The sequence below is a fragment of the Parasteatoda tepidariorum genome, chromosome 9 (genome assembly GCF_043381705.1).
Source record: "Parasteatoda tepidariorum isolate YZ-2023 chromosome 9, CAS_Ptep_4.0, whole genome shotgun sequence".
In the NCBI taxonomy this organism is placed as follows: domain Eukaryota; kingdom Metazoa; phylum Arthropoda; class Arachnida; order Araneae; family Theridiidae; genus Parasteatoda; species Parasteatoda tepidariorum.
This window is the reverse complement of record NC_092212.1, coordinates 8,361,782-8,497,766: the sequence shown is the minus strand read 5'-3', so window position 1 is coordinate 8,497,766 and position 135,985 is coordinate 8,361,782. Positions and strand designations below refer to the sequence as shown.

General features: G+C 30.5%; 1 protein-coding gene and 1 long non-coding RNA gene across 3 annotated transcripts; one reads left to right on the top strand and one right to left on the bottom strand.

Annotated features, from left to right (window-relative positions):
- Positions 1-15,507: 15,507 nt before the first annotated feature.
- On the bottom strand, positions 15,508-97,219 carry LOC107449746 (nuclear receptor subfamily 2 group F member 1-A). 2 transcript variants are annotated; one of them, XM_016065381.3, is made up of 3 exons: positions 96,070-97,219; positions 81,163-81,690; positions 15,508-21,344 (listed from the first exon to the last, which is right to left on the bottom strand). In XM_016065381.3, the coding sequence occupies exons 1-3, from the start codon at positions 96,413-96,415 to the stop codon at positions 21,070-21,072; spliced, it is 1,149 nt and encodes a 382-aa protein (XP_015920867.1). In that variant the 5' UTR covers positions 96,416-97,219; the 3' UTR covers positions 15,508-21,069. The 2 variants fall into 2 exon arrangements, with proteins under 2 accessions (XP_015920867.1, XP_071041796.1); XM_071185695.1 differs by having other exon boundaries at positions 96,058-96,996.
- LOC139426506 (uncharacterized) lies at positions 97,214-99,597 on the top strand. Its single transcript, XR_011637820.1, has 2 exons — positions 97,214-97,342; positions 99,360-99,597. It is a non-coding gene; the product is annotated as an uncharacterized lncRNA (long non-coding RNA).
- The last annotated feature ends 36,388 nt before the right edge of the window (positions 99,598-135,985 follow it).

Sequence of the window (135,985 nt, the reverse complement as noted above, 5' to 3'; positions counted from 1 at the left end):
AAGCTAGAATTCCAAGGAAAAAACCATATTTAAATCAAAAGCAACGCGAAAAACGAGTTAAGTCGGCAAAAGAACACTTTAAATGGTCAGAAAATCAATGGAAGCAAGTAATCTGGAGTGATGAGAGTAAAATATCGTTCTTTGGAAGTGATGGTAGAAAATACGTGACACGTAGAGTAGGTGAAGCGCGTCATCCTGATTGCATTGAAGCAACTACTAAAAATCCAACAAATGTCATGATTTGGACATATATATCTGCAGATGGTGAGAGCCGAATTTAAATGATTGATGGCATCCTGAATGCCAAAAAATACATTGAAACTGCCCTGAAACCAAAATTGATACTTTCCATCAGGGATGTCTTCCCCAACAACGAACCATTTATTTTTCAGCGGGATTCAGCTCCATGCCACACAGCAAAAGTATGCAAAGCATGGTTTCAAAATAAAGGCATAGATATATTACCATGGCCAGGACACAGCCCTGATCTCAATCTAATTGAAAATTTGTGGCGACGTTTGAACATCCTTGAACGAAAAAAACGTCCATCCAATAAAAGACAACTAAGTGAAGCTATAATTGATTCTTGGCACCATGTGATTACGAAAGATGAACTCCAAACACTCGTTCACTCGATGAAAAGACGCTGTGAAGCTGTCTTAAAAATAAAGGGTTATCCTACTAAGTATTGATTGTGTAAGTATCACTTTAAAAAAATGCAAATTTAAGATAGATCTTACTATTAATTGCATAACTTTTTTTGTAATACAGATATTGTAATACTGTATTTATTATTAAATTTTACATTAAATTACCTTCAATTTGATATGTAAACGTTTGTATTTAAGTGAAAATTAATATATTCTACAAGCACACAAAGTTGAAAAACATGAAACTTTCAGAAAGTGTACACACTTTTGGCCACCACTGTATATATATATATATATTGTATTTCTTAATTTTCTATTTGTACACATTTGTTATTCCTGAAATGTTTTACAATTAGCCGTAAAATTATTTAATTGTTTAAGAAATTTTTAATTAATTTGCAATTTTTTTTAAAGAAATTTTTAATTAATTGCAAAAAAGAAAAACATTTGCATTACGGAAAAAAATAATGAGTTATACTGGATTATCCGTAATTTCGGACCTTAATATATGTTTTTATATTCCTTGACAAACACAAATGAATCCTTGAAATTACAAATGCTGAAAAAATGATTTCAATATATCAAACTGCAATACTATTTCTACAACAATTCTACAATACAATTACAATACAATTATTATACAATTTCTACAATAACTTCTCCCCTGCATAGTCCTAAGTGATCCTGACAAACTTAGTTTATATTTAGATATTTTTAATTTTTTTTTCTCCAGCTTTTGCAACTTTATGATCAGGGACTGATTTGGGGAATGTTCCCATGTCCCCCAACTTGGGAAGGGACCCCATCCCAAAATACATATAAAAAATATTTTAATTTTTTTTGATTTAAGCATTTTATATTATAATGTTGAGGTCTGTTGGTAATGAGTTAGATTCACGGTCGTGAGAATGGGAGTTCGAATCTTAACCGGCTGAAGACTCCCCGCTTAGTAAATGGAGACTGGTGCCCGTTAAATCTGTCGGTTCATAAAATCCTCCATGCTCCCATAACAAATTATACCTCTGGGGGGTACTGAATTGGAGATAGATCGTACCCTGGTTTAATTAGGATCTGTAAATGAATGGATGTATGAATAGATTCTACCCTATAAACGGGTGTGGCGTATGAGTGTGGCCTAAGTCGAATTCTTGGTCATAGATGGCGCCATTGGAAAACAAGAACATTCGCACCTTCTTGTCTTAATGGCCTACTACAACAACATATTATAAAGTCAAATTTCATTCAAGTATTTTAATTTTAAAATGTGAAATACATTTAATATAAGTTGCTTTCATCATCATAAAATTATTGCTATCTCGAATATATATTTTTAGATTGTGATTTTTAAAGTAAATAATATTTGATCCAGGCGTTCCCTTGTCTTCTGGATTGGGTTCAAATTCACAAGGTTACTGAGTTGAACATTGGTGGTCGTATATGCAAAATTAGATCAGCTGTTTAACGAAGTTTACTAAATATCTCTAAGCGAAACTCAGTGGCGCGACATCCAGCTACTGTGCCCATCTCACTTTTCTTGATCGCAGATGTTCCGGTTAGGTGGTCAGCCGAACGCAAAACCCCCAGTATTTAGCTCCCAATCATGCTTGGTACTCACTTTATCGACCCACTGAAGGGATGAAAGGATGAGTCAGCCTTGCCCATCCCGAGGATCGAACCCAGGAACCTGTGGCACGGGAGCTCGAAGCTCTACCACTCAGCCACCACCGTCACTAAATATCTCAAGTTTAGAAAAAAATTTTTATACAATCGCGTGGGAGTAAATAATCCGTCCTATCGAAAAGATTCGTCCCCTCTTCAACGATCCCCGTGGAAAACATCTATAATAATGTTTTAACACTAATATTTTTCCATTAATGAAACATGTAATAACATTTAAAAAAGTAATATTGTTTCTATTAATGAAACTTATATTAATTTTTTAATGTGTGCATTTTTTATTAATGAAACGCATAATGATACCTTAATGATTTTCACTATTGAAACTTGCAGTAATATTTAAAGGTTAGCCTATCTTCATTAATAACCTAAATACATATCTTCATTAACTTATTACAATATTTTTTCATCAATGAGCAGCTTTTTGTCACAATGTCAACAATTACTATAGGGATTAGTCGTTAAGCAGGTTAGAGTTCGTTAGAGTAGTAGTAGTAGCTAATTTACGTCGCACTAGAGCTGCACAATGGGCTATTGGCGACGGTCTGGGAAACATCCCTAAGGATGATCCGAAGACAAGCCATCACAATTTTGATCCTCTACAGAGGGGATGGCACCCCTGCTTCGGTAGCCCAACGACCTGCAAGCGAAGTCGAGCACTTTATGGTGGAACAGTTTATCGAGGACCAATGAGTTCAAGAAGAGATAAAAACGCAATTATCTTACAATATAAATTATTGTTATCAAAAAAATATTGCTACCAAAATGTTTTTAAGATTAATTTGTGGTACAGTAATAAAAATTCTTCACTTTTGTCTTTGGCAATATTTTCTTTTTGTTCTTAGAGTTCGAAAAGGATTTTTTTTTATTTTATTAAAATGCTCATATCTCTAACTAAGAAGCATTTTTTATATATATATTATCAGCGTGGGAGTGAAGAACCCATCTTATCGAAAAGATTTGCCCCCTGTTCACCGTTCCATGAGCAAAACTTCAAAATCACTGTCGATTTCTGCTCTTTTTCTTTTATCCTATCACCTCTAGAGCTCATTGTTTGAAGAAATGCCCTTTTTTTCCCTTCACCTGTCGCCAACTAGGGAGAGATCAACCAAATCCAAAGACTATTCGCATGGTTCACCGAACATCAAAAAATACCACTTTCTGATTTCAGAAATTCCAATTTTTTTTTTTTTTAAATCTCTTTGGTGAAATGTCACTTCATCTTAATGGAATAAAAACAGTGACGGTTTTTTTATTTTTTATACGGGATATATTTTCTTTGGCGGACTTAAGATTTGGCGATGGCCAACTTACTGGAAACTATTAAAGATAATGTGACTTTCGGTGCTTTGTAGTGACTCTTTCTTTTGCGTTATGGTATTATTATAAAATAAGATATTCAAAACATTGCAAACTATCATAATCTTGCCATGCTGCTATTTTTTAAACACAGTCAAACCCCGTTATAGCGAACCTTCAAGGGACCGAAATTTCGGTTCACTATAACCGGGAGTTCGCTGTATCCGTACTTCAAACAATTTTAACTCATTTTTCCGAACTGCTTCCTTTTAGGTCACATTATTTAAATAAATGACCCATAAAAGAAGTACAAAAGTGATTAAAAAACAATCGGTAGTCACAAAATATGTGTTAACTTTTATTTTTTATGACGCTTCGTCTTGCGTACAAAAAATTTAGAGATGTTCTTTATTTAGGAATGGGAAACTGAGATAGAAGAAGCAAAAAATTTAGAGATGTGCTTTATTTAGGAATGGGAAACTGAGATAGAAGAAGCAAAAAATTTAGAGATGTTCTTTATTTAGGAATGGGAAACTGAGATAGAAGAAGCAAAAAATTTAGAGATGTTCTTTATTTAGGAATGGGAAACTGAGATAGAAGAAGCAAACAAAAAAAAAATGCTTTTGACTACATTCCACTTAATCGATGGTTTTAAAAATCGGTGCATGTATTTTATGTAGAAATTTCAAAATGAAATTTCAAATGAAAAATATTTAAAAAAAATCAGTCGAAGACGAAGAAAAGTTCACAATATCCAATTTACTCTCTTCTTTTGGTTCCCTATATCCACAAAAAATACTATTATTTATGTATAGCAAGGCACGGGAGCGAACATTTCGTTCACTATATCCGGGAGTTCACTATAAACCACGTTCACTATAGCGGGGCTTGACTGTATTTTCTTTCTGCACGCACAATTTTTAAAAAAATTATTTAAACATGAAAGTAGTTTGCACTTTCCTAAAAACAATACCATTTTCGGCCAATCGGATGGGAATATTTGAACGAGGAGCTTAGTAGAAGAACCAGGTAAGTGGCACTTTCAGAGTGATTATAATCAGGATAAAAGGGAAAAAAATAATAATTTTATTACAACAGGACTCGATAGTGGTAGAAATATCAATAATGGTACCATATTGAAAAGTGGTTGCAATATCAATATTGAAAAATGCTTTTTATTATGTTCGTAACAACCAAATTACTTGGCGGGTCACGAACCAAATCTGCATCCAATTGATTTGAAATCGTATGGATGTGGCTTCAGACCTGCGGATACGACTGTCTGATAAAAAGCCTAATTCCAAGATTTACCCTTTCCCTTCGAGCTTCGTATTTAAATGGCATCCACTAACACCTACTAGAAGAGAGAGGGCCTCAACACAGGATCATTTTAGTAATTCAAAGTAACGAGCATTAACTGCGCAGTGGAGGAGAAATAAGAAAGATGTCACCTGGTTCGGGCTACTAAAGGATTAAATTTCTTGTTTAAGGTAATCCATACTGAAGCCTTCTCTCTTCTAGGAGGTATTGCATCTACACGATGCCTCGAGTGTACGTTATTGTCAGAATCAATGTAATAAATAACTCTCTAAATTTCATATCCTCGGGTCTCAGACTAGCGTGCTATTGCAAGAATCACCATAATGAAAAACGCTTACTGAATTTCGAATCCTCTCGTCTCAGACAAACATGTTATTTCCAGAATCAAAGCAATAAAAAACGTTTACTAAATTTCATATCCTCTCGTCTCAGACAAACATGGTAGTGCTAGAATCACAGTAATAAAAACGATTACTAAAATTCAAATCCTCTCGTCTCAGACAAACATGTTATTTCCAGAATCAAAGCAATAAAAAACGCTTACTAAATTTCATATCCTCTCGTCTCAGACAAACATGGTAGTGCTAGAATCACAGTAATAAAAACGCTTACTAAATTTCGTGTCCTCTCATCTCAGACAAACATGTTATTTCCAGAATCAAAGCAATATATAATATCTTCCAAGATCCTCTAATCTCAGTTAAACATATTTTTAAAAACATATAATATCTATAAAAGACTATCACAATGACCCATCTAGTACGCATATTTTTTAAAACCGTTACTTTAATCTACAGGTTCTAATAATTCAGTTAAGACAACTGTAAACACCCTACTCCACTTATTATGCTAAATATTCTATCAAAATAAACTTCTCCCTCTTACTAATAAAGAAACAGGCTATGCTAACACAGAGTAAGATTTTCAAATATCCAGTTGCAATTAATATCACGAAAGCTGAAAGAAAATGTTCAGTATATTTCTTTGAGTGTATAACTTTTTGATTTATTTCTTCAGAAGTTCCATTTATTCAATCTATTACTCATGAATTCCCTCACTTATTCAGCTTTTTATTCATACTCATGAATTCTCTCACTGATTCATTTATTAATTCACTCCTTTTTATACACTCACTCAATTTTTTATCTCCATATCCAGAATCTTTTTAAGTTATTTGATAATTTAGACAATTAAGAATACCCGTATTAGTAATAAAAATAAATGATGTTAATTTAAATCAATGTCTTCAAATTTCAAACAAACACGTACATGTAAATATATAATGAACGTATAATACTAGCATATTTATTTACTTGAAACGCATAGTTTCGAACACATACATTTGCTTTAAGCCACAGGTTCTGATGCTTAGTTTATAGCTAATAATGATAGCTTATTACGATGCTTATTATAATGCTTATAAGATATCGTTCAGTATTCAAACTTTTCCCTCATGCTAATAAAGAAATCACTTTATAATTCTATTCATTAAAATTAATGAATAGAATTAGTGAGTGAGTGAATGAATGAACGAGTAAATACTCATTCATTCATTCCATTCTTATTCATTTAATCACTTACTTATTCATACAGTATTTGAATCATTCATTCTATCACCCATTCATTCCATAAGTCATTCATTCACTAAGTCAATATTTCTTGATTTTTTACTTATTTAATTGATTTAATACTTTTTTTCGCCCTGGATACATTCATTAGTTCACTCATCCGAATTATCACTCATCATTCATTAATTCACTCATCATCATTAATTCATTCGATCTCTAACTCCTTCATACACTCACTCATTCATTCATTTGTAGTAGTATCGCCGTGTCCAAAATTTTACGACACCGTTTAGTAATTTAAACAAAAATGAATGGACTTCTTAGAAATAAAACTAATAAATACTAATAAAATTCAAATTCTCCCATTTTAAACAAACATGGGTTTAGAAATCTGACATAAAATTCACTTACTCATGATGTTACATGATTCACTTACAATATTCACTCATTTACTCACTCATAATATTCACTCATTCACTCACTCAAATATTGATTGATTTAAGACCCAAAATTTCGAATACGCTTGCTTTAAGCCGGAAGTACTAATTCTTAGTTTAAGACAAGTTTGAACGCGTCACCCCGCTTCCTATGTTCAATATTCAAACTACATAAACTTTCTTCCCTCGTAATAATAAAGGAAAACCTCTTGAATCATCTCGCTTATGCTAACATAGAGAAAGAATCTCAGCTATCCTGCAGCCTCTTAATCTTGGGAAAGCTGAGGGAGAAAGAAATCGAGTCAAAAAAAGGAAAAAGAAATCTGCGTCTTGATGCTCATGGGGATTTGATTCCATTGTTAATAGAAGAAGAGAAAAATGTCACCGAAATATCATTCAACCTTCCCTTTTCAGGAAAAAACCCAACTCGGCACTGTCACCACCGACAATCCCAGTGGACATAACGTGATGTTATGGCTATACAAAATCAAAACCACATTCTTTTCTAGTGGAAGAAGGCTAGAAATTACTTTCTTTTTGTAGTTCAAGCGTTCCATGGAATGATTGTGATCCTTTTACACTTTTCCTCTCCCCTTTTCATCATTCTGATGTACGTGAATGTGTGATCCAGTTTTCCTGGACGGAAATCTCCCGTTTTTAACGACGCATACGTTTTCGCTCATTCTGTCGCCAAATTGGAAGCATGTCCCTTGGCGCTCTTTTCTACTCCGTGTTTGAGTTTTTCGAACTTTTTTTTTTTCAATGAAGAGGAATATTTTGTGAAATATTGAGATGTAATAGATTCACAAAACTTCTCCTTCTGTTTCTTAAATGTTGAAGAAAGTTGTTTTCCCTCATCTTTTTCCCATTATCAATCTTTGTTTGATTGGAAATCTGAAGGAGTTTAAGAACGACAATGACGGGCAATTTATAGAGTGGAATGTTTTGTTTGTTTTTCTTCCTGTTTCACTCCAGTCTGAAACGTAGAACAAACTCGACATCTTTTGTCGATTTTCAAATCTTAAAATTGTCTCAGTTGTCGGAGACAAATTCGGAATTGATATCATTCTTTGGGATTTAATCCAGATATTTTTTTTATTATTATTACTCTTGCGAAATAAATTTCAGAAGCTAAGTTTGGGATATTATATCCTCAAACTTTAATTTTCAATCCTTCTTAATTTTTATGTATGATTAAATTTTTAATAGTTAGTAAAATTTAATAGTATGATTGAAAAAAAAACATTTCTGCTTAAAGTTGGATTAAAAGTTCTTCTTAATTATTTATTTCTAACGCTAGAAATGCTTATTGTTATATCGCTGTTAATTAATACAAATGACCCCTTAAGAAGATGCTGTACCGTAATTTAAACACTTTTAAGCAAACTTTAGTAATTTAAGTTTTAAAGTATTTTAGCGCCGTCGTTGACGACTAACCAATGTTCAAATCCGTAACCTTGCAATTTGGAACTTAATCCAGAAGATAAAGTAACTTCTGTATCAAGTATTGAAAGAAATTCGCCTTTGTGAAGGACTTTTTGATGCAACTAACCCATATTCTCGTTTCATGGAGAGAAAACCACAAAAATCACTCACAGCTTGTTCAACTGCAAGGGGACTCTAACCAATGATCCATCTTCCACTGAGGAAATTTTTCGTCAACACGGTGACCGGTGCGAGCCGGATGTATAATTCGTATCGGCCAGCCATCTCAGGGATTCGAACTCGGATGACCCGAATCGGAGGTGAGTTCTTTATCCTCTGAGCCACCACCGCTCAATTTTAATGTATGGAAATGTTTAGGTAAACTAAGAATAAACAAAGAATCTTCAAACACTGATCTTTTTTTCAAAATATTAAATTTCACGCAAATTATGGCAGAATTATTTAGTACATAGCAGTAGAGAAATAATCATGCAATAATTTGTATACATTTTGATATTTTGAAGATCAAAACGAACAGAATTTGGGACTTTATAGTTCACTCTATAAGTTTGCCTGAACTCAATTAAAATAAAAATATAAATTATATAAAATTAAAATAAAATAATTCAAAATTAAAAGTATAGAAAAATACTTTTAAATTAAATCACCATTACGGTATTTAAATTACCATTAAATGTAATACAGGATTTGACCTGAAATGTTTCCCCAGTGGTTTTGCAAGCAATATTTCAATTATTAAAATTGAAAAAAATACTTCAAGCAACTAAGACAAAAACATTTTCTCGGTGTTATTCTTTGTAGTAGAAATAAATTTTCATCCCAAAAACTGGATTCGCGCAAATCCATTTCGGGCAAATCCGTGGCTAAAATTATGTGGAAAACAGCCAATTCATGTTTCTTTCTCTTTCTATTTAATATATTTTCTTAAATAAATATTTATTTTCTAAAATTATTTATTGTCAACTTCTTTAAATTATCCAGTATAATATTACCTTGCGCACATCCATTTTCGAGCCCATCCTTGGTAACTAACAAATCAAACGCACTTCAGTAATTCAGCAAGAACGCACTTTAATACAAAACGCTTTAGCTCAATTTACGCTTTTATTTTCATTTTTTGCAATCTGGCAATCTTGTTACGAAAATATTTTAAATCATTCTTGAAAAATTTCCCGTTCATGTAAGTTCATTTGAATTCGCTACTCACTTTATAGATTTCATTTCATGTTTTATTATGTTTTTCCTTTATATTTTATTTTCTGTTTTTACGTGATATTTTTACTTATTGTGTTCTATTTTATTTGTTGTAATTTTTTTGTAAAATTTTTTGAGTGCGTATCACATTATTGTATTGATATATTCTGCTTTGGCTAATTGATGCAATATTAGAAAGCACCCTTTTTTGCGGATATAATCGTGTGAGCTGATGAAAAGATTATGTCTTTTATTTTCCGGATTTAAAAAAAAAAACTTCCGGTTTTTTGTTATCTCTATTTTTATTGTTTATTTTTTTTCCTTTTTCTCTGTTCTGTAATTTTTCCATTGTTTTCTCTACAATTTTCCTCTACTTTTTTTCACAAACTGGAATAATTTTAGCTATTTTTATTGTGTCAACGTATGCCTTTAAATATTATTCATGTTTCTTAGCGTTAATTAATACCAGATTATTGATTATTTACTTTTTTACCTAGTAAGCTGACGTCTATCTCTCTGCTACATTATCAGAACGGAATCTTGCTCTGATAGATTATTATTTTTAACCTCACTATACAGATGATTACAATTATAATATAATTAGGCATTATATTATTCAACAAAATTATTTAATTGTAGTCATTTTTATTAAAAACTGCAGCTCACAATTAATGATGAATAGCTGTAGAACTAATACAGTAACAGTAGTTGTCTACAACCATAAAAATAAGACAAGTAATATTCAAATGTCAGACATTTTTATTAAAAATGGCTAAATGATTAAGATAATTTCAACTCAATAAAAAAGCTCTGCGATCCATTTTCATAAAAAAAGTTCATTTTACCGAAGTCTATTTTATGAACAGAAACCAATTGTTACTCGAGCAACCTTAGTTCCTCACCTCTGTCCCTCTTCATAAACAGCAAGCAGGAGAGGAGCAAAAATAGAAGAAGAGTCCAGCCGGTCCCGGACACTGACATTGCTGGATAATAATAATAAGAGGGGGGGGGCTACCCTTGTGGCAGGGAAAAGTCGTAATAACTTGCAAATCAGCAGGACCCCCACCACCTCCATCACCTCTCCTACTTGAACTTCTCATCTGAACTCTTTTCCCTTCCAAAAGATAGAAGTTTTGCTGCTTCCAGACAGAAGTTTTGACGCTGAGGAAGCGTTATTGCTTCAGTAATTAAAAGTTAGTGCAAGATGAGTTTCCAGACTGTTTAGGGGGGGTTTTAAATTACACTAAAGCGTCCACACAGAACGATTCGCGGTGTGAATTGGGCATGAACTTTTAAATTGGAATTTTTGCATTGCAGGTAAGGTTGGCGGTGTTTGTGGTGGTGGTGGGGGACAGATTTGCGCCAAGATTATAAAGTGGGTTGTCTTGTGGGGTTATTTTTAATTAGCTGGATGTGTGGCTGGAGACGGTAAGCTTGCGTCACGTGACCGATTTCTTCACGCTGATAGTAACTGTATTTGAAAATGACACATTTTTGGCACAAATATCTCGGAAGGTTAAGGACCCATGTTGTAAGATATTAATTTATTTGATAAAGTTACATAAAACCGGGTAATTTGTGGTTCAATTGTTTCTATAACACAATTGAATACTGCTCCTTCCAAAAAGGAAGTAGAATTTAATCTGAGAAATCAATTATTCAATTATATTTTAATAATTTGACTCGGTCACCACTATAATTCTTTTTAGCAGAAATTGACCAGCGAGGAAAAGGGCCTTTCTGTTCCAGTGGTATTGCCCGACAAATATGTGGAGGTAGCAGGTTCGAATCCCACCGTAATCGTGGATGTATTCATCGTCCTCCTACTTGACAAAACGTTTATAAGCCTATATTGAGCTCACAAGCGTGCATATGAATGTATGTAATTTAAATAAGGCATTAAACAAACCAGCGTAGGGAGAGAACTTCTAAAAGCTATTTACACCATTTCTAGCTTCAATCATGATCTTTGAAATGGTGCGAACAGAGTCGCCATGTGAAGTCTTCCCCAAAACATGTGCCTATTTAAGACTGATAATTATTTGTGATTTTTCTAAGCAGAGTCGGACATCCATGAAAGGAAATTATGATAATATATGTTGTAAAGAGATGATTATGTGAAAAGAGATCAACTCTACATCGATCAGTCTGTTTATATAAAGTTGGACAGTTATGAAAAAGCATGATATGATTATGACGGATTATAAAACTAAATAGACAACTAAATAGACAAACTAATTAGACATTTTTTACTTTTATTTACCTCTTAACTTTTTAAAGTCGATTATTGTATGTTTACTTATTTTAAATAAATACATAGAAGTCACGTTAGCCAAAAGCTGTTAAGAGTAGTGACTAATTAAAAACAAATATCTACTAAAAAGAGATAAAAATTAACAAATAAAAAGCATATTTCGTTGAGTTTGCCAGAGATGCCAACTTGCTCCGGACAGCAAATAAATATTTTAAAGTGGTAGTTTATCAATTGTACTTCTTAGTTTAATAAATTCAATTTAGTAGATTTTTATCCACCACAATTTCTGTATAATTCATAGGCTTATATAGTTCACCACTTTAAGGAGTTTACGTCATGCAAAAATAGCCAAATATTTGTAAAATTTAATTTGTATTATTTACCGCTTACTTTTTAAAATTATTTTGGCGACTCGGGTCTGTTTAGTCTAGCTGGCCCTTTTCCCATACATCATGAATGCATACCTGCCATCTTTTTCCCAGTGGTATTAAAATGGAATTAAAATTTCGATTTTAACCATAAAAATACGATGTATTTGAAAAAGCTTAAGCTGTAAACCGTGACAGTAGCACATATTAATATATATGATTAATTTTTTTAAGAATAGTGGTGATCAAAATCATTTAAAAATAAGTTTATAAAAGAAATAATAGTACATGTTTACTACCACTTTAAATGTAAAAATAAAATTTTACGCCAAATGCGTAAAAGTTGGCAGGTATGTGAATGTTGGGTGAACTTGAGTTATAATTTACAAAATTAGTTATGGTGGTAGTTATGATTAAATAATTTCATGTATTAAATAAATAAAAATAAATTTCCCAGCACTTTTAGGAGTGCATACCATCCCTCGCCATTTCATTTATAAACATTAAGAATTGAAATTAAAGGCTTATCAGAAAGATGTCAAACTACTTTTCGACGTTTCTTTTATTTTACTCCTTTTTTTTCTTCTTCATTTCTTTCTTTCTTTTTTTCCAGTTAAAAAATATAGCTCTCGAAAAACGAGGAGTTAATTTACAATCCCTCATGTTTGGTGGTTACCCCCAAAACCTTTTCATACCTACTCCCAACCCACGAGGGGGGGAGGGTTGAGGGAATGTCAGCAGTGGGTGCAAAAGGGACTTCTCAAAAGATCGCGGGTCGGGTTACATATTTGCAAAAGAGGGGGCATATTTTTTTTCATCTGTCACAAAGAAAAGGGGTGGGGGGCAAGTGTGAGATTGAATAATGTCCCTTTGGAAGTTCAAACACTTGCACATACTCCCTACTCGCCGGTTATCTTTTTCTCCGAAATGATAGGGGTCGTTTTTTGCACCCCCCCCCACATGTGCCACCCTTTCCCCCTCATTTTCGCGGAATGATGAGTGTCAAATTTCTGAGGGGAGTTTTGAGGTTTGTGGCGACACACTTTCATTTTATGGACAGCCACATATTTTTGGTGAGGGGAGAAGAAAAAAAAAACAGAAGTTGAATTTGCTCTGAAAGCAAATATTTGATGCTATTAAAAAAAATTATTTCATTTTGGTGAAAATTTATATCTAATTAATTAATTAAATAATTTACTGAAAGAAGCAGCATTAGTTACTAAAAATTATTATTGCAGAGGTCGTTTTGGATATTGGATTTTGTCTTTGCTTTGGACCAGCCTCGCCGATTCATCTGATATGATAACAATAGAAGGTGAAATAAATGTGGCTCAGAATATTCGAATATAGGCGGACAAACACGAAACTTAAAAAATGAGGTTTTGCGCAGAGGCAGAGATTTAACACATGAACATGAAACATTTGATGAAAATAACATAGACACTATTTACAAGTCATTTATATGTTACTAACAGCAAAATTTGGAGAGGATTCCATCTGTCAACAGGAAAAACTGTTAAAGAACTGCGGCGGTTGTTGTGTTAAGGGAGCTCCAGTTTGAAAATATAATCAAAATTTGTTGTGCCACATGTTCGGGTCTTACATGTAGAGATCATAGCTATTCTAATAAACCAAGATAATTTTTTTTAAAAATGTTATGACGAAGTTTTTTCGTGATTTGTCTGCAAGTGAGAGAATTGGTACATTTGCGATAGGATAATTGGAAAATCTTTCTCTTTGCTACCAGCCACCACTTTCTTGTAATCTACCAGACTAGTTGGAAAAGTCGACATTATTTTGCAGGCATGTGAAAAAATTGGTATATCTGTAGAAGGCTAAATGAATAATCCCGGCTGTTTGCAAACATGCTTCGTAATGCTTCAGGCTAGTTGAAAAATAATGTAGTTTTTTTGTCTACAGGTGAAAAAATTGGTATCTATGTTGAAGGCGGACATAATAACAGCTGTTTTCACGCAATGCATCAAGCTAGATGAAGAAGTTTCCATGTAGAGAATCTGTATATCTTTCGAAGACTAATTAGATAATCCGGCCTCATCTTCAGTTTTCTCGCAAATGCTCCTAGCTAGTGTTATTTTATTTTATACCCGTCGTTGAACAGCCGATCCCCTTTTGGATTTACGATTACTAATGTTCAGCACCGTAGCCTTGTAATTTTGAACCAATCCAGAAGACAAGGTCAGTCCTGGATCACTACCCCCAGGATCTGGACCTGGATCAGTACCCCCAGAGGTATTGATTTGTTATGGAAACATGGAGGACTTCGCGACTCGACAGAACTCTTGCACATGGGCCCAGTGCCCTACCGACTAGGCTATCCCGGGCCACTCCAAGCTAGTTTGAAACTTAAGCAGTATTTTGTCTAAAAGGTGAAAAATAGGTAGATCTGTCGAAAGCCAATTGAATAATCCGATTCTTTGCAAATAGCCACCGTTTTCACGCAATGCGTCAGGCTAGATGAAAAAGTTTCCAGGTAGAGAATTGGCATATCTGTCGAAGACTAATTGGATTATCCGGCTCTTTGCAAACATCTGCCGTTTTCTCGCAATGCTCCAAGCTAGTTTAAATAGTACGTAGTCTTTTGTATACATGGGAAAAATTTATATATGTATCTGTCGAAGACTGATGTTATATCAGACTCTTTGCAATTAGTAGCAATCTTAGGCTAATTGAATATTTTAGCTGCTTGCAATCTGGCTTTTCTCATAATGCGATGAACTGGGTGAAAAATTTTCCAGAATTTTTAACCGAATTAACTTTATTCAGCTAACATAAGCCCACATATCATAGGATAATTAGAAGATGTATCACTTATTTCGCAACTAATCTCACTTATTTCAGGTAATTATAAATAATTCCAAAGTAGTAAAAGCTAATAGTAAATACCTTCAATAGAAGTTTATTGTAATAAGCCTAAGCAAATTCAGTCTGATTGAGCAACTATTGGTGCTTTTCCTAATGAGTCAAAAAGCATATATGCTTTCGCACTGCGAATTCTCAATGACTACGAACCGGATTTGTTAATCAGCCTACAACACAACCATACTACTAAAAATTTATAGGGTTATTTTTGCAACTTAAAGGAAACCGGGAATTAAATGTAATTTAATTGATTGAAAACTTTATTTCAATGAGTTAAATACACATGGATTTCTTGTCCAATTTAGGGCAACAAGTCCTTATAAGGGCATAGTAAATAAACGCTACATTCAGCCTCTTCAAGTCGCTTTAAAATGTGTTTATAAAAATGTGTTAAAGAATAAAAAGAGACCAAAATAAAAACATTTTACATTTATTTTCATTTATTTACATTTCGTTCAACCTCTTTATAAGTGTACATTTTACTTGAGATGACAAATAGATAACACAAAGTATTCGTATCTAAAATTAATAAATAAAAAAGAATTGGCAACTCAGTTGTTTGGCGTTACTATCTTGGCGAAAAAATTATTGGCATATTTATATTCATGAAAATATTATAAACAATCTGCACACAAATTTAAGTTCACATTATAATGATATCCATAAAGAAGTAATGAATTAAATGTTCTTGTTCAAATTTAAATTATTATCAATTATGACAATCCTATATTTTTTCTTAAAGCATACTCAATAAGCGTCTTTTAATTCAACAAAGAAAACACATAAAACAAATGAAGTTTCACTATTTGAAATTTATTGATATCAGTATTAAAGGTAAGTGCTAACAGTCATAATTAAATTCTTTAAATAATTCGTACTTTAGAGCGTGCTATGAGACAATAACAAGCCGCAAGAAAAGAGTATGAAATTTGGGGTCATATTTTCAACATCAACATTATCGATTAATTACATATAAGCTCTAGATTTATTTTTACTATTTAATCAAAACTCGGCAATTTTTAATAATTAAAAAAAAGAATACTCATATCCGTGTGTCCAAAAACTACCCACAATTTTTAAAAACTATTTAAAGAAAGATAAAAAGTAGAAATGTACAATTTGCATTAGAAACGAGATTTATTTTAACCTGATTTCACAATTAGTTAAAACGTTCATCAACAGGTGGAGCTTCAGATTGTAAATACTATATTTTCTGTTATATGTCAGACCATTCCGACCGTAACATTTGCGCAGCCGTTTGTTTAGCTACTTTTATTCTTATTTAAAATCATGCTGTAGGTTCAAATGGCAGTTATTTTCAAATTGTTTCATAGTTTTTGTACGATTGCATACGTTATTTGTTGATGGATTTTGTAGATGATTATTAAACTTGGTCAGACTAATTAACTGGATTCCTTAGCAAAATGCAACAAACCATACATTTCTATTTTTCTTTAAATTGATTTTTAAAAACATTTGTAATTTTTGGGACACTCGTTGTACTTTAAGTCAATATAATAGGCCTAAACAATTACGGAAATGAAAAATTGAGAAGATGGTTGAAGTTGAAAATCATGGAATATAAAAGAGAAAAAATTTGAATGTTAACAGAGCAAAAAGAATTTTAAATTGTCTTTTACAATAACCAAGGAAATTATTTGAAAATTTATTTATGAAAACTAGCAAATTATGAAAGAACATTTAAGTAGTATGAACAATTCTGGCTAGTCTCTGTGAACTTTTAAGTATATTGTCCGTTAGTTTGTTCATAATTACATATATTTTAAAGGTAATGGTATATTTACAGGGCATAATGAAAGCAATGTAACTATTCACATACATTTAATGAATATTCATGATGTAACATGAATGTTTGATCAAAAAGTGCTAGTTGATTTTAACATGCAATGAATAAAGTAACCAAGATAATTTAAAACTTGAAGACACTTTGAAATTTAATGCGATAAGTCATTAAACACAGCTGAAACACCAAAATTATTTTAAATCAGACCTCTTTAGAAAGGTACAATTAGAAAAATCTTTCATCTTGAAATGGGTAATAGGGTAAAATTGAGTGAAATAATAAGGTAACGTTAAAATGTTTTACCCTTAGTATTTTGTCCTTTAAAAAAACAAAAACATCAACTCTGGGTCATACATGTAATAAAACGTAATGACAATGCCTATTATAACGAAATATCAATAATTACAGTAAAATCACGAAAAAACAATTCGAATGATTTTTTTTTTCGTATTAACAAAAAATGCAAATAATTATTTTACGAAGCATTTTTTACATTTAAATTTCATTAATTCAAACATGGGATTCTATTTTTTAATGTTTTGAAAGAAGTACGCGTGATTAATAGAAGTCAGGGCAGTACTATCCCGTTAAAATAGTATGTTAAATGACCTAATTCAGCCAAATTATTGTTTATTGCAGTATATTATTTATTGAAAATAGAAACTAATGAAAGTCAACGTCAAATCAGTTGTTTAATTACATAAATAAGCTGAGTCGACAAACAGAATTAAATACCTATCACGTGGTAGTTTAAACTTTTTTTTAAAAATAATTATAGTACATGATTTTATGCCAGAGTTATAATGATGATGATCTCATCTATAATTAAAATGGACAAGTCTTTTAATCAATATTTTATAATCACTGATATTTGGCTGTACAATGTATTATACATTTATTGAATATTTTGTACAGTGTGATTGTTTCCACAGATGTACAAGATTGTTTCTATAAGCAACATGAAAGAAATGAAATTAAAATAAATATTGGAGTTTACATAATGGCAACTAGATATAAAGTGATAATTAAATGTTTTCCATTATATTGACCAAAAAAAAAAGTTTTCTGACATTCTCAGTTACACTGATCTTTCAAGTGTAACTGAGCATGCGCAGTTTTGAGGAATCCGATCGTGGGCATGCGCAGCTACTTTAGAATGTACAGACAGACGTGAACGTAAGCTGATGTGAATTCGGAAAAAAAACCTTTAAACCGTGTTATTAAACAAAAAATGCGATCGAAAAATTGTAAAATGGAAAGAAAAACATTTTGAAAAAAACTTAATTGCCATGAACTGAAATTTAAAAAATATATAATTATCTAACTTAGAGGCATTGAATATACATTCAGATTAATATTTATTAAAACATCTTTATGTCATAAACTAGAAGAATAACAGACGACAATTTATTCTATAAATTCAATATACGTATAAAGAGCAAAATATGTTACATTAAAAATATGTCATTTCTTCATATTTTAAATATTGCACAAAAACATTTTTTTAACTTTACAACATCGACTTTGATTAAGCGAAAATATAAAACATGGCAACATAGAGCACATGAAAACTAATAAAAACATTCTAAATGAATTCTTAAAGTTTACTTCATGGAAAATGGTAAATAATAATCTAACTTCGCGCACAACTCATAAATATTTTTGTTTAATTAATTAGTATTCTAAATACATGGTCTGACGGTTTTGATTCTTCTACATTTAAAAAATTGAAGAAACTGCTTTTTTTTTTAATTTCCTTTAAGAAATAAAATAATTTGAAATTTGATAATTTATTACACGTTTTAAAATTTATTATTTCCTAGTATTAATTAATTTATTTTTGATATTTTCAAAAAGTGAAAGATTTGTATTTCAAAAACAACAATGAAAGCTGCACTGCCTTTGAGCATAAAATTTTAAAAAGTTGTAGAGTGCTAAAAACTGAAACGCACAGAAATTTTGTTATTTTTGCAACGTTTACAAAGACTCAATAAGGAACCGCTGTGGTTCAGGAAAGTGTTCGCCTCCCAATGATGTAACCAGAGTTCGAATCCCAATAGTGGCTTGGTTGATACGAACTCTCCTCCCGACTGACATCGACCACAGTGCTGACGTAAAATATCTTCAGTGGTAGACGGATCACGGATTAGAATCCCCTTTAAAGTCGGGTTAACCGTGGGAGATTTTCCGCTCCCTTCTACGCAAATGCGGATTAGTTACACCAAAAAAGTCCTCCGCAAATGCAGTGTGACCCAATGCTTGATCCAAGAGTTCCTTTGTTTTCCGGGTTGGGTTCAAAATTACGAGACTACGGAGCTGAACATTGATAGTCGTAAACTCAGAATTAGATCGGCTGTTCAACGTCTGTTATAAAATAAAAAGTTTCAATTCGAGAATGAAGTAGCGCTTCATATGAGCTTTTGAATTAATTTTTTTTTCTGGTTTATAAAATAATTTTGAGTCAAATCTTTTAAACCAAAAATCTTTCATTAAGATATAGATTTCTATAGATAAAATATATATACTTTAAAATATAGATTGCATTTTTTTAACTGTTGAAAGAGCTGTAAAAGGTTAATATTTTAATCAGATTTTCTGATAAAAGTTTTATAAAAATTTCATAAAATTCTGCTTTAGTACACTATCACTAAAATAAAACTTTTCGCACTTTCTTAGTATGAGCATGAGATATTAGAATTTTTGAAATAAAAGAAAGTTCAAAAATACCATTTTGACCATGAAGAAAACTGTAAGAGATTTGAATGAAACTTTAAAATTCATTTAACAATGGCTAAATATTTATATAGCCTTTATGATTTTGTACAGAACAAGTGATAACTTCATGTAATACTGAACAATCATGAAATATTTGTGGAGTCATACAGATGTATAAATTCGTCTAACAATGATCTGAACCGGTTCATGAATATCAGATATCGATATCTTTTGAAGATATTAAGATTGGTTTAGAAAGTTAAAAATTGAATAAGCAAATTTACTTAAGCTGAATTGGTTACTTTTCGATAAACTAAAAAAAAGTTATAAGCAAATTTTGCACTTAAATATTAAAATTTAATAATTATAAAGGGAATTTTTGAAAACTAAACAAAGAAAACTTGCAGAAGTTTATCTAAAGAACAAATATCATGGTAAGGACAGACCGTCACGAGATAAATTTCCAAATGATGCCTCACTCGGAAATGCGGAAACACTGGTATTTAACTACTACAGTTCAAGCTTTTTTTGGGAGAAGTAAAATATCCGTGATTCCATGATTTATTAAACGATGTTTACATGACTTCCATTCCGTAGTAGTTGGAGGGAATTAATTAGGAAAAGTAAAACCCTTTTATTTTTAATTATCGCTTGAGTTTTAAAAAATAGTGGCCATAAGAGGTTTTAACCCTTTGTACTCCGATGTCGCCTTCGAGTAGTCATCAACAGTCAACACTCCAAAATTAAAAAATTTTATACCTTAATAACTATTAACCACATTATTATAAGAATTTTACAAATTATATTTTAAAAAAATACTGTTTTATGTATTTTAAATGATTTAGTTCTTCTATTAGTTTAAACAACAGTCGGAGTGCAAAGAGTTAAGTGAGTTATAATGTCACGGATTACCCACGGATGTAAGGGATGCCACGGATATTTAAAAAAACTAACAAAAACAAGCTGAAAATAAAATGATTTTACAGCTAGTTTTATTTCTAATTACAGGATTCAGCTTCCTGCAGGAGATTTTCTCGTGACGGTAAGTCAATACAATAAAACTATTACAATTGCATTACGTTTGCAGCAAATTGGTTTGTCAATTTCATAATAAATTTTTTTTACTTCATACTGGTACTAAAAATCATCCAGATCCAATTTTCGGATGTCGGTAAAAAGTTTAAAATTTAATAGAAGCAGTCAAATTATGAACTTGTTTATGATAATTATCGATATTGAACAATAATGGAAGAGGCGTGTCACTTTTTTTATTAAGTTTCGTCTTAATTGTTACTTCAAGAAGACGTCGTCAGTTCAGCAGCGGGCCGGTTTCGCCTCTAATGCTACCTTTTAGGAGTAACGCCACAAAGCTGCTGAGGCATCAGAGCGGCAGCCATACACATTAGCAACCTCTGATCGGGAGCCCCCATGAATTCCGGGTGACCCCCATCCATGGGTCACTGGAGCGGCATATACGGCCAGTTGAACGAACTACCGGACAACAGCATGTCCCGTATTAGTGTCTCTATCGGTGTTTTGCCCACTAATCTCACAAAAAATATTTGTTCGATCACTTGTGAGCTTACAGTTCTCAGAGAGGGCAAACGAAGTAAAAGTTTACCAAATCTGGTTGGTTGGTTGGGATACTGTGTCCTACAGTACTCCTCCAGTGCACACTGTGACTTTTCTTGGAGACTTTCGATATGGGCAACATCAGATAAACCACATGCATCTAGAAAGAAAGAGAGAAAAATAAATATAAGCATATGAAGCTTATTTCAAACATTTTTACCTGAAAAAACAAAAGCGTCATAGAAAAAAACATATGAGAAGCTTATTTTTAACATATTTTTAGACTAAAAAAACAAAGGGCACATAAAAAAACATATGAGAAACTTATTCTAACCATATTTTTAGACTAAAAATACAAAAAGCTCATAGAAAAAACGAATGAGAAGCTTATTTTTAGTCTTAAAATACAAAGGGCTCATGGAAAAATATATGAGAAGCTTATTTCAAACATATTTTTACCCTAAAAACAAAAGCGTCATGGAAAAAACTCGAGAAGCTTAATTTAAACGTATTTTTAGTCTAAAAAAACAAAGGGCTCATAGAAAAACATACGAGAAGCTTATTCTAAATATATTTATAGTCCAAAAATACATAAAGCTCACAGAAAAAACATATGAAGCTTATTTCAAACATGTTTTTTAGCGCAAAAAAACAAACAAAAGGCTCATACGAAAAACATTTGAGAAGCTTATTTCAAACTAAGCTTTCTCATGAAAATTATTGAAAGGACTCAATAATAGATCGTATGTTTATAATTTCTTACAATATCAGTTTGTCATTAACTTGAATCGTAGAGATTTTCCTTTTAAACCCAGAAAATTTTCGACTGGCTCTACGTTTATTTTCATTAGCTAAGACCAAGCTCTCGACCCCAGTTAGTTACTACCCCGTAATTCCGTAGATGTTTTGTAATGTGTCGTGTGTAACTAAATGTAAAAAATAATCAAATTCAAGTGGGCCCCTGATCACTGATTCGTGTAACTTGTGCTCCAACGAAAAAATAGTATGTTATAAAATATATCATAATACTTTTATATTGCAATTCCAAGAATAATAAATGGAAGAAAAAAATTAATCTTTGATAACCCTTACTTCAACAGTATTCATATATTAAAAAATCATTTACTTTAGAACGACATCTATTTCCTGTGTACAAATTGACCTCCAATTGCAGTTAGTCCAAAGTCTTACTGTTCTAGTGTTAAAGATCGTAAGATAGTAGGGAATAAATATAGCTAATCATAGTAAACAAGTACGCCTGATCAAAAATAAAAAAAAGTGCTAATTATAATTACGTATGTCTATTCGAAATACGCCATCAGATCATCTTTTAAACTAAATTAAATGACCTAGAAATTATCATATAGTAAATATTGACATCTAAAGACTCGTTGTTGTATTACCAATCTTTGTCAGTGAAATCATTCATTTGAAATTGAAATAACCAATTGCCAATACGTGATCATAATTATTACATCCAAATCGTTAATTCAATTAACTTAATAAATTGTTAATTCAATTGACTAAATAAATTGTTAATTCAATTGACTAAATAAATTAGTAATTCAAATTAACTTATACTTGAGTTTATATTTTTCAAATTATTTAATGCTTTCGATGCGGCAATAATTTATGATTCAATCTTAAAATTTAATTATACAAATTCAGATTAAAAAAAATATCAGAAGAGAATAAAATATATTGATCAATAAAAATATGAGATAACAGTGAATATATAGATATCTGAAAATATATAGTTCAAATGTTCTTATTGAAAGAAAAATAATTCGGAGATGTTGAAAAAAAAAGTATAAAGAAATGTCAGAGAGAGATAGAGAGAATAAGGAAAAGGTGGGATCAAGGAACAATCTGAAGACGCATAGAGGACAGGCAAACTTGATAGATCGATCTTCAAGTTTTATAGAAACGCCCACTGGAAAGAAATATTTGACGCTATTAAATTTGTTTCTTTCAGAAATAAAATGGTCCGGATTGAGAAAATTTTTTTTTAAAAAATAACATTTAAACGTTCAAGGCCTTTTTCCTAAATATCATGACATGTTCTTTTTAACAAGCAAAATTATATAATAACATTTTAGAAACACTTATAATTTTGTAAAGGAGAAAATTAAAATATATATCTATATATATTAAACTGCCAAATAAACATCGAAAATAAAATATTTTTTATAATAAAATAAAGTAAGACTTTTCATTTAATTGAAAATAAGTTTTAAATAAAATAATTAATTTACGATCGAAGAAAATATGTACTATGAGTTACAAAACTATAAATATTTTTGTTAAATTAACCGATAGATGGCAGCACATAGATCAAAAAAACTGACATTTGTTTATGATTCTACACCATTATCTCCTATATGAAAAAAAAAAAAACTGTAAACAATATGCCACGCACAATTCGAAATTTCACTAGCTTTTGACTACTTCAAAAGCTGCAAGTTACTCTCATTTTCGGTGAAGATTCTTCAGAAGAATTATTTTAAGCGGGGAAAAACTAGTCATTTCATTTTTCTGGTTGAACAATCATATCATTCTTTGTTTTTAACTGGTGGAAACAGTACGTGCATGTTCACCATAATCCATACTCATTTAAAGCTTTTTCAGTAGCAGACAAATTACGAAACAATTTTATCACCACTAATAACTTTTAAAAAACTTATTTTAAAAGAAAAAAAATAATAATATTGTCCTAAAATTAATTAGATTAATTCAAACGTCATATTTCAAACGTTACTTCAAGCGTCTGAACACGATCTTCGCGGACGTAACGCAACAGTTTGTATACTTAAATGTTAAAACTGGAAGAAGTGGTAGAAAATTCACATTCAATTTTAAAAATAAAAAAAAATTATTTTAGATTTTTTATTTTATTTCAGATGGAACTGCTTAAAATATAATTATAATCTGGGGAACACAAATCTCTTTGCTTCACCTAATAAATTTAAAATATGAAATAATGGAGTTAATATTAATCTTTTTGAGATTATTGATTTTGAGTACACGAGAGTTTCGGCACATAATGGGTTAAATACTGTTATATTTTTTAAAAGTAACATAAACAAATATAATGAAGAATATATGTCTGATATGTATACCAACATCTACTGCGAAATTATCATACATTCAAAAATATTTAATGTTATTGGTAGCAAAGGTTAAATGTTAATATTTTAATAATTAAAATAGTTTTATTCACTACGAGTACTTTATTTATATAGATGCATAAAAGGCTGGATGATCAAATGTTTTTTGTTTTTTTTTCTGATATTGATTTTACAACTATTTTTTGAATTTAAAACTTCTATTTTAGCTCTAACACTGGAAAAAAAAACATTTCTCAAAAGCTTCAAATGTGAGAGAATATGTTGTTGTGACAAATTCAAAATTTCCTCTTTTTATTTTATTTGATTTCTCAGGTACATATTTCCATTAACTTCTTTTTCCACCTGCTTAACAGTCTAGTACAGACAAGAAGCGTCCAAATCAATCGTTTCCATCTAATTCAATCAGACACTAGCTTTCTCCCTAAATTGATGTCCATGGTTTTAAGATCTTTTTCACAAAATATCAATTCAGCTCTTTCGGGGCTCAGGGTATAGAGAGTTCACCTTCCAATGCGATGAACCGGGTTCGAATCCCAGCAATGGCTGGTCGATACAAATTCCGCATCCGGCTTGCACCGATCACAGTGCGGACGTAAAATATCCTCAGTGGTAGACGGATCATGGGTTAGAGTCCCCTTCCCCTTAGGCTAACCGTGGCAGGTTCTCGTGGTCTTCCGCTCCTCGTAACGCAAATGCGGATTAGTTCCCTCAAAGAGTTTTTCAAGAAGCCAAATTTCCCCCAATACTTGATCCAGGAGTTCACTTGTCTTCTGAATTGGGTTCAAAATTACAAGGCTACGTAGTTGGACATTAGTAGTTTTAAACCTGAAACACTGGGTCGGCTTTTCAACAACGGATGTAAAAAAAAAAAATTTAAAAACTAAAAATAAGATATAAAAAAACAATTCATCTGATGTCTGATCTTCCCCTATTTTTGGTTACCAGTAAACTTTCCAAAAGTCAGCTACTTAACTGGGTCACCATCACTTTCAGTAAGTAACATACCATATTAAAATTATAGAGATTTTTTTTTCAAATGTTTTCTTTAATTCTTTGAGATTGAAGAAACCTTCAACTTTGATACATAAAATCTTTATCTAAAATTTATTCGAAAGCTAATGATAATATTGTATTTCCAACAACTTACTCTAAACTAAACTTAGTTAAATGGTATCATTATCTATTTATTCTCGGATATTGTTATTACCCATTAACTCAAGTCACCTCATTGTGATGAATGAGAAATAATGGGCCCCGACTAAGGGCCACGATGAAGAATGGGGCTACAGGGGCGGGGATTGAGTCTATAAACAACCCCTCTGTAGAAATAAATACTCGCACATCTCCGCCCCCTACCAAAGAACTCGCGCTCAATTAGCGAAAAGGACTTATTTCCTAGCCTGGGAAAGAGGGAAAATTCCTAGAATTATTTGGAAGAAACCAGAAAAATCACACAACAAAAATTTACTTATTTTATTTATATATTTATTTTTTTAACGTTCTTGTTATTGAGCCTTCTTCTTTTCCATTTTTTATGCTTTTATTTTGACGTTTCGTAAGACAGAAAAGGAATTTCGAAGATGAATGATGCGGTTTAAGATGGAAACAGCCTGGATTTCGAAGGAAATCAGGGACCGAGATTTGGAATAAACTAGCGGCCTATAACGAAAACGAACGGAATTCGAATTTAACGTTCGTTTGTTAATAGAGTAAATAAAACAACAAATAACAATAATGCCAACCTACAAATCCCGGCATACTAAAATATTTAAAATAGTAGCGAAATAACTGTGTGTGAAATACGTGTCTTAGATTTGTTGAATAGATGCAGCTAGATGAGTTTGCTATAGTAGAAATAAGAAAAATAATAGCAAATACAATATCATGGCGTACGAATACTCTCTTGGACTCATAGTACGACGCAACAGGGGATATGTATATTTGTAAATGATTGATGCAAAAAAGACAAAATAATCTAACATCGGGGACAAGTGTTTTATTTTATTTTATAACCGTCGTTGAGCAGCCGCCCGATTTTGGGTTTACGACTACTAATGTTCAACTCCGTAGCCTTGTAATTTTGAACCAATCCAGAAGACAAGGAAACTATTGAATCAGTACCCACAGAGGTATTGATTTGTTATGGGAACATAGAGGACTTTGTGACTCCACAGATTTAACGTGCATCTGTCACCACACAGGGAGTCTTCGATCGACGGGGATCGAACCCACCCCCTCTTGGACATGGGCAACAGTGCCCTACCAACCAGGCTGTGAAAGTTATAACTTTATTTTTAAATTCTGGTTCATTCCAAAAAAGAAAAAAAAAATTGTGAACAGATCGTCGCATGTCAGTTTAAATTCAAATAGTCACAGCGTTCAATTAGGGAAAAAAAAAGTTACAGAACTTGTGAGATGTTTTTCAATTTAGTCAGAAATTGATAACTATTTAAGTGATTATATTTGGATTATATCTAAAAATTACAAATGTGTAATTTTTTTGGATTGAAGTGTAAGCTATAATTGCAGTTTTTAGTTAAATTTTAATTAGATACCACATAGTTTAACGACGGTTCCCAAATTGTATTCTCCGGAACACTAGGGAACCTTGCAGTTCCCCAGCAGGTATAATAGGCTTCCGAAAATTTAACATTTTAAAATTCTGTAACTGTATTTAGATCAAATCAATAATCCATTATTTACTAAGTAATATGCCAAAAAGTGAGAAATGAAAAATTTCTTAAAAAATATAATTTTTTTAACAACAATAATGGAAAATTATGAAAAGGACATACAAAAAATGTAATACTATTTCATATTATGCTTTTCAAATCAAAATAAATTAACTGAACTGCTTAATAAAGTAAATGTTTCTCGAATAACTATTTTCAACATTTTTAAAAGTGCTTTATTAATATTAAATAGAAATATTTAAATAAATTTTGCATCTCCAAGACAACTAGATACTGTCAAACATTCAACCTAATGTTAGATTATTAATTATAAAACGACGAAGAAAAAATTCATCTTAAATTCGTAATAAAAAAAAAGTCCGAATGTCGAAGTTGAGCAGTTTTTTGATGGTTAAAACGTACACAACACTTAGATGATACTTTTAATGAATATTGTTAGGATATTAGTGTATTTTAAATTATTTATATGCAGTGGCGGCCAAAATCATTATAAATCAATTTTGTAAGACAAAGATAAATTTATAAACGCATACATTATGTTACCATTTTCAAAATAAAAAAAAAACTCTATCTTGTTAATCAGGAGTTCGGCAGGCATGTTTCGAAGGATCTATCGTAGAATATTAATGCAGTTTTTATTAATTAATTTTTTAAAGCTGCAACCGACAAACTAAAAAACATTAGTTTGACACTTACTAGAAATAGGAAAATACATATTTAAAAAAAATGTGATGACTCATGAAGCAGTCCCCTTTTCAACCTGATGCCACAAAAAGTGGGAGGGTGTAAATGTTAAAACCTCAGCAGATCGTCCCTCTTTAGCTAAATTGTGAAGGGGTGGGGACATTGAACTAATATGCTCATTTTCATGGCTTCAGGGGTCAGAAAGCAGATCCCCCTCTTCTCGCTTGCAAAATTATGGCCTTGGTTAAGAGGGGGGAAGGCAAGACAATTAGAAGGGAGCTTTTTTACACTTTCCCCGGGCAATGTTAAAAATCATTTGCCACTGATTTGTGAAACATTAGATCTGTTTCTGAACTCATGACCACAGAATCTTTTCTTCCAAGTGCCAAAGGCTATATACATGCGGGTTTCGAATATATTCCGAAAAAAAGGTTTCTAAGTTTATGAATTTTTTAAGTGTCTTTACAAAAAGAAAAAAAAAATTAGATATGGAATGTAAATTTTAGACACATTAAAGTAATGTAAATCGTAATAATTTAATACAAATCATATTAAAGTAATTAATTGTCTTTTTCATACAGTAGATTTATTCAAAAAATGTAGATGAATTACAGTCTCAGTTTCCTAATAAAAGTAAAATAGTGATAGATGTTCTACGATATTAGCAGAGGCTCACACTGACCACAGTGCTGACGTAAAATGTGGTAGACATATCATGAGTTAGAGTGCCCTTGCTGTCAGGCTAACCGTGGGAGATTTCGTCTCCATGTGACGCAAATGAGGATTAGCTCCAACAAAAAAGTGCTCGACGAAGACAAATTCAGCAAAAAAGTCCCCACAAAGTCATTATTTACCGTTTTTTTTTTTTTGTTCCTCTATTATTTTCAACATCAACAATATTAAGTATCAAATCAACAATGGTATTACGTAATTGAATTTATTATTTTTGCAATTAATTTCAATTCATTTGCTTAATTTTCATTTTAGACCCTCTCTTTATTATTTGTTCGACGATTAACATGGGTCCCCTGAAGGACTTATTAATGGTGCTTCATTGTTCACTTAGGCCAAAAATTTAAAGAATGTATATATTGTTTTTAATAAAATCCTAAATAATATTAATTAATATTATTTAGGATTATAATATAATATTATTATAAATAATATGACATTANCCCTCTATGGGCTGTCGCGTCGCTGAGTTTAGTTTTAGTATAAATAATGTAATATAATATTATATTAATTATCTAAATAATATAATATTAATTACCGCACATGGGAAAGGCAAGAATTAAAGGTAAGCAGTACGCAATTTAGAAGCTAAATATTTATCTGAAATTTATCTCTTTGTGTAGAGATATTTTCTTTACTCTATCTGCTATTCTAAATTGAATATAATTTGCAAAACACTTTCGTACAATTTTGTTTTTGTATGTTATTTTTTTAAGTTTTTTTTAGCGTGAAATTCCCGCAGAAAAACAAATAGATAAATCTTTTTCCTGTCTATTAGAAAAAAATAGTACATTAACCGACATATTTTAAAATGGCTAACTGAAAAAAATGGAAGCTAGTAAAAAATAACCAGTAAAAATAACAATGTATCCAAGCTTGAAATTTTAACTTTCATTTTCCAAAATGTAACAGACATAAACAAGTTCATATGAATAGAAATAAACATGAGCAACTCTAAATCGGGGTAAGTCAATAAAAGGGATTATGTTATAAACGTATTATTATATAAACGTAAAAATGTCTGTTTTTGGCTACAACATTCAATTGAAAAACTAATTCTTAATTCCACCTTAGCAACGAAACTCTAAAACTGTTGCTGGGGACATTTTCTAATTTCCAACAACTGCAATCAGCAGAAAAAGAAGACGACAAAAAATTCTTTCGAGTACTCTTAAGTTCTAGTACTCGCCCTGAAGCACTGACATTTAAACTGTTATAACATTCCAAGCTAGAAGATTTTCATAAAAGAAATTAATCGGTGCTTTAAAAGAACATTCAGAACCGAACTCTGATATTTACATTTCAATTGTCTAGGACACTGTCTAATACGGGTAGCAACAGTCCGATGCATTTCATTGGTTGAGACCTCAAATAGGAAAACGAATTTTTTGATGACTTATGGAAAAGAGTTAAGAACAATTATGGCTTCCTAGTGTTGAAGGTTTGCATACAAGTACAGCGACTGAAAGAGACAATAATCTTTTTCTGATTAAATGACAGCGAAAAGGGATTTAGGTTTAAAAATTAATGTAGTACTCGATAATTCGATTCGTAATACTAGTTCAAAGTTGCCAAATTTTAAACCTAATTTTCAAGTTATGATAAAAACATAAATTTAACTTTGTAACAATTTGTATAATTTCTACACCGCTTAAATAATCCTTCAATTAAATAGATTCCTTTAGCGTGAATTTCATTTTGTACAAAGTGGTACCAAATTGTGTGCTCTATACTATTTCATTTTTGATTTTATAAATTTGGTTTACAATGATTTCGACCACGAATAAATATAAAAAATGTTAACAAATATATAATCACACAAAACATGGCCCGATAATCATATAAGACAAAGAACTGTTATGCATGCGGAAGATTCAAGTGCAGGTAAAATAAAATGCAGAGAAAATTAAACGAAACAAATTAAATTATTTTATATATATATATAACATTTTCAGGCACTTGTTTCATGCCAAAATTCAATTTTCATTCAATTTTTGCAAACGAGTGATGTGTTTATAAGGCAATGAATTTGATTTTAACGTAATCATTTATGTCGAATAAAAACCTAGCGTGAAAATAGGAGATGAATAAAAAAAATAAAAAAAGTAAACAAACGAAAAAAGATGGCTGTTGGTGAGGTACAACCAAGGTCAAGAGGTTTGAATGGAGCAGGCGGGGTAAAAAAGAAAAGAAAAAAAGAAAGAAAGAATAAAATGAATCCAATGAAACTTATAAAATAAATGAACCGAAAGAACTAAAAAAAAAAAAAGAAAGAAAGAAAATTAGCATTTTAAAAGAGCTGGACCGTCAGTCCGTGAGCGGGGGGGAACCTCGTGAAAGGGTGGTTAAAGGGAAAAGAAAGATAATAATAGTTAATAATCACTGTCATAAAAAGAGGTGTGTTTCTATAGCTAAAAATTCACGACCAGGAAATAGAGACGATTTTTATTCTGAAAATTTTTTTTGTGTTGCGATAAAGGCGTTTACGGTCTTGCAGAAATACATGAATTATCCCAGATTTTCTTCAGGAAAAAAGAAAAGAAAAAATGATTTCTAACGAAGGATCATCCACAAACTGACAATATGAGCCTTTATTAAATCTAAACGGATTTAAGATAATTTTTTTAAAAAAAAATTATTACATAGCTGACAATTCTTCCGGATTTACCAATTATCTTATGTTTTTATCATTACTTTTGTCCGATGAATATCTTATTCTGAAAATAATATTTCCTTTATTTTAGCATATATTATTCTAAAATATACATTAGCATATATTTTTAGGAGTACGAATTAATCAATTATTTTTATCGTAATTACTGATATTGTAAATACGAATATTGAATTCAAAATAAGTATATGTTAAATTGAATGACAGCAATCTGTGGTTGTTGACTTCTACCGGTGACTGTTGACAATCACATAGTCGCCTGGTAAATGTGAGAAATATATACTAGGTCTAGTTAAGTGCCATTGTCCGGTATACTTGCCTGGTATAACCTATACTGAAGTTTTTTTTAAAGTTCAGTGCTACTGCCCGGTATATATTATTCCGGTATACCCTATACTGATGTTTTTTTTAAGGCTCAGCCACTGTCCGGCATACATTTGTCCGGTATACCCTACACTGATGTTTTTTTAAGATTGAGTACCACTGCCCGGTATACATTTGTCCGGTATACCCTATACTGATTTTTTTTAAGGTTCAGTGCCACTGCCCGGTATACATTTGTCAGGTTGACCCTATACCAGAGCCGGATTATACCTTTCGTAGGCCCTAAGCATAGTCGTTTTTGGGCCCTCCCCTTCTTCCCCCACTCCTCCCCTCTATTCAAAATATATGCTAAAATTTGCGTAGTTTGGAATTCGACAGCATAATACAAGATTTCGTTTAATCCAAAAATCGCAAAAAAGTAATATATTAGATCATAAGATTCTGCAAAATAATTTATTACCGAAACATATTATATTTTTATTTCTATCTTCATAATTTTGTGCAAAATACACTTGTTGTTTTTAAAGCTAAATTATTTTTGTCAACAAATTTTTTTCTCCCAGGTTTTTCGTAGACCACTGAATTTCGTAGGCCCTAGGCACGTGCCTAGTGTGCCTATAGGTTAATCCGGCCCTGCCCTATACAGATATTTCTTTAAGGTTCAGTGCCACTGCTCGATATACATTTGTTTCGAACACTGATGTTTCTCCTAATCTATTGTCAGCAGACATTAAAATATCGATTAAATATAATAATACCAATGAATAAATTAATACATACTCGGATATTACAAATATTTCGGACATTCACCAAAGCGACTGTGTGATTGTTGACATCAGCCGGTGAATGTAGACATTCTATTCCTTTCAGTTATTTACGGTAACTGTAGCGCCATCTACGGTAAGAGCTTTATGTTTTTATATTTTGAGTGGCATCAGTCTCAATTGTAAATAGAACAGATATGAGCGGTAGTAATAACTTGTCTGAAAGAAAATGTTAATAGTTAGATGTTTTGTATATATATGTAAATAGTTCTTTATTAAATCGTCTACCAAATGAAACTTCTTGATCTTCTACTTCCTTCAGTCCTCTCATGTTTAATTCCGTCGGTTCTTGTATCCGACAGTAACATAAATAGTAATAAAAGTGCAGTTTAAAATTCCAATTTATTTAACAAATAAAAATGACAACAATTCCACGAATTATTATCGCTACCTTGTTTTTGTGAAGGTGGCGAAACTCAACCAAACAACATCCTTAACCATCAACCACTAAAAACGAAAAAAAAAATAAACAAAAACAGTCCTTAATCCGCATTAAAGTCGAGTCGCTTCACCCTCATCGAAAGTTAACAAAGAGGCATTTATAAAAATGCCCGATCAAAACCATTACAACATATCAGGGGGCAGGGAAATGTGATGTACCCCCTCCTCTATGCCATCGTCTGTATTGAAAAAGCCGTGATCGTGTCAACCTTGGAGCAACATTTCACATAATACACCAATGCCGGTGATGCGGATGGAATATCTAAAGCGACCCCCTTTTTGGCCCCCCACACCCCAATATGTATTTTCTTTTTTAATTTTATTTTTATTTATTTATTTCGGCCAGGGTGACACACTTGTTAAGGAAAAAGCGGAGAGTAAAAAGGGTCTGTCAGAAAGCATGCAGAATGTTTTTGTTGCTCGTAATTAGAATAGAACGAAAGATGGAATCGTGAATGGAATTCATAATATCACTGCTGAATTGTCTGTCTAAAGTGGTAATTTTTAGACAGAAATGAAAAGTATTTAAAAAAAAATCAGCTATTATTAAAATGACAGCCCGAGAAGGAAATAAAATGTTGGCTTTTACATCTTAAAAGAAAGATTTAACAAATAAAAAAAATTCGTCGTATTTTAATGCGTTAATTGGCTATGATCGTAGCTTTCAATAGTTGTATATGAAATGTTACTAGGATATGAAATGATACTAGGATATCTGAATATTGATACTAGGACTTAAGATAAGATCGTTACAGAAAATAATTAATAGCAAAAAAAGTTATAACGTCGCCTAAAAACACGTCTTTCAGTGATTTTTCAAGCAAATGCTATGGGAGGAAATATAAATATATATTTCTATTTTCACATTTTACAAGAAGAAAAAAATAATTGCGCTGCATTTTGATGTGATAAATTGGCATTGTTGTATGTCCATGGCTTTATAAGTATTGTTGCTCTTTGAAAAATCCTGAATATGATACTAGGATTTACGAGGATACTTGGATTTAACATAGGTTACAGAAAATAATTAATAGCAAAAAAAATTATAACGACAAAAAAAAAAAAAAAAAATNAAAAAAAAAAAAAAAAATCTTTCAGTGATTTTTCAAGAACATGGGATGTGAGGAAATGTAAATTTATATTGCCATAAGAGCAATATACCCTGCTTTTAAAAAATTAATTAAAAACTTGAAAATTTAAAAAAAAAAAAAAAAAAAAAAAACAAAAATNAAAAAAAAAAAAAAAAAAAAAAAAAAAAAAAAAACGATTCTTCACCTTTGGTAAGGCAGTGTATACGCTGACCCAACATTACCCACCCACCATTATTGAGCCAAGATTCGTGAACATTGAAACAATGAGAGCCCAAATTAAATTAGAACCCTGCCAACTTCTCCCGGCTATCCTGAGCATTTAAAGTATTGGTCTAATATTTAATTTGTCTAACATTTAATTTAAAATAATCTTATCCACTACAACAATTAAAAAGTTCAAAATATGTTTTAAAAAAACTTATCAACTTGTTGAGAAGTTTCAAGATTTAGAAATTTCGGGATTGCAGTATCTGTAGTATCAGTGAAGGAAAAAAATTTACTCTTTAAGTTCATTATCATCGCATCAATTGATGGAACACGCGCTAAAAACTTTAAAAAAAAGTGCATTAATAATACATAATTTCATTAATATTTAAATTGCGCGCGTTTCATCATCGATTACACCAACAACTACGATTGCAAACTTTTTTTCGTGCATTTCTCCTACTCGTTTTACTGCATAATTATAAAGTCTTCGTTACGTATTTGAGTTATTAATTTTTAAAAGGGAAAATACTCAACATATTTACAACGAAGAACCTTAATTTCTTTTCTTCTCAAATCAATGCAATTTTTTTCTAGAATTAGAAGAATTCGCCATCAAAATAGTGTTGACTGCTAGAATAAATCTAATATTCACCACAATTATTGAAATATCGTAGATTCTTAACTAAATTAGAAGTGATATATACAACGAAGACAAAATGCACGCCATTTTGAAACTGGTGCTCTTCACGTAAACTATAGACAAGTAAATTAGAATATTGGACTAAAGTTCTTTACTTAAATTAAATTATTAGACGAAGTTCTTCACGTAAATTAGTAGAGTATTAGACGAAGTTCTGCACAAGAATTAGATTATTAGACGAAGTTATTCACATAAATTAGAGTATTAGACGAAGTTCTTCACGTAAACTAGAGTGTTAGACATAGTTCTTCACGTAAACAAAATTATTACACATTATTAGTTACTTTGTAATTATCTCAATGAATTTATATATTTGATGCTTGCTCACAGAACCAGTGCATACGTTAATAAAAATAAATTACTTAACTAAATAAATAAATAAAAAGAAAGACAAAATTCGGCAAAGTCTTTTTTGATTTTCGGTTTTGACAATAATAAACGCTATTTCTAAAATATACGAGTTATTTCATAAAATTTTATTCTTTTAATTGAAATTCGATCCAGCAGCATAAAGAAATTTTTTTTATTGTTTGACACATTGTCTCATCGTTATTAAACATCATTGATTTGATATAAAAATTTAAACCGCAGAACGAGAAAAATCCTAAATATGGCGAAAAGAATAAATCTCGCTAAAACAATACTTGAATAAATCGGGTCCACTCAAAATCTCTTCGAATGCGAAACACGTAGAATAAATCAGAAGAGACGCCAAATGAGACTGAGTTTTATTAATGACAGCTCTGAAGAGATTTTTCTTTGAAAAGATAACAATTATGCCGAAATGAGAAGAGAGAAACTGTACTCATATAACAATTGCAATGCGCATTCAATTAACTTGTTGACTTCAAAAGTCAGAATTGAGAAAATAGAAACTAAAGTCTGCTAACTCCTCCCTCATTTCGACATCATGCGAAGATATAGAAAGAAACATAAACATTATTTCACTGAGGAGATAATCAGAGCGCCATGTTTGTCCCGTACATGCATTTTAGAAAGAAAAAAATAATTATTTTAATGAAATAAACTTGTTTTAGTTTAGTATTTGTGGTAATTTCTTTAGTTTAATTTTATTCGGAGAAACAAAGAGACAGTCGCGTTTGCGAAAATATAATGTTTTGATTGGGAATTTAGAATATTTTGCAAAGTGTCACATAGGACATTTTTAAATTAGTTTGAGCACTACAGTGCGATTAAGACTTTAAAAACTGGCGACGAACGAAATCCGTTATTAATCAATAAAGATTCTAAATAGCAAAATTTCCTCACTTATTTCTTTCAGTTTGCATAGCTAGAGAGCACTGCTTTTCAATAACAATCTAAAGAAATAGCATTCATTGTTAGAGTTAAAATATAGTGATAGTTACGAATGAATAGTTGAGAAATGAATAAAATAAAATTCCAACAATGGAGTGAATTCTAAAAAATTTTTTCAAAATGGTACTTTTTATGCTTCAACCTGGTGTTGTTACATGATCGCAAGATCAGCGGAAATAATTCTGCATTGGTCAAACATTGGTGGTCTACTAGAGGTTTTAAGGTTATTAACTTAATAATAATAATAATTAAAAAAAGAACTAACACTGACAGAGAGTTGTGGTGGTTCAAGGGCATTCGCCTTCCAATGAGAAGAACCGGGATCGAATCCCAGCGATGGCTGGTCAATGCGAATTACGCAAACCTGCTCGCACCAAAGACTGAGGTAAAATATCTTCACTGGTAGACGGATCAGAGGTTAGACCTCCCTTACCGTCAGCCTAACTGTGGGAGGGTTTCGTGGTTTTCCACTCCACGTAACACAAGTTACATGAAGAAGTCCTCCGCAAAAGCAAAATTTCTCCTAATACTTGAAGACACCCAGAAGACAAAGGATCTTCTGGATTGGGTTCAAAATTACTGCTGTCGGCTATTCTGTCGGATGTTCAGCGACAGTTATAATATAAAAATAAAATAACACTTACAGAGCTGCCAACTTCAGCTGGAGATTTTTCTCTACTATTTCAAACAGGGTTTCTTGAACCTTTCGTCATAATTATAACTTAACACTTTTTACCATAATATATTGTCCCATAATATTTACTGAAATTTTTGCATAAATCTGACAAACGTGAGAGGAAAATAGTCAGTTTTTTCACTTGTTATCAACTTCTAGTTTCAGAAACTAGGCAGTGTTTTTTAATCATGTTTTCACTTAATTGCCAATAAAAATATAAGAACGACATTTCGTAAAACAACTTTATTTTTTCGAACAATATTACCACTTAAATATTTGACAATAAAACTTTCTACTTGAAAACTGATTATCCCTTGAAGTGCTGAAAATCGTGATACTTCTAACAGTCGTTGAACAGCCGACCCAATTTTTGACTAACGACTATCGATGATCAACTCCGTAGTCTTGTAATTCTGAATCCAATCCAGAAGACTAGGGAATTCCTGAATCAAATAGTGAGAAAAATTTGCCTTCGTGGTGGACCTATTGATAGAACTAACTCGGATTTGCGTTACATGGAGAGGAAAGCCACGAAAACCTCTCACGGTTACCCTGACGGCAAAGGAACCCGTGATCCATCCTACCACTGAGGATATTTTATGTCAGCACTGTAGTCGGTGTGCGAAATTCGTATCGACCAGCCATCACAAGGATTTTAACCCGGGGCAACTTATTATGAAGAGAGCGCTCTATTCCCTGAGCCACCACGGCTGCGGATTAAATTTGTAATATTTAGTTAAAATCCATTTTTAAAAAAATTGAGGAAATAGAAAATCCTCCGCAATTCTGAAAAATTCCGTCGACCATTTAGGCGGAAAAAAGTGGTCGACCAAAAAATGGAATTCTCCTTATAAATAAAAATTTTTGCGAATAAATAGAGTCACAAGTTCTTTGAATGGTATGGTCTAAAGCAGTGCTTCCCAAATGGTGTTCCACGGAACCCTATGGTTCCGAGGAAGATTTAAAGGGGTTTCGCGAGTTAATACTTTTCCTAACCAATGATGAGTTTTGAAACCATTCATAGTTTATATTATCTTTCGGTTACCTTTGTGAAATCATTTCAAGAGAAATGACGATGAAATTGAAATGGCATTTTTTAAAAGAAAGCATATTATTTCTATTAACAATACTATTTCTAATAACAAATTATGAAATGAACATGAATTTATAAAGTATTGCTCTAGTATTTCCTATCGAGCTTCCAACGGAATATTAGTCATCAATTTAGACTTATCAACGGGATTTAAGACATGTAAGTTTCAATACGTTAAATATCTTGAATCAAAAAATTATGATATCAAAAATTCAGGAGCCGCTAGTCTATGACATTATTAATTTTTTTTTACTTTTTTATTCTTTTGTTTATTTTAAATTACTTTTAAACACGCACTGGTTACAGTATGAAACGATTTCGTGTCGATTTGGCGGAATATGTACCAATTTTCAGATCAACGGGATTTTAGACATTTACTAAAGTTTCAATAAGTTAAATTATCTCCCTAATATTAACGATTAATTACTTAATAAATTTACAGTAACGAATAATTAGCTCACTCAAAATATAAATTTCATCGAATAAATTTCTCGTTTGTCTGACGCCAATTTTCAAAGATGCAATCAATCACGCAGAGACGCAAATGAATATAAATTAGATAAGTACAATAAAAGTATGTTGCAAAACGATTTAATGAATGCGTCGGCTTTTCACGTTTTACACATTCATTTGCATTTGAAGAAAGCAGGTAGCATATAAAACGAGTCATTTTAAGTTTTTTCTTTGCCAGACCAATAATGGCCGACCTTGAAGTGTGTTTGGTATCTGAAAAGAAGAATTACGTCATCGCAGAATTAATGAAGAGAGAAGAGGGGGTAGATGAGATATGAATGTAGAATGTTGACGGGAAAATCCCGTCGAGTAATTTTTTTCTTCTTTCTCTCTCTGTTTTGGGCAATTCGTAAACCAGTCTTGCGGTTGATAATGCAGAGAGGAGGTTTATGTTTTTCCTTACTCTGGTCAAGTCTGATGTGTTGCTGACAATGTCACGTGATTTTTGTAGCAGAAACTTATAGTGTTTTTATGCGTTCGTTTTTAAAAAATGTTATTCTACAATATACCATAATATCAAGCTAAACAGTTGAAGAAAAATATTAATCACTTGCTTCTTTATTACGTTATTGGAAATACATTTTATTATGCATACCGATTTATGCCTAGCACCTTCACGGTTCCTTTAAAAAAAAAGAACTGGTAGAGCAAACGTTTTATCATATTACATTATTAGATCTGAAGTTGATAAACAATGCTTATTAATTTAAAGATAAATTGAATGGGATATCAAAAGAAAGAGCACTTATTCGCACTTGGTGTTTACAAAAATGTAGTTACTACATGTTTTACATATACTATAAACACTTGAACAGCTATTTAGAAGTACTTATTTATACAAAAGAAGAAGAAAAAAATTTAAAACATTAAAGTACAAAAAACGTTATTCTGTTTTGAATATGAATCTAAGATATTTAATATAATTCATGCGCTCTAGAATACTTTATTAAATTTAAGATCTAAATTTATGTTTATAATGGATATTTTTAATAATGATAGTTATTAGAGTAAAAAAATATTTACTCAGTTTAAACTTGTTTTAAAATAAATATATTACCACTACGCACAGATTGTGTTAATAAATAATCCGCATGATCGTGCAGGTTTGGCCATTGGTAGACAGCGTTTGGACGCTGGGCATTAACACCACTTTGAAGCAGAATTTTAACCAAACCTATTTTTCTTACTTTTTTATTATTTTGTATTAATTTAGGTCGAAATAAATAGAAATATTATAATTAGCATTTTAATAATTTATGTTAATGAAGCACGAAACACCGATATGTTTTTCTGCGTTGAAGGTAAAATTTTCCAAACACGGCGCACTTCCAAAACAATTGTTTTTTTATTAATTTTTTTTCTTCAAATTTGCACTTATTTGTAGTTATTTACATCTAAGAGAAACAATTATTCATCATTTAAATTTTTTTAATTTACAAAATCAGTTATTGATAAATGTTTGAATATGAATGAAAGGAAAAAAATTCCAAACTACTTTTTTATGGATTTTATATTTTAGTACAAATATAACTCCGATAATCTAACAGATTTGTTTTAGAACTATTAGATTTTTTTTATAATTAAAAAATGTCAAAATATATATGTTTTGACTTGCAATTAGAACGTTTGAAAAAAAAANGACATATTTTTCTTACTTTTTTTATTATTTTGTATTAATTTAGGTCGAAGTAAATAAAAATATTGTAATTAACATTTCAATAGTTTATGAAATACGGCATGAAACCCCGATATCTTTTTCTGCGTTGAAGGTAAAATTTTCCAAACACGGCTCACTTCCAAAACAATTGTTTTTTTTTTTTCAAATTTGCACTTATTTGTAGTTATTTACATCTAAGAGAAACAATTATTCATTATTTAAATTTTTTTAATTTACAAAATCAGTTATTGATAAATGTTTGAATATGAATGAAAGGAAAAAAATTCCAAACTACTTTTTTATGGATTTTATATTTTAGTACAAATATAACTCCGATAATCTAACAGATTTGTTTTAGAACTATTAGATTTTTTTTATAATTAAAAAATGTCAAAATATATATGTTTTGACTTGCAATTAGAACGTTTGAAAAAAAAATCATATAAAAGGAACACTGGTGCCCCATCTTCGTCAAAGGGTTAATAGATTGACACCTGGAGGATTTTTTTTTTTAGCGTCAAGGATATGGTTTTTATACACATAATTTTCTTTTGCAAAATAAATAGTGATGATCACAAATATAGTAAGTTTGCCTCCTTTTCGTAAAAATAAAATCCAACAGAAGTTCTGTTCTAATTCTTCAGTTGCATGAATTTTTTGAATCGTCAAAGAAATGACAGGAAGCTTCAAAGGGTTTTAAATCTGTCTTAAACAGCATATGTTGATCGTGCTAGCCTCAAACCCAAATTGACAGCGCACATAACCTCGCTACAAATTGCGGTAATCATATTTATATGACTTCAATTGTTCCCTGGTCTGCCCCCTTTAAGCGCCCCCCATTTCTCCCATATCTAATAAGTCCGATGATCGGCCAAACGGGGGACTCTACAGAAGGGGTGGAAGGGTGCTCGAAATTTCATTAAACCCTACAATCGATCAGATACGACTAACCGGAAGCACGTGCCCACAGTTGACTTTGGATGCCGCCTCTGTGGTTAGTAGACACCCCCCATGTCACCCACGCATCCCTGTATCTGGCATCCGTAGGGGGGGAGGGGCTCTTTATTAATACTTGCTATGAGTCATCACTGAGTTTCATATTAAATAGGCCGAGTCTTTTATCAGACGACACATACATTTTTTTATTCTACAACTATAGGATTGATCGAATTTTTTATGCTACTGCTGATCTTTTCTCTGTATACTATATATTGTATGGGAGGGTGAAAGGTGGTTTGCAAAACAAAAGTTCTAAATGTGGCTAAAAAGTCACGAAATATGATAAAGAGGGTGATAGATGGTTTGTAACTCAAGAGTTCTAAATGTGGCTAAGAGGTCACGAAATATTATAAGAGGGTTGCAACTCAAGAGTTCTAAATGTGGCTATAAGGACACGAAATATTATAAAAGGGTGAAGGATGGTTTGCAACTCAAGAGTTCTAAATGTGGCTAAAAGGTCACGAAATATTTATAAGAGGGTGAAAGATGGTTTGCAAATCAAGAATTCTAAATGTAGCTAAAAGGTCACGAAATATTATAAGAGGGTGAAAGATAATTTGCAAATCAAGAGTTCTAAATGTAGCTAAAAGGTCACGAAATATTATAAGAGGGTGAAAGATTGTTTGCAAATCAAGAGTTCTAAATGTAGCTAAAAGGTCACGAAATATTATAAGAGGTTGAAAGGTGGTTAACAAAACAAAAGTTCTAAACGTGGCTAAAATTTCACGAAATATTTATTATAGGAGGGTGAAATAATATTTGCGAAACAATGTGGCTAAAAAGTCATGAAATTATTCTAAAGAAATTATAATTATTTAATTGGAATTATTGATATCGTATTGTAGCGAAAATATTTTTATATTTAAAGGTTTTCGGGTTTTTTGTTGTTGTTTTAACTTGTGAATGGAAACCCAGAGCTTTTAAGATAATGTTTTGCAGTTTTTTCTTTTTCTTTTTTTCGTTTCGATCATCTCGATAAGATCGAATTAAAAAATAAATTATAAAAGAAAATTATAAAATGTAAATCAAACAAAAAATGCATTAATTGATTGAAGTGCTTTTCGAGGTTTAGAAGACTTTCTGAGTATTTCATTTCGATAAATTCTATTCACAATCCAATTAATTATAATTTATTAAGATATTTCGTAGACTTTCTGTTTACATTCATGCACTAAGAAGAGACAATATATTCAAAAATCTCTATCATTATTAAAGTTGTTTTCCACAGAAAAATAATAAAGAGTTCACAATTCCAAAAGTTCCCTCCCCCTACGAATGTATAAAGCAATGTGAAAGACTTTTTAAGCAAGGGTAATTTTTTTTATTGTTATCAACATAAAGCTGCTGATTTTCTGCATTCCTCCCTTCTCGAATCAAGGATTATAGAGTGATTAATGTTTTCTAGTCCCTCGTTCCTTCAGGAAACTCGAGTATATACTTTTATTGTTAAAATTTTGTACGTGTAACATACAAAAGTATGAGTTTAAATACAAATGCATGTGTTTAAACGCATAAGCAAGTTTTAATACGTAAGCAAAATGAAATTTATAAAGTAATTTTGAATTTTTCATGGGGCAGACTTTTTTTACTGCACAAATTTGAAAATTAAATAAAAATATTTTCATGTCAAAAATAACTGTAACTTTCATAAAAGTGTGGGTATTAGATAATAAAATCTAAACGTCACAGTGACCTAAATTTTTAATTTCATTGGTACTAATTTAGAAATTGTCTATAGAAATATTCTATGTATAAGATGCATATTACTCTTAAACAAATATTTTTAATTAATGCTTGATTTTCATATATTTTTTTTAAATTTCACTACTTTATGTTTGACGTTCGAAATACATCAAATCTTTCCATTATAATTATTTAATTTTCAATGGTTTTGAAACATTAAAAGTTTTTATTAATTTAACTAAATGCAATTTTTAAAATAAAAAAAGCAAGATATTATTTGTTATATTGTAGCTACTACTCGTTTCAATATTTACATTTTTCCACTATCCAAAAATTTTAATTCGCAATTTTTCCACTCTTAAAAGGGAAAAGAAGAAAAAAATTCTGAAAAAGAATAGGAAAGCAATGTTAGAGTTCTTGAAGCATGAAAGTTTGAGAATCACTGCTATAAGTAAATGACCTATTCTAGATGGTACACCTTTTTGATCAAAAATTTCAAACTTCTGCTCGAAAAGAAAAAGAAAGAAAAAAAGAAGTTATAACAATTCGAAAATTCAGTGAGCAAACGCACCAACTCGTTGGTGCGAAACTCGAGTATTGTTTGTTCCCCACAAAGAAACAAAGTGACCTGCCACAGAGAGAGAGAGAAAACTGCCTCTGAATGTGATAAGTTTTCGATTCGTCAGGTCATCAACAAGTCCCGACATATCATCGGCTTTCTCCCTCACGACTTCCGATGATTGTTTTCGATGATAGAAGCAGACGTTAACCACCTAAACTCGCACACCGGTCGCCCATTTTCAATTCTGGCAGACGATATTCGCATGCGAAGAAAAAGAAGAGAATATGGCAACAAGCATTCATTCAACGACGCGTGAAAAGAGGTCCTTTGAAGAATGAGTTGGCAACTTCGGAATGGAAAAGTATCTCTGATATCGGAATAAAAATATAAAATGAAAAGTTTCATTTGTTTGAAACAGTGCACTTTTCTGAAAGTTTAGCGAAAGCACGGCACTTCTTCGTAAAAATAAGAATTGGTATTTCATATTTATGGAACAATAGTATTTCATATTATGTATCACTCGTACGATATAATTACTAAATTTTATATTACGGCATAGTTTTATATAATTTAAAAATGATTTCAACTTGTAACTTAGCATTAACATTTTTCAATTGCTCATAAGGATTGCTCAGGGGATAGAGCGTTCGCTTCCCAATGAGATGAACCGGGTTCGAATCCTACCGATGGCTGGTTGATACGAATTCCGCTTAGACGGATCAAAGGTTATAGTCCCTTTGGTTTAACCATGGGAGGTTTTTGTGGTATTCCTCACCATGTCACGCAAATGCAAGTTTGTTCCATCAAAAAGTCCTTCACGAAAGCAAATTATATTATATTCGATTCCTTGTCTTCTGGATTATATTCAAAATTACAATGCTATGCTATGGAGTTGAACATTGGTAGCCGTAAACTCAAAAATTTGGATGGGCTGCGCAACGAAAGTAATAAAATGAAATAAAATTGCTCGTAAGAAATCTTAAAATCTGCAGAAGATTTCCTGAAAAGCGAGTGTTTCCAATCCTTGAGTCTTAATTTTTTTTCCTTTCGAAGATTAAATTTTTTTTATTTTTATTTTTTAGAGTTGACATTTTCTAGAATGTTCTTCATTTTTCTTAGAAACTTGGTGCTCTTAAAATATTGTTTCTTACAGACTTTAAGATTCTTACGAATAAGTGCTTCTGATTCGAACTTTAAACAAGCTAAAACTTTTAGGCTATCTGCTGCAGTAAAAATGTCTAATAGAAACTCGTATTTCTTTTTAGTGGATTAAAAACCCCATTTTAATTTTAGAAGTTATTCTTAACATAAATTAGTTATGAAATTTAAAAAAGCAAAATTATTAGGGAAAGTAATGTCGTTTCGGCTTATTAAATATTCCTTAGTCTTAAAAACCAATTAATTTTTTTTTTCCATTCCATTTCAATTCATTTTCAATCCGGCATTGAAAGGTTACTGCTAACGAGGGAGAATACATCATTGATTAAAAATAAAATCTTGATCACAATTATCAAATGCTCGGAAACGATATTACTTTCCGGTCTCCCTAATATATTCTAAAGTAACTACACAGTTGATTTATACCTTAATGTCACATTCTAAAACTGAGCATGCCCAATTATTCCAGAATAGGTTACATGAACTTAAGGAAATATGAAACACATGGTGGCAGTGCAAGATATTTAATAGATGTCAATTTATATAATTCAACCAATTCGATGTAAAAAAAAAAATTATTAAATGAGCAAATGCACTTCTACATGTAATCAAAATATTTTCCTAGGCATAATTTGATTTATGATATTTTACTTTTGAATGGCCAACCAAGAACAGTTGAACTAATTTTGTAACGAACTTTATTCTTTAACAAAATCATGCATAAAGCAAAAAAGTCTACTTATGTTTGTACTAGGAATGCTCAATAATCTAAAATGATATGTTGGTACAAATAAATTCATAGTAGATTGTCATTTAAGTTAATTTTAATGACACATGGACATTTTCATCCTTGTTCAAACTATAAACGGGACAAATGTTAAAAACCTGTTCTAATTTGCCAAAAAAAATTTATAAATAAATAACTCGGAATTATAATTTGTAATGATTACATCGTACAGCAGAATGGGACTTTCTAATATGCCTAATACAAGAAATGTATTTGTCTTACAATACAAAACAACACACTTGATAGAATTCATAACACATTAATGTTTTAAATAAAAATTTAATCATTTAAATTCTTATTTCAGCGCACTTCGAATTCTCATTTCTACTAAAATATTTCTTTAATTAAAATATCTTTATCACATTTCAATTCAAGTAGTTTATCTGAAAAAAAAAATTATTGTAACAAAAGTTAGTAACGATTTATGTGTATTTAAATATAAGAAAGAAAAGAGATAAAAAAAAAACTTATGTTTTTAAAACAACGACAGGCTATTTAAACAAAAGCTAAAGACGTTTTTCAGATACAATTGTTATCGTTCCAAATGAATTCTTTGAGTTAACTTCAGTGTATTCGGGTAAACATTTTTTTGAAATTAGTTTTTCTTGTTTTTGTAAAATAACAGCCTTCAGGTGATATTAAACAAAAGCTTCAAAGAAATAACGACAGATAAAAAATATATCTCGCTCTAAACTTGCAGAAAAAAATAAAACACGACAAACAGTTCAGCTAATGAGCAAAAATATAACACAAAACATTTTTCGCAAACGATATTCAAAACGCAAAGAAATGAAATGAAGAGAAAAAAAATAATCTCGAACTAAGAAAACAATACAAAAGGGAAAAAGTGTAATGTCAAAAGATCTGTCTTCAAATATTCTTTTCTAGACAAACAAAACAGTGTAAGAAGAAAAAAAAATAGGAAAGAAATGCACAGAAAAAAGAAAGAAAAATAACAGAAGTTAAAAGTCTGCAATTAATACTTGGAAGAGGGAATCTTAGGAAAGAGAGAGCTAAAAGCGAACATTTGTGTTGTTCTACAAAAAGAATAAAAGAAGGCGGGGCCATGACCGCGTGTGAACAGCTATTAAAGCGCGGCTTGTTTGAGAGCTATTGTCAAATGCACGGGGACCTATTGTCTCGGAGCAAGATTCTATGCTTCTGTTGCGCCTATTTAAAGTGTCTGCTGAAGGTGTTTAGGAAGAAAAGAAACACATGATATCATTTTCTTTCACTTTTATCTTTCTCGGAGTTATGTTCTTGTATTTTTTTATACTTATTAATTGAGCTCATTAAAAAAATAACAGTAGGCTTAAGTGTAACTTTCTGAGTCAATTAATTTAATTAATAGTAATTGCACTTGAAATCGTGCTCAAATCTGTATTTGGAGTCGGTTATCAGAAATAGCATTAGGTTCAGACATAATGTATCCTTGAAGTCTATTAAATAATTAATACTGGTTGCACTTGAAATTTAGCACAATCGCAACTAATAGTCGGTCAGCTGAGAAGAAATGTTTTAGTGTTCAAGTCATAAATAGTTTAGATTTAGGCTTAAAAAAGGGAACGATTTTCACCTCCTCGTGTGTCTAATTTAACTAGTTTATTATTTATGCTAACAGAAGTTAAAAATGCCGGTAACCTTTACAAAAACATGTTGAATTGGATCTGAAATAGGATTTTAGAAACCTTAACATTATATGCATTACTTAAAAATCGGTTAGAAGGAAGGGTTTGTTGATAGATGAGTGGTCTTGACATTCAAAATTCTATTCAATCTTCCATTGTCAAAACAATTCAAGCTTTTTCTTCTAAAAAAAAATAAAAAATATTGAAGGTTGGAAGTTCTAAATACTGTTTCACGTAAATAATATATATTAATATAAATAATGTTAAACACAATAAAGGTCATGGAAAGAAAAAAAAATGGTGGTTGAATGTTGTATTACAAAACGGTTTCATTTGTGGATTTCAGTAATGCTCGTACTTTAACTCGAAATATATTTCAATAATTTTTCCTCTGGAAGACTCCAAGATATGGTACGAAACGTTTTTTACAATAAAACATCCAAACAATGAATAGATGGCAAACAATGGTATCCCAAGTAAATGTCATGACAATTGTTCGAAACATCTACAGCTAGAAAACACCACGACAATTGCTCGGAACATCTTCCATTAGAAAACACCATAACAATCGCCCGAAACATCTTTCTTTAAAATACAACATAACATTTTCTAGAACAACGTCTCTTAGAAGACACCACGACAATTGCCCAAAGCATCTTTCCTTAGAAAACTCCATGAAAATTGTTAGAAACATTTTCCATTAGAAGACACCACGACAATTGTTCAAAACATCTTCCCTTTAAAGACACCATGACATTTCCCAAAACATCTTACCTTAGAAGACTCCACGAAAATTGTTCGAAACATCCAGAAAACATCACGACAATTGTCCAAAACATCTTAAGACACTACGGCCATTGTTCACAATATCTTGCCCTAAAAGCTACACAGTAATGTTCAGGCATGTTTTAAAATCGCAATTATCACAGAAGCCTGAAATTACAGGCTCGCTTTTGATAAACTTATAACAGCTGCCGAGTCATGCGAAAATATGAGAGACTTTCATGGTAGAAAGCAAGGCTGTTTTTCGAAGGCGCCGTCGACAAATGAAATGTTTTTTTTTTTAAAAACAATATGCAATTTTCATAACTGATGTGAGTTTACAACTGTTACATATGTCTGTTAGATTAAGTTTAGCCTATCGATCGTCTCTATACCTGTTCTGAAAATGACCAATATGGAGAAAAATCACAGTTTTGTAAAACTGACTAAAACTTGCTCATACGCTGCATTATTTGGGCACAAAAAAATTAGCAAAAACTGAAGAATAAAATTGATAATTTTCGGCGATTTTTAAAAAGTTTAATGACTTTTAGAATATCTGAGTAATTTGTCCTTTCATAAGCCCTCATAAATCTTCGCGGAAAAATGATAAATGTAATTTAAAGAGTCATGACGGCTCAGGGGATAGTGCGTTAGCCTTCCAATGAGGTGAACCGGGTTCGAATCCCATCGATGGCTGGTCGATATGAATTCCGCATCCGGCTGACAGCGACCACAGTGCTGACGTAAGTATGGTAGACAAACCATAGGCAAGAGTCCATTGCCATCAGGCTACCCACGGGAGGTTTTCGTGGCTATCCTCTCCATATATAGCTAATGCGTGTTAGTTCCATCAAAAAGTCCTCCACGAAAGCAAATTTCACCCAATACTTGATCCTCCGGAAGTTCCCTTGTTTTCTAGGTTGGACTCAAAATTGCAGCCTATAGAGTTGAACATTAATAGTTGTAAACCCGAAATATTGGGTTGACTGTTCAACTATGGTTATAAAAATACATAATTTAAAATCATCGTTTTCGTTGAAGGGCACTTAAAAATGGTTTATTTTTATTTTCCTTGACGACCGATCTTCGAAAAACCATGTTAGGGCATTACATCCCAAAATTATTTTTCAAATGCCCAAAGTTCACGTGTCATTTAAAAGTGCATTAAAAAACGAAATCGTCCTAAGTTCAGTGACATGCCGTGCGACCGAGAGGCTTTTCTCTGAGAACGAAAGCACAAAATCTATCTGCCATTATTGTTTTTCTCACGGTGAGTGTTTACCCAAAAACTACTTGAGTATTTAGATGGCTCGCCAACGAGTTGTCTTCGTCTTTGTGAGTGTTATGAACTCTAATTTTACGCTTCGTGTGATCTATTTTGAAGGTGATTTCCAGAATTACGAAGATCGGCATTTGATCTTCGGTGTTGATAAGAATTAAGGATTCCCTTCAATGATCTCAGAGAATGGTAATAAAGATAATGGGAGTTATTTTATTTGCTTATTTGATTCGGCTTTTCTTCAGATTTTACATAAGAAAAGTCCTCTAAAATAAGATTGGAATCATTTATTTATTGATAATTTCATATCCGAAAACATAATTTTAAAATATTTAAATTATATTTCATGAAAAGAATACTTTAAAGTAGAGAATTTTAATATAGTTAAACCAGTGTAATTTAACCACTTCTCTGTAAAAAAAAAAAGGTCATTCAAATTTTATGAAATTTTCTTCGTTTTTACGGATTTGTTTCCTTGTATATGCTCCGAGCGAACATTACGTCAAAAAGACGAAATTGCGCTATCGTCACTATTTTGACGAAACTAATTTCGTCAATAGTAAAGAAATATTTCGCCATTCTATTCTTTTCCCAAAAAATTCATACTGATTTATTTCTCTAATTGAATAATCGTATTGCTGAATCAATCTTAACACAAGAAAGAGAGAACAGAGAGATAGACTACATCAATGCCGGAAGCTGGATTTGAACCCGAGATATTTCTGGTATGATGTCAGCTTTTTGGCCAGCAGACAGCCGGTCGGCTTAATTCACCACTTTATTTTCGATCGTCAAGTTTCGTCATTCTAGTGAACAATTGCTCATAATTCACTGCGATGAGGTTTCGAGTAGAAGAAACTGTTTTGTCATATATTTGAGAGTTTCCCTTTCGTCAAGAATCACATGATTTCGGAACGAAATAAATCTCAAAATTGACGAAATATACCTCAAGAATTACTGAATCGTCAAATGTGAGAGTTTTATTTCTGAGATCGTTGACAAGTACTCAACTTATAAAAGGGAAATTTAATTGTTTTCAACAGCTTGATACTTAATCATTAAGATCAGCTTAGATAGGTGATCAACATACTCATTCAAAACAGGCAACTCAACATGTTTCAGTGTGCTGTGAGCATAGCTGCCAAATTCAATGCTATACGTGAAATATTTATACTAGTTGCAAAATGTATACTTTATCATTTGATTTTTGGTTTAATAAATTCAGTTTTGACGGCGCAAGCACCATTGAAATATTTATTGAAACTCTGATAATAATGATGATTTAAAGGTCAGGTAAAATTTATATAGTTTTGGTGTACTTGAATTGTTTTAATCGGCTGTTATAACATCACAGTTAATCTTTGATAAAAAGCGATGACATTGTATAACCACTGTCGATACTTAAGTTGCAGAAAGACAGAATATTTTGCTATATTTAACATAGCTAATTCTGTATATATATATATATATATATATATATATATATATACTGTGCAAATTATCTGCAAAAATCCTCTAATGTTACAACGAAATGAAACAAAAAAAAGCGAGGCATAATAATCAATCTATTAAAAAAAGTAATATCAAAATACTATAAATATCATTCTTTTAAATAAAAATATGTTTAGAAGTGAAGTAATCGTTTGACATCAGCTTCGGACATAAACAAGTTAAGAACTGAAGCTTCCATTTTTAATACGCTTTCCTTTTTTTTCTTTTCTTTTTATTGGTTTTTAAAGGTCAACATGCAATTTATCCAGAACTCTGAACAGCAAGTGGGCGTCCTTTTTTTTTTCTTTCCTTCTAGAGGAGATGTCTCGATGGCCGTAGAAAATCTATGGCGGTAGAAGGGAGGGTTGGCTGAACAAAATAGAAGTGAAAGCTCACATCCGGGTCTTGCGGTGGCGGGGAACTTGACCTTGGCCGGAACTGACTAGCGTTTGAATCTTTCTCGGTGATTCTACTTGTTTTCTCGAATATGTTTATCTGCGTTGATCGTCGCTGCTATTATTGTCCATTCTATCTGATATTTACCAGCTACTATCCGTCTATTTTTTTTTTTAAATTTTGTAATTGATTTAGTGTTTGTTCTTTATTAAAGCAAATTATGAATTGATTTTGATTTAAAAGTCGAAGTTTAACAAAGTCATTATCTACCGTATTGGATAAGTGATTGTTCTTTTAATCCATAACGAGAGAATTATAAGTTGACATTGATTTGGAAGTCGAAAATCTGTTTAACAAAGTCATTAGCTACCGCATTTGATTTATTTGATTAGTACTTGTTCTTTATTTCTGGTAAAGAGCTGATTATCAATTGACTTAGTTTTAGAAGTTGAAAAGATGTTTAACAAAGTCATTAGCTACAGCATTTGCTCTTTTTGATTGGTGTATGTTCTTTATTTCGCGTAAAGAGGTAATAAATTGATTTCGTTTTAAAAGTCGAAAAATTGTTTTAACAAAGTCATCATCTACCGCATTTGATTAGTAATTGTTCTTTATAATATGTAAAGAGTTGACCAAGATTTTAAAGTAGAAAAGCTGTTTAACACTATCATTAGCTACCGCATTTGATTTATTTGATTAGTGTTTGTTCTTTATTATACGTAAAGAGCTGATTATCAATTGATTTTGATATAAAAATTAAAAAATGCTTTAACATAGTCATTGGTTACCGTGTTTGATTTATTTGATTAGTGCGTGTTCTTTGTTACACGTATAGAGCTGATTCTAAATTTATTTTGGATTTTAAAGTCAAAAAATTGTTTAACAAAGACATTAGCTACCTTATTCAGTCATGGTAAAAAAAAAACTGGTAGTCCAATTATTTTCGATATGGTCTTTTTATATTTAAAGTGGTAACAAAATGCAAGCGTTGATGTTATTTTGTCTTATTTTTATCGAACAACTTGATTTATAATGATTTTGTCCACCATTCCTCATAAATGACTTAAACAAATCTGTAAATTTGCTTTCAACATTCCAATATTTATTAAGTGCTTGCGTAATTTAAAAGTGCACTGTTTACAATTGTAAAGTCAATTGATAAGTTGCTGCCACTGCATCGGACGATAAGAATCTAAACCAGAAAGTGTAAAAAACGATAAATAAATATTTTAAAGAATTTTTATCTTGGCGAAACAAAACTGCCAAGTTTAAGCATTGTAAAGAAGCTTTTACGTAGAGGTATGCCATTTGAAAAAACATTGTACGCAGATATTTAATTCATATTTATAAAACGCTTGAAACACAATTAGATGACAGGTAGTCTTTATATTATACTGGGTGCGTAGTCAAATCTTTCAACAGAAAAGAAGAACCATTTAAGCACTTTTCACGCACTCAAAAAATATTTTTAAGCGCTATATTCATTAAAAAAAAAATGCAAAATAATTTCCAAAGACTTTACATGATCATGATAAAATAACTAGTTTCTGACAAAGAACTCTTTTTCTTGATAATATCAGCCATTATAAAATAATCAAAAGATTTTTCGGTTCGATATCAGAGGGTGGAAAATGAAGCCTAAAATTGAGAATAGTTTGCAAAATGCAGCATTAAGCATTTTATGAGCTAAAATATCAATATATTATTTATAAAAAAAATCATTGTCAATTTTATATAAAATTCAGGGGTGGACAAAAACATGGAAACATAAACAATCTTTTAGCAGCGAGTGTTTTGGAAGATTTTACAGGGCACAATTTGAATGTTCATGCTTCAAGCTTTTGGAAATGGTGTCATTTTTACATTTACAAAAATGAGGAGAGAAAGATTCTTTCTTTTTCTTTTCTTTTTTTTTTAGCTTTAATACCAGCAATTTTGAAATCAAGAGAATGTCGACTTTCACTGGTGAATGTCAACAGTTACATAGTCGTTTTGGTGAATGTCCTAAATATTTGTTAAATCCAATTTAATAATAATTTATTCGTTTACATTATTTTATTTATTCGATATTTTAATATCTGCTGAGGATACATTAGAATAGTGGTTTCCAACTGCGAAGCCTTTTTTTGTGGCCTACGAACTAAAATACATTAGTTGTCATTTTTTTTAGGACAATTTTCGTAAAAAATCTATATCTTAAAAAATACTTTTCTCGTTAATAAAAACCTAATTTCTTCGTTTCTGTGAAATTTATCATACCAACGGTGCAAAAAAAATTATTTCTCAGGTTTTGCATCCAAGAAAATATTTATTCAAATACAAAAATAATCGTGTATGTTGGTTGCTCTTTTTTATTTCATTTTTTATTTTTTTTTATTTTGTGAATATAATTTAGCATGTGTGTATCAGTAATTTTCTCGAAAAAATTCTCCGATTTAACTTTTTGAAACCACTTATTCTGAACGAAAATATTTACACACCCATTTGTAAATTTTAAATTTAAAATGTAAATATCTATTCTCTGGTAGTTGCAGCACACAACCCTCAATTTTGTCATTGAACATTTTGTGTGCTACTATGTTAGATTTAATACCTACCTTTTTAAAGTTTTATATCTTAACAATTACATATCTGTTGCACATTAATTGTTTAATACATGGGTTCAAATTGAAGTTATTGTAACCCGAATTTTTTAATATGCAATTAAATACTTTTAAAAATCTACTTATTATTTTAATTTGTAATTCAATACTTTTGTTTTGTACAACTTGGTAAAAATCTGACAGTAATATTTAATGTTCCTTCAAACATAAAAGAGTCCTACACAAAATTTTGATAAAGTTGCGGCCCGCCATTTGATTTGTGTTTTTAATTGTGGCCCCCGGCCTCATGTAAGTTGGAAACCCCTCCATTAGAAGAAACATCAGTCTTCGGAGTACCGGTTAAATGCATACTGGGCAGTGGCTCTGAACCTTATAAAAACTTTGATGTAGAGCTTACTCGGCAAATGTATACCGGACAATGGCACTTAACTAGACCTAAAATATATTTCGGACATTTACCAAAGCGACTATGCGATTTTCAACATTCAAAGATGGAAGTCAACAGCCACAGATTGCTGTCATTCACAGTAACATTTATATTAGATGCTGTTTGGTCGATTTTGTATGGGTAAAGGGACGTCATTTCTAAATGCTCCCAAGCATAATTTTTCAAATTTCGCCGTGTAAGATCTTGCAAAATATTTTTGCTGCTATAAGAGAGACAGTTTGCGTAGAAGTAATTCCGTAATTTTATCCAACTCCCATATTTAAAATATAGTTGCAAACTGGATAAATATTTTATTCCATAAGGAAAATATTAGTAATAGATTGAAAGTTTCATTGCTCTTATTGCACAAATAGATGCCCCTTTGACAGCAAGTCTGAGCCCGTTACCCCCCTTGCATGTCATAGCAAAAACTGTACTGCAATAAAAAAGAATCAGAAATGTCTATATTTAACTACAGAGAAAAAAATAAATATAACTCAAATGAAAATACATGTGTGAGGATAGTGTTTTGCACTATTTCTTTTCAGCATCCATCAGGGTCCTTGACCTTTGAGGTCAATCCGCATCACCCACCACAATGCGGAATTCGCACATCCTCGCTCCGTCGCACTCACTTCACTTTATTGCGGACATTAAAATCATTTGTGGCAAAAGGTGTTGCGAGTTGAACAATCACGCGATCTATCGCGTTTGTTTAACGGCGGATACTGTTACAAAAAAAAAAAAACTCAATTTTATGTATTTTTTTGTAAAATAATTTTTATGAAGAATTAAAAAAAATAATGTTTATATAAAGTTACCAGCGTTTTCTCTTCTTTTTTTTTCTCATCCATGGAGCACTACGACTGCTTCGCAAAAATCATAAAATGATTAAAAAATGATAATAAAAAGCTACTGACCATAAAGTTGTTTGCGTCATCATTTAAAAGTAGTTTGTTTCATTTAATAAAATAAAGGTAAGAACAATAAGATTTAAAAAAAATTATTTGAGAAACATTATTTTTACCATATTATTATTGATTGATTAGTGCAGAAAAGCTTCTAATTGGAATTCATTATTGATTGATTAGTGCAGAAAAGATTCTTATTGGAATTTATTATTGACTGATTAGTGCAGAAAAGCTTCTTATTGGAATTCATTATTGATTGATTAGTGCAGAAAAGCTCCTTATTGGAATTTAAATTTTGGAATAGCGATTTTTCTTTTGTATGCATATAAGCTAATATAAAACGATGCACACTTAATCGGAGCATTAATGTGAGTAATAATACTCTATTGCAATACAAGAAGTCGAGCTTTAATGTTTATTAGACTAAGTTAAGAAGCGAAATACTTTTTTTTTTCCAAATAAAAAATTAAAACTTTAACACAAATATTTCAATCTTATCACCTAATTCGCAAAATTAAATAAAAAACGTGTTCATCTATACATTTTTAATAATTAGAGGAATATCGTAACAATTGGACAAAATTTTTTCCTCGTGATAGCAAAAATTAGATTTTTACTTGATTCTTGGTTTAATAATTTTAATTTAAAATTTTTTTCCCCTATTTGTATCACGGCAAAAAAAAGTTAATATTAAAGTTAAACCATTAGCTTGTTTTCTATTTAGCGTGTTTTCTGGAATTGATGAATAAAGAACCATGGTTACCAAAACTTATTAAAAAGTTATAACAACTGTTACATATATATATATAAAAAAATAAAGTTATATATAATACAGTATCTTACATCGGAAAATTAACTGTTGATAATTCTTGGTAATAGTAAACATTTAATCTTTGCGAAAGTAAGGCAAAAAATGAAATGATTTTTAAAGTAATAGTTTTAAGAGTAAACAGATTATATATTTTTCTGTAACTAGGTAATTTCATCTAAAGCAGAAAATTTTTATGAAATTTGGAACAGAAAATACCTTGATCTGAAATTCTACAAAATATACGCTTAAGAAAAATAAAGAATAAGGGGGAAACAATATCTTTACGTTAATATTTCATACTTATAACTAAGTGTAGCTCAGCTTTCTTTTACTTTTTTTAAAGAAAAATAATAACAATCTGCTTTTTTAAAAGGTAAAACGTTTCTGTGGCTTTATATATTAATGAAAAATACTCATACAAAAATGAAGCACGGTAATAATTATACATTGTAAATGCAAATAAACTAATTTTTGAAAGTGCAGATAAAAAAAAAGCGTTGATATCTAATATTTTCTGGGGAATTTTATTTAAAATTAAGTAAATAATGAATAACTTCTGTATAAATATCTTTCAACATGCAATCCTTTGTACTTTCGGAATACGTCTTTAAAGAAAATACATTCCGGATTGTTAACTAGTTAGTCAATATAAGACTACTCGACAATACCTATTTTGTAAACACTCCAAACAAAAATTTCGAAACAAATGAATCATATTCAACTACCACATTGTTTATTTAATTGATAAAAATACGCACAAAATTTCCATCTATTACTTCTAATCAAATAAAGTATAACTTATTCATCCGGGACCTGGGTAAAAATTTGAATTTAAAATATCCAATATCTTAGTTATCCATCGAGCACAAACAAAGGGGTAAAAGCAAGCACGCATGAAATGGCACCGACCAAAACATCCGGAAATTCATATTAGCAAATACTAATTACTTCATCTTTACACAAAACTATATCATGCTTCCATGAACCTATAAATAGTCACCGCTATAGTCATGCCTTTTTTTTTTAATGACTTTTTTTTTCTTTTGAGGTTTGGGTTCATCACTTTCGCTTTTGTACAGGTAGGAGGAGAGTTCTATTGTCTTGTTTCCTCTCCTCATTGATGAGCGGGTGTTTTGTGAAAATTCACTCGTTCGGGTGCGCTTCACTGCCCAAGCAAATGCTCTCATGAGCCGTGATTGAGGCTTATTACACAGATTTTAATGCGCCGATGAAGATACAGGTTTCCCCCTCACCTCACCCCTTTCTCATAAATGTTGCAAAAGAGGGGTATTGATAGAGGTACCTTCGTATAATTTTTGTCGTACTGAAATATACAGATACGACGAATTTTAAAAAACTTTTTATGCTTAAAATTTGATTTCTCAGGAACTATTCAGCCGATTTCGTTTATATTTCGTATTTTGCCATGCAAAATTACATACTTAAAAATGATGTAAAGAAGTGTATACTTTACTATTCAAAATATTTTCGCTTTTTATTTTATAAACTAATAAAAAAAATTACTAAGAGTAATTTTTTGCATTGGAATTATCTTTGGATAAACGAATTTCATAATTGTGTGCAAAATTTTTTCTTGTCGCTAAAAAAGTTCTCAAGGTATGGCGAAATACGTTAAAAGTAAAATTAACATTAAGGGGCTCAAACTTTAAATCGCTCTTCTGACCAAATTACGGGAACCCTATTTCCAAGATAGCGGCTTACTCCTCGAATTTGGGGCTCAGAAATCTAAATCCGTTGAAAAAAAGGTATGTTTATTCAGAAAAAGTACGTTTTTGTGTCCTAATTCGTAACTTAAAATATCGTCTGCTCTAATTAATTAGCTTATTTGAGGTCAACCCCTAGAACCATTAAGAATGAGTCCGAGAAAGTGAGCATTCGATCATTAGATCAAAAGTTATTCAGGGTAGTACTTTTTTAGGCTTAGAAACTGCTACGACTTTTCAGCTACTCTTATGACTCTTTAGCTACTGCTATGAATGACTCTTGTATTTTCATTAATCATTTTTTTTTTTGCTGTTGTGCCTCTGGTATTTTAATAGATTATGTTTCAATATTGCAACGCTTGAATTTTAATGAATAAGTTAGTTTTATTGCTATGACTCTTGTATTTAAATGCTCTTTTGAGCCGTGATAGAGGATCATATTATACAAATTTTAATGCGCTGGTGAAGATACGGATTCCCATAACCATACCCTTTCTCATAAATGTTGGAAGAAGGACAGTAGCATACAAGAATTATTAATAGTGTATACCACTGTACTGAAAAATACGTTTTAACAAATAAAAATAGAAATTATGGGTAAACTTTTCATTTTGGTTCATTACTTATTTTGGACAGATTTCTGAACTAGCTTATAAGAAACAGATATAGTACTTTTCTTTCGCTACAGTTATGACTCTTGTATTTTAACCGATCATTTCATACTGTTATGACTCCTGTATTTTTATTTTCAACGGTTTTAATTTTGAGTCGTAATTGAAGCTTATTACTTAAGATTTTTATGCTCCATTGACGATACAGGTTTTTCTCCCTCATACAATATGTGTTAGAACTAGGAGGGTGACTTGTGCAAAAATATTATTAATAAGTGTATACAGGAAACTTTTATCGTATTCAAAAATAAAATTACTCAAATTAAAATTGATATAAAATAAAGAAAGGTGATGCAATTCTTCATTGCAGTCAAATATTTGAAAAGCTTAATATTTACACGAAATATTTAATTTGCTAAATTGAAGTGACATATGAAACAACCCAAATTGAGGTGACAGGTGGATAAATTGAAATTAAAATGATAGAAGCAACCACTAAAATTGAAGAGACATATAAAATAACTGAAACTGAAGGGACAAATAAAGCAATTAAAATTCAATAGGTAGATAAAAAAAATTAAAAAAAGAACTAAATTGAACAATTGGAAGGAAGTTGTAGATGGCAAAACTAATAGATGAAACTACAAAAATTGAAATGCCAGTAAAATTAAGATGACAGATGGAATACCTGAAATTAAAGTGATTGTTGAAAGTAATCCTATTTAAATGACGAATAACAAAACTTAAAGTGGAGGAACTATAAAACCTATAAGTGAATGAAAAGCTGAAGTAATTGAAATTAAAGAGACAAATGGAACAACTAAGACTGAAATAAACTGACACAAGAAATTTCATTTTTGTACTTTATCACTTTTTCGCAATAAGACTCCATTTATTTTTGATTTCCAATAATTTTTTGTTCAGTTGGTTTTTAAGAATTAGTTCCAGATTGCAAATTTCGTGATGCATTTTTATCATTATTATTTTTTTTATTTGCGAACATTAACGGTTTTATTTGCGAACATTAACAACAAAAAAATTATTTCTAAAAGGACTAAAAATATCATTAAAACGAAAAGCAAATTTAGTCCGGTACTTGTTTTTATGACAAGAAGAAAAACGATTAAAAATCTAGTGCTTATAAAAAAAACTAATTCTTTTGGAAATGTGCACTGAAAAATGACCACAAACGTAGTGAAATGAAAAGTTGAACAATAAAATGAAAGCAGAAAAGAGACATAAATTAGACACTGTTGAGTAAACAACCTCGAGGGTCGCGGGCATTAAAAGTTTTCCTACGTAAGGAAACAGAGCGCATTTTAAAAGCAGTTCTCCACAAGATTAACGCTTCCAGGGGCCCATTTGTGTTCTCGAACATAATTCTTGGGAGTCTCCAACTATGCTAAAAGGAATGAAAAAGAAAAGGGTCACCCCCAGCACCGACTTCTTCTTCCTCCAGGATCGCTTAATTTACTGTCAGAGCGTAAAAGCTGTTGCCACAAGACACCCCATAAAATTACACAACCACCTTCCCATAATCCACTCATTGAATCACTCGCTAGGACTCACTACTACAATGACGTCACCGACGAAAAGGCCGCTTGATGGGGGAAGGGGAATGGTAGGGAGGAGGATGGATTAAATCTTTTTAATCCCCCTCAAAGATCGTATTTTTGAGGTTCGTAGAGAGATAAAAATCGTGGTTTTCGCCAAAGAGATGGGGGAATATTTAAATCCCCTTTAACTCCCCCCCCCTTCTACTCGTAAAATTAATGTCGAGATGTGGGAAGGGCCTCGAGTTCAAAAGTGTCGACCCTGGCTTAAAGGTTTTAGAATAATGTGTGGATCGATAAGTGCGTAAGGGTATGCGGGATTCAAATAAGATTCTAATGTTCTTTTATGTTGCACCTTGCGTTAAAAATCGTCTGATTTATGTTCGAGCAAAAGTCGAGAGTCACAAATCCCTTACTTAATTTTTAAAGCGCAGACTTTGGAACGAAATCAATATGTAATAAAAGAAAACAAATTTCTCTTTTTCTTAAAAATTGATATTGCTGATGAATTTCTTATTACTTTATCAATAAAAACAGTTATAAAAAAAAACTCAAAGATTATCGTAACCTTAAACATATACACAACCCTCTTCTGTATGTAATTTTATTTAAAAGATATGGTAGAAATGTCACCCATACATATACACTACCTTCTCTTTCAGGTTATATACTTTTTATAAGATATGGTAAAAACGTCCCCCCTGCATATAAATAACTCTTTCTTTCAGGGTTATATATTTTTTATAAGATATGGTAGAAACGTCACCTCTACATATATACAACTCTTTCTTTCAGGTTATATATTTTTTATAAGATATGGTAGAAACGTCACCTCTACATATACACAACTCTTTCTTTCAGGTTATATATTTTTTATAAGATATGGTAGAAACGTCACCTCTACATATATACAACTCTTTCTTTCAGGTTATATATTTTTTATTAGATATGGTCGAAACTCACCCATACCTATACGCAGCCCTCTCTTTCAGGTCATATCTTTTTTAGTTTATAAGATATGGTAAAAACGTCACATAATACTGAACTCGATAATGTAGTCATCCCTTTAGCAAATAACAGGGATAAAAAAATGATTAAAAAAAAATTAGGGAAGAAAAAGACTGGGAAAAAAAGAACACTGAAAAAAAAAGTATCACTTTAACAGTTAGTATATGAATTTAATTTTCCATTCAATTCAACTGTTGACCTTTTAGGGACGGGCAAGTCATAAATGCATTGGTATGGAGTCAGATTCAGAATATTAAAAAATAAAAAAGCGGTAGTAAAAGTTTGGGCAGAGCTAATTTGACAGACTTATAATTACTTTCCCTTTAAATCTAACACAACCAATCCTTGTGTGCTAAAAGTGTAACTATACAATTTTTAATTCGAACAAAGTAGTGGTGAATTAAATAAAGCAAACTATTATTACCCCACCCACAAATAAACTGCTATAAAAATAATTTGGCTGCCAGTTTTATCTTTTTTGCCCTGATTATCGACACCCTGAGGAAGCATATATGATTTACCCGTGTCGAAGAGATTAAACTCGGCTTACTCAAACAAGTTTCGAATTATTTACAGAAAAAAAAGCAAGCTAATTTAAGAAGCTTGGCCAACTTCTCATCTATATTTAAATTATTTACAAATTGAATCATTAAAAGCAAAAACTGGTTATATAATTAATCTTCGATAAAAATTCATGAAGATGCTCAAAAATTTCGGCTTTATTTTACTTAGCAATGGGAAAAAAATCATTCTCGGAAGGTTGTGGCATTGATACTAATCTGCCGACCAACATGGAATCTCTATTTGAACTATTTCCAACAACAAAAAAAAAATTGCAAATTAATTCAAGTATCAGACAAAAGTAGCACCTATAAACTGAGAATTAAAATTATGTATACGTTTCCCTTTAACACTCTTTCTACGACACAACACTTTATTTATTGATAAAAATAAATCGAGTTAATCTGATTGAAAGTCTGCGTAGTAAGTTTATTCTAAGAACGATATTAAAATCGGATACTAAAAGATAAGATTCCGAATGTTTATCACGTTTCTAAAATAAACTCGTGCTTTTTTTTTTCTTTTTCTTCTTCCCTGATTGTATCTGAAAATTATAGTTTTAGCTGTCAAGAATAATCAGTAGTAACTTATTGATAAAGGCAAGGACCAATGGCTGGTCGATACGAATTCCACACCCGGCTCGCACCACAGATCATGGGTTAGAGTCCCCTTTCCATCAGACTAACCGGTAGTGGTTTTCCTTTCCATGAAATGCAAATAAGGGTTAGTTCCATAAAAAAGTCCTCCACGAAGGCAAATTTCTTTCAATACTTGATGCAAAAGTTCCCCTGTCTTCTGGATTGAGTTCAAAATTACCAGGCTACGAAGTTGAACATTGGTAGTCGTAAACTCAAAATTAGGTCTGCTGTTATAAATAAAAAAATTAAAAAAGGAAACACAGCATTCTATTGCACTATTATGTATTGATATAGTATGGTTAGACCTAAAGATATGTGGCTTTATAGATATGTAACTTTATAGATATGTGGCTTTTTTAAAATAAAATGGAAACTAACAGAACAAAACACCCACTATGGCAAAAAAATAAATTCAGATATATAATATTTTTTTTTGTGACTTATTACATTTAGCAATAAATTTACTGAGAAAATGAATTTAGCAATTGCTGGTCCTGAATGCGCCTCTTCGTTGCTATGGTTGCATTTCCCGTTACATCTTTAGTACTTTTATCTCACTAGAAAGGAGAAAAGTTCTAAGCGAGAAATAATCTTCCCCCCTCCCCCACCTTTTATTTCGTTTATTTTTTATTTATTTTCTGAGGGGTTTTCTTTATTTTATTTCATTATTGTTATTAAGCTTTTGATTGGTGGGGCAGGGGGAACTGTTGCGGTCTTTGGCATCAGGGACACTGACTCAACCGCTAAGAATTCCCCACTGCGGTGATGAAATTCCTTTAATTCCCCCCTTTTTGTCAGTCCCCCTTCTAAAGCCTAAAATCAAGCGAAAGATTTTCTCTTATAATTGTCTAAAGACAACTTTTTTCCTTTTAGAAAAAAATAAATAAATAAAAAATCAGATTTGTTTGATTCTTCCATGTTGCTGACATTGAAGATATCATGATTATTAGGTTCTTTTTTTTAATTATTTTCATGTCGTTTTGGCTAAAATAATTTTATAATACTTTAGCCAAAAGAATGATTTTAATTTTAATGAATAAAATTATTAATTTTCTTATTATTATAATTATTTTATAATTATTAATATAATATTTATTATAATTATTTAAAATTATTAATATAATATTTATTATAATTTTAAAATTATTAATTTTTAATAAAATTATTTATTGATTATTAATTTTAATGAATACAATTATTAATTGTTTTAATAGATAGATTTCAAGCGATTTTGATCGCCGCACTCATGTGAATAATTTGAATATATTCAGATCTAGAACTGATATTTACGCGGTACTTTTTTTAAGAGCTAATGAGGTGTAACCATTTATTTGTTTTCACTACCAGTGTCTGATTTATTTTAAGGCACGACAGGCATAGGCCAAGGACTCCAACATTTGAAGGAGAATTCCGCAGTTGCTGAAGAATATGAAAATGTATCGTAAAGATTCAATTAAAGGAAAAAAAAGCATTCCTCGTTACTAACACCAGGGATGTCTACTAGCTTTTTGAAACATATTTTGGAGAGTGATAGGAAAAATTAAAAATTAGCTTTCAGATTTTTGGTAATTTTGCTAACCTTTTGAATTTGGCGTTATATATAAACTTTTGAATCATTCACAAGCCAGTAATGTAAAAAAGTAACTTTAAATCGAACTTAGAAAGTAAAAAAACATAACAAAACTTAGCAACTACTAGAAGACATTTTACCCAAAAGAGTAAAAAGTGCCACGACTAGCATTATCAATAATGGGATAGTGTTTATTGAATTTAATAATATACTACGACCAAGATGTATTAGATCTATCATCCAGTCAGAGAAGTGATTAAAACGCTATCGCAGCATAAAACCAGTAATGTAAAAAAAAAAAAAAAAACTTTAGATCAACTTTACAAAGTAAAGGAGAATGCATTAAAACATAAACTTAGCAACCACTCGAAGACATTTTACCCAAAAGCGTAAAAAGTGCCACGACTAACATTATCAATAATGGGATAGTGTTTGTTGAATTTAATAATATACTACGACCAAGATGTATTAGATCTATCATCCAGTCAGAGAGGTGATTAAAACGCTATCGTAGCATAAAACCAGTAATGTAAAAAAATAGCTTTAAATCAACTTTACTAAGTAAAGAACAAAGCATTAAAACATAAACTTAGCAACCACTAGAAGACATTTTACCCAAAAGCGTAAAAAGTTTGCTGCCACGACTAACATTATCAATAATGGGAAACTGTTTGTTGAATTTAATAATATACTACGGCCAGCCAGGTGGCCGAGTCGTTAGCGTGCCTGACTACGAAGCCATAGGCTGCGGGTTCGAATCCCGCTCTGGGCATGGATGTTTCTCTCTCTCTTTGTGCTGTCCTCTGTTGTGTGTGTGTATGATGTGTGAATGTGGCCCACCCTATAAACGGGTTTGTGGCAGTGTGGCGTGGGCAATGTTGCTCGCCTCCGTGACTTTGGTTCACAGGTGCCCACTGGGTAACGCGAAATGAGCAACAATTCTGGGATAGTATATATAGGCAAAGATTCAAATTCAGTGCCTGCCATTGGAAAAAAAAATAATAATAATATACTACGACTAAGATGTATTAGATCTTTTATCCAGTTAGGCAGGTGTTAATTGATTAAAACGCTATCGTAGCGTAAAGCATCAATAAACACTTTTTTTAAAACAAAAAATTCTAATAAACATTGCTAAAAATTACAGTACGTGATGAATTAAAGAAAACGTATACAAAACAGAGTCTAGTTTGAGATAAACGGAGCTCAGAGAGATATCAGTGAGAAGCTGTAATAAGTTTATTTCATAGATGGAAGATGGTGGTTGAGATAAAAGAAAAGAGAGAGGCCCCGAAGACGGCTACTTGAAGGTCAGGAAGATGAGAGATAATGAGGCTGTGTACACGTGGACAGTTGAGTTACGAACAGTTGGCATCGCGTTTATCTTCTTCTTTTTGACTGCAAACAAGAGATCTCGACATTCGTCTCAGATGAGAGAACGAACGATGGGAGGATGCTTGCAATTTGAATTCGTAGTAAAATTTGCGAAAACTTAACAGAAAGGTTGTTTTGCGAAGGCTCCGTCATAATATGAAATGATGCTTTTTGTGAATAATATGCTATTTTTATCACTGCTGTGAGTTTGTAACTGTTAACTCGTGACTGTTCACTGAAAACACAAATTAAAAATTTAACCTGAAATACAAGATGGCGAAGGTAGAGACCTCTTAACGCGGTATTACATTTTAAGACATATAATTTTTTTTTGGTCTTATAAATTTGATTTTGAATTATTTTTGTCACTATTTGTAACAATTCGAGTAAAAGTTTAAGGCTGGGTAAACATTCAGAGTACTAGTTTTAAGCAAGAGCAAAATTAGACAAACTAAGCATAACCTTAATTGTAAATTTTCTACCATTTTGTTAGTGGGAATGGTTTAAATTTCTGATATTATGGTTTATCGTTGAGCCGATTTTTTTGAGAATGAATTCAAGACTTTTAAACTATATCTCGGTTAACAGAAGTTTTCTTTAAAAAAAAAAATACATTCAAATATCTAAGCAGGAGTCGTGGTGGCTCAGAGGATGGAGCGTTCGCCTTCCAATAAAGTGAACCGGCTTCGACGCCAGTTCGATACGAATTTAGCACCCAGCTCGCACCGACCACAGTTTTAAAGTAAAATATCCTCAGTGGTAGACGGATCATTATCTATGGATCAGAGACATGGACTCCAACCCAGTAACAAGAAAAAATGCTGATTACCTGGGAAGGAAAAATTCTTAGAACTATTTTTGGACTTGCCAAAGAGGGTGGTCTGTGGAGAAGGCGATACAATTTTGAAATTGCGTGACTATTTAAAGAAAGAGATATAATAAATTATGTAAAAGCAAAGAGATTTCAATGGCTAGGACACCTAGAGAGAATGGAGGAAAGCAGAGGCACTAAGAAGATATTCAAGGGGCCAAAGGGAAAGAGGAAGGCCGGCCAAGAGATGGTTAGACGAGGTGGAAAAAAGATCTTAAGACTCTAAAAGTCCGAAACTGGAAGCAAAGAGCTAAAGACAGGCGACTTTGGAGGAAAATTTTTAGTGAGGCCATGGTCCAACATGGACTGTAATACCAGGGAGTTAGTTAGGCAGACGAATGATGGGTTAGAGTCCCCTTGCCATCGTGCTAACCGTGGGAGATTTTCGTGCTTTTCCTCTCCATGTAAAGAAAATGCAGGTGAGTTCCATCAAAAAGTTGTTCACGAAGGCAAATTTTTCCCAATACTTGATCCAAGAATTCCCTTGTCCTCTGGATTGGGTTCAACATTACAAGATTACAAAGTTCAACATTAATAGGCGTAAACCCTAAATTGGATCTGTTGTTCAACGACGATTATGAAATAAAATAAGGAAAAATTCTTATTCGATGCATTATTACTGTAACAATGAATTGGACTGCTAACTATAACAAACAACAACAGTGCAGTCTTATGACAATCAGGCACACAGCAACAGTTAATAACAAAAATTAAATAATTATCAAATAACAGCCAAGATTGTTTCTACAAAAGCTATCCAAAAGCATATTTCTCCACACTGGCCAACTGTTAAACTCTACTGAAAATACTAAATGATCGATTATTTCAAACATTCAAGACACGGAGCTCACGTAGAAATAAACCCCCTTTAAAAAAATCCTTCACAATAACCCCCTTTTTCTATGGCGCCACAGTTTATAAACACACAGGGGGGCTTGGACTTGGATCCCCTGTAGGGTTGTAAACTGCATACACAAAAAGAGACATTTTAGTAGTACGTAAACCGACTGTTATGCCGAAGAAATGTCGAAAATTCCCCCAAAACAGTTCTTTTTTTTTTTCTTTCTCAGACACCCCTCAACTTTTTTTAATGCTCGGATTTTGAATGTCAGAAAGGGAGGGGGTCACAAAAACGACAAACACGAATTTAAGTGACCTGGAGTAGTGAAAACGGTAGAAGGCGATATGTAAAGCAGCAGCTTTAGAATGGATGGAAGTGAGATTTGTTCCAGAACTAAAACGAACAGAATATTCTCTACACGTAAGAGTGACTTTAAAAACTGAAGGATTTCAGAAAGATCTCAAAAAGGTGTCCAAAGGCAATATAAAATAGTTCCTTTTAAAACCGAGGTCGGTGCAGGCATTTTTTTATAACCATTTTCTGCTTGAAATTTTGAAGCGCGTTGAACTATAATATCATGTTGGTCGCAACTTTAATAGGGTGATAAAACCATGGTATCACATTTATTTGCAACATTAGTAACGTGAAAAAACTATAATCTTAATTTTATTGCAACCAAAATATGATTAAAAATTAAAAATCAAATTTGTTGCCTCCTTAATAAAGTGAAAAAACATTATGAAACTTTAATAAGTGAAAAAAAAACCATAATATCAAATTTGTTGCAACTTTAATAAGATGAGAAAAAAACCATAACAGATAATTAATTGCAATCTAAATAAGGTGAAAAACCATAATATCAAATTTGCTGCAATCTTAATAAGATGAGAAAAAAACCATAATAATAAAATATTAATTGCATCTTAATAAGATGAAAAACCATAATATCAAATCTTCTTAACCATTGGCCTCCTATAGCCTCCACACGGTTTTCTATAGGTAGTCCGATCAGACCACTGTGAAGAATATCCACTTTCCGAACGAGTCATTTAATACAAAATCTAGTTAAAATAAGAAAGTGCTGGCAAATATAAGACTAAAAATTTATTTTATTTATGAATATTATTGGTTTTCTTTATTTACTTGTCAACCACTATGGATTCAATTCTCAAACATTGATAAATTTCTCTCAATTACTTTTATAAAAAGTTTTGGGTTAATGCGCAGAACTGGCTCAGTTTTTAAATAGTCTGCGTGGACTACTTATAAAAGACCGTGTGGAGGCTTTCTGATGTAGGAGGTGATGGTACCGGTCCTGAAAGTTTAGCGAGTTTTATTCCTAATTCGGAGATTTTCAAGAATTTTTGAGCTAACCTAATTTTTAAGTTACAATTTCTCCATCGAATCTGATATTGAGGAATATAGGATTCGATTTTACAAAGAAATGGTAATTAACAAATCCACTGAAGGAAGTTTTTGTATAAGACGCTGTTGTTAACTCATTCACTGCCAAAACACTCGCTTCTCTCGAGTATCAAATAGAAAGTGGTGAATTAATTATTTTACTTTTTAAATTTATTTCGTTGAAACCTTCATTATCTTTATATTATATTTTCTTTCGTTTTTGAATTTATTTCGTTCATATTTTCTAAAGTATCTTAATAATATTAGAAGCATAGCTATCAATTCATATAGATTTTACGGGAGATTTTATTTTTAAAGTGATACCAAAGCATATTTCTATTTCATTCTTGAATTTATAAATTTAATTTATGATCATTTTAACTACCACTATGAACATATAAATTAATTAAACAAATATATAAATTCATTACCATTTGCATAACTGCCAACTCTTCCGGATTTTCCGGAAGATTTTATTTTCATATTTAAAGTGGTAGCAAAGTATGCATCANAAACTTAATTTTTAAATGATTTTGATCACCACTATTCTTTCAAAAATTAAGCACATATATTAATATGCGGTACTATCATGGTTGTCAACTTAAGTTTTTTCAAATGCAACGTATTTGTTTGCTTAAAATTGAAGTTTTAATTCCATTTTAATACCACTGGGAAAAATGATAATGGAAGGGATTAAAAGTTGGCAGGTATGCATTTGCATCACAGTGTGTTAACTTTTAACGCGCTAGCCAAACACAAAATTATTTTCCTATAATTGGATTCTCATTTCTCTACAATTCGTAGAAATCATTTTGGGAAAGAACAAAAATTGCTAGAAATATTTTGAAATTAAGCATTTGCAATATTTCTTTATAGCTAAAGGGATTGCTACGTTAGAAATTATCAACGTATCATAATAATATTTTTTGTAGAGGAAAAAAAAATCCACAGTTTAAGTTAAGTTTAACACTTGGAGAGCTTTTTTATTTTTATATCCGTCGTTGAACAGCCGACTCAATGTTGGGTTTACGACTACTAATGTTTAACTACGTAGCCTTGTAATTTTGAACCAATTCAGAAGACAAGGAAACTTCTGGATCAGTACCCTCAAGGGTATTGATTTGTTATGAGAACATGGAGGACTTTGCGACTCGACAGATTTAACGTGCATCAATTACCATTTACTACACGGGGAGTCTTCGGCCGGCGAAGATCGAACCCTTGGTCATGGGCCCTGTGTCTTACCAACCAGGCTATCCCGGCCTTTTGAATAGCTTTTGAAAAATAGCCTAAAACGGCAATTCTATAGAGTGCCTTTGATTAACAGCATAAATCGCTAATTCCTTTTAGAGCTTTTGAAAGCAGCCTAAGATGCCAATTCCACAGAGAGCTTTTGAAAAACAGCCTAAAACGCCAATTCCACAGAAAGCTTTTGAAAAACAGCCTAAAACGCCAAATCCATAGAAAGCTTTTGAAAAACAGTCTAAAACGCTAATTCCCTATCACTTTTTCAAAAAGTATTTTTTCCATTGAACAAAGGTATTTTTTAGATTTTTTTTAATATTCTAAATTAAAAATCACTCAAAATAGGTTTGAAAATTTTTCTTAGTGAAGTGAAAGAGGTATCTTTATGCAAAGTATTTTAGCTAACCCAAGAGCCTCAGTGATAGGTTAACCAAGATGAAATATGAGTCATGATATGATGTTACTACTATTTACTTTTACCTGTCATTAAATGATGACGAGTTAACCACATTACAGTGTAAAAATTTTACAAAAAGAAATAACTGAAAATAAGACAAAAAAAATAACATTGTAAGAGTAGGGGAGTCGATAAAGGAATGAGTATAAGGAAACTACAGAAAATAACTACATAAAGGTAACTACATAAAAATGAGTCATTTAAAAAAAATGTATCCAAATAAAGAGTTACACTAAATCAACAAAATAAAAAAAACAAGTCGAATAAAAAAGTATTCGCTGAAATTTAAATGAAATAAAATATTGTAATAGCAAACAAACGCGGGAAAATGAAGCTATTTTCCTATTATAAAGACCAAAAAAATGTGGGGTAAAAAAAACCTAGAATGTGACAAAACAGAAGCAAATAGAAAAAAAAGAGAAGGTAATCAAATTCAGTTCATGACCAAAAAATCATTATTGGGGCCATAACCTCGCCCCTCGAAAGAACAAAATAAAGAAAATAAAATCCGATATAGATTAAATGAGAGAAAAAGCAGAGATTTTAAAGAGTTTCTGCGAAAAAGAGAATCAGAAAAAAAAATGGCGTTAAATAAATTCCTCAAATAATAAAAAAAATAATAATAACTTTCAAGTGTCGGGACTTCTGACTCCTGGAGTTCACATTAACGATTTCGAAAAGGTTGTAAATGTGAATTCCTTTTTTCGTGTTTTTCCCTTTCTTTTTCCGAATAATTCCCATTCCTTTGATGTCAAAAGGGAAAAAGGATGGTGACAATTACACTGGGATAGGAAGGAAAAAAAAGAAGCTTTTTATTTAGCGCGGAAACTTGCTAAATGTTATTATTTCAAACGATAAAAGGGAAAGAAGCTTGCATTAAATGTATAATATCCAAATACATTTTTATTTGAAATTTAACAGTGATTCGCAACATTGAAAAATTTTTATTTTTTTCATAAGTATATTATTATTGTTTTGGTAAGTATAAAAGTGTACATTTGGGTTTTTGAGAATTAACTGGTTAGTTTTGAATTTATTCAACTGAGTTCTATATTTAGTATAAAATTCATGGTTAATTAACATTTACTAGTGAAATTGTATAGCTCTAGTTTTGCGAATCAATCAGCTTAAAATGTATTCAATTGAATTCTATAATTAGTATTCCACTCTATTTGAATTCTATAATTAGTATAATCTAGACATTGAATTATATAGTAAGTATTGGAAGAATCAATTTTTCAATTAGTAAAGGAAATTCTAAACCTCTTGGTGTGTGACAGTGAAATTGTATCACTGGAGTTTCGCGAATTAATCCGTTACCTTTGAATTTTTTTTAATGGATTTTTTACAGCTATTGCAATGTAATTGCATTTTATAGTTAGTGTAATCTTGATATTGAATTATACATAGTTAGTATTCCAGTCTGCTTTGAATTCTACAGTTTGAATTCTATAATTGAATTATACAGTTGGTATAGTAAAACAGTGAAATTCTTTGGCTTAATTTTTGCAAAGTAATCAGCTTAATTTGTTAAATCTTATAGATAGTACTACAGTCTATTTAGATTCTATAGTTAGTATAGTGAATTCCAATCTATAGTTTGAATTCTGCAATTGAATTCCATAGTTGGTACAATATAAGAGCGGAATTGTTTCCCTCGATTTTTTTTTTTTTTTTTGAATTAATCAGATAGCTTTAAAGTTCTTCATTTTAGTTCACTAGTTACTTTTTTATTTCAAATTATTTTTTCATTATAATTAGACTACTTTTTAAAAAAATCGTGACATTAGTCACAATAAAATAAATAAAAAATAATGCTAGTGATTAAATAATAAATAAGTAAGAAATAAAAAATAACATAAATAAAATGACAAATAACTTAAACTGTTTATTAAGCGATGTAAGTTATTTTAGATTTCAAATATATTTTGGCCAATTATATTCCATATAATATTAAATCTTTATTTTGAAGTGAAAAAAAAACTTTTTAACAAAAATTGTGGGAAATCTAAAGAAAAATAAATAAAACATAAATAAAAAAAATAACAAAGCTTCAAGAAGAAAATGCTAAGGAGAGTAGAAGATTAATAATTGATTGAAATAATTTATTGAAATAATTGATATAATTAATTAATATAATAAATTGAATAACTATTTGATTAAGTTAATGATTAAAACACAATTTTCTGGCTTCTTATTAGATTAACTTCTCAGAGTTAAAGTAAATTTCGAGAATTCTAAATAAAACATATTGAAATGTGAGTAATCTTATTTTTTTTCCCTCCGTTATTTTTAATTGATTTTTTTCTATTTTAAGGAAATGAGGGGTCACGAAAGTGTCAACTTGCAGCAACTACTTTTGCATCAAATGACCCAGATTAACTTTTTTTTTCTTCCCTTTGATTGAGAAGAATTTAAACAAATCTCGCCAACTAATGGATATTGTTATAACAAGTAAAGCCGAAGACTATTTCCAGTGTCTCGGTTCAATATAGAACTTAAAATTCTTTTTTTGAAACACGGAAGTTCAAAAAGCATAAACGAGACGACCCGGTTGAAAAAAAAAGAGAAAAAAGTCAAGCATGATTAACATGATTTTGGCTAAGAAGGAAAACGAAAAAAAGATGCGTTATTTTACCGTTGCCACTTTTTTTCTTCCTAAAGAGAGAAAAACAATATCACTGGAGCTGAGAGGGAAATTAATCGTCTGCAGACGGACTAGATATTCGTCTTTGTCCGCGTTGCCTACAGCGACAAGTGCTCCAAAATTAATTGCGCCAGTCCTCAGAACACCCACTACACTTTGTTTAGAAAGCGGGACGCTTGTATGGAATAAATCACAAGATGAAGAACATAATATTTTTCATGTTTGAAATTCAGGACAATTTGCTAATGTTTTATGCATAAAAGCACGATTTTTTAATGGATGCTTCTTTTTCCCCTTACATTTTTAGTCATTATTACGTAGTTCGTAAATTCTTCAGTTTAATCCGTATTGAATTCGCAAATGCTGTTAAAACATTTTCGAATAATTCGTTTACGTTAATACAGTGTCTACAGATGAGGAGCAAACTGAAACGAAAATCTCTCTCAGTAGTTCTGTTAATTACCACTTCTTTTCAAAAACTAATTCTCATTCTGCACTTTCTCTTACATTGTTTTGTCTTCGCTTACATGGGCAAACAAAAAACTGAAATTTTGAGAAAGTTGCTTCGTTACTTTAACCTACATTATTTTCTCAAGCAAAGTGCATGAACCTCATCCTCGTATACCGCCAGCAAACTAATGTTTTTGAGAAAGCTGCTTTTTTATTTCCAAATATTTTATTGTCCTCGAGCAAAGTGCTCGAACTCCTTATCCAGCAACCACACGGACAGCAGATCTTACAGAGTTAAAAAAATTTTAAACAAATTCATAACGGATATGATAGGAGCAGTTTCACGGCCCAGTTCCACAGCACTACAATGAATATGTTTCTGATTCGTGAAAAAAATTGTATCTTAACCGTTTAACACCTGATGCAACTTGAAAGCACTTATTTTTTCTTTAGTCAAACTCAAAACGTAAAAAGTGCTAGGAAATTATATTGCTTTGAATATTAATCTAAGAAATTAAAAAAAATCTGTGCCCACTGGAATAAATTAAAATATAATTTAATGTTTGTAATGGCTATTCTTAATATTAACAAGGTTTTTCGAAGCTCAAGGAAAATAAAAAAAATCTTGAGTATAAGTGCCTTACTCATGAAGCAAAGCTACAATTTTAAGCTGTATATGCCGTCTTGCTGCAAAGAATTATTTGGGATTTAGAACGAATGAATAATTAAAATATTTTAAAAGTTATTCTTCTTTTAAATTTTTACCCTACAAAGAAAATTATCAAAATCATCAATGCCTTAATTCCATTTTTTTGCAAATTTTTATGAGCTAAAATAATGCAGCATTGGAGTAGGTTTTCAAATATTAAAAAATTCAAAATGTCCGAAGAGGTAGTAAAATGTAAATCATTAAGACACAAATATATTTGTATGTTTTTATGGAACTTAATCAGTACATAAGTTTAATTAATTCATTTGAAGTGGCAGTAAAAAGTATTCCTAAAATGAAACTTATAAGCCCGAGAATGAAATAGAAGGCCGAATTTTTACTATTACTCAATATTAAAATCTGGAAAGAATAGGCAGATATGGTATGCTATAAAAGAAAATACTTTATTCCATTTTTTTAAACATCACTAAGAGAGCAAGAGAATTTGATATCTATGATTCCATACGTTATATTCTAATTAAAAGAGTACAATTCGGAGATTATTATTCTATGCAGAAAAAAAAAAAAAACTATCTCGCCTTTTTATTTACTGATTCTTACAGTTTTTTCTACGTAATAAATCACAAAAATGTTGATAATAGAATCTGGTTTTAGAAAGAAAAAAATATATTTTAGAAAAACAACATAATCAATGTTTAACTGCTTCGAAACGATCTGAGTACGATTTTTGCCGATTTTCCTTCTAGCGATGTCTCCACGACCTAGCAGAATCCTGTTCTGGGAAATATCTAACATTTGCGATGGGGGGAGGGAATAAACGTACATACGATTATTTAGGATCATGTCATTTTGTAAGGTAGGATTATGCTTGTAAATTTGTGTTCGATTGTTCAACTAATGAATAAAATTAGCTTCTTTTTTTCGATAATGAATTTTAAAAAGTTCTGTAAGTTCATTTATAACATAAATCGTTTGAAAAATGATGAAAAGCTGTGTTTAGATTGTTCGAAAAGCAAATAAGTCTCACAAGGAATATTTTGTTAACGAATAAACTCAGCTTCAGAGATGCTTTTAAATTAGTAAATTTGTGATCGCTGTTAACTATGCAAACAGAATTTCCTTAATTTGTTTTAAAAAGCTTCTGAAAAATTCGCGGAACAATTAAATCATTTGAAAAGTTTTAAAAAAAATGCTTTTGATTAGTAGAAAAGCAAATAAATCGTTTGCAAACTCATACAACTCACTAAGACTAATTTGATTAATAAAATTTTTTAAAAAATCAGTTGATTTGTTTATTGAAATCGTGTTCAACTGTTGAACCAAACTAATTTTTTGTTCCATTATTAAATATGCTAATACAACCATGATTTGAATTTTTTTTCGATAATCAAAGTTTAAAAGTTCGGATGAATCGTTTGAAATGAATCCTTTGAAAGTGATAAAAGTTGAGTTCGATAATTTGGAAATAAATCGTTTGCGAACTCATAAATGTCAAAAAGAACCCCAAAGAGCTAAGCAGACTTGTTTAGTGGAATTTCTGTCAAACTAATTTAAAATCAAACATTAAATATTGCAACACAATTAGGATTTAAATTTTCTGCGAAAATCATTGTCTAAAAATTATGAAAAATTAAAAAAAAAATAAATAAATATGAAGCCGAATAATTTGTTTGAAACGGAATAAAAACTGAGATCGATTCTTTGTAAATAGCCCTACCTCTGATAAACTCAAGAGGTTTGTTTATTGATATGTTTTATCAAAATTACATATTTAAAGAAAGAAAAAAAATATTGATTTCATTATATTTGTTTTTATTCGTCAATGTTCCTGTGTCATTCTTGTGAATGTTCCTGTGTCATGCTTGTGAATGTTTCTGTGTCATGCTTGTGATTGTTCCTGTGTCATGCTTGTGATTGTTCCTGTGTCATGCTTGTGAATGTTCCTTTGTCATGCTTGTGAATGTTATTTAGTCATGCTTGTGAATGTTCTATTTATATTCGTGTGTCATGCTTGTAAATGTTCTATCAACTTAACTTACTTATCAACTAACTTAAATTTCTAAATGAATATTGAAATGTCCTCTCAAAATTAGATTTTGATAAGAACTTGGAAAAATAATAATTTCAGGCCATTCGCAGAAAACACAAAGCAAAACGAAAAGTATGAACTACAAGTTGACTGTAGCACCTTTTAAAATGCTGAAAAAAAATATTTAAAAAAAATAAAAATAACTTTTTTTTTCTCAAAATGTAGGCATTCTTTTATTTTCGTCTTAAATAGCTTTAAGATGTGTCCGGGATAGAAAAAAGGCTGAAGCCGATGGGGTAAAACAAGACGGAGGGGGGAGATGAAGAGTCACGGAACAAAGTCACGAAATCTCATCAAAAGCAGAGGGCCAAGCCCCTCCAAAACATTCGGCTTCCGGCCCGCGCTTGATGGAAGACCACCGAATTCGTGTTATACAAGTCCGTAAAAAAATGATAACAAAAAAGTTGAGAATTCATCTGGGTGATATGACTACGAAGAAACGAGGAATGCATGGGGACTGAAGAAAAAAATAATAACTACTCGTAAGTTACACGACTAAAAGAAAGATAGCATATAGGGTATTTCGCGAAAAAAAAGAAAGAAAAAAAAGCTTTTTGTAAATTGCTTTTAAGCTTTTTTTCTTCACATTCGCCAGTAATTGTTTTCCTCTTGCTTTACACGAGGATGTTCGTAACAAGTAATTTTATCAAATTAAAAAGGTTTTTCAGCTCCCCCCTTTTTTTCTTAACAAGAAGGAGTTTTACTGCGTTCGAATGCTTTATTACAATAATTTGCACTTGCTTAAACCTCTTGTCTTACCACAGCTATATTTTCTAAAAATAACTCATATTTGTTGAAAAAACTTCAAGAACCGATTAAAATAAATAGAACTCCATTCAAGTGTTACGTCAGAAACCTCTAACTTACACTGTTACTCTTTGGATCGCATTCTACGTTAATATCACTCAAATTTTTTGGAAAATCCCTAACGAATACTGTTACTCTTTGGATCGTATTCGACGATAATATCATTCAAATTTTCTGGAAAATCCCTAACGAATACTGTTACTCTTTGGATCGCATTCTACGTTAATATCATTCAAATTTTCTGGGAAATCCCCAACGAATACTGTTACTTTTTGGATCGTATTCGACGTTAATATTGATAAAATTTGCAGGGAAATTCCAACGAATACTGTTACTCTTTGGATCGTATTCTACGTTAATATTGTTCAAAGTTGCAAGGAAATCCCTAACGAATACTGTTACTCTTTGGATTGTATTCAATGATAATAATCTTTCAAATTTACTGCGATTTTTATATTAAATTAATAATCCTGAAATAGGGTCACTTTCTTATGCAAACTTCTAAATAACATAACAGTAATGGCAGATGAGCTTTTATAATTTTTGCCGACTTATTCCTTTTTCCCCACAAAACATATGGTATGAGATACAGTTGTCTCACATTAAGATCCAGATTTCTTCGGTTGTCAAAAGCATAAAGTTTGTACAATTTACAAATGAACTGTTCAGCTGTAAAATATTTTTATCCCTAATTTAAATATATTTATCTTTCTCCATGTGTTTACTCCTGTGATATTTATCATAGTGTGCTATCAGAACGATTATGATTTTAATTCCAAGTTATAGGTTTAAAACTAGGCTATGTTTCTTTATTAAAAAATATCTTAAATGTAACATTTGATACCGAAGCTTTCAAGCAATCAATAATTAAATAGGAATTGAATTTAAAAACAAAATTGTTGAGGAGTTTGCAATAGTAACTGAGGAATATGAATGAGTTCAAATTTTATCCTAATTGAATCTGAAACTTTATCGGGATTTTAATTTTTGAAACCGTATTCATTTGAGTGCAGAGTAGTTAAATCAATTTACTCGTATATTTTAAGCATTTTAAGGCAGCATCAGTTCCAAATAAATGCAATCTTTTACAAAACCTCTTTAATTTAGCCATTTACTTTTGATTTTTATTTATTCTAAAATTTTATGACTAAAGAGTCAAAGTAACTGCTACAATTAATCTATAAAGAAATCATGAATTTCCAGAGGTGAACTCGATATTAACAATAATTTTCTTTTATATAAGTTGAATATTTATGAAGGATAAAAAAATTTTTTATTACCATCGCCTAATTATTAACATTCATATACAAGAGCCAAGTGAATTAAACCTCGCCCAGCGTGAAAAGATACTAACACAGTAGTAATTTAGTTTTTACAGTTCTAAACTGCTAATGAAACTATATTACTGCAAAAACCATTAATAAGTTTTATCATAAGCTGATCTTTCAACTTGAGTTAAGAGATGAATTGTTCTAATGTCTAAATTAGTTTAAAAACAAGACGAGTGGCATACACAACTATGCCGTTTTCCACGGGAAAGAGCGATGCAAGCGTGGGAACAAGATCAGTGAGGTAAGGAAAATGAGGCCAAAGCGGCAAATATAGTTCCGACCGCAGCAAACGCTCTTGGCGATAAATTAACTCTTCCATATCGGATTTAAGAATAGCAAAATAGCCTCCTCCCAACAGCGGGAAACAAAGAGAAGAAGCGCGGAAACTTAAAACTCAGAGAATAGGGTTAATGATTGTCGGCCGTTATTTTAATTACTTCAGTTACTGTTTGTATTATGACTGAATAGTACTAAGAAAAATACTTTTCACATAAACTTTTTTTTTTTTAATTTTACTAAAAACTAATTTGAACAGTAAACAGAAAAACTTATGAAAGCTAGATGTTTTTTTCTCTAATCAAAACAACATAGGTTTTGAAAGCATTTTGAGTACATGCGATGTAATGTTTACAATTAATTTATAAATTAACTAAACCCTGTAGAAAGAATTAACTAATTTTAAATAAACTATTTGGAACTAAAGAATTTTCACTCAAAGCTTTTTTCAAGTATTATTTTAAATAAAGAAATCATTAATCATATTTTCCAATACATTTTAAATGCATGCAATACAGAGTAAAATTTATTAAAACTTGATAAGGAAAACCTTGACGAATAGGTTCGCAAATTTATTTTATTTAATTTTTTTATAACTTAATATATTTTCAAAATAAGTTTTTTACAAAAGTGGATCATCAATGGAAATCCAAAGACATGTAAAGCTAATTTAAAAAGTTAGTAATTATTACGATGAATTTATAAAAAATGATCACGTTGTAACGATTTTGTGTTGTAGTTTTAAAAAGAAAAAAACATTTTAATACAACAAAGTAGTCTAAAAAAAAGAAAAAGTAGTACTTATGCATCAACAATTCTTATAATTCAATGTAAGTCACTTGTCTACGTATACTGCTCTCTCTTTTTATTTTAATTTTAAATTAAGTATATATTTTTTTTCAATAAAATAATTTTTTTCAGTGTTATCTACTATGCAACTCGATGAAGATTTTCAAGTTTAATTCAGCTTTTTATGAAATTTAAAATCTCTTTGCTATGTACCAAAATTAGATTCTAAATTGGATTTCAAAAATGGATTTTACGTTCCACCATAATATCAGTACTTAATTTGGAGCAACATTAACAAACTACTAAATTGAAGCAAGTTTCAATCCCAGTTGAACCATAGTGTTGTGTAATTAAGAAGCACGGTTACATGGTTAAGCTTAGCATATTAATGTTGCACTAACAGCTTTCAATGATATTGTAGTTTAACATTCAGCAAAAATTTTAGCAGTGTGAAGTGAGGCAGGACCCATAACTTAAGAAACATAGTTTCAATCTAATACCTTCACCATGTAATAAACTCTTTTTAATTCCAGTTTAAAACGAAATTGTTTTTCTATACCAAAGTTAATTTCATTGTAATACAAACTCTCACTTTGTAGTTAGATTCTCTATTTACTTTAACTTTAGGCAGTTTAAAAAAGCATAATAATTGTGTCGAAGAATGACGAAGCACTTTCTAGAAAATTTGATTCCTCTTTATCTTTTAAATGGTGTAGGACACTATGCAAATTCAATACTAGGTTAACGCGCTATAATGCGCCAAATACACCAAAATACAGAGGTAGGACGCGAAATCTAAGTCATGGCGAGTTCCCGGGGCCATCAAAATTCTGCAGTTGAGCAAAAAAATAACGCTATAGCAGATTTATGTTGGCAAAATCGTAACCAAATTTTAAATGCGCAAGATAAAAATTTTCTTCTTAATGAAAAGCTGAAGGATAAAATTACAATAATTATAAGTATCAAATTATATCATAGCTTTTCCTTAATGAAGGAGTTTGATTAGTCCTATTCAAATGTAAGTCTAGGTATTGATTATTCAAATATAAGTCTTCCTGCTTTACTTCCTCTGTCAACAGATAAAAAAAATTTCGAATGTGCAATTGTGCATATTAATAGAGGGATAATTTCCTTACCCCTGCAGAATTTACAGTTTAGAATAATTTGAATGTGAAATTGTGCATATTATTAGATGGATAATGTCATTACCACCGTAATATTTATAGTTCATATAGGAATCCACTTTTAGTAAAATGGGACCCAGAAATATGGAAGTCCTGCGTTCCAAGGATCCGTAATTTCTAGATTCTAGCGACATCACTGACTAGCTATACTTAGCTTCAAATTGTCATCAGTAGTCGACAAACATCATTAATTCTCAGTTAAGATCATTATTAAAATAATAGCTCAATTTCTCATAATAAAGAGATGATTTCAACTAGAACACCTTGGCTTTGTTTCTTTAACCCACTTCTAGTCGACCACATAGGAGAAGAAAAAAAAAAGATCGAAAAGGCGCACAAAAGGTCAAGTGCTGCTTTAAGATTAAAGAGCCACTCAAAAATCCAACGCATAAACGAATGTACTTAAATCATCAAACGAAATTCTATATGATGAAGGTAGCTGCGTTAAATATATCGCTTTTTTTTGAAAAAGCGCTGGTTTTTCAGATGAATTAAGCGAATATATATGAATTAAAGTCTAAGAATGAACTGGGCTTCTCATACTGCTAAAACTAATGCAAAAATCTCATAATCAAGATCTTTGCTATGATGAAGAGTCCTTAAAAGTGAAAAGAAAAAAGAAAAAGAATAACTGAAATGGCTAAATGGAAAAACTGAAATGGCTAAATTATGTTGAATCAATATCTAAAGCGAATTATGTGAAAAACTGATAAACCTGTCTAACATGACATGAAAGAGTTCTCAACAGAAAGGAAGGTAGGCTATAGCCTCCGCTGTAGTGCCAAATACGATGATGATGTATTTTAAATATATGCTATCGAATATATTACGGGAGCGTTAGAGAGTTTAAAGAGAGTTAGCAAATGGCCTAATATTTGAATATAATAAATAAAAATATTTAAATTCCGTACAGATTTATACAATTTATTTTATTGCATTCAATGAACAAACAAACCACTTAAAGCAATTGCTCCATTCAAAAGCTCCAAAGTGAACCATTCTAAAGATCGAAAGTATTCAATTTGATCTTATTGTGTGCAAATCACATCGTCAACTTGTCATGTACAACTTATTGTATGAAAACAAATAAGATTTTTGTTAAAACTTTACCACAAAACCTTTTAAGGAACTTCAAGATTTAAAAGTGAACTATGTTATGAAAAGAATATGAAAGGGCTTCCTGCTTTAATCTTAAACTAGTGTACCCCAGCTTAATTTTATCGTCGAATAGAAAGCATTTAAATCACACAATAGCCGAAAAGCAATTAACTCATTGGACCATGTGCTTCAATATAGAATTGTCTTAGTTTTCAATTAGGGCACTACACGATAACATCCCTAGGTTATCTAGTTAGTGATGACGCATACCATCTATTGAAAACTGTGTAAAATAGCAAAAGCCATAATAGGATTAGATACAGATAGTAGTAGCAATCTTTTTTTTATCTAAATCTATCGAAATCTGCTAAGTTGACCAACTCAAAGAAACTTGCAAAAGTTGACAACTTCAAAAAGGCTAAATTCATATTTTTACCAATGGCTTTGCTTAGACAGAGAATAAGATTAAACTGTTGGTCAAATTAACAGGTCCGAAATATTAGTTAAAAATGTATAGTAAAGTACTTACCGGTGGTGAAAAGGACGATGGCCTTGAGACAACTGTACTCTGCTGCATCTACGTGCAAGGCTTTCAGTTTCTCAACTTGCTCTTGGAAGATTCTTATGTGGTCCATAAAGGCCACCACCCTGTCTGCAGCCATAGGAGAAGCAGGCAGTCCAGCCGCTGCAAGCAAGGGGGCCACATGCAAGGGCATAGAGCACTGTGAGGCATTCAGCACAAATAGTTCGCTCCAAACAAGCCTCAAGAGCGCCACCTGGTCAGCCACTTGAAGGTCAGGGAAGAATGGTATATTCCGTGCCCACTCAACAGCACTGAAGAGCAACCTTGCAGCAAGTTCGCAGATATTGTCAATGCCCATAATATTGTTCGGTTGCATACACTGGGCGTACCTGGATGGTGGATAAGGTTCAGCCCTCAACAATAATGAGATGAAACTTGAGAGATAAGAGTGAGCACCGTTGAGGTCACCGTTGGTCAGTGGGATCTGTCCAGGTAGGCCATGCTGACTCGGGGGTACCCGCCCCCGTTGAACAGCTAGAGGACAAAGAAGACACCTTGTAGTTAGCCGGCCATTGGCCTGGCATAAATTGCAATAATAAGGCAAAGACTGCATTCAAATGTAAAAGTTCACATTTTTATAAAGTTTTTAAGCATGGGTAAATAAACGTCTATAAAATATACAGCAAGAACGCTTCTTAAACTTTTATTGTAGAAGCGCTAGCAATCATTTAAAAACAATTCTTATGAGAAAATATAAAAGTTCCTAGCAATTAATTTCAAATTTCATTTTCCACACTGTGCACAAGTCAAATATAATACGACAACTAATGAGAACATTTACTGTTATCATAAGCGAGTAGAAATATTAAAATCAAATGCTTGGCAGAGAATTTCACGTAAGGTATGTGTACATAACATCTGAAATATTATGATCGAAAAGTTTAACTTAATTTATGGTTCTTTTGTGGTAAGAGAAGAACTTGATGGTTAATAACCCGGAAACTATTTTATATATAAGGAATAATTAACTAAAAAAAACTACTTTCTCTAAACGTTTCTAAAACATTTTGCGAGGAGATGAATTAGAATTAAGTTTTTTTACCAATTTTTTCTTCTTCTTTTACTTTCAAGAAATTTTTAATTCAAGATACTATCTTAATTGTTAAATAATTTTGGCACGGTGATTGTGTATGAGTAATAGTAAAACGCGTAATTGATAAGTTCAAATTAAGTAACAATAGTATGGGGGATTTAAAAAAGCACCATAATAAAATTAGTCCTTAAAGTTGGCTTAAATTATTTAAATGTCACCAAAAGAACTCAGCTGAAATTACAATCGTTTGCATCATTTACGTATGATTTTCACCAAACGGCGAGTGCCGTTCTATAAGAGGGTAAAACGTTCCACTAGAACCGCAAACCGTTCGAGCGAGCAGACGATATCGCATCATAGCACCGGCAGATGATAATCGATTAATGAACGGCGATAATGAAAACGATGAAAAATCGATCAGACGATGATGATGATGATGATCGCAAAAGAATCTTTCTCGGAGGAAAGAGGGGAAAAGAAGCGTTCTCCGCTGAGCTTTAAAGAAAAGAGGGGTAACTGCGGAATCGAGAGGCTCTGGAGCTTTTTCTCTGGAGGAGAGAGAGGATGCGTTGGAATTGATGCGCGATTCTTTTGGAACAAGAAAAGAGCGAAGGAGGGATTGTATCCTCCCCACTTCTAACGTTCGGGAGTATGATTTTTATTCTGTCGAGAGTTTCGGGGTCTGTATGGGGAAATGGAGATGCAGGCAGTTAAGAAGTCTGTTTTTTTGAAGTACTACCGATAAAAGGAAAAGAAGAATGCGAATATCTCGGTACGGACAAAACATTGACAAGTGTTCTGTACGCTTGTGTAAAAGGACGGAACAGAGCGATAAGTGGTTTTGCATTGACAAAAAGGAATTTCAGTTTCAGTTACATAGTTTATGCGACATATTTTTAAATTTAAGTGATGACCAAAAACCTTAAATATGTATTATATTTTTGCTATATATTTATATTAAAGCGGACCCGAGAAGGTAGTAACTTAAATGTTTCAACTGTAGTCTAGAAAAAGTGTCAACAAGCATTGTTACGAAGTATGCAATTAATTTAATATCCCCTGTCGACTCAATAGTTGTGAAAATTCGACTAAAAATGTTTAAAATTCAAAAAACAATTCACATTGTTGATCGGCATGTGGCAGCGTATTTCGCTTTTTCAACAAGAAAATTTGTCTTCATGCAAATTTTTTTCAATTGACAAAACGTTTAATTTTTGTAACTATAGGCATTTATAGTAAAATGCTCACAATATTTGACCAATTAAGGTGACGGAAGATATTAATCCAGAGCTATTTGATTTTACACCGTTCTAAATTATTGTAATTGACAATTTTTCAGCACCACCGCTAACATTCTGAGTTTCTTAAAAAAAATTTCTGGTCTGTTTTTATTTATAGGAATCTTAAATTTTACAAGTAAACATAATCTAAGGGGCATAATCTAGTGTATCCCTATACACTATTATAATAAAAAAAATCACATATAATCATGCATAAATAAATAGTGTTAGTTAGTCTACAGATTTAATAAACGTATGCAAAAATAAGAATTGCTGCATCAGTAACAATCTTTATTAAAACTGTTATTAGTAATCAAACTACAGGGGTTACTCCACACATTTTGCCAAAAGGTCCGATTCTCTTGAATTTGTAAAAAATCTTTTCGTAATTTTGTGAATTTGTGAAAATAGTGTGCTTATTTTGCGAATTTGTGAAGAATCTATATGTATTTTTGTGAATCTGTGAAAATAGGGTCCTATTTTCGAATAAAATCTACCCGCAAATTTGTGAAATTGTGATAAGATGGTCCCGCTTTTGGAAATTAAGAGCTATTTACTCGTAATTCTGTGAATTTGTGAAAATAGAGTCCTGTTTTTAAAATTTGTGAAAATTCTGTTCATATTTTTCTGAATCAAAAATTACAGCAGGCTATTCCTACCAGGATTTTGTTTTTGTGAATATAAGAAACTTGTAAATAATTTGTTTTTGAAAAAAACACAAAAACTATGTCTATAAAATTATGAATTACGAACGTTAAATTTAAAATGAAAAGTACAATCCGCATTTAATATAAAATATTTTTAAAAAGGATTCGTTTTTATAATAAATATTTTTGTGAGGAAAGCGTTAAAGATTTTTCTAAACACATATTTTTCTAAAATACTCCTTGATTTCATTTCTACTAAGATTTTAAATACCAAAAATTTTGAAATATCTACGTAAGAAAGATATTAAAAATCATAATCCATTAAAAATTATATCATAAAAATAACAAAATAATATTTTGAATAATACAATGGTAAAATAAATCTATAAAAATGGTAGCATTTTAGAATCATTAATAGAATACATACAAATAATCACTTAATACTAAATATTACTAAATAAAATAATTTTTTTCATTGCAAGATTGAATGAATTAAAATTCAAAATCAGAGTACTAAATAAAGACATGTTCACTTTCACTGGAAAAGATAATTTGCGCAAACCTCATATAATGAAGGGTACGTTTATAAAAAAATTTGAAATTAGAAATTGAAACAATATATCATAATATTAAAGAGCCACCGAAAATTAATTCGTTTTGAAGTCGCAAGGAATTCAGTTTTTATGTCAATTGATGATAACTTAATTATTCCGTAAAGCAATGAAAAAAACTTTTTTTTGTAAAAATCTCAAATGTTGAAGAAAAACTTTAGCTTCAATGGTTTAAATATTTTTTTAAAAAAATAATGAAAGTGAGATTTTTTATAATTTGTAAGTTCTTAAACCATGACTAAATAGAGTAGAAAGCGCAATTAATGCATGTAAGACGCTTCAAATATTAAGCTAGGATCTTAATCAGTATCTCAATAAAATATTACTGAATATGCCAGACAAATATCCCACGAATATTCTTGAGTAAGCAATTAAAATGTAACAATTAAAACTACCATTTTCTCAAAACAATAATAATAATAGTAATAACAATGTTGCTGGGCATCTATCTAATATATTCTATCTAATGATTCCTTAAAGAAATAAGAAGCCAGCAAAAAAAAAAAAAAAAAATCTTATAAATCTGAAATGCTGGAGCTAACTTTAGTAGTCCTCAATAGGCTAAATTAAAATTAATTTTATGAAATTAAGAATTTTTATAATTTTAAAATTTCTTAATCATGACTAAATAGAGTAGCATGAGCAATTAACGCGTCTAAAGCAAAGATCTCAAACAGTTTCTTAATAAAATATTACTAAATTTCGCCAAACAACCAAACCACGTATATTCTCGAGTAAACAATTAAAATTCAACAAAAAAACTATCTTTTCCTGAAAACAATAATAACAATGATGTTAATAACAATGTTTTTGAGCATCTATCTAACTTATACTTAAAAGGCTTTTCACATAGAAAACTAATTTGTGTGGAGGCTAGACACGACTTATACCCCACTTAATGCTGTGTAATTAACAGCTCTGATATCCGTGACCGCAACCACCGGTTCATACAAAAGACCCCGCGATTTAATCGGTTGCGGCAGCGAGGATGGTTTACAACATTGTCCTGGTTTAAGGCATTATTATTATCGTCGGTGAAAACCGTGGCAGACAAACCTCGAGGAGGATTTTAAATGCAATTCTGATCGTGAGACATTCCAGAATGTGTTGCTCACCCCCCCCTTTTGGATATCTAATCTTGCACAAATATGTAAAACAATTAGGCGAAATTTAGCAATCGGCAGGAATTAAAACGATGAATGAAAATTGTGTAAAATAAACAAAATCGAGTGTGTAAAAGGAATTTATTTAGGAAATCAAAACAATGTAAAATTATAATTTTTAATCAAAAATCACGAAATTCTTGCAATCTAATTCGAAATCACTTTGAAAAGTTTGATCACTTTCACTTTGAAAAGTTTGATTCGAAAAATTTTATCAAACCTCTTCTTTTCTTTCCAGTAATAATGTCTTAATATTTAAATAAAGATGTCAAAAAAATATTTGTCCAACCACTACCTATAATTAATATTAAAGGTCATACAGAAAAATAGCCAATGTTAAGTTGAAATAAAGGTTTTATAAAAATTCTATGTTATTTTTTTAAAAAGAAGTACTTTTGCTTTAGTTTACAACTACGGAAAAAAAATTTTTTTTTTTACGCTTCAAGTAATGGAGTGTATGTTATATTAATCGATATTCACCAATTTAAACTTAGTTATCGATATTCACTAACTAAAATTAAAGCTTTTTAATGGTTTAGATGTAAAAATCTTTTTGTTGCATCAGCAAAATATAAAATAAGATGATCAAGAAGAGTTTATTGTCTTAAATTTTTTGATATTGCGGGAAAGTTGACTATCAACATTTAGTCAAAACTATATATAACTATTATCAAAACTATCATCATTTAAAAGTACACAAAACTTTACAACTCCGTATTGATATCTTCTCTTGCTTCAATCGGCATAAAATAGTTAATATTTGTTTAAAAATGCTTGAAATTCAGTTGTTTGGTTAGCGCGAGCGCTTAAAAACAAGTAGCTACGCATAATAATACTAGACAATGTGAATAAATATCTCTACAATATTTTATAATCTAGATATATCTTTTCCCAGCACACGGACAAAGAAAGTCCTTATTTATTTACTGCGTTGGTAACAAGGAATTAAAATATCAGGTGTATGAGCTGTCATACAAATATCCGAATGAAAATTATTTCCTGAACGAAAAGCTGAAACTAACAAGTTCAGAAGAATTGGAGGTGAAAATTTCATATTTACAAACAAAGTGCTCTATATTATGTTTTGATTAGACTTATGTAGGTCCTACAATAATAATAATTTTACTCATAATAACAATGATAATAATAGCTTTGCAGTGAAAATTTAATGTTCTGAAGTTTAAGTTCTGAAATTTATAATTTTTCTATTTTAAACAAAGTTGTGAATATTCAATAGTTTAAAGTATTTTTAAATTTAATTTAAACAAAGCTTGACAAATCTTACATAAATAATCATGTAAAATTCTCTGCTTTGGTCCACTTCCCATGCGAAAAATCTTCCCTAAAATAAAAGCTTTTTGTAAATGTAGCGAATGACAAACAATAAACATAAGAAAATAAAAAAAATTGTGGTGATTTTGATAATTTTGGAGATGGGATTGGAATTTTGTCCCCATAAACTAAAACAAAATAGCATTTCTTTCCCCCCTGATCTTCAAATCACATTTTGATTTATTTAGAATACATAGTATATTTTTGGAGAAAAAAAATATAAATTATTTTTACATCGTTTACTGTTTATTAATTGATGTATTATTTTTACGCAGAAATGTGATTACATGGTGGGAACTCTGGACTTTCAAACCGGATATTTTTTACTATCAATAGTAATACACGTTAAAAATGAATTATAAAAAAATACTAATTAAATATATGAAAAAATTTATTATCTCAGAGGTTTTTTTTTATTTTTAAACTTAGCATCTGTTTGGTTTCAAGCTAGTTTGAGTAGGGTAATTTTGCATTTTGTCCCCACCCCCAAAAAATATATATATATCGCTATGTCGCTGTAGCAAAGGTCGTTTTCTTCTTTCAAAATCGAGATAGGTGTGAAATAGTTTAATGGTTTTTACTACCGGTTTTTTCTCTTTTCACGGAGACAAACAGCCCTGGGTACAGCAAGAAAAACCAAATTTTAATTTAAATACGATTTAAATTTTTTGTTTCATGATTCCGTTGAAGACAACGCATATCGTCTCTAATATTTAATGCATTAGTAATCAATACTCGAGTGTGTAGGGGCACTAGATGAAGTTATAGGGCTCGAAATAGATTAAAATATTGATTTCCTATTGGTGGTCTAAAAAGTGCTTTGTTCACTCATATTGTCACCCTTTTATCTCCCCTTCACGCCAAGGCTGTCTTTTGGCGACATAAATTATTCATACCCACATTTGCTCCCAATTCTATCATCGCCTAATAACCAAGAAATGGTAGGGGAACAGAGGTGCATAGACACATATTTTTTCATTAAGGGACCTAGAGGGTTTTTCCAATCAAGATTTGCAAACTTTTCCCCCCGCTCAAATATGACCACAAATACGCTAATTAATTAGAACTGGCGGTATTTTAAGATACGAAATCAGACACAAAAACGTACTTTATCTAAATGAACATACCTTTTCTCCCCGCTGAATTAGAATATTTGATCCCTTAAATATAGGGGATAGCCGCAATCCGAGAAATATGGTCACAATAGTTTGGCTAAGAGAGCAGTCCAAAGATTGGATCTCTAGATGTTAATTTTGCTTCATGAGAATTTAGCAATATCTCGAGAACTTTCAAAACGAATTAAAATTCTTTGCACATTATTATAAAATTAGTTTGTCCAAAGAAAATTCCATGCAAACAGTAACTTTTGGTAAACATTTTTATTTATTACTAATTGAAAAGATTTTCGATTGTTAAGTATAGAATTTTGTACGTCATTTTAAAGAATGTAATTTTACATGACAAAACACAATAAATCAAAGACGAAATATCGAAGAAATTGAATTCTGTGCACACGACTTTTTTTTAAAAAAAAAAAATTAGATTTCTCGTGTACTATTACATCGACTTCACTCAAATTTGTATTTTATCATGTAAAATTACGTTATTTAAAGTGAAGCAAAAATGTTATTAATTAATAAAGTAATAATCAGTAACTGCAAGTCATTATTTAGCAGCACATTTCCTCTAACTCACACCCTCGAGCCATTATGATTGAGTCCTAGATGTGAAGATCAGATCATTAGATCAAAATAATTTTTTTCTTTTTATATAGTTGACTTAAGAAAAATTGGCATAGATTTATGTTATAAGTTTGCATTCAAATCAATTGCAAAAGTAGCCTGGCAATGAAATGATTTATTTTTAGCTGAGCGTTGTTTATAAAACATTAATTAAAGCGTAAAACATATCTAAGAGCTTTTAAAAGCACGCTGAAAAAACGATTAAGTAAGGAGGTCATTCATATAATGAAACCGTTTTAATTAAAATGGGCATCATCTTTAACAAAATTGATTAATTAAGTTATAATAATATTCATAAACTTTTCATGCCTCCTTTCTTTCACGAATATTTTCAAGGTTTTCCTTTAAATTTTTTTATTTTCTCATACAGCTAGCAATCTTCAAAGATAAAATCTTCTTTAAAGATAAAATCTAGTACTTTCTACAAAAGAATTTTCAAAATAATAGAGATTTTTTTTTTCTTCAAAAAAACCTTTTAAGGTTTTAGATTTTTGTTTCATTTTGTGCCAAATTTTTTAAAAACGTAAAACATATTTACATCGACAAAGTAAGCAGATCGTATTAATCGGGATTCATAGTTTCCCCTTACCTATTTATAAAAATAAGAAAAGTACTTCGCACTCAACGAGTTTTCTCGTGTATTCACTTCCTATCACGATAAAAATGAAATCTTCACAAGCATGTCATCAATGTATGAAATCTTCATTACCGTCAATGTTCGTACAGTCAATTGTCAATGAATACCTAGTCAATTGTATAGAATGCTAATAGTTTTTCATCAGTCATTCTATAGAATGAGGAGTCATTGTAAAAAATTATGACGCACTTTGCTCAGTCGCTTTCTTAGAATGCCTTTAGTTTTTCATTATTAATTACCATTTGTAAAATTGTAGTCATTATATAGAATTCGCTAAGACGACAATGTATAAAATTATTAATGTTGTTAGCATCTCTAAGGCATTCTATCGAATAACTAACGAAAAACTAAAAGCTTTCTATACAATGACCGGGCGAAATGGATGATTAATCTCATGTATAATAATTTGATTAAAAGGCTAAGATTTTCAAAGACTTGATATTCAACAAAATGCCAGCATATCATATAACATTGACGAAAACAGCTATATCAGACTTTCTATATAATGTAAGCGTTTTGACAATTGTCTTTAGAATTGTACACAGGAATTAAACATACCTCAAACATTTATTACATTAGTTTTTATTATACTTTTGCCTCAATTTTAATACTTATACTATTTGAAGTTATATTTAGTCATTTAAATTATTTATATGTAGTGTATGTAGTATTAAATTACTTATATGGGGCTAAAATCATTTAATATAGTATTAAATCATTTTATATGGGGCTAAACTCTGCTAAGGAAAATAGAAACGAATATTTTGTTTGAGCGAATATAACGAATTCAATTATAGATAGAATAACGAATATAATTTAATTTGCAACCAATATAATAATAGATAAAAATATAAACGAAAAACCACTTTGTAACATACTAATTTTTTAGAAAAAAAAGTTACATAACATACAAGCATAGCCCTCAACATTTGAGTACTTTTGCTAGCACTAGGAAAACCTTTCTCTGAAACTACGGAAATTCTGTAATAGTTGTAGGGTATGCATAAAGGTATATATTAGCGGATCCCAAAAAGTGGTCCGCGGAACCACAGGGTTCCCTGAACGGGCTTCAAGAGTTAAAATTTTCTTAAACAGTTTTTTTTTATTTTGCATATTTGAAACCTACAATTATATTTTGATCCTATCAATGACCCATTAGTTACTTAATTTTTTTTCTTCTGTCTTTACTGTATTACTTAAAGCAAAATGCTAACAAAAAAGAAATAGCACATTTTTAGGAGAAAAAAATGTACATCATTTTTCAAATAACTATGTATGGAATAAATTATGTAAAGGACATCTATTTATATAATATTGTATTAGTACTTAACATCACGCTTTTTAAACCAAAAACTAAATTGTTAATAAGGAAATATGTTACCCAAATAACCATTTTCAACGTTAGCAGTTCTTCTTAGTTTTAACCATAATTCGGCTTATTTCATTCATTTTCAGCTTATGTTTATTCACCAAAAATAAACTCAAGGCAAAACTAGATTCAACTCCAGGACTGTGAATATAACTGTCTGATATGAAACTTAATTAAAGATTATTAATGACGATTTAAGAAAATCCGGTCTTCTTAAGTATTTTCAAAATAAAGCAGTTTTTTATAGGTTAATACTTTAACAATTGTCTTTATAAACTCCATTGATTATACTTTATTATTCATCTATAATACTGTTATTAAGTCAGGGTGCCGTAGAAAGAATGCTGATCAATTAGGAGCTCGAAAAAAATTGAGAGTCGCTGGTACACTTCTACGAAGATACACTAAACTTATATAAAATATTTATCTTTATTGAACTATAATTTAATAAATATTTTGGAATAAATTCTAAAATTTTAACATTTCTTATGCGATCCACGATGTGTTAAGCTAAAGGAAAAGAAAAATATTCAATCTTCAGTTGGTATATAATTTGATAAAATAATGACTAAAGAATAAAATAGTCGCCTAACTGCATTCTCTCAATTAAGATAATTTTCGAAACCAGGCATTTATTGAACCCGACGATTAAAGATTCTAAAACCATCCTTCGGAAAGAAGAATACTTCCTCATCGATCGAATAAACAAGCTTTACCGTTTTCTGAATAAGGAACTAAATAATTAACCGGACAGAGGCAAACGAACTTTTTCACAGAGAAGAAAAATCTTTAAAAAGCAACGACTTGACCTATAATTTATGCCCCATATTCCCCCCATTATTAACTTTTGATTTAAAACATTCCGTCGAGTTCGAATCGGTACTTTCTGTTTAGAAATATCACTTATGCGGCATTGTCACGAGATCTATTAATTAGGAAAGAAAAAGCGTTTTATTTACTTTAAATTTTATTTATAATTCATGAAAATTAGAGAAATTTTGCGTTTACATTTTATTGCCGGATCAGAAACATATTGTCATGTTTTTAATAATTTAAGGAATAAAAATTTTTTTATAATTTTAAAAACAATTATTAAAACTACATACTTTTACGTCCAATTATTATAGCTTAGGTTTAAAAGCTTTTTAATGTCGATTTATTTAAAAGCTTTGTGGGTGTTCAATATTTTAAATTTAAAAAAAAAAAAAAAAAAAAAAAAAAAAATTTTTTTAAAAACAGTTCCCAGCTTAAGCAATACTACCAGTTTATTATTTGACTTTTTATATGTATAATTTAAATTATCAACGTCGTTTGAATGAATTTATTTCAAATAAATTGATTAAACCAAAAAACTAATGCATGAGCAAAATTGATACGAGCAAAATACTTTCATAACAATTTGGTGGTGATTTATGCTTGGTTATTTTAACTGTTGGTAATTAATATAAGTATTTTGTGCACTACTACTACACGTTATTTGCAGTGAATTATTTACTACAACTTTCTTATTAATTTGGAAGACAATTTCAATGTAAAAAATATTTTTCCCCTTCAAAACTTATTAGAGAATGTAAATCTTTTCGCTAGAAATTTTTTCCTTTTAAAAATAATGATAAAATAAAAGTATCTATATAATATAACGATCTCATTTAAAATATTAAAGATAAGTTGTAGCCAAATAAGCCATTAAATTACAAGAAAGTTTAGTTACATGAAGAAAAAGAGGTTATTCCTTATTTATTAAATATTTTTTAAAAGCCTATGAGTGAAGGTAAATTGACAAATGATAAAAATAATTTTTTTCTTAAAATAACACATCAAATTAGGTGATCACACAAACAATTTAAATCATCCGTGTTAATATAAAATTTTACTAAAAATCTGTGTAAAAAGTACTACGCTTTGCAGAAAATATATTCAGCATAGGACTTTAAAGCAAACTTGTATATAAAAAAAAGTAATATAACTGCGAATTTTTATTTCATGTTTTTTTATTTATTTATTTTTCCTCATTATATTTCGAACAGAAGCTGCCACACAATCGCAAATGTTTTAAGAAAGAATAAAAATCAATTGAATAAGTCCATAAAGAGAGACTTTTCATAATTATGCACATTAGAAATTGTTTAGGATTCATTTATCGAATTATAAAAAAAGTTTCAATTGTTTGAAAGATAAGAATACATTTCGAAGAAAACCTTGGGTAAATTTTAATTCATTGTTTGTTTCGCATTCTGTATGAAGCTCATGCACGTAAGTCTCTACGCAAAGTGTCTATGGCACATCAGAGTTCCGTAGAAGAGATTTCTTTCTTTTAAAACAAGAATTGATTTTTGAAACCTGTCATTATATTTAAGTTTAATCATTATTTATTTGTATTCTCGTTATTTTGATGAAATTATACAAGTGAAATGCTAGCTTTAAAAAAAAGTGCTTTTTTAAAAAAAAAAAATATAATAATTACCCAGGTATTTCCCATTTAACTTTAGAATTCGAAGAAAATAACCGAATTCAACAATTAAGAAATGTTTTCCTGTGATTTGCACACTCAACAGTTTTTTTCGCTTTCATTTCAACGAAAACTGTAATTCAGCTTATTTGATTCATCTCCAGTTTCTACCTACACCAAAACGGAATTCAAAGCTAGAATAGATGAAACTACAGACCTGTTAATTCAACTGTCTGACACAAAACCCAATAATAAGACTATCATTGACAAAACGATGATAAAGTTAAATTATTATCTCACAATAAATGTTTTCAAAATGATAAGTAGTTTTTCTTGGTTAATATTTTACAAATTGCTAATGAACTTTATTTTTTAATCGCAGTCCCTTTTAGAGATCCGTTACCGGTAAAAATTAGAAACGGTTTTCAAATATACCACTAAGCACTCCCTTAAATTTTGATTATAAATAAAAATTTGTCAAAGTCAGCTTATTCTTTTTAATTCATTTCACCAACCCTTTTTTTAATTTATAAGGAAAACACCGCAAAGGATGCATATTGAAAATAAAACATTAAAAATAGCACATTAATTATAAAAATTCAAATTCAAATTCGGAAGCAAGAGAAAGAGTGATATTCTAACCTAGCTTTAAATCTTTGAAAAAATTCGAAAATGCCACTGCAGGTGACTATTTTTTTGTGTTTAGTTAGTTTAAAATTCATTCCTACTTGCTATTCATATTTCCTTTTAGTAGTTTCTATGGTTCTTCGATTAACATGGTCATAAGGTTTTTTAATGTGTAGTTACATTCATGTGTTTTCATTAATACACTTTAGAAAATGTTTGGGTATGCAAAGATGGTATTTACCTCGTAGAATCACATACATGGTTGAACTGTTGAGATTTTCAGATATTTGAGCCAGACAGTTGAATTAACTAATTAATAATATAATACATCGAAGTTCGATTTTGCTGATCTATCAAATTATTTTTTTTTCAATATATATGGTTTAAGAAGAACTTGAAGCAGAAGTATATTTAATGCTCAGCGTGAAGAAAAAAGTGCACAACGATTAAAAAAAAGAAAAAAGAAAATCAATATTCACTAGTTAATCCATTACCATTAATTAACTGACTATTAATTTTACTTGGAAAACTAAAAATTCAAAAAACGGAAACATTGCTTGTAAAGTAAAAAGGCATGTCAAAATACCAACAAGATGAATCAAAAATTATTATCAGCATTTTAAATTTTCATCTTAACATGTAGAATATACTATCTGCAAAAGTGACGTGAACTACCTCAAGTTAGTTATATGACGGAAAGTCTAGAACACAAACGAGATAAATTAGTCAGAAAACAATTGCTTTCAAATTTAGTTTTTTTGAGATAATGGTAATAAACAAAAAGTTATTTCGAAAAAAAAAAAACAGTTTATGATCAGCCCAAAACAACATTACTGATTAAATNCATGATTAATCAAAAATTAATATCAGCATTTTACATTTTCATCTAAACATGTAGAATATACTATCTGCAAAAGTGACGTGAACTACCTCAAGTTAGTTATATGGCGGAAGGTCTAGTAGAACACGAACGAGATAAAATCAGTCAGAAAACAATTGATTTGATATTTAGGTTTTTTGAGATAATGGTAATAAACTAAAAGTTATTTTGAAAAAGTAATAAAAAAAGAAAAAAACAGTTTATAATCAGCCCAAAACAACATTACTGATTAAATAACCTTTTTATTCACATTTAAACTATTTATCTGCTGTAGTGATCAAGATTCTATTATTTTAAAACTTATTAAACCAAGTGCCGAATATCTCTGATAATATTAAAACAGATTGAAGCATTAAAAATATTGCTCATGCATGGGTTACTAAATTATGTCAAAGACAAAACTATAGAAAAGTGCAATTAATCAATTCGCATAAGTATAATGATTCTATTAAAAAAGATTCTACTCACACAATTCAATGAAATTCAATTGAAAATTATCAGATTAACGAGTTTTTAAAATACGTCGTAAACAAAATAATCATTCAAAAGCTTTGGATATTTCAGATCATAATTGAGAAGTTAAAAGTTTACATTTTTAATTTTTTTTTAACAAAAGTTTATCAGTTGACACATTAATCAAAATTGGTCCCTATTTTATAAAATTAACGGAAATAATAGTTTTTATTTAATGCAACGGATCGTATGTTTTTTTCTTTATATTATTAATTTAGACTTAAAATATAACCAAGAATTAATAAGACAAGTTTTGATACATGAGTTAATTAATTAAGCAGTAAAATATAGTATTAATTTACTATAATAAATACATTTTTCAAAATCAAATGCAATTTTGGAATTAACTTTACTAACACAGTATAAACTGAGCCTAATATATAAATACGGCACATTACAAGGCCAATTGTTAACTATAATATATTACAACCTAAAATTTTTCTTAACTACAATATCAACTATTACTGTGATGTAATCATGTCATACATTCTATGGAAAAGTAAATCAATTACTATGTCTACTTCTGAATATTAATTGATTAATTGATAAAAAAATTACCAGAGCACCTACCCTCTCTTCTCATGCCCATTTTGAGACATTTTTTCAGACGACAGTACTGACATTGATTCCGGTGGTGTTGGTCAATGGGGCAGTTCCTGTTGCCCCTGCACGTATAAGACAAGTTCCGCCGGACACTTCTCTTGAAGAAAGATTTACAGCCTTCGCATGTGAATTGACCATAGTGCTTGCCGCTTGACTTGTCCCCACAGACGACACACTCGATCTGTTGCTGCTGTTGACCACCAGACTGACCCTTGTCCGAACTAGAGGGGGTGCCTGGAGGTTGGGGAGCAATGTCCGGCGGCTCGACCACAGTCGTCGTAGGGTCCCTCCATGGGGTCACTGCCAGGGCCATAGGTGGTGTGGTCGTGCTAGATGTCGAAGTACTAGGTCGACGTTCGAATGAACCCGCTGGTTGGGGCTGGCTCGGCCAAGGGCCTGCCAGCAGCGGGTGAAATGGCCCCAACTGCAGAGTTCCCGGAACCGTTGGGGACGGCCCTGGGGTTGCTGTCCACTCCGGAATCAACAGCTTTTGGCCTTGGTGAAGGCTGGCCACAAGGGCTAGCCTTGTTTATTTCCAAAGAAAGTTCAAAAACTGTTCGGATAAATCAAAGTCGCTGGTTGTTAATGCTACACTGAGCATCAACTGTTATTTTTATTCTGTGTCAAACGATCTAAAAAAGACAAAAATTGTCCATAGTTTGAATCGACGACAATTGTAAAGTCCACTTAAGAAATGTCAATTGAGTATAGAACAAACACTCATGTAAACAGACACCAAGTCATGCCAGACGATCTTTCGCTTTCCTCCTCAAACGATCTGAGAGTCAACGTGAAGTGGAAGCTTTTTCTCCGCTGAACCGTATTCTGGTCGAACGAACCGACACGCCGAACGGCGAGATCTCGTCTGTTCGGGGTGCCTGAACTATGACACCCCCAACAGAACGCGGTTGCCAAGGAGACGGGGAGGGGGGGTCATTAAAGTTCAAGCAGGCTATTAGCGGCGCGATAATCCGCCGGTTCGTGGCCCCGGGTCCCGCCCTCGGTGCTCTGCCATTGGTCGAGGTGGGCGGGAGGCTTGCGCGTCCAATCGACGGAGGTCGTGCCGAGAGCACGTGCACTCTTGCACCCGCCACGCGCTTGCTCTTGGCAACTTTTTGTTGTGATAGTTGGCGAATTTTTCTTCTACGATTGAGTGGCGCTGGATCGCCAAGTTTTAAACTCCTAAACATACACTTCCACAGGTTCTACTCAAAGATTCGAGTGCTGGCGCGAGTAAAAAGTATGTTTTAGCGTTGATTAGTTTTTGTGCATATACAAAATGTATTCAAATTAGAGCATTTTTGAAGAATATTTCCTACTGTTAATGTTAAGAGAAAAAAAAACTCTTATCTTTTTTTATTTATTAATTTTATCTGATAAAAAATCAATTTTTTAATATTAGCGGTTAATATTTCTATAAATTATTTTAGCTGCATTTCAGCTGTTATTTAACTATTTTATCAATTTTTTATTATAAGTTATTTAATGTTTTCTCAAATTTTATTATCATTTGCGAAATCTAAATTTAATGTTTAGCAAATATTAGTTTCTTAACATTTTAAAGTTATTTTATCAACTTTAAGTTATTTTAGGTAATAAATCGGATTTATTTTTTCGTGTTAACACAATAATGTATTTGTTCGCGCAAGTGGTCGTTAATATCAGGGATAAATAAGATTTAAAATTTTTTTCCATAATATAAGAAAAAAATAATAATAAATAAATAAAATTTTATTCTAGCTTGGTAAAATAATTTATTTTGAATCAATTTCATTTGAATTATGTAAATATTGTTAGATTTATTTAAACATTTATAGTAAAACCTAGATATCATAACTTAAAATTAAATACCAAAGAAAAAAGTAATGATTGTAACATTTTTGACGATATGAAAAAATATGATATCGTTTTAGAACTATGTAGGATACATTGTTTTTTTTTTTTTAAGCGGAAACAATAGTATGAATTTATTTTTTATTGCACTTTGGGAGAATGCCAATTACATTTAAACAATTCAATTCTGATAAATGTAATGCTTAGAACATTATTATATTTATAGTTTGCAGCAAGTTTTTTCTCAAAATATTTTTTCTAAAAAGGTTCTGTTTTTATAAATGCGTGAAAAAAAAACTCAGAATTTCCTGAATTTGCAGAATTAATGCACCGTAGGAAATCAAGAATATGGAGTTGGAGTAGTCGAAGTAGAAGAAAATCGGAATTAATTAAAGTCGAAAAAGATTTCGTAGGAGTCGGAAAATTTTGCTTGTCTCCGTCTTCAGTTAGTTTAAAGCTAGGTTCGTAAATTAAAATATGAAGTAGAAAAAAAAAGATCTCCATCTTAAAATTACTTAAATAACTGTTAACAATTATTTCAATAAATATTTACAATTGCGCAAAGAAACCCTCGGTAGCTCAGGGAATAGAGCTCTCCCTTCTCATTGAGGTAACCTAGGTTTGAATCCCAGCCTCTACTGATAGATACGCGTTCTTCTCATAGCTTACATCCACCATAGTGCCAATATAAAATATCCTCACTGGTAGACATAGCGTGGGTTAGAGTTCCCTTGCCGTCAGGCTAGCCGTGTGAGATTTTCCTCTCCATATAACGCAAATGAAGGTTAGTTCCATCAAAATATTTTTACAAAAACTAGTTTGTCACAATCGAAGAGTTTCATTGTCTTCTGGATTGGGTTTAAAATTGCAACCTTTTTTAATGCCGGTAATAAAATAAAATTATGCATACAAAAATATTACTCGATTGAGCTTTATGACAATTATGTAAATTATTAATTATCATAAACTTAATTATATCCGTTGTACATTTTTGAACCAATAATAATTGAAAAAAACACAGAAAATCAATGAAACAAATGAAAAAAAATTGAGATTTATGAATGAATCATTAATAAGTTATCTCTTAATTTGAAATTCCCTAACCAAATTCTTGTTAATTAAATTACTACGTTAATTTAAAAAAAAAAGTAATGAATTTAAAGTATCATTTATAATAATTATAAAAAAATATAAAAAAAAAAAGCTGGAGGAAAATTGTATCGCAGTATTTGAGAGAAAGATTTTGCGGAGTATACTGGGTGGTGTAAAGGAAAACAATAACAGGAGAATGATATTTAACTCTGAACTGTACAAGATTTATATATAATATTATTAAATAAATGAAAATAAATAAAATGAATGGGATTGTCCATGTGATTCGTATTGAGTGATGACAATACAATCAAAAAGGTGTTGCCTTTTAGATCACTGGAACAAGAAAGCGAGGAAGGTGGCGGTTGAGATGGGCTGATTCGGTGGAGTCTAATTTTCTTGCTATTAATGAAAAGAATTGGAAATCAAAGATAAATCGGAGGTCGTTATGGAGAAATCTTCGGAGGAAGGCATTGGCCCCCATTGGGCTGTCTGGCCAACTATGATGATGATGATTATAATAGTTTCCTATTGATGAATATTTATTAAAAAAAATTTTTTTGTCATTAAGACGTTTATAGTTTATATTTATTCGTGCAATATATATAAATAAGTCATTCTTTTTCTGGTTTTGCATAATTACATTATTTAGCACAAATTTAGTTTTTAAAATTTGAATTTTCAACTGATATGTTATATTCAAAGTAAGTACATTTTACTTTAATGAATAAAAATCGAAACATAAAACTGGAAAATAAAAATTGCTTACTATAAATATTTTTCTGGGATGAGGGGAGAAATTTTAAGTGAGTATAAGATGGATTCTGAATCGAGGTTTGAGGAATATATTTTTTTTAATATTTTAACTTTTTATTACCTCTAATGCTACGAGAGTTTCAAATTTTCATACTAATTTGTGTAAATTTTTATTTTTTTTTCGTTTAATGCAAATTAACTATTACATTTTGCACACAACTGAATAAGATGTGTAATCAAAATAATAATATTTAATTGATAATTTAAATTAATATAATGGCGATATAGTGTATTTGTTTTTATGCAAACAAGTTTAAGTATGAATTTCATAAATAATAAATTTTAAAAATGCAAGTAGTAAAATTTTTACTAAAAAATACCTGTATCGGTATTACACTGGTACACAATCAACAGTTGGTTATATGACTGAGACAATAAAACAGAACCGGTGTAGTGCGACAGAAATTTCGTCACACTAAAGAAATACATATGTTACTGTTAAAGTTTATAATTCATTAATAGAATAACTGGACCTGTAAGTTACAGTATATATAATCGATGAATATATATAATATATTCATCGATTGGATGGATTTTACGTATAATCGATGAAAAATTTCATGCTTTACCTAGTTATTCTACGAAATAATTAGTGATAAACCGTTAAAATGAAAAATAACAGTTTCAAACTTATTTTATAAATTAATTGATTCTAAATAGGTAAAATCTCTCGAAAAATACATTTTATCCCTATTGCAGATGATTAATTGATAAATAATAGGAAAGATAAATGATAAGGATGATATAATTTAGTATTCCTTAGATTAATAACAACGACTAAGAGCAACGGAATGAAGCGTACACACACGTTATTGCAAAACAGCTATAAAAGGCTAAAAATTGACTAAAAGCAGCTAGAACAGGTTCAAAGAACTTACGAGTGCAGTATTTCATACAGAATATCTAGTTGAGTCATAGAATTCAATCATTTTAAGTACTTTAAATGACTTGCCTAGTTATTTCATAAAATACCAAGTTTTTCTATGAAGTAACGGATTTCACACTTTAACGGTAACAAATGTAATACACACTTTAAAGTAAAGAGTTAGAAAATTAATTAAAAAAAATAATAGTTTCTAAAATTGTCAAAAATATAGAACGGCAACAAGATTAAGCGAGAAAACAATAAAGTTTTTGTTTTTGATGATGTGGAAAAAGTCGTAGAAATACATGTCAACGCATGAAATGCATTTATGAATGATTTGAAGTGCTTTACTATTTTACTTCATAAAAAGTGCTTTAAAAAGTCCTTAATATGAATGCATTGATCAATAGGAATCTTCAATAAATTAACAGCAAACTTGAAAATGTATGTCCTGCACTGGAATGATCATAAGACACGGTTATTAATAGAAAACCGAAATCAAGCATCACTGGCTGCGGTTTGCGTGCGGGTGGGTGACCACTTTTATCAGGCTACGAAAGGACTGAGGATGAGCGGTATCAGTCCTCGTTGGACTGTTCTACCGTAAAGTGCTCGACTTCGAGGACAGGTCGTTGGGCTACCAAAGTGGCGTAGCAAAGACCAAAGTTGCGATGGCACGTCTTCGGATTATTCTTAATGATGTTTCTCAAACAGTCGCCAAGAGCTCATTGCGTAGATTAAATGTGTCACGCAAGTAAATATAAGAAAAAAAAATATTTTATTTTATAACCGTCGTTGAGCAGCCGACCCAATTGTGGGTTTACGACTACTAATGTTCAACTCCGTAGCCTTGTGATTTTGAACAAATCCGGAAGACAAGGAAACTCCTGGATCAATACCCCCAGAAGTTTGATTTGTTGTGGGAACATGGAGAACTCTACAGATTTAACGTGCATCAGTCACCATTTACTACACGGGGAGTCTTCGGCCGGTTTGGGATCAAACCCACTACCTCTTGGACATGAGCCCCGTGCCCTACCAACCAGGCTATCCTAGACCCCAAAATTAAAAATTAAAAAAAAAAGAAAAAACTATCCGCAGAAGAGTGTTGATTTTGCAAAAAGTTTTTAATGAAGAAGTGAATGATTAAAGAGGTTCGGAAACTACGCCCTAAACAAAACAGAAAAAAAAAGAAAGAGAAAAAAAGTCTTTTCTGTTGAATTTGCTTACCGCTTAACCTGGAAATATCGAAATATTTTCTTATATATTTTTTTATATATGTAAAGATGTTGTCTTGTTCATTTACGTCACACTAGAGTTGCACAATGGGCTATTGGCGACGGTCTGAGAAACATCTCTGATGATCCGAAGATGTAATCACAATTTTGATCCTCTGCAGAAGGGATGGCACCCCCTCTTCGGTATCCATACGACCTGCACCCGAAGTCGAGCACTTTAAGGTGAAACAGTTTAACGAGGACCCATAACGCACACCCTCGGTCCCTACGCAGGCTGATCAGAGTGATCACCTACCCGCACACTGACCGCAGCCAGTGATGCTTGACATCGGTGATCTGCTTTAAACCGTATCTTAGCGATGAGTTCACTGCGGGACATATGAGCAATTCTACAAATAAACGCCAGTTAGGCGGCCAAAAAAAAAATTAAAAAAATTTTGGGGGGCACACTATTTCTACATGAATTTTCTTCTTCTTTACACCCTAAAAAGGCAAGAAAAAATCGTGAACATGAAATTTTTTCTTTGTGACATACTTTAAATGTGACATACTCTTTCTGACATACTCAGATAAATCTGAGCCATTTATTCAGATAAAACGATTTTTACATAAATATAATATTATTATAATGTTTTTCTAAAATGTATTTATAGAGATTTCATAGTATAAGATTATATTTTAGTATAAAAATTGGCGTTTATTTGTAGAATTGCTCATATCGTCGCCTTGAAACTAAACCGTGGTAACTCAAAAAAGCAAATTTTTCAGGAGAGCAATTTCTAACTTTCTGCGTTAATGCTGATCGCGCCAATGCGATAACGATTTATCTGCTCTCTAAATTAATTTTATTGAACTATGAAGATAATACTTTGTTTCTCTAAAAGGGTGATTTTTTTTACACAAAGTGACCCAAATATCTCATTTTTCGATTTTTTTGAGTTTTACGGTTTTGTTTCAATGCGACGATATGAGCAATTCTACAAATCAATGCGAATTAGGCGGCCAAACAAAAAAAAATTTTTTTTTTGGGGGGGGGGCACGCTATTTCTACATGAATTTTCTTCTTTTTTACACCCTGAAAAAGCAAGAAAAAATATTAAACATGAAATTTTTTCTTTGTGACATACTTTAAATGACAAAATACCAATTTTGAATTTTTCCCGATTTTTTCAATTTACGAACTTTGATTAAATTTTTTTAGTTTTGTTTTTTATACTAAAATATAATCTTATAGTATGAAATCTCTATAAATACATATTAGAGAGACATTATAATAATATTATATTTATGTAAAAATCGTTTTATCTGAATAAACGGCTCAGATTTATCTGAGTATGTCAGAAAGAGTATGTCACATTTAAAGTATGTCACAAAGAAAAAATTTCATGTTCACGATTTTTTCTCGCCTTTTTAGGGTGTAAAGAAGAAGAAAATTCATGTAGAAATAGTGTGCCTCCCAAAAATTTTTTTTATTTTTTTTTGGCCGCCTAACTGGCGTTTATTTGTAGAATTGCTCATATCTATATAAAGAAAACTCCATTATAGAATGGCCTGCGCTAAATTTCATAAATCTGAAATTTAGGTTGGCCGGAGAAAATACTTGGGTGTATCGAGGGCCAGCGAGAAACAAATTCAACACAAAGAGATTTTTTATTGCTTAAGCAAAGCAATTTTCTTCCTGAGATTGAATAAGTCTCGGTTGGGTGTGACCTGATGTGTTTAAAATAATTCACATATTTCGTTGTATCATACACAATAAATTTAATCTACCTATCTTAAAAAGTAAAAATAAAAACTTTTATTATTTGAAATCGGAATAATACAATTTTTTATTATTACTGTCATTTAGCATAAACTTTTTATTGATCCATACGTATAAAAAAGAATGAAATGTTTATAAGTCAAAGCTTTTAGAAGATGCATACCATCCATATTTCAGAACGTTATTTTAAAAATAGTACTATACCCAATGCTACATAAAAACCAACGACTGAGCGAAGCGAGCTCGAATTATATAGCAATCCAGAATGTTGTAAAAATGCAGTTTGGCGAGAGCAGCGAGGGTCCCCTAGTATGATTTTGTTTCATTCGTATAGTACGTGTGATTTATGTTCCATTTTGGGTTGCAAAAGACTTCTGCTGATAACTCTTTCCTTAGATAGAAAATGAAAAAGTTTTCCAATCAAGCTTGAAAATAAAGACATACAAAGTTGTAATATTCTTCATTTTGGATGTTCCACATCGGTGGCAATGGTTATTTACGGCTGGCTTTAAGCCATCATCGTCAGCAATTGCGTATACGCACGAACGATCAGCATTGTGAGCCAGATCGTTTTCTAACTACCTACATCGGTAAAGAAGAAACAACTCAACCCTGACGAGAGTTAGAAAAAACAAAATATAAATAAATGAAAGAAATAAAGGGTGAAGAGAAAGTGGTCACCCTAATCATTGTCCAGTGTCATCTACATTTTCTTGAATGACCTTAGACGGACAGGAAATAAAGAAGCGCACGCATTTCCGATTAAAGAGAGCTTCCGTAAATTACGCAATTATAATACGTATTGCGACGGCTTTAGTTTTCTTATTGATTACATTACGATGTTACAAGTTCTAAGGTTGGCTATTTCAGTTTTCTTTATTGAATAATAACGCTACAAGTTGTTGGCATTGTCTTTCTCAGGTATTTCGTCATCGCCTTTTGTCTATTTTCAGAGTCCATATTTAGATAACTTGAAAAAAAAAAACAAATAACGACCATGCCCTACGCAAAATCAAAACAATGTTCTAAGAATAACAAAAAATGCCTTTGAATGAAAAAATTCATTATAAAAAATCTGCTTGTTTTTATTATGAATTGTTTATTATGAGTTATTTATTTTTTAATTTAAATTATTAATTTTTCGCTAAAGTTGCAAATAATATACAATTGTAATAAAATCTTTTTGAAATACAATGCAATCTTATCATTAATGTAAAGAATTGGAGATCAAAGATAAAACGGAAGTAATTATGGCGAATATCTCCAGAGGAAGGCATTGGCACACATTGGGCTGTCTGGCTTACTATGATGATGATGACAATTTTATCATTGAAGGAGTAGTATTTCGGAATGTTTTTTTCTCTTGGCGATTGTCTTAGAAAATATGTAATTGGTTTCACCCGTGTTGGTCAGAATTTTTAATTACAATGAAAAATTATAAGAAAGGTAAAAAAATAAAAATTATTATAGTAAACTTTTGGGCAGTTTTATGGCATCGAATGATATTATTATTGGTAATTTGTGGATTTTATTTCAAAAGCAAACTAGTGGATAAATACATTAAAATAATTATCCATCCTATTCGTTATCATTATAACAGAGAGATTACCAAATTACGTTGGGAAGGTAGGACAATAATGAACTCTCAATGATCAAACAGTGATTTAAATTGTCCATTTATTGTTTTTTGTTCACTTCTAATTGTTTATTGTTCACTATTAATTGTTTACTGTTCCTTCCTTCTTTTGTGGTGCAGTGGACTGTCATAATTACATGGATCAATTTCCGAATAAAAGTATAAGTAACACCCGTAAAATCTATCATTTTTATGTACTAATTAAAAAAATGTTGAAAAAAATTTAATTAAGTTTAATTTATTGAAATTTTTCATCTTCTTTTTCTTAACGTTTATAAGTAACTCAATGAGTAAACATTTCTAAGAATATGCAGCCATCTATATGCTCATAGATGGCATAGAGCATAAAGCATATAGATGGCAGCACTTTTTTAGAAATTTTTACTCATGGAATGTTTTCTTGTTTTATATATATATATATATTTATATATTATTTTATTCTTTAAAATTTTCAAAAGCGGGCAGCACTTGATTTATTTCTAAAGTTATGGTTTGACTTGGTATGGTATGATATGGCTTGGTATGCTATGGTATGGTATGGTTTGATTAATGGTTTGGCAATTTATATTTTATTTTTTATATTCTAACTGTAATTTTATCTTTATTTATTTTTCTCTAATGTGGGCGTATCATTATTAAGTCTTATTCTGTGTACTTTTAAGTTGCGTGTGTTTGTTTGTCATTAATTTTTCTTTGTATTTACATTTCAATTTTTCTACTTGCCTTTTCTTATTTGTTTATCCATTATGGGGCTTCGGGGCACTGTCAGTTTTTGGTATTACCACTGACAACAGAAAGGCTCCTGTCGTATATATATATATATATATATGAAATAAAAGGAGAAAAAATGGATAAAAAGTTTGATGCTGCCTCCATTAATTAATATATTATATAAATTTCAGTCAATACATATATGGAATTCCAAAAATTCTTAGTCATTACATAGATTGCCTGACGTCTTCAGGAAAAGAAGTAGGAAACGAAAGAATTAAAATATGCTTTGCCTAGGCATTGTACTGAATGCCTAGGCATTCAACAGAATGGCTAATACTCTTTAGACAAAGAATAAAATAGGAGAATTTTATAAAGTACAGAATAAAATTGTATTTACAATTAAAAATATATAAATTATTATAAGTTCATCTTTATCAATTTCAAATTGAGCTTTGTATCTTAATTAACTTTATTAAAAATATCTAATTATGTTGAAGTAATTATTTAATTATTATGAATGAGGTCAATGTCCTTGAATATGATTCGATGTCACCTTTATATAATAGTCAATAGGTGCTTATTTCTTAGGATTTTTCTTTCGACACTTTTCTTTTTGATTCTTTTTAAATTGTCAATTTTGACGGTCTAGCACACAGACTTACATAAAATGTGCAGGAAACAGGTAAAAATGTTTGAAAAATGTTAGTTAAAAAAATCACCCAACGTAAAAATATCAAGAAATATCTTAAAATATTTTAAGATTTTTAAGGTACTTCTCCTACTTTTTGAGATTTAGTGGGAAAAAAGTCCAAAAATCTCAAAAAAGGTCCTTTAATAGAAGGATCAAAAATGCAAACCGAGTCATACTTATTTCAATAGTTAAGTTCTTTGTATATATTTTATAAATATAATATTTAATAGATTCATTAAACTACTTTCAAATCTAAATGCACACTGTTTATCTTTCAGCACCAGCACTTCCCCTTCCACCTCCACCTCGCCTACACTTGTCAAACGAGTAGACTGAGGTTGGAGGTAGAGGAGGTGATGATTTTTTTTTCTTCTTTCTTCTCCCACTAAACGAGGACCCTCGGGATAAAAAAAGAGTGAGCGTTGCAGCGAAAAGAATCCGATTTCAGGAATGGACCGATCATTTTTCGAATCCATGTTGCATATTATGAAAAACTTCTCCACCACTTTATGAACCTCGCGTTTTTTTGTTTTTTTTTGTTCTGTGAGTGGATTCGTAACAAGGCCATCTGTCGTTACCACAAATGATAAAGAAATGGATTATTTGAGGTTTTTTCTGTTTAGTTCATAAAGTCGGTTTTACTTTATCAAGCAAACTTTGCGTAATTCACTAAAATTAATCTTCGGGTGAATCTATTCTTAAAGTTTTTTTTCGAGATGATTAAAACATTTATAATTAAAACTTCTTTTTGAATTTATAATTAAAACTTAATTTGATTATTAATACTTCTCCAGCATTTTATAAACTTCACGTTTTTTGTTTTGTTTTGCTCTGTGAGTGGATTCGTAACAAGGCCATTTGTCGTTACCACAAATGATATAGAAGTGTATTTTTTGAGGTTTTTTCTGTTGGGTTCATAAAGATTGTCTACTTTGTCTCGCAAACTTTGTATAATTCACAAAAATTAAACTTCTTTAAATCGATTCTTATAATGTTTTTTTTTTTCGAGATGACTGAAGCATTTATTTTCTAACATGATTATTCTCGATTGATTGTGTTTAATAAAACGTATCGTTATAAAATGCATTACACAATTTCTTCTCCCCATAGATATGTTATAAAGTTATAATACATTATTTTTCAAACTAAAATCTTTAAAATATAAATTTTAAAATTTAATTTTGAATGTATATTTGAATGTGTAGTGAAAAAAATTGAGTCCTCTTCTTATGTGGCGTATATTTGTCTTATAAAACGCGTTTCTTTGTCTGTTGATACGAATTTCCGTCTTATAATCAGGATCTTTTTTATATTGTCATTTATAAATTTGTATTATAAAATTATAATTTTTGCTTTATAAAAAGTGTTTCTTTGTTTTATGAAAAAAAATTTCGCCCTATAATCATGACCTTTATCGTATCATAATTCATAACTTGTCTCATAAAATTATAATACTTGTCTCACAAAACGCTTTCCTTTGTCTTTGAAATGTCGCGCTATAATCAAGATTTTTTTCGCATTGCAATTTATGACTTGTCTTATAAAATTATAATTTTTGTTTTATTTAAAGCGTTGTCTTGTCTTTTGATACGAATTTTCGTCCTATAATCATGATTTTTTTCATAATGTAATTGATATCTTGTCTCAGAAAATAATAAATTTTGTCTTATAAACCGGGCTTCTTTGTTTTTTGATACGAATAATCTTTGATACTTATAATCTCGTTTTTCTTCGCATTGTAATTTATAACTTGCTACATATTGTATTTTTATATTCGCCTAATATTATAAAGACATCCTCATCTGAAAAATATAGTTAAAGTTCGCAGCAATCAATTCGGGAGAGGAACCTTGAGGTTAAAGGACTTGGTAATGTTCTTGAACCGATGGTATGATGGTTGCAATATCATTAGCACTACGCATGATTCTCATTGATTTAAAGCTGGGTGGGCTTGAAGTCATCACCGGGGATCGAACCCCAATCTTTCTCACAAACGACTCAGCGTCTTAATCACTAAATTATCCAGGCTCATCGTGTGTATAGCATTAAACGGAATTAGATACCTCAATATTTTTCAATTTCAAGGCAGAGTATATATTTCTGATATGGTTATATGGCAATTGCTTTAAAATGTTATAACATGACAACTCTAAAATTAACTGCTCGTGGAAGGCTAGCAGTAGATGTAAATTACTCAACTCTTCAAAAAAAAAAAATATTAAAAAAAAAAAAAATTAAACATTAAATTAGAACGCCACTTTTTGGGTTATCTAGCTTCAGTTTTTTAGCAACAGTATGGTAAAAAATTTAAACGACTGAAAATTCACAATCATCAGACTCACGAGGGAAAAAAATCATGCATTCAAATTGAATTAATTCAATTTTTTGTGGTTTTGAAACTTGTCTTTCACTGCTACAGATAACTGAATTAGAATAGAATATGTTCGAGTGATGATGTGTTTATTAATAATTTAAAGATTTTGCCAGGTGTCTTNGAACCCCAGTCTTTCTCACAAACGACTCAGTGTCTTAATCACTAAATTATCCAGGCTCATCGTGTGTATAGCATTAAACGGAATTAGATACGTCAATATTTTTCAATTTCAAGGCAGAGTATATATTTCTGATATGGTTATATGGCAATTGCTTTAAAATGTTATAACATGACAACTCTAAAATTAACTGCTCGTGGAAGGCTAGCAGTAGATGTAAATTACTCAACTCTTCAAAAAAAAAAAATATTAAAAAAAAAAAAAATTAAACATTAAATTAGAACGCCACTTTTTGGGTTATCTAGCTTCAGTTTTTTAGCAACAGTATGGTAAAAAATTTAAACGACTGAAAATTCACAATCATCAGACTCACGAGGGGAAAAAATCATGCATTCAAATTGAATTAATTCAATTTTTTGTGGTTTTGAAACTTGTCTTTCACTGCTACAGATAACTGAATTAGAATAGAATATGTTCGAGTGATGATGTGTTTATTAATAATTTAAAGATTTTGCCAGGTGTCTTAGTTGTAAATGGAAAATATATTTTAAATGCATTCAACAAAGTTCGACTGGTGATTTTTTTTTTAATGCATGAGAAATTTCTCATAATTAACTCGTTGAATGCCACGCTAATTTTACATGGCTTGCCCGTCTGGCCAAACGGTAAATAACTACAAACTAAATTTTTCAAATATTTGACATATTTTGCTAGTTTATAAAAGGTTTAGCATGACATATCTGGTCTGAAAAAAGTAGTGAATTATATAAGCGTACGAATTGCTTAGAAATAGTGGTGGATAAGAATCTACGAAAATGAATTTATTGAACCAAAAATCACAATTAATAAACTACCACTTGAAAATATTGATTCGCAGTCCGGGGCAAGTTGGCATCTCAGTGTATATAAATGAAACTATTTTTGCGTGTTCTATATTGCATTCATTTCTACAAATCATTTTAGTAACGATTATAATATAAAAAAAATTAAAAATTTACTCGAATATGTGTTTCTAATGATCTTGGCTTCGCCGGTCACCGGTGACCCCCGTGGCTCTACGAACAAGCTCAGTGCAAATCACTGGTGATCCCCATGGCATTCAACGTGTTAAATATGTTAATCAGTAGATATTCGCGTCTTCAGTGTTATTTGCAAGATGAAAAAATCACTAGCTATAATGAAAGAAAATTCTTGTACATTTAAATAAAATATAGTAAAGACAAAAAATGAATAAATAAATTTTTAAAAAAATCGAACAAATGGTGTAATTGTTAAAACATTTTATACACATAGAAATACCGTTATACTCTACGTTTTAATAAATGCGCTCAAAACAAAGAAATAATCTAATATGCGTTAAAAGCAGAAGAGTAAGTGCTTAATCAAAAAAGAAAGAAATCAGAGTGTTTAAAAAGCAGTCTAAATTATGATAGACTTAACCCATCCACTGATTTAATCTCGAGATCTGAGCGTTCATTTCATTATGGAAGCGCAAATTGTTATTCAGTGTCTGAAAGGGAAAGCAAACTTCCAGGTCAGCCGTCAAGCAGCCGTGCTTTTCCTAGGTTCAAAAGGGTGAACCGTGTCCAAAGGTGGTCACCCTGAGTGGACACAACGGGAAAATGAGTGGGCGCTTCGCCCTCAAACAGTTACGCAGAAAAGACCTATTAGTATTTGCACAGCTTGGAAACACTGTTGTTATTGCGTTTGAGTAGTTTTAAATTTGTTATAATGTTTATACAGAAATGTGATTGATTATATGTGTTTAAGTATTAATGTTTATACGGAAACGTCATTGATTAAATGTGGTTAAGTATCAATATTTAAACAGAAACATGACTGATTAAATGTGGTTAAATATTAACGTTTATACGAAAACGGGATTGATTAAATGTAGTTAAAAAGTAGGGTAGATTTAAAAATTAAGCCTAATATAACTGTGCCATATAATAGATGTAGCGAATGCAGAACGGGGTACCTAATTTAAAATATGTTTTAAAAATACTAAAAACTTAATTTAAAAAAGAAGAGATTTTCATATGAACACATTATACTTTCGTATTCTTAAAAATACAATGATATTTAAAAAAAAAATTCTTTTATTAAAAAAATTATTTCTAGAAATACTTTTTCAGCTGCATTATTTAAAAGATCGTTTGAGTAATTTCGGTCTATAAGATAATACTGTCGTTTAACTAACTAAGGTAATATAATTGAAGATTTCGAACGAAAACAAAAGTTAGCACTTATTATTGCTTAAAAATGCTAATTTAAAGCTAAAATTCCTAATGATTTTAAAATCTTCTCAATACTAAAATAAATTTTGTCATCCTCCATAAATCATAGCAGGATGTATATATGCTTAAAATTTACAAATATTAGCACAGTATGCCGAAGTCAAATGTTACACACACGCACAAGAAGCTTATAAGAATAGTAGTGGCAGAAATGTTTCTATGAGTGCCTGTTCTTAAATATTTCAAAAGCTATGTCACAGATATGGTTCTGCAAGTTCTTTTCAATAACATTTCAATCACGATGTTGCAAAAACAAGTTTGTGGCCACTTGAAGAATTTTCTTACATTTCTTCCTAACTGTTATGTATTTGTAACATTGCTGCCACTTTGCGTGCTGTACTGGAATCCTGTAACAATTTGATATTTTGAAATAAAAATTTCAGTGATTGAAACTTCTACTCTTGATTTACACACGAACTCTTATTTTTCTACACTTTAAATTTTAAAATTTTACATATTTGCTCAAATACTTAAATCTTACATATTTTTAAATTTTTATACTTACTTTACATTTTAAATAATAAAGTAGTTATAGGAGAATAGGACATGATGAGTTTTTACCATAGTGTTACGTCCGTTTAACTGTTGTGATAATGCAAATCTTCAAGAGCCATACATAAAACTTCGATAATGACAAATATATTATCTCTAATATTAAATAAATAATAATTTATGACAATAACATAACATTATGACATAAACGTTATTTAAACACCATCTGGTTCATTTCATAAAACCTAAATAAAATTTTTTTAATGCTGTGTTTATCGTAATAAAACTTATAATTCTATATATTAGAGGATATAAACATAGAACATATTTTCTATTGTCCGATTATAAATAGCAATATTACGCCAAAATGTTCAACCACAAATGCAATTCGAACAAACAGGCNAACTAACTAAGGTAATATTATTGAAGATTATGAACGGAGACAAAAGTTAGCACTTATTATTGCTTAAAAATGCTAATTTAAAGCTAAAATTCCTAATGATTTAAAGATTTTCTCAGTACTAAAATAAATTTTGTCATCTTCCATAAATCTTAGCAAGATGTATATGTGATCAAAATTCTCAAGTAATAACACAGTATGCCGAAGTCACGTGTTGCACATGTGCAGGCGAAGTTTATAAGAATATAGTAGTTGCAGAAATGTTTATATGAGTGCCTGTTCTGAAATATTTCAAAAGCTATAACACTAATATGTTTCTGCAAGCTCTTTTCAATAACATTTCAATCACGATGTTGCAAAAACATGTTTGTGGTCACTTGTATAATTTTGTAACATTTCTTCCTAACTGTTATGTATTTGTAACATTCCTGCCACTTTGCGTGCTGTACTGGAATCCTGTAACAATTTGATATTTCGAAATAAAAATTTCAGTGCTTGAAACTTCTACTCTTAGTTTACATGAACTCCTACTTTTATACACTTTAAATTTAAAATTTTACATATTTGTTTACATACTTAAATTTCACATACTTTTAAAGTTTTATACTTACTTTACATTTTACATAAAGTAGTTGTAGGACAATATGCCATGATGAGTTTCTACCATGGTGTTACGTCCGCTTTACGGTGGTGATTATGCAAATCTTCAAGAGTCATACATAAAACTTCGATGATGACAAATATATTATCTAGAATATTAAATAAATAATAATTCATGACAATAACATAACATTATGACATAAACGTTATTTAAACACCATCTGGTTCATTTCATAAAACCTAAATAACATTTTTTTAATGCTGTGTTTATCGTAATAAAACTTATAATTCTGTAAAATAGAACATATTTCCTTTTGTCCGATTATAAATAGCAATATTACGCCAAAATGTTCAACCACAAATGCCATTCGAACAAACAGGCTGCAACACGGGTTCTTTTCTGCATATTAGCAATTCAGATTGACTTGGACATTAGCTCCGTGACAAAATGTCCGCGTGGTATTATTCTTCAGGGAAACGGGATGTAGCTGACCACGGACCTCCTTTGACGTGATTGGCATCAATGGGTGGTCACAACGGCACCCATTGCTCTTTTGCATGGGTGAAAGATGGGGTAAAAAAGAGAGAGAGAGTTCCCTTTTGACTTGGCATTGTTGTTGACATTACCAATCGCTTTTACCTCCACCCCAAACATCGAACCAGATGCTTGTCAACAAAAACCAGCAGAGAATCTTTGCAATGGAGCTCTCTTCAAAATGTGGACAATCATCTGTTTCACAGCTGCTGTTTCTTTAACATGGACACAATTTCATCGTGAAGAGGTTGTTTTAATTAAACGCAAGATACCATGTCAATATTTTATAATTGTTAGAATTGGCTTTATAATTGGTCGAATCATCTGCATGCCATGGACACAATTTTATCGTGAAAAGGTTGTTTTAATTCAATGTAAAACACCATGTCACTATTTTGTAATTGGTAGAATTGGCTTTGCTATTGGTAGAATCATCTGTATGTCAGAAATGACGTTTATTTGCCATGGACATAATTTTATCGTGAAAAGTTTTGTTTTAATTAAATGTAAGACACCCTGTCACGATTTTGTAATTGGTAGACTCATCTGTAAGTCAGAACTGCCGTTTCTTTGGGATTGACACAATTTTATCGTGAGAAGGTAGTTCAATTAAATGTAAGACAATTACAATTTTTTGTAATTGGTAGAATTGCTTTCATTATTTGTAGAATCTTCTATGTGACACAGCTTCGTTTCTTTGACATGGACACAATTTTATCGTGAAAAGGTTGTTTAATAAAATGTAACGCACCGTGTCAATTTTTTGTAATTGGTAGAATTGTTTATGTTATTGGCCGAACCATTTATGCCCCGGAATTGCCGTTTAATTGGCATGGGCACAATTTTATTGTGACAAGGTTGCTAAGTTAAAGGTAAGACTCCCTGTTAATTTTCTTGTCATTGGTGGCATTGGTATTTTTATTGCTAGGATCATCTGTGTGTCACAAATGTCATTTCGTTTACGTGGAAACAATTTTATCGTGAAAAGGTTATTCAATTAAAAATAATATACCATGTCTTATTATTAATTTTCATTACCATTACTTATACTATTATTATACTTTTTATTACTACTTTTTGTTATATTTTTTTTGTTATATTTATTGCATTTATTTATTTAATTTTATTTTTATTATTTTCTTTTCTTATTACTTTGTGTTGTATTTCTTGCAGATAATTCAAGAAGTGAAAAACAATATCAAAATGGCTAAAGATTTTCCCCAAATATTTAATGTTGTAAGACAATCAACAATATCAACCAGATTTGGAATTCTAAGCATTTTCAGTCAGATTTTCACAATTTTTTACTCCAGTTTCTAGAGAAACATATTCAATGTTTCAAAGTTCCGCCAAAACTTTCAAAGAGGTGGAAAAATTCATATCATTAGTTATATTCTTTATTTTTTTAAACTGATCATTAACTGTTTTTAATCATCGAGTTCGAATACTTTTTGCATGTCTATAAATTTGATACGTAAACTACCACTTGAATATTTTTGACGAAATTTTGGGATCCCTAAGCATAGTTGATCATTTTTAATTATAAACGCATAGCTACTTTTTCAATGAGAGCAATTTTTCCAATTTCTACAATACAAAAATCCGGGCAAATTTCTTTAATAATATCATTCTAGTAAATTAATCTTTGAAATATAAGAATAAAGGTACTGTAAAGGATCCCGCTCAAATCCCATGAAACAAATTTTATGTCAAAGTGGCTGAAAATTTAATATGTTGCAGTTCAAAATCAAGATATTCTGAGGACAAGTTCGCGTTGAAACAAAGTCCGAAAACAGAGATACGGAGCTTCAAACGTAAGAGAGATAACCAGTGGTCATTATGGTGAAAGGTGCTTAAAGCACACTTTCGCGCAACATTAGATGTTGGGTATTTGCACACACATTGTGAGTATTATATGCTTTTTAAGATATGCGCGGTATAGAGTTAATATCATGTATTCATCTTCGAAGTTCATAGAATGTATCTATAATGCGGCGAAACGACTTCCCCAGCAAAATGTAAATAATATTCAAATAATTGGTGACTAGTTATGTTTATGCGCAACTATATACATTTGTATACATACAAGTCTTTTTCAACAAACAGCCCTTATAAGCATAATAACGTATGCATAATCCGATCTGACAACTTTCGCAGGGTGCACATTGGTTAACGCACTATTCATGTTTGAGGCGTGGTATGTCAAAAACTATCAATTTTTGAACTTATCAATGAGAACTTTTGATCAGAATGTTTTGAAATACAACATATTAAATTTTCCGCCAATTTGACTGATGATTAACACATTTAACAGAATTAACGCAATTAACACAGAATTAAACACTTCTATGAGATTTTAGTGGATTCCTTTGTACTCTTTGTTTTTGAATAAAAAATGAGTAAATAAATAATAAAGAAAAATAGGTATCTAACAACCAAAACATGAAAAATAATTATTCATTTTCCTCCTAAGTTGATAGAGATGTACCTTACCTTCATTCGTATAGCATACAGGGCAAGCGCCAACTAAAAATCCACATTTTTATCATCACTTAATACTCATTCATCAATAATCATTCTGATAAACAGAATCTCAACACCTCAAATGTGATCGATAACTCCTACCAAGCATTAATATTCACCCAACAACACCCATCTAGCGTGTCCCACCATTTGCATATGTCATGCACTACTCCCAACAGTAACCCCCCCAATGACATTAGAAACAGTCACAATCTTACAAGCGTCTACAGGTCCCACTTTCCATCATGTCACAATACGTGATCATCTTCCGAAATGAGGGCAAAAAATCGCCAAATCTCTCATTATTCTAATGATGCACTTTTTCCCTACTTGTAAATATACAACACTGGAAGCTGCTACAATTTTTTTTTCTCCCTCTTTATCAATTACTGTAGATCTTTTTGGCGAAGATTTATCTTCATTAGGAGGTAATTAAATGTCGATGCGTTTTCCATCTTTCCAGGGAATACTTGACGAGTTTTTTAATAGACCTCTGAAGACAGTGTTTTAATTATTAACGTTGTTTCTTTTTTTCTTTCTTTCTCCTTTTAAAAGAACTTATTGAACCCATGTGTAAGTTTTCGTAACCTGCAAGCATTTATAATTTTTAAAGAGGCTGTGATTGAGAGAGATATTGTAGAAGTTCGCTGATGAAGTTTCATGATTAATAATGTGTTGAAACGAGAATGTTAAAGAGCTTCTATGTCAATTAAAACAATGCTCTAAATGATAAAAAAATAAACCAATTGCTATGGAATTTTCACAGGAATTATCGTAGATTTTCTACGTGAGTGGCAGATAAAGGTATTAATATTTTGATCTTGGTTTTATAAATTGGCTTAAAGAATATCCTAAATGAACGATGACGATTACAACTTACGCACTGCTTTCACTGTTAAAAATACACCATTTGTAACGGAATTTTCACAGCTAATACAATAGATTTTTCACTCGGGTAACAGAGGAAGGCATAGCCGACCGGCCTGTGTAGGGGGCATGGAACTGTCCCTGCATCAGAAAGGTTCTGGGTTTGAATCCCGGGCAAGGCATGGATGTTTCTTTCTCTCTATGTGTGTTCTATGTCCTTTCTCCTTTGTGTGTGAATGTGACCCGCCCTATAAACGGGTTGTGGTTGTGTGAATGGCTTGTTAGGAGTCGAATTCCTGGCCATAGATGGCGCCACTGAAAAACAGGAACAATCGTACCCCCACTACCTAAACAGGCAGACGACAAAAAAAAGAAAAAAAAAAGAGGAAGGCATAAATATTTTAATCTTGGTTTTACAAATTGGCATAAACGATTTCCTAAAAAAACGATGACAATTACAATTTAAGCATTGATAAAAATAGACCGTTTGTAACGGAAATCTTACAGCTAATTCAAGAAAATCAACAGCAGCATAAAATAAATAGATAGTTAATAAAATAAAATAAATGAATTAAAAAAATAAAATAAAAGCAAATAAATAAATATATATAATAATAAGTGAACTTGCAGCATTCATCAACTACAGATCCAAATTAAGGGCTCAGCTGAAAGAACAATTATGTTCCGTACCCAAAAATTCTCTATAGCTAATATTTCAACACTAGAACTTACAAAAAGATAAATTCATTTGACCGATGGTGCTCCAAATTTTCAGTGATATTTCTAAACCAAGATTTCATAATTAAATAAACAAATTAATCATTATTAAATTAAACCTGACATGCAAGTGAAAAGCATGACTGGTCTCCTCTTTTTCCTTACGAATAACTTACCTAAACGACGAACATAGACAGGATGAATAAGGCCATGATGTTTGACTCCATACGTTATGTGTGTGTGTGTTTTTTTTTTTTTTTTTTTTTTTTTTTTTTTTTTTTTTTTTTTTTTTTTTTTTTTTTNGGTTGCGTTAAACGTTTAACGCTACATTTTTATTGACCGGGAAATCACGTGGTAGGATCCCGTTTTCCCTCATTCATTTCTATATTGTTTTGGTTCTCACTAGCATACAAATAATAAAAGTCATAAAAGTATTGTTTTTCTATAAATATTTTTTTTAGTTTGTTTTGATACACATATAATTTAATAGCATAGTATTTTTTATTTTAAAATTTACTGGATAACAATTGTAAAAAATGAGTGAAAACAATCCCACGGACAATGCGACGGATTTAAGGTTATGTCAAGGTACGTCTCTTGTGAATATCAATTGATTGTTAGGTTTTCTCTTCTCAAATTACATTATGACGCATTCACATACATTATTAATACAAATACATTTTCCAGAGCGAGACGATGAGGCAACCACAAACACTTCCACTGGTTCAAGAGGTCCACGAGGAAAAAATGCACAATATTACCGTGATTACAGAGTACGGTAGCGAGCAGAGCAGGAAAAAGAGTCGTTGAATAGAACTAGTCATCCTTCTACGACTGCTGATTCTTCTACAATTAACGTCGCAGGTTGCGAAGTTTAACTTCTGCCGCGCGGAGGGACTCCACGCACTATTTTTTATTTTTTTTTTAATTATTCCGCATAAGAAAACTAAAATAAAACTACAATCTAAGTGCCTTTTATTGGGAATTATGTAAGCAATGATATATGTTTAAATAGTTACTATCTTCCTGTGAAAAGTCTCTTTTTTTTTCCAAATAGCTTAAATATTAAAAATATCATTAAACTTTTTTAAAAATTAATTATCTTAACATATTAAAAAAATAATCGCAACATTATTTTACAAAAAAGTTCCTTTAAAGAAAAGATTATTCCAGATAGATGACTAGTATTAAAATCAATGAATATTTTTTCATTATAATGAACTCATACACAACAGCGTTATAGTAACTTATCAAATATTAAAGAATTAAATCACAAACACTTTTCATTTTTATAAGAGCCCAGCTTTTTTATATTTTCACTTGGAGTCATTTTTAAAACTAGACCGAAATTACTGGCTAAAAATCGACAGAACTTAGCATTACAGTTACCGTTACAAACTCACAGCAGAAACAGTTAAAAAACTAATGTTATAATCGCCAATATTTTATAATCGCCAATGTTATAATCGAAACAGTTCATATGACGACATTCATTTCAGTGATTTAAAGGAGATAGATTGTACATTAACCAGCTGTATAATTTTCGAGACTTTGTTTCCAACTGATCTACATCCTTGAAGCCGAATTTTGAGTTTCTTGTAAAATGAAGCCAAATATGCACTAAATTTGTGTTAAAAAAATAAAAGAAGTGGAAAAGGGGGATTTATTAATTATAGGAGGGGGAGGGAGAAAAAGTTCTTTGATATAGCAAATGAAACAAACTGTAAATAAATATGATAAGTAGTTCAGTCCTCTCAATAACAGCGCCAAAGACGCAACAAAAAAGATACTAAAGAAAAATTGTCAATTGATCTAATCCGATCAAGAGCCTTGAGATGAATTTTGAGTTTATTGGGAAATGAAATCAAATATACAGTCAGATTTTGTTTAAAAAAAAAATGGTAAAAGAAGAGGAAAAACATGGGAATTTATTAATCATAGAAAAAAGTGTTCTTCGTTATAGCGTATTAAACCAAACGGTAAATAAATAAGATAAGTTCAATCCTCATGATAACGGCGCTAAACGCACAACAAAAAGTGTAGCAAATGAAAATTCCAGACTGATCTACAGCCTCGAGCTTAATGTGAGAAAAAAGACTATATATGCTCTCTGATTGTCTGAAAGAAAAGAGAAAGGTAAGAGCAAATAGATTACTTCATCATACCTGCCAACTCTACCGCGTTTTGTAGAAGAGATTATTTTTTTTATTTAGTACGCAGGCGAAAATTCTGTAATAGAACTTGATTATTTTTCCAACTAATTTAATTTAAACTGACTTTAACAACCACCACATTTAAATACTTAAAACGTGCGTATAACAGGCCTGCTTATAATTTGCTTCTTTTATTTTAAGTGTTGACTGAATTGGATTTGAATGCCCTTTTACAACGTCACTTCAAATGGCATTCCACTATCTCTAGGAAAACACTTCTTTGCAAAGCGTTAAAGTTGGCAGGCATGCACAATAAATTAAGAGTTCGTCATATAAAATGAAACGGACGATACATAAATGAAATTTCTCATGATAACAGCACCTAAAACGGAACAAAAAGAATCGTTCCAAAGGAAAATTGCCAACCGATCACATCTGATCTACAGCCCTGAGCTGAATTTCGAGCTTCTTGTCAAAGGAAGCCAAATATCGTCTGAGATTGGGTTAAAAAAAATAAAAATAAAAGGGGATGTATTACTTAAAAAAAAGGAACAAAAAAGAGTTCTTCATTATAAATTCCAAGCGAATAAACCATCACTGGAACAGTTTGTTATTCACGAAGCAGCGGGTATCTTGTCGTACGGAACTGACCCTTTAATAGCCTGTTGACCCCGAGAAAGATGTTTCCAATACGTTACCGCATCGTCACAACTGAAACTTTTGGAAAAGACAGATAATTAATTCACTGCAGGTGTTCTTAAATCAAAGGCAGCGGGATATTTATGTCCGAACTTTGATCCAAACTAGCCAATGGACGGGCATTTGGAATGAAGAAGAAAGAAGAAAAAAAATGGACTTGGAAAAGGATGTTAGATAATGTTTAATAGGGTGTTTTGAGATGATGCGTGGGTGATGTGATTGAACTATTATTTCCGATTTCTAATCATTTATTAAAAAATTCTGACGCATCAAAGTTTGTCGAATAAACAATTCGAATCGATTAGCGCTGTTTTAATTTTTGTGGCTTTAGAGCAGAGATTAATTGTTTTCATATTGCGTTTGCTATCGAATGTTATGAAGACCTTTGAATTCGAATAATTTATAATTGTATGCTATAACATTTGATTATTTTATAGATTTTCTTGCAAAAGACATGACTAATCGACAGACAATCTTCCACCTAAGGCCAGAAGATGAGATTTTTTCTTTTTAGAAGGGATTGTATTTCTTCATTTTTTTCCGGCCTTTTAATATGTATATATTTTTTTAATATTTTTAAAAAACATTTTATTTATGTTAAAAAATATTTCAGCATCCTCCAAATCAATTTTGATTACCTTAAATTATAAAAAAAAAAGTTTCAAAAATTTTTGAAATGGACAAAATTGCAATTTTAAATTATTTACTCGAAGCAACATAAAATAAAAAAATATGTACAGAAGTTCTAAAAATTATCAGGCACTATTTTTCCAAATTCAGTAAAGCAATCCCTTTATTTTTTTATCTTCCCTGGAAATTTTCCTGTTGAATGACCAAAAATGTGTCAAATACCAATAAATAAATAAAGAAATATCTAAGCGCAAATTAAAAATTTAATCTAAAATTCAAGATGGCGATGATTTGAGGCCTCTTAATTATTCTTATACACAAGGTCGTATATTTGAAAATAGACCTCGAATATATTATTCCTCAAGCTCTGTAATTGAAAATACTACAAAAAAAAAACTAATTGATTTTTTTAAAAAATAAATTAATTGAATGAAGTTTGACGGTTTTTTAAAAACAAAACATGATCTACCCTGGGCTACAATCAATCATTTAAATTGAAATATGCTCTCGACACTAATATATACAATTAGCACATCACTTAGTGGCAGAAAAAAAAAAGCATTCTTGAACAGCTAATACTGTAGCAAGTCGTTGTATATGATGCATCCTATTTTTATGAAACAAATGTTCATTTGTTTCGAACTGGTTTTTAAGGGCAAACGTTTCAGAGAAAAGTTCAAACACTATTTGTAATACTTAGAATGACTTCATCTATAGAATGAGAAGAGTTGCGTTGAAATATATATCAATTATTTCAAAATCTCTGAAGATGTCAAGTTCGTTAAAAGATTTCGAGGAAGAGAACTCTCCAATTAAGACATCCTAAAAGCTGCACATTTGAAAGGTTATTCATCACCAAAACTACGCGAATGTCAACTTCATACAGGTCTTTTTTTTTCTTCTTCTAAATATGAAGATAGCTTATCTGTCACAAAAGACCTAAAAATAACTAAAGGCTATGTGTTAAAGGGTCCCTAAATGCCTATTTGCTCATAGTAAATAGAGTATTAGTATCAGCATTATTATAATGATCTTAAGTTTTAGCTCCTTAAGTCTTAACTCTGGGTCACTGATCGGAAAAACTGCATTATTTTTGTAGTCTACTACAACTACTTTGTTGCAAATGTAGTTAACTACAACTTTTTTTTAAATATAGTGACTACAAGCTACTTTAAAATTTTAGTGACTACTTCACTATTTTAAGAAACCGAACTTACATTAAATGTAAGGGAATACTAAAGGCTATGTGTCAAATGGTCCCTGAATGCCTATTAGCTCAAAGTAAATGATGCATTAGCATCAAAGGCATTATAATCATCTTAAGTTTTAACTCGGGATCAGTGGTCGGAAAAACTATATTATTTTTGTAGTATACCACAACTACTTTGTTACAAATGTAGTTAGCTACAATTACTTTGTTACAAATGTAGTTAGCTACAACTACTTTTTTTAAATATAGCGACTACAAGCTACTTTAAAATTTTAGTGACTACTTCACTATTTTAAGAAACCGAACTTACATTAAATGTAAGGGAATACTAAAGGCTATGTGTCAAATGGTCCCTGAATGCCTATTAGCTCAAAGTAAATGATGCATTAGCATCAAAGGCATTATAATCATCTTAAGTTTTAACTCGGGATCAGTGGTCGGAAAAACTATATTATTTTTGTAGTATACCACAACTACTTTGTTACAAATGTAGTTAGCTACAATTACTTTGTTACAAATGTAGTTAGCTACAACTACTTTTTTTAAATATAGTGACTATAAACTACTTTAAAATTTCAGTGACTACTTCACTATTTTAAGGAACCGAACTTACATTAAATGTAAGGGAATACTAAAGGCTATGTGTCAAATGGTCCCTGAATGCCTATTAGCTCAAAGTAAATGATGTATTAGCATCAAAGGCATTATAATGATCTTAAGTTTTAACTCGGGATCAGTGGTCGGAAAAACTATATTATTTTTGTAGTCTACCACAACTACTTTGTTACAAATGTAGTTAGCTACAATTACTTTGTTACAAATGTAGTTAGCTACAACTACTTTTTTTAAATATAGCGACTACAAGCTACTTTAAAATTTTAGTGACTACTTCACTATTTTAAGAAACCGAACTTACATTAAATGTAAGGGAATACTAAAGGCTATGTGTCAAATGGTCAGTTTAGAGGAATAATAATTTTCTCTAAATAATCTGATAAAATATACAAAAACGCTTGCTTCATGTGTTAGAAAAAATATATTTAACTTAATTTTAAAAAGCTGTTTAGAGGAATAATTAGTTTTAATTTGATTCTTCAGTAATTTCTAATGTAAAAGATTTATATACTTTTTATAGCCGTTAGGAAACTAAGAAGCCATAAAAAAGGTATTTTTTATTACAACATATATTCATTAATCAGTTTTAATTAGTACAGAATGTCTAAGCTTGTGATAGTTATATTATTTTTCATCCAGGAATTAGTAATGTTCTTAAATTTTATTGAATGTAATTATCACGATCATGTTGAGTGTGTTATTATTTTGGAGAAAATAATTGTAATTTTAGGAGCAGTAGTTTTCCCGATAAAAAAAGGGAACTGGCAATCATATATTTTCATTTCTAGCTTGTTTACGAGTAATTAAAATATGTGTGTCTATCACGAAATAACATCATTAACAACTAGTTGGATGTTTTGCAAGTAAATATAAATCTTATCATTTCTTATAAAAGCGTGTTAATTGCTAATAATTTTCCTGTTTCGAAAAACGAAAGGATAGTAAATTCGTTTTTTTTCTTCTTCTCTTTTTTCAAACTACGCAACAACAATAGTTCTAAATATTTTATTTAGCTTGCTAACCACTGTGCCATTTTGTTTAAACGATAAAAAATTTCATTAACCCTGTATTTCAGACAATTCAACAGTAGTAAACAAAACTCGATTTAATGAAAAAAAAATAGTTAAACAGCTTATTTAAATTTTCATTTTATAATTCTTCGTTCCTTCTATTATTTTAATAAAATTTCTAAAGCTTATTACAAAATTACATGAAATGTATTTAGTTCAGAGAAAAGAATCTAATTTCAGTTGTTTCTGAATTTAAATATTAGCTATGAAATAAAATAATATTTAAATAACTAATGAGACGCGTTTTCCGCATTTTCAACTATATTACAGAGGGCAAAACTAATAAAATTATAATTAACTTTGATTCATAACATATTTTCAACAACCTGAGAATTACGAACATCTTCGATTTGAATGTTAATTACACCCGAGGAATTTATTAATGATTATGTCAGCACCTTATTAATGTTATAATTAAATATCAGTGTTGTTTACCTGCAAATATCCACTGAAACAATTAGGAAGAAGAATATTGGTTGAATTATGTTAAGCCTTTTAGAGAAAAAGCGAAACGCACTTTAAATCATGCAAATACAAGCTGCATTTCTTATTGTGCGCTTGTATTCCGAATTCAGAACTTATAATCTGTTCTCTCTTTTAATATCGAATTATATCAATGAATTGTTACATAAATAATAAATTCTTTCATTGCAAACATAGCTGAAATTTTGTGTCGAACACTTTATTTGTTCAAAAATCCTTACTTCACTTCAGTTTGAATGAAAATAGAAGAAAATGATGTCGCGCAGGAAGTGTGATTTATTTAACTTCATAAATATTCATGAATGGAGAGACTTTCACCACTGTATTCTATCATCATTTGTGAATTTATTTCTTGATTCCAAGTTAAAGTTATGAATAGCATTTAAGTTAGATAACTTTATATATATTATCGTTTGCCTTTTGAAGCAAGCGATATTTTAATAATACAAAAGTTTTCAAAAAATGCACCTGGAAAAGTAAAATATTTCTTTTTTTTTATTTCTTCTCACCTACGTTGCTCTTTTGTGATTTTCATTGACAAGTGCTTTTTTGTACAGCGATGATTCTAAGAGATCCGTGTACTAACAACTGAACACATCGTGTTGAAATAATAATTAAAATATTTTCGATATTTTTGATCATAATTTAATTATGGTGATTATGGAGAAAGGAAATGCAAATTTTGATTGAGTAAAATAATCAAGCATGATCCTTCGAATTGTGTCAACAGTTTTGCCATGTAAAATCTTCCCAAATTTCTGTTGCTAAAAGAAAATTTTTTTTGTATTAGTATTGAAAAGTTTCCATATTTTTGTCCAAACCTTTTTTTTTTTTTTCTAATGTGATGAATCGTTTCCGAAACCCAGTGATGGCTGGGCTATATGAATTCTGCAGTCGGTTCACACCGACCACAGTACTGACGTAAAATATCCTCAGTGGTAGACTGATAATGGGTTAGAGTCCCCTTGCAGTCAGGCTAACCGTGGGAGGTTTTCATGTTTTCTTTCTCCATGTAACACAAATGCGGGTTAGTTCCATCAAGAAGTCCTCTTCGAAGACTACTTTCTCCCTATAGTTGATCCAGAAGTTCCCTTGTCTGCTGGATTGGGTTCAAATTAGAAGACTACGTAGTTGAACATTGGTAGTCGTAAGCCCAAAAATTGATCGGCTGTGCGAAGATGGTATTTTCTTTTCCCTGCTAATGCTGTCAACACTAAAATAGAATTTCAGAAAACTAATAAATAAAATTTTTGAATATATAGTTTCTAATACGAAAATGTCAAATATATATAAAAATCTCAATTTTGACTTTTTAGTCGTTTACTTGGATCTTTCTATTACACTGTAATATCACAAACATTGTGTGAAAAATGAGAGATGGCAGGAAAACACGGATAACCATTCTGAATTACAATTTACCAGTTGAACCAAAAACAACTTTCATTTTTTTATTTTTTATGATTTAATACACATTTTAAATGAATTTTTTTGAATAAAAAAAGCATATTTCATTACAGACGAAAAATTATCAAGATATTAAATAGTTTGCTTGTTAAAAAAAACTATTTATTAATGTAAACAAAAAGGTTTTAATTTCAAATCCATTTGATCTCTGAATATCGAAACAATGTGTTCTAAGGAGTCGTGTTAGATGAAGTTCTCCAATTCGAAGATGTCCAGGAATTAATATTTAAGAGAAGTATGTGATCGAACTAGTTGGCGAGCAAGCTCATCATGTTGAATAGGTGAGAGATCGGTTTATTCGACCTTGGCCTCCTCCCACGCAGGGTAATGACCCCCCAGACTGACCAAACCTTCCTTCTCCTCACGGCATTCCTGCATAAGTTATGTCCGCAGAGAATTTCGTTAATCGGAGGTTGTTCGTGCACGTCCTGTTTTCATCGAGTGTCCAGTATTCATAATGTCCTAAATAAATGTATTGATCCAAGTTTTCGACAATATATTTCGTTGAATCGGTGCTTGCATTATTTATTAAAACAATATAAAGTTGTATAAGGCGGAAAATTTCACGTAAAATTTTATAAAATTGATTCGTACTGAAAATTGATTGTTATCACATTAAATCGGATGCTATTTTCTTCGAATCACGGAAGGAAAAAAAAAAGCAACTCTTTTATTTTTGAACACTTGATTTAGATAACTATCAAAATCGAAAACGTAATTACAGCAGAGTAGAATAAGAAGAAAAAAAAAGATTTTTTATTCTGTAATAAAAATAAAAATAAATTACTAATTAACTTTTCTTTTCTTGAAAAAAAAAATAGGTTTAATGAAAATTCTGCGTCAAAGGGTTAAAAAGGAAAAAATTATGATCACTTTATTACGATCACTGGTTACCCATTGGTAAAATACTTTTTTTTTCCAGGTTTGACTCCGATAAACTCACAACATAGCACAAAAGTGTCTCAATTGATATTTGTCGTCGGATTGGTTTTCATATCCTGCCTATATACGTGTTTGTTCTTCCTTCTTCAGTATTCATATTTATATTAAAATCCCCGTCAAGACAGTAATAATAAAAAGAATACAAAAATACTTTAAATTATTATTATGTAAATACATTAAGAATGACTGCTGGTGAAAAAAAAGAAGAAAAAGAATTCTACAAAAATTATCAAGCAGCAGCGGTTGCCATAGCAACGCATGCAATGACGACGCATGCGCACCGTTTACTATTACTCTTGAACACAATTGAAAAGTGATGATGAGCAAATAAAGTACAAAACATAAAAACAAAACCCATTTTGCCAATGGGTAAAAAAGCTTTGGGGAAAAACTATCTAACAGTAACTATCATTTTAATTTAAAGTCATTAACGTTAATCTTCTTTTAAAAAAATATCTAATTACACTGGAATAAATATTTAGTTGCATCAAATTCTGGTTCAGCGAACCGAATTAAATCGGTTGTAAATTGATCCGATATACTGATGAGGTGCTCTTATTCGATGATTTTTTCCGGTGCTTTTATTCCAGTGCTTTTTTTTTCGGTGCACTTTACTAATGAATTTTGAAAATGCATTTACCGATTCAGTGTATTTTACCATTGCTGCAAATCCTGTTTTTACCAAATTTCCAGTATTCATAATGTTCTAAACAAATATATTGATCATATCTTTCGTTGAATCGGTGCTTGCTTTATTTATTAAAGCATAATAAAGCTGCATGCTGCGGAAAATTTCGTATAAACTATTGTAAAATTGAATCGTATTTTATTACATTAAGTTAGATGTTACTTTCTTCAACCCACGAAAAAAAAAAAAAAAAAAAAAAAAGGTTCGAGGAAAGTTAGGGAAAAAAGCACCTTCACAAATATCACATAAATTTAACGTCATTTATCTTTATTACGAACAATAAAAGAATTTTTTTTTTTTTTTGATTTTGCTGGAATTATTTACTTACATAAAATTCTGTCTAAACGATCCAAATGAAATTGGTTTGTAATTGATACGGTTTACTGATGATGTGTTTTTTTTTCCGGTGCTTTTAACTAATGTTTTCTTTTCTCATTATGGGGTCCAAACCTTGGATCACTCTTCTAACCAAGATATGGGAGCCATATTTCCCAGATTACGGATACCCCCTATATTTTGGGGAACAGAAATCGTTACCGTCGAATAAAAGGTATGTTTATTCAGAGAAAGTACGTTTTTGCGTCTGATTTCGTAACTTAAAATATCGTCTACACTTATTCTTTAGCATTCATTCGAGATCACACGTTTGTACCATTAAGACTGAGTTTTAGAACGTGAAGATCCGATCATTAAATCAAAAGTTATTCAGGATGGTTCATTTATTTATCATTATTTTTTTGTGTGCACTGTACTTAATTTCCTCTTCATCATACAAGCTTATTTTGCTCATGTCGAACTTTTTTTTTCAATTAGAACTTTAATCTTCAATTAGAACTTTATGGTTTTATCGCCACATTGTATTCAATTACACAGTCATAATTTAACATTGTCAATTTTAACAATTACGCAGTCATAATTTAGTATTGTCAATTTTAACAATAACGCAGTCATAAATTAACATTGTCAATTTTAGCAATTACGCAGTCATAATTTAACATCGTCAATTTTAACAATTACACAGTCATAATTTAACATCGTCAATTTTAACAATTACGCAGTCATAATTTAACATCGTCAATTTTAACAATTACGCAGTCATAATTTAGCATCGTCAATTTTAACAATTTCGCAGTCATAATTTAACATTTTCAATTTTAACAACTTGATATCTGTCATCAAGAATACGCCTTTAACTTCATTAGTATTACTACTACCTCATCGAGCTTCTACATGGTTGAATATCAAGATGAATGGGTAAAGGGCCGCAAGTGTCCTCGGGCATCCAGATTTTTTATTCAACTCAGTTCAGTTCTCTCTGAAACTCCGTTTAAGTGTTGACTAAATTTTAATATAGCATTAGCTTACAATTTCAATTGAGATAACTCTTCTCTACAGCTATAAAAAAAAACTTCTTCGAAAAAAAGTAGATTTCGGCAGATTTGCTTTTTCGTTTTTGTAAACAGGAACTGGTCATCAAAAGAAAGCTAGACACAAATGGTTTAAGTGACTAGCCCCTCAAAATGGTGTGTACAGTGAGTAGAAAATTTTTTTTACCGACCATCCTGAATAACTTTTGATCTAATACTCGGAACCTCACGTTCTATGACTCAATCTTAATGGCTCAAGTGAGTGACTTCAAATATACTAGCTCAAAAAATGTACTTTATATGAATAAATATACTTTTTCTTCGATGGGTTTGAATATCTGACCCCCAAAATATAGCGGGTAGCCGTAATCTGGGAAATATGATAAATTGATAAATATTATTAAATTAAGAGAGCATTTGACATACAGGTATGTAAAGTGCGTAAAAAGGAAGAAAAAAAAAAGGCAGAAAAGCTGAATGACTTTTGATTTAATGATCGAGTTCTAAAATTCGGATATTCTAATTTATGAAATTAGATACAAAAACATAGTGTCTCTGAACCTTTTTCCAATGGATTATGATGATTATTATTATTACTGTCTCCTAAAATATAGGAGATAGCCGCAAGCGGGGAAATATAGTCCCAACTGTTTGGTCAGAAGAGCGGTACAAAGTTTGGACCCCCCCCCCCACNTCTAACTTTTCGCGCATTTCACCCTATCTCGAGAACTTTTTAAGCGAATTGAATAAATTTTGCAAACAATTATAAAATTATTTTTTCCAAACGTAATTCCATACAAAATATAAACAGTAAATATTTATTATTTTTCATTATTTCATTTAATAATAGTCGAAAAACTTTGAATTGTAAGGTATGCAAATTTTTACATTATTTTAACGATTGTATTTTTAAAAGGCAAAATAGAAAATTTGAGCGAAATCGGTCGAAATAGTTCCTAAAAAATTACGTTTTGGAAAAAGTAGTATTTTTACTACATATTGTTTTTTGTTACCCACTAATTTATTGAAAAAGAATGTGTTTTTACTTCAGATAAATAATCCAAATATAAATATATTTATATATAATTAATATATTATGGTAGACAGAACTGTCTTGTTTCTGCTTAAGAAAAGTGCGTCCAGTGGTCCCTCAGAATTTTTCTAGTGATAAATAAATTTTCGTCATACTTCATGTTTTTAAAACGTAATTTGGTGTGAAGATTTCTAATCTGAATTAAATTTCGTTTGGAAAGCTACAGATTTTCTTTTAAATTATATTTTTAGTTCATTTTATTGTTTGTCTCATTATACGGATTTATAAAGAGCGTATGAGTTTATAGACATACACCAATACTTGTTGCTTCTTTAAAAGTAACACAAAGAAAGAAAAAAAAAGAGCAGGAGGATAAAAGGAACGAAAAAAGCAGCAACAACATATGACCTTAACGTATTGCATCATAAACTGAAATGTATTATCGCCTTCTTCATACCATTTCCTAAGTAGCACAGAAGTGCAGATAATAAGTATTCATTCGTGTGAATTTTAAGAAAATCCTGGTCAGGAATATATTATTAAAATACATAGAAATTGTGATTTGTAGAGAGATACCGATAGCAGATTTGAAATCAGCGGCTTGAAAACGTCAGAAATCCAATTCTGAATCCTAATGGAACAGAAGAAAAAAAATATTACCCAGTGTTATCTTCAACTGTATTACTTATCTGTATTTCAATACCACTTTATTATTATTTTTATTATCCATATTGTATTTTGTATATTATCTGTTATGAATATTGTTTATCTAATTACATTTATGTAAATATTCAATTACATTAAATTCAAGTTCTCAATCGAATTTCTCAATTAATTTAATCTACTTAATAATTCGTTAAATTCGTATGCTTGTTCAAGCTGCAATTTTTTCACATTTGCCCGTAATGTTGTAATTAAGTTAGAGAATAATGAAGGGAAAATTATCTAATTTTCCATAGCTGATAAAAAAAACAAGGCAAAAAAAAGTCATATCCTGCAGGGGCTGTGTCGGTCAGACGACCCTTTTGACCTTGTCTAGCAGGTCACTGACCTCCTAAACACCACTGAAGCTCAGCTTCCAACCCCGCTCCCCCCTTAAGGAGCTCACCCCATTTGATTAAGCACCTTCAGAAAAGGGATCTAGTCTCCTTCATCAACCCCCTGTTCTCCTCAAGACGATAAATTCCATAGAAAGTGTAGAATTACAGCTCGACAACCCCTTTTAAAACGATGGATTGGAAGATTCTGAGAATGGGGGAAACATTCTTTTCGTCTGCAGTCGTTTTTAACGGATTCCTAACTTAATTGGCATTTTGCAAAAATCTCGTTTGCAAAAGAATATATTCTAGAAACTATATCAAATTATTCTCAGAAATTAATACATGATGCAGATCCCTGCCTGCACATAACAGAATGGTTGGAATAGAACATTTATTTCTCGACAAAAAAAAAAAAAAATTTATGGATTGAACAAGTTTTTTTTCTTTATTTATTAAAAACAAAAGTTAAATAACATGTTAAACCCCAAATTAAAAGTAATTAAACCAGTTAAAAGTATTTCAGCGAAATATTTTTTATTATTTATTAATATCTTGATAAAGAATACAGAAATATTCAATTTCGTTCATAAATAAGTGAATATGATAAAAAATAATATAATAACTACAGATCCTGAATATTTTTTGCAACCCCGCTTAACAAGCAAATAAGCATTTAATATCTATCTATTTGTTTAATTTTTGTAATACACATATATTAAAGTAAGCGATCCTCCCTGTTTCCTGGTATGTAAAGAAATGTCGTGATTCAGAATTATTTAAATTAATGTTATTTTAAACAGTGTACAATTTGTCGTATTAATTTTTCTAAATTATACCTTTGCTTTTCCTTTATTGAATTGCATAAATTTTAATATAAATGAGCGTGAAANAAAAAAAAAAAAATGGATTGAACAAGTTTTTTTCCTTTATTTATTAAAAACAAAAGTTAAATAACATGTTAAACCTCAAATTAAAAGTAATTAAACCAGTTAAAAGTATTTCAGCGAGATATTTTTTATTATTTATTAATATTTTGATAAAGAATACAGAAATATTCAATTTCGCTCATAAATAAGTGAATATGATAAAAAATAATATAATAACTACAGATCCTGAATATTTTTTGCAACCCCGCTTAACAAGCAAATAAGCATTTAATATCTATTTATTTATTTTTTGTAATACACGTATGTTAAAGTAAGCGATCCTCCCTGCTTCCTGGTATGTAATAAAATGTCATGATCCAGAATTATTTACATTAATGTTATTTTTAACAGTGTATAATTTGTCGTATTAATTGTTCTAAATTATACCTTTGCTTTTCCTTTATTGAATTACATAAATTTTAATATAAATGAGCGTGAAATATACGAGGGAATATATTTTCTTTTATTTTCAATATATTTCAAATTTTTAGATTTATAAAATAATTTTAAAAGATATGTCGACTGCATAAATAAAAACATGAAGAAAGTATGCTTTAGTACTAACGAATTGAAAAGTAAAAATAAATAATTCTTTTTTAATCATTTATTTTAACATGGTGAAGCTTTAAATTTAACAATATTCTTATTGGCATATTGCAGCATCGAACGATTAAAAAAACAAAAAAAAAACTTTAAACTGTTTTTAGTGAATTTAATCTAGTTAATCTAATTTTTAGTGAATTTAGTGAATATTTTTTCTTTAACAGTTATTTTTAATGTAATATGAAAAATGTCATTTGAAAATTACAATAATGAATACAATAACATCATACTGCATGTACACAAATAAAATTTTTTTTATACTGACAGAAAATAAATCTGAAATTAAACGAAAAAAATAAGATTTAGAAAACACCTCATTCCTATTTATACTTTTGATTGCGGTGAACATAACGTGTTTAACAAGTAGATAAACATAAATTTTGAGAAACTTGTGAACTCTTACAATAATTGCATTATTTAACTAACTTTAAAAAAGTACAAAACACGAGACGTCTTATTTTATTTCAAATATTAAGAGACATTAACTTAATCTTAAATTTGTTCATATTATTTAACATCATGGACGGCAAATTTCTTCCATTATGAAAAAAACCACCTCACCCCAAAAGAAATGGATTTTTTTCCCAACCAATCTTTTTTTCAAAAGAAATCACAAATATTTATACAGTTTTAAATTACAATCCAGCTTGAATATTAGTATTAATTTTCAGTCTATTTTTTGTATCATTTTTAAATAAGTAAAATCTAAAAAAAAAAAAAAAAAAAAATTAAAAAAAAAAAAAAAAAAAAAAATTATGGAATCTTTTTATATGAATTCCTTAAAAAATTAAAATAACTAGTTTTTCACTATATTTTGTCGAAGAGTATTATAAAACTTAATTTCATAATTATATAAAGAACTATTAAAATAAAATAATCAAACATTTTGCTAATACACTGTTAAAAATTTTTTTGAAAAAATTGTTAAATGACAATTTAATTAATTGTTATTTTATTATATTCAAATGAAACAACAAAATAGCTATAAATAAGATGGTATTAAAACTGTTAACGTTGAAGAAAATTGTTTATTAACTGCTTTCGCCTAATGCGGTTAAACAAACAAAATTTTATCACTGCAACTAGCAACTAGACCCACTTAATGAGGCCACTTTGTTCCTTGCAGATGGGTACATAATATAGCCGAGGGGGCTAATCCCAGCATTGTCATCATAATATTTCCTCCATTTCCCTCAAATTATGAAGAGTTTCCAGTGTCCCGTAATCTCCAGATTTGTGACCCTGGACTATTAGAATACGATATTCTTATCTCATTCACGCGTAGATAGTAACACCACAAAGCTGCTGAATTATCTCTAATGTCCAATAAAATTTTTTAGGGTTTTTAAACCATGTTAGTTGTAAACGGCTAAAAAAACCGTAAAGGTAAAAAATTTTCTTTACCGTAAACTTTACGGTAAATTGGATGGACAGACTTCTGCCGGTTATTTAACCATAATTTTAGAATGAAAATTCTAACAGTGTAACATACTTAATATAGCTTTTAATAAAAACACTTATTGAATTCTCAATAACAAATATCATTTTAATTTTTGTAATCAAATAATACTTAAACCAACTCTTAAATAGTATGATATATAAATTTTAAAATTTTACATAAAACTAAAAAAAAATTTTTTTTTTCTTTTGAAAAAAGTAAACGTGATAATCTTTAAACTTTTAATCACTATATTAATTTTTTTTTCAAATTGAGTTATTCTTATAAAACTAATTGTTAAACAATTGTATTGATCATTTTTAATTTCTTCCGCTTTGCTCTTTGTCTTTCCGGTTTTTTCCGGACGAATTGCCAACACTGTTTAACATAGAGATTTCTGTGGAAAACGATTTCTATGTAAACATTTAAAAATTGCAGATTTATGTTTATTTGAAATAATACTGATTCCCTTCAGCAATTATGCTCATAATTGTCAAAAATGTTAGAAAATTAAATTATTTTTTTGTTTTGTTGCAATTAATGATTATTTGAAAAAAAATAATGAAAATTAATTTAAGCATCAAATACTAAAAATCTTCCTAATATTGAACGAAATAATTAAAAGGACTCTCTTAAGCAATTCTAAAATTATTCTAAATTTCAATAGTTACACATATTGTATTGTTATATAATGATAATGTATAAATAATACTTTTTCAACTAGTAGTTTTTTTTTTAAATGTATATAGTATTGCATATTGATATTTTTAATTTTTCAAAATATTAATATACCCCGATAGACTGTTTTAAATTGATTTGATTGATAAAGTATTTATAATTATGTTATTATATTATATAATTGGATATCAAGATATCACAAATTAAAGTTAAGCATTTAAGTTAAGTATTTAAGTCAATTAACTTCAAATTAAACTTTGTATATCGAATGATTATTTAAAAAATATCTAATTAACTGCGAGTATTTATTTAGTGATATTAAATTCGAGCTCAATGGCCAGAATAGAACGGGTGTTAAATTTATGTAATAGTTAATGAGATGCTTTTTTGTCATTATGTTTTTTTCCTGTGAATCGTTTCAATTTGGCAGATGTAAAAAAGAGCACAGAATATATATCAATAATTTTAAACATCATCTTTTTAAAATGTTCATTTAAACATAGGCTTAAAAACGCTCAAATGCGCTTTGTGATAAGTAATAATTTAAATAATTATAAATAATATATTATAATCTTGCATATATAAAATACTATATTTATAATATTACATATTATAATATTACATATTATAATATTACATAATCATAAATATTTATCAAAATAATTTTCATGAAATCAAAATATTTTTTTTTTATTTCACTTAATTTACTCTCTCTTACGCACTTGATTTTTGAATAATTTTAACGATCATGTTTTCAAATGTTCGGTTAAACATTGGCTTAAAAACGTACAAATGCGGTGCATGATAAGTAATAATTCAAATATTTATAAATAATAAAATATAGTATTACATATAATATTACATGTATAATAATATGTTTACTATATTACATATTATAATATTACATAATCATAAATATTTATCTAAATAATTTTCATAAGATTAAAATATTTTTTTCTTCACTTGATTTTTCAATATTTTAACGATCATCCTTTTTAAATGTTCAGTTAAACGTAGGCTTAAAAACGCTCAAATGCTGTTTATTATAAGTAATAATTTAAACTAGTGGTCTGTGCCCCCTGCTCGCTAGCGCTCCCCAACCCCCGAAAATTGCTACGCAATCTTATATGGTTTGCTTCGCAAACCAAGCTCGCTTCGCTCGCTACTAACTTAGGTACATTGCAAATGCACAAAATTCTAAGAATTCAAAACAATCATTCAAATCCATATAACAACTTTTTTTTNACGGCGCTCGTACACACAGGACATCGGGT

Coding starts and splice junctions, on each gene's coding strand:
- LOC107449746 (XM_071185695.1), bottom strand. CDS start 96,415: ATGGCCCTGGCAGTGACCCCATGGAGGGACCCTACGACGACTGTGGTC. Junction 81,691..96,057: donor AAGAGAGGGTAGGTGCTCTG/GTAATTTTTTTA, acceptor TTTGTCCTCTAG/CTGTTCAACGGGGGCGGGTA. Junction 21,345..81,162: donor CATCGTCCTTTTCACCACCG/GTAAGTACTTTA, acceptor CTTTCTTTCTAG/ATGCATGTGGTTTATCTGAT.